The sequence below is a fragment of the Rutilus rutilus genome, assembly GCF_951802725.1.
Source record: "Rutilus rutilus genome assembly, chromosome: 17".
In the NCBI taxonomy this organism is placed as follows: domain Eukaryota; kingdom Metazoa; phylum Chordata; class Actinopteri; order Cypriniformes; family Leuciscidae; genus Rutilus; species Rutilus rutilus.
The window spans coordinates 20656094-20795886 of record NC_140230.1 but is presented as its reverse complement, the minus strand read 5'-3'; the positions used below and the strand labels follow the sequence as shown (position 1 = coordinate 20795886).

At 37.0% G+C, this 139793-nt stretch overlaps 17 protein-coding genes and 1 long non-coding RNA gene across 28 annotated transcripts in view; 2 read left to right on the top strand and 16 right to left on the bottom strand.

Moving 5' to 3' along the window:
• Positions 1-4172, bottom strand: part of dync1i1b (dynein cytoplasmic 1 intermediate chain 1b) — an 11187-nt gene extending 7015 nt beyond the window's left edge. The window contains exons 1-5 of one of the 7 annotated variants that reach the window (XM_084435739.1): positions 4022-4172; positions 3249-3372; positions 3062-3176; positions 1493-1583; positions 323-382 (exon numbers count right to left, since the gene is read on the bottom strand). In XM_084435739.1, the coding sequence (XP_084291865.1) occupies positions 323-382; positions 1493-1583; positions 3062-3176; positions 3249-3356 (374 nt within the window). In that variant the 5' untranslated portion in view covers positions 3357-3372; positions 4022-4172. Of the gene's footprint in view, positions 1-322; positions 383-1492; positions 1635-3061; positions 3177-3248; positions 3562-4021 lie in introns of those variants that run through there. The other 6 variants (XM_084435740.1, XM_084435738.1, XM_084435735.1 and 3 more) reach the window with 6 other exon arrangements.
• Positions 4173-4740: 568 nt separating this feature from the next.
• tbc1d31 (TBC1 domain family, member 31) lies at positions 4741-16310 on the bottom strand. Its single transcript, XM_084435734.1, has 22 exons — positions 15957-16310; positions 15730-15876; positions 15504-15619; positions 15239-15417; positions 14884-15035; positions 14639-14798; positions 14159-14359; positions 13254-13421; positions 13018-13097; positions 12760-12906; positions 12509-12642; positions 12256-12389; positions 11963-12142; positions 9957-10189; positions 9705-9857; positions 9469-9604; positions 8670-8762; positions 8251-8391; positions 7876-8070; positions 7377-7530; positions 6413-6523; positions 4741-5143 (listed from the first exon to the last, which is right to left on the bottom strand). Exons 1-22 carry the CDS (start codon positions 16037-16039, stop codon positions 4998-5000), a joined length of 3243 nt encoding a protein of 1080 aa, XP_084291860.1. The 5' UTR covers positions 16040-16310; the 3' UTR covers positions 4741-4997.
• Positions 16311-16891: 581 nt separating this feature from the next.
• LOC311306861 (uncharacterized protein) lies at positions 16892-19757 on the bottom strand. The gene is made up of 5 exons (XM_084435460.1): positions 19626-19757; positions 18568-18831; positions 18417-18467; positions 17949-18083; positions 16892-17808 (listed from the first exon to the last, which is right to left on the bottom strand). The coding sequence occupies exons 1-5, from the start codon at positions 19651-19653 to the stop codon at positions 17612-17614; spliced, it is 675 nt and encodes a 224-aa protein (XP_084291586.1). The 5' UTR covers positions 19654-19757; the 3' UTR covers positions 16892-17611.
• Positions 19758-20153: 396 nt separating this feature from the next.
• On the top strand, positions 20154-26478 carry prelid3a (PRELI domain containing 3A). The gene is made up of 6 exons (XM_084435459.1): positions 20154-20320; positions 21230-21398; positions 23912-24001; positions 24144-24214; positions 24342-24444; positions 24897-26478. Exons 1-6 carry the CDS (start codon positions 20289-20291, stop codon positions 24966-24968), a joined length of 537 nt encoding a protein of 178 aa, XP_084291585.1. The 5' UTR covers positions 20154-20288; the 3' UTR covers positions 24969-26478.
• Positions 26479-28037: 1559 nt separating this feature from the next.
• fbxo32 (F-box protein 32) lies at positions 28038-35715 on the bottom strand. Of its 2 annotated transcripts, none has more exons than XM_084435457.1 (10): positions 35532-35715; positions 34715-35088; positions 33988-34097; positions 33853-33902; positions 33671-33763; positions 31711-31804; positions 30891-31075; positions 29991-30173; positions 28980-29123; positions 28038-28866 (listed from the first exon to the last, which is right to left on the bottom strand). In XM_084435457.1, the coding sequence occupies exons 2-10, from the start codon at positions 34834-34836 to the stop codon at positions 28777-28779; spliced, it is 1071 nt and encodes a 356-aa protein (XP_084291583.1). In that variant the 5' UTR covers positions 34837-35088; positions 35532-35715; the 3' UTR covers positions 28038-28776. The 2 variants fall into 2 exon arrangements, with proteins under 2 accessions (XP_084291583.1, XP_084291584.1); XM_084435458.1 differs by having other exon boundaries at positions 34715-34817; positions 35532-35672.
• Positions 35716-39150: 3435 nt separating this feature from the next.
• Positions 39151-43322, bottom strand: klhl38b (kelch-like family member 38b). Its single transcript, XM_084385740.1, has 4 exons — positions 42806-43322; positions 40820-42173; positions 40623-40728; positions 39151-40035 (listed from the first exon to the last, which is right to left on the bottom strand). The coding sequence occupies exons 1-4, from the start codon at positions 42829-42831 to the stop codon at positions 39746-39748; spliced, it is 1776 nt and encodes a 591-aa protein (XP_084241866.1). The 5' UTR covers positions 42832-43322; the 3' UTR covers positions 39151-39745.
• An 8652-nt stretch (positions 43323-51974) lies between these two features.
• Positions 51975-53710, top strand: lratd2b (LRAT domain containing 2b). Its single transcript, XM_084385739.1, has one exon. It carries the CDS (start codon positions 52559-52561, stop codon positions 53369-53371), a length of 813 nt encoding a protein of 270 aa, XP_084241865.1. The 5' UTR covers positions 51975-52558; the 3' UTR covers positions 53372-53710.
• A 12133-nt stretch (positions 53711-65843) lies between these two features.
• On the bottom strand, positions 65844-68003 carry tyrobp (transmembrane immune signaling adaptor TYROBP). 2 transcript variants are annotated; one of them, XM_084385823.1, is made up of 5 exons: positions 67602-68003; positions 66817-66840; positions 66560-66718; positions 66414-66478; positions 65844-66265 (listed from the first exon to the last, which is right to left on the bottom strand). In XM_084385823.1, exons 1-5 carry the CDS (start codon positions 67645-67647, stop codon positions 66209-66211), a joined length of 351 nt encoding a protein of 116 aa, XP_084241949.1. In that variant the 5' UTR covers positions 67648-68003; the 3' UTR covers positions 65844-66208. The 2 variants fall into 2 exon arrangements, with proteins under 2 accessions (XP_084241949.1, XP_084241950.1); XM_084385824.1 differs by having other exon boundaries at positions 66817-66837.
• A 998-nt stretch (positions 68004-69001) lies between these two features.
• On the bottom strand, positions 69002-71864 carry hcst (hematopoietic cell signal transducer). Of its 2 annotated transcripts, XM_084435315.1 has the most exons (6): positions 71316-71397; positions 70905-70975; positions 70651-70736; positions 70267-70287; positions 69938-70069; positions 69002-69834 (listed from the first exon to the last, which is right to left on the bottom strand). In XM_084435315.1, the coding sequence occupies exons 3-6, from the start codon at positions 70691-70693 to the stop codon at positions 69791-69793; spliced, it is 240 nt and encodes a 79-aa protein (XP_084291441.1). In that variant the 5' UTR covers positions 70694-70736; positions 70905-70975; positions 71316-71397; the 3' UTR covers positions 69002-69790. The 2 variants fall into 2 exon arrangements, with proteins under 2 accessions (XP_084291441.1, XP_084291442.1); XM_084435316.1 differs by lacking the exon at positions 70905-70975 and having other exon boundaries at positions 71316-71864.
• A 119-nt stretch (positions 71865-71983) lies between these two features.
• Positions 71984-78773, bottom strand: LOC311306756 (uncharacterized protein). 2 transcript variants are annotated; one of them, XM_084435313.1, is made up of 4 exons: positions 78447-78771; positions 77430-78041; positions 75451-76427; positions 71984-73844 (listed from the first exon to the last, which is right to left on the bottom strand). In XM_084435313.1, exons 2-4 carry the CDS (start codon positions 78034-78036, stop codon positions 72546-72548), a joined length of 2883 nt encoding a protein of 960 aa, XP_084291439.1. In that variant the 5' UTR covers positions 78037-78041; positions 78447-78771; the 3' UTR covers positions 71984-72545. The 2 variants fall into 2 exon arrangements, with proteins under 2 accessions (XP_084291439.1, XP_084291438.1); XM_084435312.1 differs by having other exon boundaries at positions 72013-73844; positions 78461-78773.
• A 1148-nt stretch (positions 78774-79921) lies between these two features.
• znf576.2 (zinc finger protein 576, tandem duplicate 2) lies at positions 79922-85451 on the bottom strand. Its single transcript, XM_084385896.1, has 5 exons — positions 85246-85451; positions 84303-84490; positions 83741-83856; positions 82073-82216; positions 79922-81398 (listed from the first exon to the last, which is right to left on the bottom strand). Exons 2-5 carry the CDS (start codon positions 84445-84447, stop codon positions 80610-80612), a joined length of 1194 nt encoding a protein of 397 aa, XP_084242022.1. The 5' UTR covers positions 84448-84490; positions 85246-85451; the 3' UTR covers positions 79922-80609.
• Positions 85452-85619: 168 nt separating this feature from the next.
• Positions 85620-99471, bottom strand: znf576.1 (zinc finger protein 576, tandem duplicate 1). The gene is made up of 10 exons (XM_084385738.1): positions 99292-99471; positions 94983-95655; positions 94005-94526; positions 90059-93501; positions 89724-89928; positions 88705-88863; positions 88499-88588; positions 88225-88411; positions 87929-88136; positions 85620-87308 (listed from the first exon to the last, which is right to left on the bottom strand). Exons 2-10 carry the CDS (start codon positions 95593-95595, stop codon positions 86067-86069), a joined length of 6669 nt encoding a protein of 2222 aa, XP_084241864.1. The 5' UTR covers positions 95596-95655; positions 99292-99471; the 3' UTR covers positions 85620-86066.
• A 642-nt stretch (positions 99472-100113) lies between these two features.
• LOC311275789 (trypsin-3-like) lies at positions 100114-101179 on the bottom strand. The gene is made up of 3 exons (XM_084385031.1): positions 100821-101179; positions 100461-100597; positions 100114-100380 (listed from the first exon to the last, which is right to left on the bottom strand). The coding sequence occupies exons 1-3, from the start codon at positions 101098-101100 to the stop codon at positions 100231-100233; spliced, it is 567 nt and encodes a 188-aa protein (XP_084241157.1). The 5' UTR covers positions 101101-101179; the 3' UTR covers positions 100114-100230.
• Positions 101180-101442: 263 nt separating this feature from the next.
• LOC311275790 lies at positions 101443-102183 on the bottom strand. Its single transcript, XR_014624979.1, has 3 exons — positions 102113-102183; positions 101806-101890; positions 101443-101590 (listed from the first exon to the last, which is right to left on the bottom strand). It is a non-coding gene; the product is annotated as an uncharacterized lncRNA (long non-coding RNA).
• A 6452-nt stretch (positions 102184-108635) lies between these two features.
• On the bottom strand, positions 108636-112572 carry LOC311275788 (trypsin-2-like). Its single transcript, XM_084385030.1, has 5 exons — positions 112459-112572; positions 112054-112210; positions 111485-111744; positions 109464-109600; positions 108636-109367 (listed from the first exon to the last, which is right to left on the bottom strand). The coding sequence occupies exons 1-5, from the start codon at positions 112496-112498 to the stop codon at positions 109218-109220; spliced, it is 744 nt and encodes a 247-aa protein (XP_084241156.1). The 5' UTR covers positions 112499-112572; the 3' UTR covers positions 108636-109217.
• A 2264-nt stretch (positions 112573-114836) lies between these two features.
• Positions 114837-122106, bottom strand: LOC311276470 (uncharacterized protein). The gene is made up of 2 exons (XM_084386144.1): positions 121643-122106; positions 114837-120347 (listed from the first exon to the last, which is right to left on the bottom strand). The coding sequence occupies exons 1-2, from the start codon at positions 122004-122006 to the stop codon at positions 116200-116202; spliced, it is 4512 nt and encodes a 1503-aa protein (XP_084242270.1). The 5' UTR covers positions 122007-122106; the 3' UTR covers positions 114837-116199.
• Positions 122107-125243: 3137 nt separating this feature from the next.
• LOC311276297 (uncharacterized protein) lies at positions 125244-131293 on the bottom strand. Its single transcript, XM_084385894.1, has 2 exons — positions 130842-131293; positions 125244-129033 (listed from the first exon to the last, which is right to left on the bottom strand). The coding sequence occupies exons 1-2, from the start codon at positions 131221-131223 to the stop codon at positions 125408-125410; spliced, it is 4008 nt and encodes a 1335-aa protein (XP_084242020.1). The 5' UTR covers positions 131224-131293; the 3' UTR covers positions 125244-125407.
• Positions 131294-131770: 477 nt separating this feature from the next.
• LOC311276298 (uncharacterized protein) lies at positions 131771-136868 on the bottom strand. Its single transcript, XM_084385895.1, has 3 exons — positions 136393-136868; positions 133294-133719; positions 131771-133191 (listed from the first exon to the last, which is right to left on the bottom strand). Exons 1-3 carry the CDS (start codon positions 136748-136750, stop codon positions 132422-132424), a joined length of 1554 nt encoding a protein of 517 aa, XP_084242021.1. The 5' UTR covers positions 136751-136868; the 3' UTR covers positions 131771-132421.
• Between the last annotated feature and the right edge of the window lie 2925 nt (positions 136869-139793).

Sequence of the window (139793 nt, the reverse complement as noted above, 5' to 3'; positions counted from 1 at the left end):
CGAACAAACAGTACGATATCGTCCGCTGGTGTGGACGCTAATGTAGTTATCTTTACAGTTTTCATTCATGGTGTGAATGGGCCTTTAAGGTACGGTCACAGTAATGAAATTTTGTGTGCAAAAAAAAGTTTAATTGTCAATAGTGTAGCTATCAATGAAGCACTCCTAATTTACAAGCAGCATTCTGTTGGTCAGCGCAGCAAATTCGCATGACCAACTTGAACACTTTTTCGCACTTATGCGAAACTACCAATTTATTCTACATTTCTCTGTTGAGGTTGACTGAATGTTTCCTATATCAAATCTGAGGTGGCAGTCTCACCCATGAACAGAATCTGCAAGAAGCTGAAGAGCTAAGGGGTCGGTGTCCCATTGCAACGTCCTAGAGAGATCAGAAGAATACATCATATAATAGTTAGGAGGGATAAGACCAAGAGCATGCATGATTAGGTCCTGCAGCTTCACCAGCAGTGCAAAACCCTCTTCATGCACGATTACATGAAATAACATACTTTCTTTTGAACTGAAATCACATATAGACTTTGGCACCATACTCTTGAACAGCTACAACAGAACTACATCCACTGATGGGTGACGCATCAACAAATGCTAGGACCTAACAATGACAACATCAACACTTCTCCTTCCTTACCGATATCTGATGTCCCCATCAAAGATGTAGGGAAAAGGAAAAACATCAGACTTAGTCTTAAGGGAAATGCAAAACAAAATAATAAAATAAAATAAGTAGTCAAAAAATCAATAGCCAAAATATTTTGACATAAGAAATAATGCAAAACTTCCCTGAAATAAATCAAATAATAATTTATAATTTTTCTTATAAAATATTTAATTTCTCCTAATCAACCATAATATAGTAAATCTGTCTGATGTCTTGATAAGAATGTATTAGCAAAATATAGATATATAAATTAAACTGCTATCAGTCTCAGATCCAAGCTCACATCCTTTAAACCAGGAATTTTCAAAGCTTTTGATGCCAAGGACCCCCAAATATGATGATCACATTAAAATATGAAATCAGTTAAATATACAATATTTATATTAAAAAAGCCACTTATACTGTATGAGAAAAAAAAAAACATGATATGCAAAATGAAATAACTAGCTTTTAGGTTACTATACTGACAAATTTGTTAAAATACTTTCTGAAAAATATCTGATTAATTGTATTGGTGTATTTGTTCTACCCATTATTAGAATATTGTTAAGTGTATAAACCTAAAGAGAAATTCACAATGAATATATATTTTAAATATTTTTTCCAGTAAGCTTTGATCATTCTAAAAATATTCTTAAAATAAATTCAAATATTGTTTCCCTCCTTAAGAACCCTCCTGCAGAACCCCTGCATTAAAACACTACTTCCATATACATTCACATATAAGGAAATATATAAAAGTATTTCAAAATGGTTTAAAGGTTGAGATACAGTCTGGTGTGCAAATAATCACTCGTGCAAATTTCATACCTTCCCACTGTCCCTCCATCTATGGACTCTTGACTTCCAGTTTCACTGGCCGGGCTCACTGATTGCGAAGAGGGAGACATAGGGGTTGGGACTAAATAATGAAAATAACAGGTATCCCATGTTAAAAGCTGCAGTGGCTGCACTGATGGCCAGCAGTGGCAGACACAGGCAAATCAAAATGAACAGAATGGATTGAAATGGTCAAATTAAAGAGAAAAAAATAAAAATCCAAAAGGAAAAACAACAGGAGAGATTGTCAAGCGAATTTCACTTCTCTCTAAACCGTTAGAATTTTGATATTATTAAATCACCTCATCTTCAGATTTATAATGATTACAATTTTACATGGAATATCACCATATAAATCTATTTATAGAGTGTGCCACAGTGAAGTCTTGCTCAAATATAGCCACAGTGTAAAAGACAGGAGTTCAATAAACTGATTATTAAGTACTGATAAAACTTCTTAATATTCATCTAATAAAAGTAATTGTTTTGGAGAGGAATTCATGACCTAACTTATCGATAAATACTACAAAATCTGATTTACATCTAGCAAAAATTCTAATGAGGACACAAGCCATTCCTGCACAGATGATAAAAAAAAAATTTGTAGACCTCAAATACAGGCCAAAGCGACATGCCCTTTATCAATAAAACAGCAAAAATCAGTCCAAAATGAACCATACCCTTGAGAGAAAGAAGTGTGCTTTATTGTATTGAATGTACACTTGTAGTGTACTTCAAATAAAAGTATAATAAAAAAATTAAAAAACTTTACTTGCAGATAACATATTAATGAAATAAAAGGTTACTTAAGTGTACTGTACTTAAAGTACACTTTCATGATTGTTTTTAACACACTAAAGTACACTTAAAGTGCACTTATACTTTAAAGTACACTTATTTTGATGTGTTGACTAGCATACTAAAGCATAAGTACTTTATTAAAAAATTTAACTGTAGTGTGTTATTCGATATTTCGTTTAAAGTTAATATATTTGATATGTACTAAATTGCAACCTTACAAACAGGTTACATTACAAATCATTACAAACAGGGCTAGAAATGGGGAGACTCAAGGGGAGAATAGAGTTCCAGTTCAAAATGTAATTATGAAATTACATATAAAAGTAATAAAGTCCTATACTTAAGTGGGTAAAAAAGAAAAAACTCTAACGTTCTGCTAATTGCATTTAATATAAATTATAACTATAATATATTTTTTATTTGATTGCAATTAACGTGCACTTCAGAGTCCAAAAACATTTCATTCAGTCTGCACTTAAGTACATTAAATACTTTAATTATTTTCGTATTAACTCTTTTAAAAAGTATAGTATGCTAGTATAGTGTACTTCTTTTTCACGAGGGTAGGGCGAAGCCCTATTGGATATAGCTCTAAAGGCTGCTGAGTTTAAAAAAAAAAAAAAAAAAAAAAAAAACTCTTTTGCATTATAAAGACTCCTTTTATCATTTCATTCAAGCAGGTGCCATGCACATTGACAAAGATGTATCTCACACACATTATGTACATGCACAGACAGCTGTATGTTCTGTATCATATACCTAGAGGTGGTTCTGGTGAAATTCCAATGCTCTGCAGGAGAGCCTCTGTCTCTCTTCTCTTCCTGTCTAGGTCTGAGTCTTCTGACACGTTTTCAGTCCTCTGAAGCATCTCAGACTGCATCACAGAACAAATATTTGCAGGTGATAAAATGATAAGTAGTATATACAACAGAAAAAAAGCACTTACCTCTTTCTTCTTTCTCTCTTCCTCCTTTCTTTTCTTCTCCTCTCGAATTTGGGCTAAGCGCTGCTTTTTGCGCTCAAGCTCAGCTTTTAGGTCACTTCTTTCAGCCATCGTTGTGTTGTTCAATCTATTTATAGTATGAACAGTTTTAGTTTTAATTGTAGTATTCATGCATTCATGTTGCCATGCTTCAAAATACATCAACAATGTCACAAACTTTCCACGAAGAGGGGCACATTAGAGGCTATCCAGGGAATGTGCTTTGGTTTTAATTTCAGTAGATGAAGTTATACATCCAGCTTCATTTGGTTGTACACAGAAGACCAGCCTGTGTAAAAGCCCATTAGTCTAATGGACACAGACACAGTCCAAGCTTAAATACTGTGACTGCAACTGAATTAATACAGAATTCATCGAGAAATGCAACAATGAAACTGCAATAAATGATCAAATAAGCAAATAAATACAAACTGATATATCAAATATAATGTATAAAATCTCTTAGGTGAACCTCCTGTACGTAGAAATAACAAATAGCGTTGTGGATGAAAAAACACCACCATTATTATACATTGCACACTAACCTAATATTCTGCAAAGAAAAATGATAACAGAAGACACGTAACAACGAATTAAAGTAAAAACGCAATCCTTTTCATTGACAAACGGTTGTCGTTGCATTTAAATGAATGAAAGCATTAATGCAGTCCGCAACAAAGCCTCTTGTAGGCTATATTATATTTAGCCTATATTTCAATGTAATAATTCAACTATACCGCCTTTATGTCGATCCAACCAGGGCAAAGTCTGCTGCGCTCTCTCGCGTAAATGCTGAAATAACCGGCTAAATCTACACATGAGCATCAACCGCTAAATGAAAACACAAAGCATCACCAGTTTGCCTCAGTCTCATCAGCACCCAAAGCCGGAAGTGCTCATTGCTGATACGTCATAAACGCCTCCTAGCAACAGCGGGCTGCGCTTGAAGATCATGCAAGTGAGCTGCCTACCTAGACAACGTTCAAATGAGTCTATGGTGCCAAAAAATAGTCTAGTTGGGCGGCACGATAGTTTTTGAAACGGAGCTGAAGGTTTTCAGTAAAGTAGCGTTGATTTATTTTTATTTTTTTCTCAGCAAGGATGCATTAAATTGATCAAAAGACGTTTATAATGTTGCGAAAGATTTTAGTCCAAATAAATGATGTTCTTTTGAACTTTATACTTACTAATACTTTTTTCAGGGTTCTTTGATATCATATAGTTTCCACAACTGTACTGTATTTTTGTCAAATAAATGCAAGCTTGTTAAACATAAGAGACCTACCCACCCCAAATAGTGTTTTACCAACTCAATGCTCAGTAAAATATAAATTAAATAATAAAACATAACATTCATTAAATTATCTGGAACAGACAGGGTCTTGTCTACACAAAGATGTATCCATGTTTGCACAGAAAATTATATAAAGGTAAATAAACACTCTTAGAAATGGTTAAATTACATTTCATCAAATTTTTATTAAAATTCTTAAGACATTTCTCATTTTTAAATACAAAAACATAAAAAAAGATAATACAAATGACATTTACCTTAAAATGTATGGGGGAAAAAAACAAAAATATTACATTTACAAAATATTAAAAGCTAGGATTAGTGTCGATAAGCTGTGCAGGGTTCTCCAGTCATCTAAGAACATTTTCTTTCAGCTCTTCTTGAATGTGCGCCTGGTGCCACACACATTGGTCCTGTGATCAGTGAGAGTGTATGGAGCTGGTTGAGGGTGAGATGAAGTCAGTCGCTCTGGCCCTGGCAGCTAATTTCGTCCTGAGTTCTCTGATTTCCTGCATCAGCTCCCTTTCCTTAGAGTCAAGCTCCCCTCGGCCACGATCTAAAGAAACTAAGTTGCAGCGACATGAAAGAGAAAGCTTTTATCGCTTGCCACTTTATATCATCATGTTTGGTTATGACAGTGCAGCTCACAGTTTATACAGGGCTGCCAAACCTTTGAGTTTAGCTTGGAGTGAGAGTTATGGAAGAAGAGGGGGGATTGGGGGGGTTGTACAAAAAAGACCTTCAATCACAAGTGTATTGTGATTGTCAAAACATTTGGTAACTAAACAGAATTTCATTAAGTTTAGTGACAACGTTACAATGTGTACATGATACAATGACTTGTAGGCTACTGTTTTTATTAAGTCAAGTCAAGTCATTTTCATTTATATAGCGCTTTTAACAATGTAGATTGTCTCAAAGCAGCTTTACAGAGATAAATGTATAATTTAACGTAAGATTGTTTTGGCTTTATAGCGGTTCTTTAATAAAGTTATTTTCCAGCTAAAGTTAGTTTTGATTGATTCGCTTCCGTCGCAACGATCATTTGGTTTTAAATTAGGGCCGCCAAGACGACACCATTCTCTCTACACAGACTTTAATTAGTCCTTGACACAAATTTCACGATTTCAATTAATAAGCTAGCGAATTAGATTCGATTCATTTGAATAATTTATCAGGTACAGTATAGCTGTTTCATTTCATTTTTCTCAAGGAAAAAAAAAAATCTCTCCACTAATGCTGTAAACATACAGGGAGCCCTGTCAGCTGGTATTATTATTAAAGGTTAAAATGAACAATTCAAATTAATCTAATGCAGTTTTTATAATAACAACAACAATGTCATAATATTCTTAATGAGTAAACATATAATAAATATTTAATATAGTGCATACATTTAGCAAAATATGCTCTATAGTTAAATCTTTCTAGCTAACTAACATGCTATGGTTATTAAATGGCTTTCCTGAGGTAAATGTAACGTTATGTGACATATTGTTTACAAGCTGTATTATTGATTTCTTTCCACGGTTGAAACACTGATCAAACGATTACATGAGACATGATACATTTCGGTAAGTTGTACTGTATTTTTCAACATACCTTCTGATGTTCGTGTTTATTTACTATTAACTAGTAGTAAAGCGGGATAGATTATCATTTCACATGCCGCTTGAACTGAGCCGCTACAGCGATCTGTCACATCACATTACAGAGTGTAGTTACACAGTTCTTCCTTGCTTTTTTTCACTGCATGAGAAAATGGATGTGTGGCGTGAGAACAGTGTCAATTGCGTGAGAGTTGGCAGCCCTGGTTTATACTAATAATACTCACAGCAATCATCAGATTGTGCATTCAAGGAAGTGTTAGTGGTCTCATTTTGGGGCTTGTGCAACAGGCCTCTGGACGAGCAGGGAGATCGGAGTCTCTTTTCCTTCCGTCGATCTACAATCACACACAAAAAATCTCCATAACACACAGTACACCTAGAGGAATGAAAACCAACCACTAGACAACTCAATTACCTCATGTTAACATGTAAAGTTGAACAGACTATCATTTAATGTGCCCCATCTGCGGATATTAGCATTTTAAATTTTTTTAATTCCGGATATTACCTATTAGCTGTTTGTAAATGTAGAAGGTCTGCAAAGATTCAAAGATCAAAGTGCAAGATAAATGGAGTTATTTTCTCCCAAAAGAAAGAACTGATACTGAAAAGTCTTACTGTCTGAACTAACCTAGGGTTTGTAACAAATTTGCATAATGCCTGCCTATTGTATTCATTGGCTGGCTGTCTATTTTGACCTGCCCTCAAACACTGTCGTTGTAGCTGATGCCTGGAAGTGTTTGGTTCGTGACATGTTGAGAAGATGCGATTTTCTGCACTGTAAAAGCAAATTTATGCACTCCAAAAGGATGAGATTGATTGCATCGCAACTGTTCTTATTAGTGTGTATACTAGAGCTGAGGAAGCCTCCAGAGGTGAAATTCAGATACGGTAATCGGCGTTTCATTTCCGACACATGCAGTAAAAGGTGAGGTGGACCAATCACAAGAGACTGGGCCATCTGATCAATCAGAGCAGAGTAGGCTCTCGGAAAAAAGGTTTTTTTTGACCTTGGATGCATGTTGACCTATTGTACCTCTAAAACAAAATTAGGAAAATTAAGAAATTAAAATAGCATAATAGGGGCACTTTAAACTGATTGCATCTTCAAAAAGAAGTAATATTAAAACTGTAACCATATCATGAATCCTTTATTACGTTTTGTGAGAAGTCTTTGTCTTAACTCACTTAGTAAATCCTCTAGACTCTTTTGCAGTTTTCCATGATGTTGCTCAGTCTCTTCTGTTTCCTGAGAGATAAGTGACCTCCGTTGGGCGTTAACAGTGGCGGCCGCCCGTCTTTCCTCCTCCAGTTCAGCTTGTTTAGCTACTACATCATCCCACTGAGACCATAACAAAATAATGTCATTGGGCTTTCGTATGTTGTAATGAAAGTGAATTACATTTCTTATGAATCGTATCTACTTGTTACATTAAACATAACACTAAAGGTGTGGTCACATTTAACAATGTTCGATGAATTTTCACAGGGAAAATCCAGTCATTTCAATAGGAATCCACACAATCGTAACTTTCATGTGAGGGTTGATCACGCGAATGACCAACAGAAAGCAGTTTAGCTTGAAAGTGACCTGTGCTTCATAAATCACTACACTATTGACAAAATATCTTTTTGCCCACAAAAACTTTCCACAAATCTGACTGCACCTTAACATGTAAATTCTCACCTGCTTTCCCTCCACTTCCAGCATTAGCTGGACTATTTTATCCTCTTTAGCACATGTTTGTTTGCTGAGGTTCACAAGTCGCTCTCTTTGCTTCTCTTGCCTCTCCTCCGCTTTTTCCAATCGCTTATTCACCTCGGCCTGCCAATCAGCATCCACTTCCATCTGTCCCACCTCTGCCAGAGACTCTTCCAGCATCTGAAAGAGTTTGAATTCTCATAATTGGTTTCATCAAAACTTTTTTCAATAATCAACTGCAAAACACAAGACTGTTAAGGAGAAAGAAAGGAAATTCAGAAAGGAAACAGGATCAGGGTGGAGTTAGATGTCCGACAAAGATAATCAAATGCACTTCGTGAAAACTGTAGCGAGACATACCTTTTTGTTTTTCTGGCTGATATCTCCATCTGTCTGAATGAGGTTTTGAAATGTAAAATGGTCTATTTCAGCCCTGTGTCTCCTCGTGTCCACTTCTGCTCTCACCTCTTGACTCACTCGCTCTTGCTCTTTGGCCAGTTGCTAGTAGAAACATATGATGATCAGCTTTGGCTATGCACATCTCAAGAGTGTCCGAACCAGCTCACAGAGGGCCACCTTCCTGTTAGTTAAATTCCAACCCTAATTAAACACACCTAAACCAGCTAATCAAGGTCTTCAGGATTACTGGACACTTCCAGGTAGGTGTGTTGGGGCAGGTTGGAGCTAAACTCTGCACGAAGATGGCCATCCAGAAGGAAGATTGGACACTCATAGTGCATCAATTTTGCAGAAAAGAAAGTTTTTTTTTAGTGGCCAACCTGTTCAAACAGTTGTCTCTGGGCATCCAGTTCCATCTGTCTCACTTCTATATCTTGAACGGCGGCTGCAGTCTCCTGATCTCGCAGTGCCATCTAAGTACAACAATAAATATGTAAAGAACCTGCCAAGCTTTACACAACCCTGGCCTGTCTTTCTAAATAATACTTAATACTTCTCAAAAAACGTTAACTAATCTAACAAAAACTTTTTTTTTACTTTTAATCAGCAAGGATGCGTTAAATTGATCAAAAGTGACAGTAAAGGTGATGATACACGAGGCAACTTTAAGCAATGTTGCTTGGGCTCTTTCCCATTAAGAATGGGCCACAAATTCTATCTGGATACTTTAGATCGGTCGTGGGCTCTGTGTCTCACCTGGTTGTCTGTTGATGGCGACATTGCCCAGCAACATTGCTCAAAACGTTGCCCTGTATATCATCACCTTAAGACATTTATAATGTTACAAAAGATTGTTTCGTTTTTTTCAAATAAATGCTGTTCTTTCTAACTTTCTACTCAAAGAATCCTGATAAATGTATTGTGTTTTCCACAAAAATATTAAGCAGCACAACAGTTTTCAACATTGATAATAAAATGAAATTTTTCTTGAGCACCAAATCAGTATATAAGAATGATTTCTGAAGGATCATGTGACACTGAAGACTTGAGTAATGATGCTGAAAATTCAGCTTTAAATTGTAATAATATTTCACAACATTATTTTTTTTACTGTATTTTTGATAAAATAAATGCAGCCTTGGCAAGCATAAAAGTGGCAACACATGAGTACAAAGCAACCTTTCTCTGAATCTCGTCATCAAGTCTCTTGAGCTGTACACTGCGCTGATCCTGCTGGTGCTTAAGAAAACGTCTTCTAGCAGAATCAATCAGATTGAGCTCCTTCACCTTCAGCTCACGTTTCATAGCAGCCAATCTGAACACAGCAAGTTACGTCAAGTGAGTTTTGTGTGTGAGAAACTGCTAAATTAAATGTAATCAATATTGAGAATTCCTGCATAAGGAGGTTAATCTACCTGGCTCTTTGTTGTGAAAGTTTACTCTCCTCCTCCTGTAGAATCCTTCTCCGTTGCTCCTCTCCTTGCAGTAGCAGCTCCTGCTGTTTGTACCAGGCCTCAAACTCAGCCTGCTGTCTGACCGCCTCAGCATGCAGCTGCTGAACTTCCTGTCTATATAGACAAACATAATCAGAAACCTTTTTGTAAAAGGTGAGCCAAGTATGAAATACTCCAGTCATATCACTACTACAACTGAACAAAATGTTGCACCTCTCCCTTAGATATTCCACTTCTTGTTGCCGGATCCTCTCACGTTCTTGGGACTGGTACTCCACTATGAAGGTGGGGTATTTGTTGAAAATGGGGTACTGTCCGTGTGTCAGAGGTTCAAAGTCACTCAGCGCAGAGCTAGGATGAACATCTGCAGGGGTGCTGTCCATCAACCGATAGGTTTCCTTCAGCATAGCACCGATGTCCAAGCTATTCCGATGATGGAAAAAGTACTACATTGGGAAATAATATGAAATACATGAAATGTAAGCATTTGTAATAAATAATAATAGTAATAATAGATAAAAAAACTAGGGGTGTAACACAGAAGTCACGGTTCGGTATCTACCTCGGTTTTGGAGTTATGGTTTACATTTACATGCTTGTGGAGCGTGTCAAGAAAATTTAACATATAAACTACTAGCAAGCTCTTGTGTGCCATCTGAACTTTTGTTTTGGCTTCTGGATTGGACTGTGGATCGCCTGTGACTGACTTTATTCGTCATCTGACCGTGACTGTTCTGGACGAATACATGTACCGTTACACCCCTAATATATATATATATATATATATATATATATATATATATATATATATTAGGGGTGTGACGAGACGCTTACTCCACGAGACGAGACACGAGATTGGGTTCACGAGAACGAGACAAGACGAGATTTTTACACAATTTTTAAGAAATCCTCAATGATGAAATATATGAATGGAAAATAGTCTTTTATTCAAATGAAAATCACAAAATGCAAAACAATTTAGGTTCATTTTGAAATCAACTTGTAATGAATGTTATTTTACTTCTATTTTAATTAATTCTATGCAGTAAAGGACATGCAAACACTGCAAAATGTGTTTCTATAAACTACCGTCTGGCTTCTCCCCTGTAGGCTACGATTTCACATGAGAAATCTAACTCCTTTCCACAAATCGAACATAAAAAAAAATAAAACAGTAGGCTATAAATAAAATAAATATAAATAACTGAAATAAAACTTTAAATGCAAATAGTAGTGTATCCATAATCAAAGTACTACTCTCTCAAAACTACAAGTTCAAACAGAAACAATTTTTTTCTTCAAGCATGAAAAAGAGATAAATTACAGAACAGCCTAAGATTATGGTCATGTTCTTTTTCAAGAATATAAGCATGTCGACGATTTGTGGCAGCATTTGAGATCTTTGGGCAGTAGCTAACTAGGGCTGCACGATATGAGGAAAAGCTGCGATGTGCGATCATTGTTTAATATTGCGATGTCGATATGACTTGTGATATATGTTAGCTATACTGTTCCCATGTCTTAGTGCTTTAATAGGTTCTTTGCGCGATAGGTCAAATGTTTATTACCTGCCTGGTTCAGATTACACTATTTTAGCGCGATTTTGGCACGATCCGTTTCATGGAGATTCGTAAAGGACAACGGGCGTCGGGACGCAAGATTTGATCGTTTCATTTCGTATAGTGTGTCATAGTGGGCGACAACCTACGCGTCTGCGATGCTTCAGGACATCACGACAGAAAGAAAGACTAGCATGTTTAATTTTAACGGTCCTCCACGACGGGTTGAGTGTGTGCGAGAGTGCAAGCAATAGTGAGTGTGCGTGTGTGCGCGAGTGAGCGTGTGTGTGTGTGCGCGATTGAGTGAGTGAGCGAGGGACAGTGAGTGTGTGTCAGCGTGTGTGTGTGTGATTGACCCCGCACACAAATGATTTAAAACTGGCAGGGGCATCTTCAATAATTTTACCCTCACGCTCCGTCACGCTGACATCACAACTCACGAGACAAAGTTTCACCTCGACGAGAAATCTCGTCGCGTTTTAATCTCGCGAGATCTCGTAACACGAGATCTCGTCACACCCCTAATATATATATATGAAAAAAATGAAACCCCTGAATGGGATAAACTTGTCTTGATAAGCCAAATTTATTCTTCATAAAGTTAGCTCAAATGGGTGTTGAGCATAAAAAAAACCCCCATAAAAATGTCTAATGTTATACCTCAAAGTCCTTCTTGTCAGTACAAAGGAGTAGCGGTGCTCTGCAGCAGCTGACATAAGCCACCACAGCCATTAGAAGGAACGAGGGATGATTTGAGAAAACGTTGTCAAACAGTTTTAGCCACTCTTCTGTCATCAGAACCTCAGAGAACAGGGTCTCAAGAAGGGGCCACACATACAACTGGAGAGGAAAAGCAGTGTGTAGGGCATTTTCTTCATCTTTGGCTTTAAGATAAAAAATTATTTGAAAGTCAAAGTCTGTGTCATATAAACACTTGTGTCAACGTCTTTTACCTGTGAGGTAACGCCACAGGCAACAAAATGCTGAAGCAGCTCTTTATCATGATGGGCCAGCACATTCTCAGCCAGGCTCAGCACATTAAGTGGAGGGTTGGGAAAGTACTCAAACCAGTGTTGGCACCAGTTCACTGCAAAAAAGCAATCCAAGACACTTATAGTCTCTCCACTATGGACAGAATAATTGAATCACTGCCAAAGAGACCAGTGTACGTCACCCAACACCACACTACTATCTTACACTACCTACCAATGACGGTGGCCACTACTTCAAAGCAGATCAGTGGATTGTTCTGGAACAGCTTGACAAATGGGAAGGACAGCAGGGGGAGATAATCAGTCTCGCCAAAGACAGCAGCCCAGTGAGCAAGAGCAGACAGCACTCTGTCAGGTTAAAAATGAAAAGACAAATATAACTAATTTAAGATTCTGACATAACATTATGCTGGGCAAATCTATATGTATATAATTAAATCATCAATTGATTGATGCTGTGTCCACCTCTGTAGGCCTCTCTGTAGTTTGTGGCTTTTGATGGGGTACCGCTCCTGAAGGCAAATGTATGCTGAGTGCAGGCCTTTGTCAGTCAGACTACTGAAAGCTGCATGGTTCTCAGGTAGATGCAATAGAGAACGCCAAATAAACATCCTGCAGAAAACAAAACAAATATACACACAAATAAAACAAAGACGCACACTACAGCTAAACATTAAATCAACCAAATATCATTTCTTTAGCATGAAACATTTATTATATTACCTGTATTTGGCTGGGTACTCTCCAAACGCTCTTAGTAACGCTTGTAGTCTTTTCTTGTTAAGGCCATTGGGCAAATCATTCTACACAAAATAGATTAAACAGATAGGATTATAATCAGGTTATAAGTTGTGGTTGGAGAATGTATTGAGAAAAGGCAATACAGAGGGTGTCACATGACCCCAACCCCTCAAAAAATAAATCAATTTAATAAAATTTAAGCTGAATAAAAACAGAACCTCTTTGTCATCCAGTGTAGAAACAGCAGGCGGTAAAACTTTGGATTGTATTCTGCGTCCTGATGTTTTCACAGGACGCTGACCTGCCCCAGTGTGCACCTTAATTTTCGAACACAATCCTACATTGATGTTGCCTTTAGTGACCTGTTTCAACAAAGACTGGGGAGGCTATACAAACAAACACTTGTGATTAGAATTTTTAGGAGTAAAACATATATATTATTCTTAACACAAACATATTATACTACCGTTCAAAAGTTTGAAGTTGGACAGATTTTTAAAAAGAAAATTCTAATGTTCACCAAGGCTGCATTTGTTTGTTCAAAAATACAGTTAAACCAGTAATATTATGATATATTACTACAATTTAAAATAACTAATTAACATGACCCTTCAGAATTGTATATATATATAAAATTGTGAATGCTCCACTCAGTGAAAAAGCAAAGTCCGCTCAAATAACATGGTGACATGAAATTTCTCTGTAGTAGACTTGTTTCTATTTGCAATAGCCCTACTGTGCAGTAACATGGTGTGGTATAGCCAGGATGGGCAATGATAAAATAAATGTAAAATAAAGCTACCCTCTCTAAACTGCTATGTTCCCCGCTACGCTCAGCTCACATGCTCTGATAATACCTTTGTAGGACTATACATAATTTGGATAATTGGTCAAAAAAAAAATCTGTTAAATCGGATTCCGTTGCATAGAACTGAATAAATAATAATGTATTTTTTTAATTCAGTATCATAAAAAATAATTGAATTTAATTCAAGGGCATCTGGTGCATCCAGAGTTTTCAGTGAATCAATCAATCAGTCTATCTATCTATATAACCTTAAGCCTATTATTTACCATTTACAACAAATAATACATAATTATTAATTAATAACAATATATTTACCTTACTGATTTCTGGGGAAAGACTTCGTACATCATAGATTTTAAGAGCACCGCTGTCCATGACAGCAGCAATATGGTGGCCTTTAGGACAAATGTTTGCCGAGGTGATGGCGTCCTCGTAGGACCCTATTTCAAAGAGCTGCTTGCATGATTGAATGTTGATAAAGCGCATGACACCATCTTGGCTCAAAACGCCCAGAGTCTGAGGACAGATCATGTATCAGTGTGATTATTTCCTAAATAAAATATAAACTGGATCATAGGGGTGAACTTTTTAAGTTAAGTTCAGTAGTTTTAGAAAAAAACAAGAATGTCTCTGGAACAAGAGCACAATATGTTGAAGTCTAACCAAGATGATTCCATATTACACAGTACACTGAGCATACAGTTGATAATAAATACATTTAGTAATAAAGCATTATGTATAAATTATAAGGCATGATGTCAAAGTTTTTTAAGGTGGCAGACAACTGATCAGTACCTGGTTGGATCCGCCATCAAAACTATCCGCCAGGAAATCCAGAGATCTCACTGTCTTGACTTTTGGAGGCATCAGAATTACTCTCAAGAGCTGTCGACTGTCCAGACACCACAAGTGGACTAAGTTGGAGCGTCCAGCCGCAGCAAGTGTTTTCCCATCTCTACAAAGAAACAAAATGATTACATACAATACAACACACCAGTCGATGCTTTACCAATTTTAGGGTCTAAGTGCAACAGCCTTACTGTGTAACAGCAAATGTCTTGTAGTGGATTCTGGGCCCATCCTGTGGAACAGGCAGCTGATACTTGCAAAAAAGAGTTTCGCTCTCCCAAGCAAAAATGGAGTCGTCGCTAAAACAGCTGAGAATGGTGTTGCTGTGTGGGAGAAAGAAAACCTACAACAAACACACAGGAATGAGGGACTGATGCAGAGCTGTTACTATAATATGATGCTTAAAAGGATGATTCACCCAAAAATGTCATTAAATTACGCACTAACATGACGTTCAAAGCCCATAAGACTTTTGATCCTCTTCAAAACACAAATAAAGATCCTTTTAATGAAAACTGAGAGGTTTCTGGATAAGTTATGTCTAACCTTTTGTATGCCAACTGATTGACGAACATTAAGCTTCCTTTTTCTCTGGAAGGTGTCAAGGTTCCAGAGCTGAGCGGTATCAGAAGAAGTGCTGATGGCGTAGCTGCCTGAACTGTGGACGGACAGGGAAGAAATGGCACCCTCGTGACCCCGCATCCAGCTCACTAACTGTCTGGTGTCTGGAAACAGTAGTTTGTGCTTGTCAGAAGAACAGTTAAACATTTGCATTACAATGTCATACCCAGACTGTAAAAAGAGGTCTTACCTTTGTCAAAGCACTTAATGGAGTAATCAGCAAGAGCAACCAGGAACTCTGTGGTTCTTCTCAAGTTGAAAGCTAAAGAAGTGCATGCTTGGCCTGTTTTCTGGACCAGCTTGAATCTGTCGAACGATGACGTTTGAGACATACGAAATTACAGTGAAGGTTTTATTATGATACATCAACAGGAAAGAACACTTATGGAAAGTTACGGGGAAAATATATTCTATACCTGTTTCTGCTAATGTCAAACACATAAATATTGCCATGATGATCACCAGCAAGAAAGGACTCTCCTGTGGTGTCGAAAGCCACTTGTAGGAATCGAACCGTTTTGGTTTGACGAGCACACGCGTTTCGGATCACAGTGGCCAAGACGCTGTGAATACATAAATGCATTAATGAATCTCTTCTCATTGTATAAAACAGTTTGCTCCGTGCTGGTTATGTCAAACGTACCCATATTTTGTTGATGCTAATTTTCTGTGCCATATTTTCCCATCTTCTCTGGACCCAATATCTGTAACTTGCATGTTTAGCATCGACTGAGACTCTGCAACTGTTAACGTTACTCCAGCAAACAGCCTCCCGCCTCACACAGGCATCACAGCGGGAAATTCAATGACTGCAACGATTTTCATAAAGTATTAATGACTGCATGTCATACTCGTTATTGAACCTTAATCTCATATCGAGATTAGCAGTAAAAGTGACAAAAACAGTTATGCTAGTGTTTGTTAGAGGGTCGAAATAAAGAACCAAGCAGCAAGTTTCAGTTAGAGGAAGTGACGCATGTAAACACTTGTTGTTGGCATTATGGGTATTGAAGTCGTACGGATTTAAGGAAATGTCACGTGAACTTACAAAATAAAAGTATATATAAATAATACAAATAAATAAATAAAATTGAATCACTCATTTAAATTTATAATTATTTAATTAAATCAAAACGTTATAAACCTCAGCAATTATCTCAATTAGCAACAACAACAACAAAAAATCGCATTTAGTAATGCGTATATTATAATAAAGTAATTTGAAATACAGAATATCTATAAAAATACACATTTCTAAATATGTTTCAAACTATATTTATTGTGAAATTAAATAAAATCTGCACTCTAAATAAATATCCTTTTTACAATATTTATTTAATTTATGGCAGTCTGTGACTCCCAAATATCTTTAAAAGGACATTTATTTAAGGGTGCATTTACCTCCATTAATTTTGAGATAAATCACAGAAGGATTTCACTTTCAGACAAGATTACTGCGATTTCTTTACCCTGCTATGAATTAAATAATTATCTTAAGAAGGCCAGTGGAGACCTTCCATTTTAATTTTAAAATATATTTTGGTCTTGACATCTAAATCAGTTAGGAGACAGTGGTGATTGCTTTTTTCAAATACATTTATTTCAAAATATTGTTCCAAAATGACAAATGTGTCAGCCACATGCCTTCTTCATTCAAAATGCCTTTGTACAGTACCTCACAGGTTTTTAATCACCTAGTAACATAAATAAAATCATAAGCAATTCCCACAAGACAAATCCACCAGAACTACAGGAATACATTGAGAAATTATTACAGAATAACTATTTAAACATCAGGAGAACATCAATCATAATTTAGTTAACAAATATTATGTAAAAGCTTATAGAAAACGTATAAAAAGGCTGCATAACAAATTTATTAAAATGCCAGCCAACATATTTATTTTTAAACATTTCTGTTTAAAACAAATAAACAAACAAATAAATGCTGATATACCCATTAAAACATGAGAAACAGTCAGTAGCAGTCATATTCAGTAGCAAACAAGGCAGCATCAAATATAATGGCCACTTCAAGGCACACCGGTTTAGAAAAATCCATGATAAAGGTTCATATTTCAGTGTGTTTGGCAGCACCAGATGAGCACTTGAGCATTGGTCAATTTAACGCACATATTATGCTGCTGTGTACAATCATGGGTCAGGCCTGAGTTGACAAACTACCAGAGTCTGCAGCACGAGGGGGTCTGGCCCGGCCATCTCGGTCACTGTGCCCCCCTCCCCCCAGACCACATCCCAGTAACTGGATCTTCCCTCCTGCCCACTATTTCACATCTTTTAACCGATAACATCAGGCTCAGTCTCTGTATCCTCCTCAACCTCCGAGTTCAAACACTCAGTGACTGTCATTCTGTTGTGATCCCCTATAATGACATACTCTATGTTGGATCTCTCCATGTGAATGCTGTTGCCACTTATCGGTTCCCGCTCTGGGATCAGTTCATCATTGCTCTGACTGGCAGCCATTTCATCCACTGTTTGTAAAAAAAAAGAAAAAGAAAAAAAATTCGATTTAACAAATGTATAAAAACAATAAACTGTAATATATAACATATAGTATAAGTCTATAACGCTAGAACAATTTGACCTATATTTCCTGCTGTAGAGCTCTTACCTCTGATTGCATCATTCCGAGCAAGCAAAGAAAGCTGGTCACAGGTAATGCATTGGCTATTGTTGTTCCCAATAATGCAGTTGGTCAGGGAAGAGTTTTGTATGTTTATAATACAAGGTGTAAATTGCAATTTTTCTGTTAAAGAGAAGACAAAAAGCAAAAGACATCAATGTGAGCAATCACACGACACATTGCATCAAAGGGATGTAGGACAGCAAAACAAAGCGTCTAGTCACTTGCACTTTTGAGAAGTCTGCGGTTTTACATTTCAGTACTTTTGATACCAAGTGTGAGGTAATATTTCAGACAAAAGAGACAACAACAGGAAGTAAGGTGATATATTAACTACTGAACAGGAACTGCAAAATAATTTCACTACCCTGATGCTTCCTTAAACAACAGGGCAAAGAGAGAAAAAAACAGTCTTTGACAAGGTACCAGTGAGGCAAAATATGCAAAAATATCTACCTGAGAAAGGAATTTCCTCTATATGTTGATGGTCCTCATGATCAGATTGTGCTGAATGACAACAAGAAAAAGAAAGAGAAAAAGAAATAATGAATAAACAATTCAGACATTGGCATAGATCTATTTCTAGAGATTTGATAGATTGTCCAACCTGGATATCCTGTAACATTCTCATACAACGCCGGGTGACAAATTCCGAGGCAACTGAGGAACGAGCTGCATGCACGTTGACCTTTTTTAATGACAATCTGCATCATCTTAGAGGCTTTCTGCATGTCCGTGGGCTGCGATGTGATAACCTGTGATTCATACGCCGTGATTGTGCGTGATCGGTACAAGCAGTGGGACATCCTTTGAACTAAAATCCCAGTCATACACTTACTGAGGAAGCCCAAATATTGCTTTAATTGTTGATCTGTTGAGAAAGAGAACGAGAGAGAATTGTTTAAATCACAAGAAGCTTAAAAAACAACAGAAATAAATGTAATACGCCCCAAAATAAATTGGATGCCTACACTCTTAAAAATAAATGTTCCAAAATATGTGGTTTTCACAGCGATGCCATAAAAAACTTTTTTTTGGTTCCTCAAAGAACCTTCCAGTGAACCATTTTTTTTCTCAGTGTGAAGAACATTTTAAAAATCTAAAGAAACTTTTCCCACTATAAATAACCATTTGTGTAATAGAAAGGTTCCATGGATGCTCTTCATGGAACCACAGGTGAGAACCTTTATTGTAAAAAGTTGGACTTCAGCTAAAGATGAACAAATAAGTTAAATACTCATTTGCTTTGAACTTAAAATGTTAGATAAAGTGTAACAGTAATTTTCAGAAACTGTTCATGAAAAGAAGTTGTTAATGTTTTTGTAGTATTTAAACTGCATCATAAATATTTGATAAACAATAAATTCGCAAACTTAAATTCCATATGTGAAGCATTTAAAATTAGGAGGGTTGTGTCATTACAAAAAAAACTAACAGGTTGAGAGTTTTTTTTTTTTTTATCTGTGCATACCAATAACTTTTAAACGTTTGCATCGTTCACACTGTATTTGCGTCATTACTTAATACAACATATACAGCTGAAAGATAGCTATAGTGATTTGAAGCGCTATGCGCTTCCTTGTAACATTCTTTACTATTTTCATAAAACAAACAAACAAAAACAGGCCTGACAGAACGAGATATGGGTATGAGTTCGAAACTTACCAGAGCATATAACAACCGTGCTGTCCATCTATTAGTAAACATAAATAATGGCAAATAAAACAAAGAACAGTGGTTCCGAAGTCATGTGAAAACGAAACTGCAGCTGCCATTGATATATACGTAGGTGTATATGCGCATGCGCGTTGAAAATGTAATTTCCACACATGAATTCCCCCTCGTATGTCTGTCATTCTGGTTAACCGCAGATTTTAACGTCATGCGATCAACAACAGCAACATACAAGACAAAAGTTTTAAGTTTAAATTCTTCAATAACATCATTGTAAATACACTAAATACACAAATAATACACTGCATGTATTATTTGTTTAATCAAATTAAAAGAAAAAGAGAGCCAAATAATAATCTAGTTTAATTTGCGACTAATATAGCCGAGCGTTTAAATGACCTAACGTTACACGTTATTTATCAACCATAAAGTCACTGTTGCACATTTGTAGCGCAACAGTGATGTACTCTAGCCGTCTATAAGCGTCACAAAGCTTGATGTCTATTGGCAGTTGCTGTTATAACAGGGAGGTTCCGCTGCCCTTCATTATGAGGGGCATCTCAGAGCAGGTTATAATGGGAGCAGAGCGTGAAAATATGAATATATGATCTACAGTCCACCGTCGTTTGGAGGCACTTTCAAATAGTCGTAGAAATGAAGCTTTGGAGCACGGAGCACATATTCAGGTAGATGATTTGCGTTTAGGACGAATCTGCACAGATTCCAGCATCCTTTCTGTCATGATTTGCATCCCGATTCCCTTTGGTGCCGCTGGGATCGGGTAACAGAGCAGCTCTCGTCCTTTGAACATTTCTGTATATGTAGCTTGTAAGGAATTTATTCTTGCACATAACACAAATCTGAGCATTAGTTGCTAATATTCATTCATTTGGGCCTAGCCGGTTGCTTGTCTGTTCAAGTACAATTATGCGCAGTGTCGATACTGCACAACGCACTGTCTGTTACTCATCACGCATGTTACTAACAAAACACATTATGTAGTTACATATTATATAGTTTTTTTTTATTTGTAAAAATTAAACATTTTTCCTCTCTAAATTTCAGATATTGATAGGCCTATGTTGTATATTTCCCTGTTGAAAAGAAAAAGACAGCTGGTTTGGTCACAATCAGGCTGCGTGTTTATTGGATTTAGATTAGAAAAGAAAAACACAGCCTGCAGGAGAACACCTTAAATGAGTGAAGAACATCTTAGACCAGCTAAAATCGACAAGCTAACTTGTTTTTTCCCCCACCAGGATTCATCACACCCCCAAAACAGGATTGTGCAAAACCATATTTTCTAGTTTCTCTTTTCTTTTTTTAAACCCAGTCATTAGTTTCACTCCAAAATGATTCATTATGAGGAAATAAATTATCTCAAACAAACCTTTATTTTAAGATCCCAGCCTCTCTTGTTATGGACGTGATGCTCGTTGTTGAAAATAGGATGGACTACACTGGCCAAAATTCATTCTGCTCATATTTAAGCAAAATTTCCCTTGAATGTGGTTTGCCTATGAGATCAGAGTCAGTACAGTTCCTCATAAACCACTGTAAGCCGTTGTCGTGAGTTTTTGTCTGTATTCACACAGTTATCCATGGGAGACTGTGATCAAAGCAGCTATGAGGAAGTACCCCAATCCAATGAACCCAAGTGTTGTTGGAGTGGACGTTCTTGATAGGAACTTGGACACACATGGACGTCTACACAGTCATCGGCTCCTCAGCACAGAGTGGGGTCTTCCAGGGATTGTCAAAGCGGTAAGATGATATGTATTACATGTCTATTGGGTTATTATGTGATCATAAAATACTGGGTAAAGATTATGAAAATGTGAAAACTGTTGAAGCTCCTTATATTTGACAAATAATATTTACATATTTTACATCTAAAATTGTTTTTAAATCTTGTATGTTACATTTAAAACACAAATTAAAGGTAACTTTTGGTCCTCTAGCAGTTAAAAAACAAAACTGCATGCATTTTGCAGAAGAACATTGGTTTGGTTGTGCTTTGGCTCTCTGTGGCTATATGCAAATGAATATGGTTGTCCTGCTGCTCATAGAACATTCACTAGGCCTACTAGGCTTAAGGGATATAACAAGTTTAGATGGAAAAGATCTCAAGCTGACTAGCTGAAGATTACTGAACTGTACTGTTACTGTAGCTATAGTCATTACTTGACACTGTACTTCCTTGAAAATAAATTCCAGTTTATTTTGCGTTATGTCAAAAATGCACCTGGTGCACGTAGGATGGGTTTATAATAAGCGCGTTCGCTCTAGACAGAGTGTTAGCTTCTCAGTTGCTTAATCACATGACACATGGCAACACAGCTAAAGGTTTCCTATATTTGACCATTGAAAGTAGGCTAGTTGATGCCTTCACAAGCACCCGTAAAAGCTGTCAAGTTGAGTCACGCGCAACGTGCGAAAGGGGGGTTTGCAAAATGTGCCGTATTTTTTTAATTCCGCTAGGTGGCACTAATGTCGCAGAAGTTATGTGTGCCAGAAGTGTTTTTTATGTATTTATTAAGAATTAAAAATAAGTCAAATATATTATTAGTAGTCTATTATAAATAATATATAAGTAAAATATCATTAGAATAAATAAGTATAATACAAATATAATTATTATGCACATTAAATCCCCCCATATGCCAACAAACCAATCAGAACGCGGGACTGTGATAACCATACGTAACAACAGAGCGTACGCGGGAAAACTGCTGTGAATCAGCTTACCCGGAACTGAGTGGCAGATTTGAAGAAAATGATGTCGTTTGGCACGTAAATAAATGACTGAGAGTTACAGTACATATGTATTACTAACATTTTATCATTTAAGCTTTATGGTACACCTCAAACAAAGGAATTTATAGTTATTTATAGTGTTAATACTAATCAGCGAGTCCATGAATGGCTTGGGTATTCAGAGCATTCGCAGCTTATATGATGCATGCATGCGTCAAAGTAGCCGAGCAACTTTTCTCTAGTTGTGACACAGAACACATGGGCGAGTGACTTATGTATTCAAATTCCCACGGAAACCATCCCGCCCAGTCTAAAATATAAACACAAAGAATAGGCTTACCATAGGGAATCAGGGTATGACGAAAACACGTTTTGGAATAAGTGATGATGTATTGACTCATTATTTAAATTTAGTTGATTTTGAACAAAAAAAAGTTACATAGTGTACCTTTAAAATATATTGCAGTATTTATCAGTTTATCATTATGAAACAGGATTGTCTACAACAGTGGTTCCCAAACTTTTTGACTCCAAGGCCCTTCATGGTCCACAACAGTATTTAAAGGATCCATGACTTTTCCAGTTGTGCTTATGTTATGTTATGTTATGTTATGTTATGTTATGTTATGTTATGTTATGTTATGTTATGTTATGTTATGTTATGTTATGTTATGTAAGTTATGTTTACTTTTTTTTTTTTAAATACATTTTTTACCTGATAAAATATTTTAATGCTTGGCATAACTAGAAAAATGCATATTTATATAAAAAAAGATTTTATTAATGTACATAATTTTTTCCTGGAATAACACTTATAAAAGAAGGGCTACCTCATATATTCAGGTTTTTCAAGACCATGAGAACCCTGGTTTTTCAAATATACAGTGCAGATTTTTATTTTTAAAGGCCAGTTACTTCATGGATCCAGGATACTATGCATCCTGATAAAGTTCCCTTGGCCTTTGGAATTAAAATAGCCCCACATCATCACATAGCCTTCACCATACCTAGAGATTGGCATGGTTTTATTTCAGTTAGCCTAAAAGCTAGTTTGATTTGCATTGCTCTCAATGCATAGTATCCTGGATCCATGAAGTAACTGGCCTTTAAAAATAAAAATCTGCCTGCCTCTATGGGAATTTAACATAGGGGTGTACTAACTTATGCACCATGTATTTTAAGGAAGAACATTTATTTATTTACGATACATTATTCATTCACAAAGAAAATTGGTGTCCTTAAAGGTTGGATTTTTCCTAATTTTTTAAATTAAGGCATTAAGTTCAATTTCCAAAATATGATTTTTTATTCCTCTTTTTAGTCAACTTTAGCATGGGTGTATTAACTTATGCATTGCACTGTATATAAAACATGTTGCTTAGGTGATGAATTAAAATAAGAAATATGTAGATTTTAATAGTTTGGCTTATTTCAAATAATTTTACGTAATTTCGAGCCTCCACTGAAGCTACCTGATTGAGAACCACTGGTTTATAAAGATCTTCATTTCCCCCCCATAGATTTTAGGGACAAATCGAACCACCACATACGTACAAGAACATTCCATTGTGGACCCAGAAGAAAAAAAAATGGAGCTTTGCTCAACAAATGTGAGTCTTTGTTTACCATTAAACAACTTTCTTTCTTTTCTTTTTTACAGAAAAACAAATCTAATCAGATTACTTAATTTTATATATAAGGTATTAAATCTTCATGTTAAGCTGTTCTAAAGAAATTTCTTTCCTCCTTCAGATAACCCTAACAAATTTAATATCTGTTGATGAAAGGCTTGTCTACACACCTCATCCAGAAAATCCAGACGTGTAAGTAAATTCTTACTTAATTGTTGTTTTTGACACGTAATTGTAATATCTGCATATCTTTGTAAACCATAATAGAAAGTAATTTAATAATCCGTTAAAACAAAAGATTTTTGCTTTATTTTTGCAGCACTGTATTAACACAAGAGGCGATCATCACGGTGAAGGGGGTCAGTTTGAGCAGCTACCTCGAGGGACTGATGGCTCTCTCCATGTCAGCGAATGCAAGAAAGGTAAATCGCTGTTAAGTTATAATGTAACGAAAAATCTTTATTTGATCTAAAAATCCCTGGAATATCCATCTTAACATTTTGCCTCATCATGTGTTACGAATCCTTGATCAAAGTTTGCTATTCTCTGTCTGCATAATGGGAACTTAGCAGTTCCTATTTTCCTGGTGACACAATCGAAGAAGGTCCAAAAATAAGGAACTTAAAAGCACAGATTAAGTGGTTTTGTCCCTATCTAACAAACCCTGTTGTTTTTTGATGATGTTTTTTTTTTTCTATAAAAAAAGAAGTAGTTTTATTTATAGTTTCATTAATAGTTGCATGTCTTTTGAAAACAACCAAAAACTGCTGGAGATTGTTTTATATAGCATGCATGAAGTATTATAAGCATTAGCCTATATAAGCCTCTAAATAAAGTATGACTGTTAAACTGATAAGCTCTATTTTTGTCATAGGGATGGGATGCCATTGAATGGATCATTCAAAACTCTGAAAGGGAAAATGTTCCTTTGTGTGACCTGTGTTGAACGGGTAATATTTCATGAAGCACCTGTTTTTGGATGGTACAAACCAGACATGACATGTATCGGTTGGCTTTATCATATGCATTGGTACTAAAGGCTATTTAATAACTTGTTTATAAGCAGATGGGGCATACATGTTTGTAATGTAAATATACATACATACATGTTTATTTATTTATTGACATTATTTATAATTTTCATACTGAGGCATAGATAAGCCATAAATGTTGTAGAAAACCTACATTATTTATTTATTTAATGTCGGTTTCATGATAAGGCATACGTTTTATAAAATACATATTATTATTTATTTATTTTTTGATGTCTGTTTCATGATGAGACGCATAATTGTTTATAATTATATATTTTATTTATTTATTTGATGTCAGTTTCATTTGTGTTTTTAGAGCCCATGAATGAACTTTCACCAGCTCTAAAAGCACATCTGGCGTGCCTGACTATGCCCCACCTCTCTTTGTGTTGATGATTGTACACAAAGGTAGTCAAATGTGCTCATTTAGGCACATAAAATTGCACTATTACAGACAAAACTGTATGGAGTTTTGAATGTCGCTACAAAATATGAATGCACTGCACTGACTACCTCTTGTTTTATAGTTCTTTTAATGCCATAACATAATGTCTCTGTATGAAGTGGATGTTGGATGTAATTAAGAACCTTAAAGTTCAGAATATCTATAAGGTGAATGGAATTTTTGGTGTGTTCTTAATTTTTTTTAAATCATGTGATTAAGGGGAATATCAGTTCATTTAGTTGTTTGCTTCAGAAAGTTTGCATGGGTAGTCTTAGAGTGTAATTAACCTATAAAGTCTAGCTAAAACTTGTAGGATAGGTACTATAACTTATCAAAAGTCATTTTGTAATGTTTACTCTATAAAAAGGTCCTATATTTAAAAGACATTTATGCTGCTTCATAATTGACACAATGTGAACATATTGTCAGCCCATTTGGGAGGATTTAAGTTTATTTATTAGACTGATATGAACAATGCTCATTTATGGTTTATGTTAAATAACTTATTAAATAACTTATTTGTATTATTTTATCCTTATATTACTACTGTGGTTCAATACGAAGAGCATGTTTGATTTAGTTTGTGAAGAAAATGTTGCAATGTATATGTTTATTAAATTATTAATTGTATATTTTCTTTAACAGTTCAATGTAACAAATTCAACATAATTTAAACAGTTTGATATTTAAAAACAATGCTTGGCAAAGTATACCAACAAACAGTTGTTAAGGTCTTATGGAGCCACCTATTGGTGAGACGTTTGAAAAAGAAAACCCTTTTTTTCCCCCTTTTTTTTTATGTTGCTTAAATTGCAGCAGACATCTTGTGTGATTTATTTTTTCTTTCTTGTTTTTGTCCTGCCATTTAAAAAAAAAAAATGTTTTAACTTGATTTCAGGACTGCCTTGTTATTGTATAATTTTGACCCCTTTAATTATTTATTTTTGATGAATTCTAATAAAATGATCATCAATGTCACTGTTAATTAAACAATTATTTTCACTAGTCATTGAGTTACAGGCCATAAGAAAAATGAAATAACCTACTTGACATTGTGTAAAGCTCTTCCACTGGAAAAAAAAACATGTCAGCATTTCTTCCCTAATGATGAAACACTACCCAAGCAGAAGTAAACAAACTCAAACTTGGTTTGTAATGGAGTCTAGCAATGCCAGATTTTTTTTATATTTAATGTATTTAATATTTAATGTAATATTTTCAGCTTTGATATGGTTAGAGACAGAAACATCTTTAAAACATATTGCCTGACTGTCAGACTTAAGCCTGTTGTTAATTAAAGGGTTTGTTCACCTAAAAATTTAAATTCTGTCATTAAATACTCACCCTTTCATTCATATTCGGAAAACAAATTAATATCTTTTTAATGAAATCTGAGAGCTTTCTGTCCCTCCATCGACAGCTTATGGGTTAGGAACGACACGAGGGTGAGTAATTAATGACAGAATTTTCAATTTTGGGTGAACCAACCCTTTAAGGCACACCAGAAAGTCTTCACAGACTTAATGCTGGCTTTATTAATGGTGCATGTTACATTTTCTCATTTATGACGTTTTAAAGCATCTGTTTTTCTTTGGTAAGAGGGCAAATAAGTCATGCATAATATTTACTAAGTATCGTAAATGCCATTTGTTCTTTTAATCCTATCCCAAACCCCGTTTTTTTTTTTTTTTTGTGGATGTAGAAATTATCACTTTACAAGAAATAAAATGAATTTTAGAAAATTTTAATGCTATCTTTTAATGCTATATATATATATATATATATATATATATAATTTTTTCTTTTTTTTTGTGATGTGTATTTATTTGAATGTTTATGCCATGGAGAGATACATGGATAGTATTGGTTAATTATGCGGTTTACTGTTGGGAATGTCTTGTTATGGCAAACTGCAAAAATTGGTTAATGATATTTATATGAGCCATAGAAGAGCACAATATATTTTAATGAGAATTAAATGTCAAAAATATTAATGTACTGTATAATTCAACAATAAAGTTAATAAAAAAAATAGATACATTTTTAGTGAAGAATTATGTGATCACAAAACCAGTCACCACCAAACATATTCAACAACAACAACAAACACATGTGTGTGTATACACTGCCATTCAAAAGTTTTGGATCGACTTTTACACAACTGTTTTCAACATTAATAATAATGGAAGTTTTTTGAGCATCAAATCTGCATATAAGAATTATTTCTGAAGGATCATGTGACACTGAAGACTGGAGTAATGATGCCTAAAATTTAGCATTGTAAAATATATTAAAAGAGAAAATGACTACAATATTACTGGGGTTTTTTTTGTTGGTATTTTTAATCAAATAAATGCAGCCTTGGTGAGCATGAGCATGTTCTTTTAAAAACATAAATCTTACCGATCCAAAACTTTTGAACAGCAGTGTATATATACATATACATACACTTTTACATCAGATATCTGGTCTTCCAACAACCAAAATAAACAGAGAAATAACCAGTTGAAAAAAAAAAACATGCAAGAGTTGATGAATTATGGTACATCTGTACAAATATTTTATTTATAGAGATTCCCATATAAATCTGAATAAATATCATTCAGAAAAAAAATCTGCAAATGAATGACAAACATTTTAAATTTGCTTTTGACCACTCAGAATAAGGCACCTTGGATGAGTTTACGCTTTAGAACAGTTTACAACATACTCACGTATTTATTGTTTAGAAAAACAAGCATGTTTAAATTGCAAACCACTGAAAATATCAAATGTATAAAAGTGAAAAAAAGGACTTAGAAAAAGTATTGCACACCAGTGTTTAGGCCATTTTGGTAAACATTCCCATTTCATGCACTTGCTAAAGCACCAATATGCTATCTGAAATTCAAACAAATGTGTTGCCAAAAATAAAATCTATATTACATTCACAGAAGAAACTAAGGCATCCTGGCAGCACAAGGGCAACTTTTTATGCATGTAGGATCATTTTAAATATCCTTTTTCTAATCCTCAATGGAACTTTTCTTAGAGTAAACAGGACCCATGCTAAATAAATATAAATAAATCCTTTATAAATAAATGGAGTGCATTCCCCCCCCCCAACACAGCTTTTTAGTTTATCATCTTGCATATTTCTTGAGTACATTCGGTTACCAAACTTATAAACATTATGACACTTGCTTCTAATGCAACCCCATCTTTTCCCTGCCTCAAGTCATCCAGGAATCCTTTGCACTATTGACACTATGTACATGGCAGCAATGCAGCGCCCCCTAGAATTTGAAAAGGTTGATGAAACCCTGTGGAGACACGGGCTTGCAGCAGCTCTCTGGGTTATTGGCAGTGCAAGGATGGTCTGTATCCTAAATGAACAGGAAAAACAAATCTGTTATTGCCATAAAAGGACCATAAATGAAAAAAAAAGAGGTTGATATTTTCAAATAAAATGTTACAAGCTAGAAATGAGTCTAGTCACCTTCCAGAACAGGATGTGGCAATGTGTACAGAACTGTAACGTGTCACTGTACTGTTCCTTGTGAGGGTAGCACCGGCACAACTTAAAGTACATCTTTTTCCATTCCAAAAGTCCTTTATCTGACACCATTAGGCGCTTGCGGATCTGTGAAGAACATATCAAATTACTTAAACCAAATAAAGTGTTTGTACTGTATGCCAGGTAATGGAATTCATGAGCAGATTTAAGATATAAACAGTCACATAAATATGCAAGACTCATCTGGTCCTTTAAGGGTCAGTTCACTCAAATGAAAAATATTGTTTAAATACTTACTCACCCTCATGTCGTTCCAAGCCCGTAAGAATTTTGTTCTTCTTCGAAACAGATGAAGATATTTTCAATGAAATCTGTGAGGTTTACATCCCTCCATTGACAGCCCATGCAACTACCACTTTGTCGCTTCAAAAAGTTCATAAAGAGATTGTTTAACTAATAAATATGAATAGAGCGGTTTAGTACAACATTTCTGAAGAGACTCGATCACTTTATATGATAAACATTGAATTCTAGGCTTTTATTCACATATAAACCTTGATCAGCGAACATAAACAGAAGCTCAACAGTTCTTGCTTGAATCTCATTGGTTGTTGCGGAAGCTCAAACGCTTGTAACACAAGAATGAACTTCATTGGTTCTTGCACATTAAGCAAACATGCTTGAGCTTCCGTTTACCGTATCTAATGTGTGCGTTTATGAATATGTGGATATGAATATGCCTAAATTCAATCTGTTCATCAGAAAGCGACAGTATCTATAATTTGGACTAAACTGCTCGATTCATATGGATTAGTTTTACGATCTCTTTATGAACAGTTGAACAGTAGTTGCATAGACTGTCAACGGAGGGACAGAAATCTCTCAGATTTCATTAAAATATCTTCATTTGTGTGTCGAAGATGAACGAAAGTCTGGAACGACTTGAGGGTGAGTAAATTAAACTATTCCTTTAAGCATGTGACAAACATGTACCTGTCTGTCTGCAAAGTGATACTGGCAAAGCCTCTTCCACAACAGCCGATCTTCTGCCAGCACATTTAGGTCAGGGCATACTTGACCCAGGCTAACCAGATCTCGTCCGTCTGCAAGACGGTGCATGATGTTAAGCTGCAAGCTAGCCGGCAGATCAAGGAATGTCATCCCTGTGTTTGTAGGCTGGACAAATAAGAAGAAAGACTCTGTTTACCTTCATGATCTGAACAATCTCAATGGATTTGCTAGGTTACACAATATAACACATGTTCTGTATTCTGATACTTTTGTAGCTTAAAGTGATATTTGTTATTGTTAACTGAAATGAAATATCATTTTTGGTATAAAGCTGAAATAAAAATATTAGATGAAAAACTACATGAAGTACTAAAGAGAAATATAGGAATATATAAGAAAAGAAAAAAGCACATAAAAATGACTGTTCTCCATGGAACACAAAATTAGATATTTATAGTAGTTGTCCAAGCTGCTCTTTTCCATACAAGTGACAGTGAATGGTAACCAAAGATGTCAAGCAAGATTTTTATTGGAATTTCAGGCTGTTCCACTAACAAAGTTAATGTTTGGCTTCAGAACTCAAGTTTTAGTCCATTGGTAATATGGACTATATTTGCGGTGCTTTTATGTTGCCATTTTTCCTTTTTCCAAGCTCGACAGCCCCTGGTTCCCATCCACTTTAATTATACAGAAAAGAGCGGCTAAAACATTCTGCTTAAATTCTCCTTAAGTGTTCCACTGAAGAATGAAAATCATACAGGTTTGGAACCACATGAGGGTGAACAAATGATATTTTTGGTTGAACGATCCCTTTAACTGCAATACAATTTTTTTTTTTTAAAAGTCTTTCCTTTGCTATATATCTGGAGCGTTTACACTCACCCGGTTGATCTGAATGTTATCAAGCTGCTGTAGCCACTGTAGTATGTTCTCCATGCGGTGCACCCATATGTTGATGTTGCCCACAAGGACAGACTTGCCCATGTCCTGAACCAGACTGCACAACGACGCATATAGCGTCTGCAGCAGTTCTTTAATCGGACGAACATTTTGCTGATCATCAAGAACTGAGAAAGAGTGCAAATGTTTAGTTAGTAACTAAAAGTTCAAGGGCGCACAACTCAACACTGTTGACAGGACCTGGTGTGTGTTACAGGATACTTTAAGTTCATGCAAGATGCTTTCATAACATACAACAGATACGATTAAGACATTATGCATTTATATCATAAACTGAGGAGTAAGGAAAGTGACAGGTAAATTAATAAAGTGGTTTGGGTATGACGTAGCCTACAAGTGAGCAATTTAGTTTCCCATAACAACCTGCACCTTTGTTTAGCTGAGATGACTTTTGGTTTACAATACAGCGGAGATCCCTGTTTGCTATCTGAGGCTTGTCGCTTTTTCCAGTGCAGGCAATTATAAAATTTCCATTCAGCTATGAGCTACTGGCCAAGCCCACCAAACTAATTTTGTTGTAAAAGATTGCAGACAGCAGAATAAACAGCTATTCTGTTAGGACAGATTTTGCCTCATCTTTTTTTTCTTATTAACCACAAGAGAGTTTCAGTACAAGCCTCGGAGTAAATAATCAGAGACTTTGCAAACATGTAATGTAAACAGACATTGTTGATGTTTCACATTGGCTAATAGTTTTGCAAATGAGACGGTGAAGACGTGAGATGTTAACAAGAAAGCTTACCTTTCTGCACAACCCTTTCCAGAATGTTCATGTAGTTTTTCTGTGCCACTCCACTCAGCGAAGGCAGTTGGGACTTGGCGATCAGCTCCAGCAGCTGAAATGGTGGACATAAATTTGAGAGGTCAGACTAAGAGGCTGTGTGTTCCAGCATTACTTACAGACTGTTTTATTCCACTCTCTCCAGCCTTGGCAAAAACAAAGGGCTCAGAAATGGGACGTTCTCTCCCCATACACATGCACTCTGGCTAATGTCTGTTTCAGCAGTGTTGTTGTTTTGAAGTTCAGGACAAAAGCAGGTAACCATTCCTTCAAACGGACTCTAAAACAAAGTGATCGTTTTACAGTAACTGTTTGTGCACCTTATATGTATGCAATCAATTGGACAAGAGTAGGTTTCCAACACCAAGTTCATTTTCAAAAGTTAGGACAGCCAAGAGCAGATAGTGAGTGCAGAGTTGTGTTCTATAAAGGCATGACTGGCATGTAATACCAGCGCAATCCACATCATGGAGCAACACTGGCCCACACTTGACCCAGCAACATGTGAACATTGTCATTCTCCTCCCTCCCCTACAGCGTGCCCCTGATGAAAGATGCTCCAAGTGCCTTTATGTGGACTGGAGCATGAAAGTTTGGGGATTTTTCTATTTTAATAGATTTTAAAACGTCATTTATTTTCAGCATCATTACTCCAGTCTTCAATGTCACATGATCCTGCAGAAATCATTCTAATATGCTGGTTTGCTACTCAAGAAACATTTCTTATTATTATCATCAATGTCGAAAACCGTTGTGCTGCTTAATATTTTTGTGGAAACCGGGATACATTTTTCAGGATTCTTTGACGAATAAGTTCAAAAGAAAGGCATTTATTTGAAATAGTAAAGGCATTTATAATGTTACAAAAGATTTCTGTCACTTTTGATCAATTTAATGCATAAAAGTATAACTGAATAAAAGTTAATTTCTTTATTATTAAAAAAAAAAGCACTTTACTAACTAATGTTTTAAATGGTAGTGTACATAATAGTGTATTATATATATATATATATATATATAAAAAAGATTATAGTGGTCTTTGTTTGTCATAAGTAGCCTTATAGATTTGTTTTTCCATCCCTACTAAACCTGATCACTGTAACTGAGCTCTAACACAACACCAGCACAAGGTCAGACAACCAAAAGAGAAACTGCAAGATAAACCTGACACTGACTATGGTGTCTCAACAGTGCCTGGAAATGTCTAGAAAAATAAATGATGCACATATGAAGTGACTTTTAGTGACCTTAGCTAAAAGGTCTGAGTAAACAACTTGATCCTGATCCTGTGTTTACCTGTCTTCTGAAGTGATCACAAGGATTCATGACCCAATTTGCCAGCACCTTAAGCTCATCATAGCTGACTTTATACCACAGTGGAGTCAAGTGATCGGATCAGAATTCAGGGTCACAATGCCGACAGATGGGGGGGGGTTAATGGCCACCTAAGTCACTTGACTTTCCGTTCCAGTTTCATAAGCTTTCTCAACCTCAGCTGTTTGCGTGACAGTGACCTCAACGTCACACCGACCTGTGTTTATCTGCTCTTAGCCGACGACCTTTGCTTTCATCACTGGAACAAGTAAATCAAGAAGAATGTCCAATCATTAGTGGCCTTAAACCAAAGGAGTAATAGCTCATTTAAACTTGAATTTAAGGCTGCTTAAGTCACTCTTGTTTTTTCATTAAAAGAAACAGTTGCAGCAAACACACACAGCTATGTATACAGAAGCACAAACATGGTCCCTGTGTATTTGCCATGAAACTGCCCCAGAGGCCCGCTTGTCTGTTGTGCTATGATAAGAATGAAGAAAGTAGCAGATACCCAGAGCCCAAGACTTATTAACCCTTTCTTCTTCAGAGACTGAGCCTGGCTACTGTCACGGTTTTCCCTGCCACAAATAGACGAGCAGAAACTCACCCTCACGACATAATTGAATCGCCTGGTGTCTTTGATGGCACTGCAGAAATCCAAACGATTAAATGCTTCTCCCAGAGTACAATATCCATGACGCTGCGGGAGATGAAAGAGGAGTTAGTTGACTACTTATTCACACAGAAGCCTCTTCTATCGCACTGCAGGAGATGATTACCAGGCCTTACCTCTTTGGTGCTTCCTTTGTGAACATAAATCCATTTGTCTTTGTGAAAATCTGCAATGAAGAAATAAATCTAAATGTTTGCAGTAACAGACTCGTTGCATTTCGATTTTCAGAAAGATACGGCGATGAGGCTTACATGGAATCTTTGTGTTGTTGTTTAGCAAGTCCTTCTTTCGCTTCTTTGCAGCCACGTCATAATTAATGCTGAGGATCAAATTCTCCTTGTCATGTTCTTCCTTGCAGTAGCTGAAAGCAAAGTGAAGTTGTCAACACACATGCTTTGTCAAGGAATGTTTTTCATAGTTTAGCACCATGATGGGGAATTATACAACATATGGCCACTATAAATATGCAAATATGTAGGCCCTAACCCATTTCTTGTCTGTACCTACAGCAACACTTTTAGAAACAGTAAATAGATCGAGCATATGACCTGTTGTATTATTAGAAAGGTGATCAACAGATGATGAGTAAACACAAAGGCATTTTATGTTTACAACAGCTATTTACTGCAGTGCTGAAATTAGTGCCGCATCTCCGTCAATAACTTCACTTAAATTATTTATTTATACGTATTTTTTATTAGCCTAGTATTTTTAAGATGTATTTACACACATTTCGTATATTTTCAAATAAAATATTAAGTATAAACAATATTAATAAAAAAGTCATAAAATAGGCTAGATAAATATAATTACAAAAACAATATCTTAATTCTTGATAAATGCCTCTGTATTTCAATTTGACGCAGATTCCGTCTGCAGTAAACTACGCCATTTGTTTTATGATGCTCTTAGTGGTGGACAACGGAAAATATCAGATGAAAAACTTCAAATGTAAATGTTGAATCATTAAACACTGACCTCTTCCGTTCTGAAACATTGTTATTCGTCTCGTTCTCATCTTTCGTCGTTTTTTTCCAGCCGTCCTCCGTTTTTACCCAGCTTTGACCAGGAGACCGCCAGTCTTGTCCAAGAAACGGCATTGTCAAGATACGAAAACCAGTGATAACGAAATTAAACTTGTTCGTGTTAAACTCGAGAAGTTGTTAAAGTGATTTTCTCGCGTGTGTGCTGCTATATTAAATAATGTTGTGAACGCGCTTCTGATGATAAAAGTGCGCAGCTGTATTTATATTGTCAGGAGGAGAATCCGGAAACGTTCCTGGTCCCGCCCCCTTTGGACCGCGTTCTCCAACACGTGGCTTTGTTTATCATCTTCCTTAATATTGCAAAACCTCACCAGAAACATAATCACAGATAGAGTTCAGTACGCTGCTGGATCATCTTTCCTCATGCGCTTATTAAATGTCAGACCTACACAGTCAATGCAATTTAAGTTGGTGATGAGCCTGCGAGATTTCTTATTTTCTTGAATTCATATTGTGAAACAGACAAGAAAATGACTGAACAAAAACTTCCAGACTTGAGCTAAACATAGAAAGCTGACTTCTTTCTTGATTTTCCCTGATGAGTAAGATCACAACATTAACTGTAATAGCTACCATATGCTTCATACATGAAAGGAAAGTGAGATTTTGGATCATGAGGAGAAAATAATTAGTTAATGTGTGTGAATGACATTTCCTCCTAATCAGGATACAGACTATAGTGACTGTAAAGAAGTGGGTCAAACAAAGGCTGGTTATCCATTATGAAAAAGCATGTATATTTTTTTTACCTTATTACTGAACCTGCTAACATGATCAGATTCCAACTGACCTCCTATTAAGATAACACCATATCGTAAAATGAAACTGGTAGAGAACCGCACTTCACATCCTGATAAGGAAATATAATCTTTTTTGAAGTTGATTTCATCAATAGCTATTCACTTTTGTTTGGTAATGAGTTGCATACTGAGCAAGAAATGTGACCCAGCTGCCCTACATTATGATGTAATGAGAGCTGATGGAAATGAGAAACTAGCAGCTTCCTTTTATCATTTAATCTCTTTAAGTCACACACAAGAGTTGCTCTGTGTTGATTGTTTGCTTTCAGACAGTTTAATTCTTATCAGCTGAAAATGGTTGTGTGGAGACCAAAAGATTTTTAGAAGGTGTATATTTACAGTGTTTTACACTTCCTTGATGCAAAAACTAACACTTTATTGTAATTGCCATTCAGACCCACGGGTTTCATTTTACACCAAGATGTAATTTACATGAGACTGACACCTAAATAAATAAATGTGTCAACACAGTAAAATAAAAGCAAACTGGTGTGAAATTTGATTTTATTTATAGGAAACACACACATTTCAAACGTCTTTTTAAAAGGTTTAGACTACAGTAACATAATTTATGATGGATATCTGCCTAAAGGTTGTGCTTGTTTCCTAAACTCTTGCATGGAGATCAGATTAAACAATAACTAGGGGTAAATTCAGGTTGATTAGAACACTTTTTCCCAGTCATCTCAATGGCAAAAATTGTCCCAATCAACCTGAATTTGACCCTATAACATCACTTATCATTTTTCTGGGATTTTCTTTTAATTAGTGTGTGTGTGTATATATATATATATATATATATGAAGAGTTCAGATGCAAAAGCCTCTAAGTGCCATCTGAAAATTTCTTCTAGAATGATCATTTTTATTAAGCTTGTATATTTAAGTTAAGTAATTGCACTTAAATGACAATTACTAGGTAATTTACATTGCTATTTAAGTGAAATTATTGAACTTAAATATACAAGCTTGATAAAAATGATAATTCTAGAAGAACATTTCAGATGGCACTTAGAGGCCTTTGCATCTGAACTCTTCATATATATATATATATATATATATATATATATAATGTGTATATATAATGTGTACACACACACACACACACACATATATATATATATATGGATTGATAAGGAATTATTTTGCACAGTAAGGAGTATTTCTGTGGTTGACCTCAATGGTGTTATTTCATGGTGACCTCAATGTTTTACCAGACACAGAGTTTTAGAGGCAGAACCGAGCTTGTGTGAATTTTCATAAAGGGAGAGCAAACATTTTTTTCTTGTAATCAAAACATTGCATTCCATGCAATAGTTAAATGGTAATTTGAGATTCAACACACACTCAGGCCTGTGATAAAGGTTACAGGAAACATTTCTCAACCAATTTGTCTCCTCACCAGTGCAGTGCTAATGTAACCTGACTTGGCTGGGTGCAGTAAACTATGCCTACTGTGTTTAAAGTAGAGTAGAAGACTCCAGAACATGTCTCTCTAGTGCCCCTTGCCAGTCTGGTAAGTTGAGAAGGATGCAAAAGGTGCACGGAGCCCTGTAAGGTGCACATAAATGTGTTTTTTGTTCATTTATCAACTTGATTAATTCGTAATTTGATCAAGAAGAATGATTAGTGATGATATATAGTCATGGTTTAATCTGACCTCCACACTGGAATTTAGGAAACATTAACAAGCACAACATTTAAGTCAAGTCAAGTTAAGTAGCGCTTTATACAATACAGATTGTTTCAAAGCAGCTTTACAGTGATAACAGGAAAATGATTCAACTAACAGTTCATTTAGCCTGTACAGCAGCTCTAAAAGAAAATAGTGTCATTTAGGCAGATATCCAGCAAAAGTATGTTACTGTAGTCTAAACTTTAAAAAAAATATGTTTGAAATGTTTTAGTAACATTGTGGAGCGAGACCCATTCCATTAGGTTTTCATTCCAAAGGTTTAACAGCACATCAGGAAGGCATTTGCTTCCATTGCGAGGCAAATACATTCAACAACGTGACATTTGTTCCTCTCCTAAAATATCTTTTCCCAAGCCATGCTCACTGTTCGGCTCTCAGCTTGGGGACAAGTGCTATGAGGGGATTTCCTAGACATCTACACAGCTAGATGACAATCATGTTTCCATTTTATGATTTAAAGTTAAGAAAAGCACAACATTTGTCTGTTGAACAAGAGCAATACAAGTAAAGAAAAGGGCATTCAATGTAAAACGTTCATGTAATGAAGTAAATGGAACAGTCTAGAACTGTTTTTGTTTTGTGTTCATGTTGGTGGACGCGGCACATGATCACATACGCTCTCGCTTGCTCACTAACACACCTGTTGCTGTTGCTCTTACACCAATTTCATCATTCCCTCATGTTTCAGTTTACATCCTTGACCAACAAATCTGCAACCTGGGCCAGCCACATGATTCTGGGGGTGTAAAGTTCTCCCTTGTTTGTTTCCCAAAATAACATCAGATCCCCTATGGCCCCCAAGGACTGAATCTCATCATCTCCGACCTAAAAGAACAAGCTACAGCACGAAATGTTCTGATATGAACAGGTTTGATGTAATATAATCAATTCAAACCCCAAACAGCACATGCAGTACTAAGGATCTCACAGTGCATTGGGTAATCGTAAAAAACGCACTTTGTTGTTCACGTTTGACCATCCTTAATGTCAATGAGTCAACAGACTATTGCCTAATGCAATATTATGTGTCTAATAAAAGCACATCGTCAAACTTGACATCAGTTGGACTTGTATAAACATGTTAAGGTTTGTTGGAGTGTGTTGATAAAGTGAAATGGGTATTGGGAATGTATACCACATTTCACAGCATTCATAATACAGTAGCAAGTCTCTTAATGGCTCATCATAGTCTTCTTTGCAATTCACAGTTTCATGCCTGGGCATGCTGACACCTGTTACAGTCTAACTGAGAGTGACAGGAAGACATGTGAGACACAGACAGGGCAATAACACATATACCCAGACACACATTTCTCTCACACATCTGCTGCTTTACGTCCTCACACCTTCTGTGTCATGTCATATGATGAGTTTCATATCTTATGATCTATGTAGGATGATGAATAGGTCACATCAGAACATGATTTTAATATGTATTTAATTTAAAATGTAATAGATATTACATATAATGTATAAGTAAACTATTGACAGACTATTTTTTTTACTTAACTATTAAAGGGACAATTCACCAAAAAGATTAAAGGGACAATTCACCCAAAAAAATTATTTAATACTAATTCAATTACTCATGTCATTCCAAACTTTCTGTATGAGTTTCTTTCTAAATACTGTATAAAGAAAGATATTTAGAAAAATGTCTGTTTTAGCTCATACAATGAAATTCTACATCAGTTTATTTTATAGTATTGTATATTGTATTCTGCAGAAGAGAGAAAGTCATACAAGTTTAGAATGACATCAGGCTAAATAAATGATGACAGGATTATTTATATATTTTTTGGGTGAGATATCACTTTAAATTCTATACAGCCATATAAGCCAATTTACAAATAACACACAAAAGAAGCATTATTAGTTTTGATGAAGAATTTAATGGTAAAATCATTTTGCATGTATAACTGTTCCACTCAATTAATTTTTAAAAGAATGTAAAATATTTTGGGGGAAAAACATGAATAAATAATCAATACAAAAAGAAGGAATGTTTAAATAAAAGTACACATGTAAACAATGTGCAACTATTCAGTGTCAAGTGCAAAATAATACAGAATTTGAAACTCTTCAAGTTCAAAGGTAATGTGTATGCTTTAGTAAACAATATGATTTAATTGTTCATTAAACAGGTGATCTAAAAGACACTTGAAATTAAAAGCGTCCATCTGCTATATGGACTGAGCTTAATATGAAATATCTTCCAGCAATTTGTCTATTTCAGATATTTTTTATAACTTTTAATAGTTATTTTACTAATAACCTCACACATTCAAAAGGCAACACGTGCAAACACCGACAGAGAGCTTCGAAAAATGTGTCTCATTTCAACATGCTCTCCATTCTTACTCTTTTCTTAGTATGAACTGTCAAATACAGCACTCCAAGAATTTTGGTTGGAGACAGACACATTTAAGCTTGTATCATATGACTAAGCTACATTGTCAAATTAATAGTCATGTAGGTAAAAACTTATCAGAGAGATAGACCAGATTTACTGAGCCATGGTCAAATAGCTTGAATGGCAAAGTTCCCATCGACACCCATGAGTCTGTCTTTGGGTCGTAGAAGTCAAAGCCGTCTGAGTCTTCCACACTCTCGTCACTGTTAATGAAGCGCCCCCCCGTGACATAGATCTTGCCATTCACGACAGCAGCAGAGTGATGCATCTTCCTGGCCTTCATATTTTCACATTTTTCAAACCTGTTGGTTTTAACATCATATGCTACCATTCTTCTTGTATAGCCTGTTAAATAAAATAAAAAAGGGAGTTAAAGTGGCATGAAATGGAAATTGAGATCGTCTTTTTTCCCCTATTGTGATGTACACTACTGGTCAAATAGTTTTGAATAATTAACAAGTCCCTTATGCTCACCAATGCTGTCAAAATACAGTACAAACAGTAATGTTGTGAAATATTTTTACTATTTAAAATAGCTGTTTTCTATTTGAATATTTTAAAATGTAATTTATTCATGTGACGGCAAAACTGGAATTTCAGCTGCTTTACTTTTGGAGTAAAGCAACCCATACTCCAGTCTTAAGATCCGTCAAAAATATTTTTTCTTTCAAAAATCTCTTAATTATTAAAAAATGTAATGGTAGTGTATTTCTGAGTGAAACGACTTCTCGAACAAGAAAAAATGTAAGGCGGAACTTGGTCAAAAATTGATTGGATTGTTGTCATTTGCTAAATGCTGCAATCTCATATGAGTGACAGGTTACTGGAGGAGAGGGATCTTCAATATTACGCAAAAATTAATTTCATGGTGACCTCAAAACCAACTTGCAGGAACATTATATTCACAAAACTACCAAAAAAAACCTCCTTACCGCCTACAATGTAGATTTTATCATCGATCACAGCAGCTGGTGCACAGACGTTCTTCACTGTCCTGGTTTCCATCCTATACCATAGATTCCTTCCAATGTGGTACACCTATCAAGAACAAACATCTTTTACCACTGCAAAATCATTGAAATTTATTCTCTATACAACTAAACATCCCAAAAAGCCTGAAATATCAAACCTGGATAATTCGAACTGGTTTCTGCATGGCGTCTTCCCCTCCGAACACGTATATTCTCTGGTCATGTGCGGCTACAGCTGGGTGCAGAACTGCAGTGGGCATGGGGGCCATGGCCTCCCATAGGTTGAACATGGTGTCGTATCGCTCTACCGAATTTGACAGCTGTCCGTCAGCTGTCAATCCACCCAGAACAAAAATGAAATGCAGGTAGGTAGAGCTCTGATGGGCGTATCGAGGCGTCAGCATGGGTTCTCCAACCCTCCACTGGTTTGTTTTCAGAGAAAGCGTGTACACAGTGTTGCTAGTTGTGCACTGCCCTCCTGCTGTCATGGTTAAGCCCCCGAGAACATAAAGGATGCTGTGCATGCAGACATAAGAGGGCCGGTGAAGGCGCAGCGGGATTTTTGCGAGACACTGCCAGCAGCGAGTCTGCTCGTCGTAGAGCAGTGCCTCACGAGACGTCCGCTCACCATCCTTACGACCTCCCACTATTACAAGCGCCTCCTTGCAGTTTTTCCGTCGTGGCACTGCCCAAAGGGGCTCAAGATCGCCAGAGCAATGAGTGCCGACAGAAAAAAGAAGGCGGCGAACGGATTCGATAATCTCTATGCATAAAGAAGATGACTGGACTAGAGGGTCATTGGCGATAAACTGGAAAAGATAGGAAGGATGGACATGTCTCAGCCTCACGCGACGGAACAAGTCGTGGATAGTGCTACGTCTGGAGAACGGGTCGTGATGGATCCAAGCTAGAAGAGTCTCAAAAACTTGCTCCTCCTCAACGCACAGTTTGTCGTCCCCCAAGTAGCTCACCAACTCGGGCAGCGAGAGTTCGCAGAAGTCCTCGGAGACCACCACATCAGAGAAGCTCTTCACAGCCAGTTCTCTCGCTTTTTCCTGCAAGCTAGGGCAATGCAGGATTTCAGAGAGCCGGATCATGCTCAGGCAGTTGTCTGGACTGAGCTGGGTCTGCAAGAAGGTCGAGCAGGCCTCAAAAAGCCTTCCGTACTGAAGCATAGAGGCGGCTTGCATCAGAGGGAGAACCAGCTCCATGGTGATGCTGACGGACCCTGTGTATACATACTCTACTATACTCGCAAGGATGTCATAAGGAACACCTTGGAGGTCTATCCGGGGCTTCTGGGTCTCCAGGAAGCAGCTGCAGAACATAGCGTAGAAGTAGGGGCTGCTGGACACCAGAACATTGCGGTGACATGGGAGCTCTTTGCCCTCAGAGCAAAGAACAACATCAGTGAAAATGTGGTCCTTCCTCAAGGTGTTCAGCTCCAGGAGGAGGGTTGAGATCAGGTCTTTGTCTTTAAAATGCAGGACATCTGATATTGGACCATCTAAGCTGTGGCGGGAAAAAAGACAAAAGTTTAATAATCATAAGATATTTTCTTCAGTTAGGATATCGGTTACATACACATTTTTCTTATGCACAAAAAAACTCTTTCATTTTTTAAATCTAGTGATTTTGAAAATTAAGTGATATTATATTTGCACATTTACACACACACACACACACACACATCTAGTATTTATATGTAAATAGTATTTACAGTATTGCAGTATACATCTGTATGTGTGTGTGTATATGTATATATAATAAAATATAAATATAAATAATATGACTGATTCAATGACATGCTTGAACATGAGTGTGAAGTTGCATCTGTAAAACAGTGCAGCATTCAGTGCACTTTTTAAAATAAATCTGCAATTGCACATTTTAAGAAATCCAAGGAACGGCAGCAAGGAAATGATTCCCTTCATCAATTAACAATTCTGCAAGTTCATCATCACACAATCACATTAATCTTAATCTTCCAAGACTAGAACAATGCAGTTTTGCCTGCAGACTGACATATCATGAAAAACAAACCAAAATGCCATGCAGTTATAGACAAACTACACAGGTGTTATTGTGCCTGCAGTCAAAGCATCTGCCTGGAGACCTGATGTGTCAGCCATATCTTGCCTTACCTTGTCTCAGATGATTTGAAGCACATTCTAGATGGTCCTGTAAATATATAGCCTATGTATCATCAAAACTCAAGCAGAGCTCAAACTTGTCCCTCTGTTTTCAAAAAACAGTTCACTTCTGATTCTGAAAGTTCACTTTCAGAGTTTGGCAGGTGGATGTTTATAGAGACTGGGGCGACCGCGGTATGTTATTTGTTGTTCAGAAATCCTTCGAGAGGCCTCAGTGTACATTCCAGTCTCCCTAAAAATAGAAATCTCTCTTCCCTGTCAGAACTGGAGCAAGTCCCGCTAACACCTCATCATGGTACGCCCTCACCCCCTCTGTTTTTCCATAACACAACAAGTTTCTTCACCGTCTGCATCGCGTGTCTGAATTGCTCCATGCGCCACAACGTGTGTATGTTTACCGAGGCTGTTCTATTCTAAGAGTTTGCTGTGTGCTTGACCCCCGTTTCTAAACTAATCCCCCCAAAAGCCAGCACTGTGTTACAACAGCAGTCGTCACAAACTCTGGGATGATGAAAGTTCAGAATGAGGAGATATAACAGCTGAAAGCTTTGAAGCCAAACACACGCAGCCAGGTATAAATTAGACAGCGCTGAGTGATTGGGTTATTGTTTGAACATAGTCTTGGTAATTTAGTGTCCTGCACTTAGGTTGCACTGTAGGCGTATGAAGTTGCATAAGCATTAATAAACTGTTTTAATGTAAAGTAATGTATGTACAAAAAACTAAACGAATAAAATTATTATTTATAATCTTAATCTACAACTCTTTTCAACAATAAGATTCTTTGCATGAACTACTCAGGGCCTTCAGAAAAAAAAAAGCGCCTTCAGATAAACAGCGCCATCTTGTGTTAGTTCCCTGTACTGGGGTTTCTTGTGACCTGAGAGGCATTATGCAATAGTTGCACCTGTGCTGTCATCTGTTTCACATGCTGTAATCTAAAATGTTCCACAACTTCAAATAAATATTCTCATGTACCTTATGATAATATGTTGTTAATACAAGCAACAACAGTCTCCACATTTGATCAAGCAGAGAAAAAAATAAATCAAACAGATACATGTAGATATAGGCTAAATTTAACAATATAATAAAGATATTTTGATTATTTTCAAACATGATGTCCTCAAGCCTTGTAATGGACATTAAGAAACAAAACAAAACTTGCTGCAGTGGCTGAGTGAAATAAAGATGTGAAGAAGAAAAATGGGGAAACTAGAATGTCAGGTTAAGAAATTCGTGGTAAACACATTTCAGCTTCACCCTAACCATTGTAAGGCTAGAAATGGCTTGAGTAATCCCTTTGAACTTCTACCTTTGAAAAGATGACAGGCAAAATATTACCAATAAAATCATAAGAATGCCTATGATGTTCGGTAGCAGAGAATGTTGGGACCTTAAATTCTCCAGAGCCACTCTATGAAAATAACAGTCTCTTGATAGATATCTTGATACGCAACCTGTCGGGAGAACTCTTAAAGCCTGCAGATACTTTACATATCTTGAAAGGTACACAGCAGTGCTAAGACAGCATCCACATTACATTACTGTGAGTCTGTTGTGCAGTTACTAATTATCTCATGCTAAGCACTCAATTCAGTGCCTGTGCCTCAGGGAGAGCATCCTCCCCGATTAACCCTGCTTATCGCTGCATGAGTAAATGAAGGGTAAATAACAGTCACACCAAGAGATGGAGGGTTATGACCTCTAGACATTTTCCAAAAACTTCTGCCATTTGTATTCCTCACTATTATTACTACACACTGTATATAAATATATTAATTATATTGTTATACTATAATATTAGAAGTATATTAACTAATTAAATTGTTTTATTAAAATTATATAAAATATTTTAATATATTTTTTTAAATTATTATATAGCTTATTCCTCTTGGTAACTATTATTACACTGTATATAAATATATTATATATAATATGTTTATATATATGAAGAGTTCAGATGCAAAAGCCTCCAAGTGCCATCTGACATTTTCTTCTAGAATGATCATTTTTATCAGTCTCGTATATTTAAGTTCAGTAATTTCACTTAAATGACAATTAATAGGTAATCTTCATTGCCATTTAAGTGAAATTATTGAATTTAAATATATACGAGATTGATAAAAATGATCATTCTAGAAGAAAATGTAAGATGGCACTTAGAGGCTTTTGCATTTGAACTCTTCATATATATATATATATATATATATATACACATTTCTGTGTGTGAATGTGTGTATACTGTATATACACACACATTTATATTTATACATATAGACTGTATCTATATATACTGTATGTATAAATAAATACAGTGTGTGTATATATATATATATATATATATAGTATATTAATCAATTATTTATATATAGCCTATTTATATAAATTAATATATTAATAAATAAGTATATTAATTAATTAAATTATATTTGATTATAATTATATAACATATTTTAATATTTTTTAAATAATATAATTCATTATTTTATAGCTTCGAATATACCTTTATATCTCATTTCTTATTCTAATAATCTACATGTAAAAGGGCAGCATTTTGTTTATATGTCACTCCTGCATGTTCAATGAACACAAGCCTTTGTACATTATAATAATTCACACTAACCAAAACAGCGCCTACTTTACAAATGAAATTTCTGTTTGCCAGGCATTATGAGAAGAACGAAAAGTAGTCATAATGGAAAGAAGTACAGGTTTTAGGTATAATAAAGCACAATGTCTGATGCATTTTGAAGAGCACTTTCATCTTTTGGTTCCTTTTATGGACTCCTTTGTAATCCTCTTCAAATGGTACAACAGACATTTTAAAAAACAGACCACCATAAAACAAGAGCCTCTCTCTTCAGCACAGAATAATTATTTTTGAGGACTATATTTGAATTTTTTTGTGTAACATTGATTTTGGGTAGATTCAACAAGTGCTTGTGCATGTTGCTCTACAATATCATCATATTAGGTGGTGCCACTGATAGAGTTGCAATGCAAATTGCAATATGTCCATTGGGAATTGCAGGCTGACCTCTAAAAGATCAGTATGACAGTGATATATTACATAGTTTGCTTCGCTCATGCAGAAATGTAAGGGAACATGGCAAATAGTGAGATAGCAAATTGGGTCATGTGTCAGATCTGAATGACCTACTTCTTCCGGCCTTTTTTCTGATAAGAGCCTGGAGAAAATGTTCCACTTTCAGAGTGGTGGCAAAAGTTCTGATCACCATCACCACACAGCAAATACTGAAGCTTCTTCTTTGAAGTTCAGAGCAAACAAACCAGCTGTAATGTAATCAGCAGTCCGGTATGGACATTTTATAGTGTTAACAAATGCAAGAAAAAGAGAATATTTAAGAAAACCCTTGTGAAATGAAACAAACTACTGGAACGTTAGCAACATTACATTGTCTACAGCAAGGGTTTTCAAACTTTTTGATGTTATAGGGACCCTTAAATATGATGATCTTTGTGAGAGACGCTGTTGATAAATATTAAGGCAGCTGTATATTTTTGTGTCAAAATTTTTTAATTTGCAATTAATGTATTGATTTCTGACCCTAATTAAATATTAAATTTAGTGAATGTGAACATAATATATATATATGGAAAAGAATATATATATATATATATATATATATATATATATATATTTATAAAAAGAACAAATCATGAGAAAAAATATTAAATTACTGCAATTAATGTAGCCTATTGATTTCTGACCCTAATTAAATATTACATTTAGTGAATGTGAACATAATAAAATATGATGTTAAACATATTTCACTTATTTCTTAAATACACACATTAACAGATCAAAAAAAAAAATCGAATATATATATATCATACTGTATATTTATGTGCACACACACACACACACACATATAAATATATGTGTGTATATACAGTATATATACACTGTATTTATTTATATATACATAGTAAGTAAGTAAGTAAAGTTTATTTCTAAAGCGCTTTTCACAGATAAAATCACAAAGTGCTGTACACGAGAAAGGTAAAAAACAAAACAATATAAAAAATGTATAAACATATGTAAAATCAAAGTGACACTAGTGAAAACCCATCAACCAAAAGCTTTCTTAAATAAACAAGTCTTCAGATCTTTTTTAAAAGAGTCAACAGAGTCTGCCAGACGCAGAGACAGGGGCAGGGCGTTCCACAGTCTGGGGGCAACAGACTGAAAAGACAGGTCCCCTCAGGTCTTATAACGAGTCTTGGGGACCATAAGCAGGTTCTGGCCAGAGGACCGAAGAGTGCGGCTAGAGGAGTACGGGCTCAAAAGGTCCTTGATGTACTGTGGGGCCTGACTGTTTAAGGCCCTGAAAGTCAGCACTAAAATCTTAAAATCAATCCTGAATTTTACAGGGAGCCAATGGAGAGGCAACAAAACGGGAGTGATATGAGACCTTCTGGGGGCACCAGTTAGAAGTCTAGCAGCAGAATTTTGAACCATTTGCAGTTTGTTCAGAGCAGACTTATTCAGTAAGGGAAAGACAGAGTTGCAATAATCAAGTCTAGTTGATATGAAAGCATGAATAATAATTTCCAGATCCTTCTTTGACAACATTTTGCGTATTTTAGAGATATTCCTAAGGTGATAAAAGCAGTTTCGGACAAGCTGTTTTGAGTGTATCTGATCAAACACAACCCCCAGGTTTCTGAGGCTGGATTTGACAGAGGAGCCAAGAGAGCCAAGGTGCTGTTTGATCAGCGGGATCTTGTGGAGAAAAGATCAGTGTTTCAGTCTTACTTGCATTTATCTGCAAAAAGTTAGTGGCCAGACAGTCTTTGATGGAGGACACACACTCTAAGAACAGTGACAAACGATGGAACTCAGCATCATTGAAAGAACAATACAACTGGACATCGTCGGCATAGAGATGATACGATACATCCTTAAAACAACCCATAATATGACCAAGTAGCAATACAGTATATATAGATACAGTCTATATGTATAAATATAAATGTGTGTGTATATACAGTATACACACATTCACACACACACACACACACACACACACACACACACACACACACACACACACACACACACACACACACACACACACAGAAATGTATAATATATATATATATATTTATATATAATAAGTACTGTATATACACATATATTATGTAAACACAGACTTTTATGTTAGATGCGATTAATCGCGATTAATCGATTTAACAGCCCTACCTGCTGGCGTGTTACTTTGTAGCATGAGAGCTATATTTTGGTTAAAATGTCATGTTCCTCTAGAGGTCAGTGCAGCTCAATGATACATACAAAAATATGTCCTAATAGACTAGTCATCACACGTGTTGGGTATTATGATTAGAAAAATAGCCTTAATGTTTCACTGCACTCAATATAAGTGATCACTAAACTACTTAAAAGTGCTCTCATGATTTTTTTTAAGGTATTATGGGACAACAACACACAGCTCTATTCATTCAAGAAAACCATCAGCGTAATTGTGGGGAAATTGAACTGCACATAGCAGAGTTGCATTCAGTGACATTAACATACCTATATGTCATTTTCACCTCAACATTTTTGTCACCTAATGATCTTCTCTTCCTTCTTTTCATTTCTCTCTCTGCAGCCAGTCCAGGCTTTTGGTAGGCTTCATCGGCATGACACCAACAGACACACGCCATGCACCTTCAGCAATAATACACCTTTGATGGAGTGCAGTTGCCTTTGGAATCAGAGAAAGAGGGGTCTTAAGGGGCTTACTATTAGCTGCTTAAAATTCTTCTGATGTAACCAGTGCATAGCCACTGGAAGAAAAAAAAAACATAGACGCATTCCCACTAGTGTGGCACTTTCACCCTATTTTGTTTACTCTTGGAGGTGTTGTGTTCCAGTCGTCTTTTTTTAACAGTTGAGGAAACTAAATAATGAGTTCTTTCACTCAGCGAGTCAGTGTGAAGGCAATGCTGTTTATCTTTATATCCTCAGCGGTGGCAGACAGCTTCATACGGTGTCACAGGCATACTGACACAAGGTGCCCTGGCATTCAAAATGGCCAGAGTACAGGCTCTCGAGTGAAGGAAACTAAAAAAAAAAAAAAAAAAAATCTTTGTAGAGATTGAACACTCAGAGGAATTCCTGTGGTAGTGTCGGACCAATCCTGAAATGTCAGGTCGTTGAAATTCCTCTGTTTACTCACCAGGATAGAGATGAAGGGTGTGTGGATCTTTATAACACAAGGCTTCAGTGAAAATGTCACTCTGAAGACTGATTTCTGAATCATAAAGCAGTATCATTTGTGTATGCAATTAACGAAATGTTAAAGTATATTTGTTTTGGCACATACATAATTTATTATATAAGCACAATATGCTAATGAGCTTTACTATTAATGCTTTAATATTAGGGGAGCAGGTGTATCTGGCCTGAAGAGACTGTCATGAGCCTGGATTTTTTTTTGATGAGGCACTGGGAGATGGACACCCGGCCTGTGACTGGTGATATGCCTCACGGCGACAGCCAGATATGAGCAAATACACAGCAGACTGGACAGCTGTTAAGTTAGGTAATTAAGAGCTGAGGCACGCTTTTGGGCAGAAGAAGCCCCTGTACTGGGGGTGATGGACTGACAGCCAGAGGCTAACTGTTTGTCAATCCACAACACAGGACTAAACACTGCAGTGTTTTACAGACCCTCCTGCCCCGGACTGGATACCAGAAGCTGAAGTACCTCCTGGGAGACGCCTCTGAAGATGCTGCCACTGCCACTGGCTCTTTTCAGGGTAGACACCATTAGCCTATAATTTTTCACAAATGCAAACAACGCTGTTAGAAATAGATGTACAGCACAGTTAATTTTCATTTGGTTGTACTGTCTTCATTTCTTAGATCATGCCCAGGTTTTCTTGTCACAGTGATTTTTTTTCTGAGAAAGTACATTTGAATACTGTCGCTCACAGCCTTGATTTAATTAAATAAAAAATAAATATGCCATCTAATTTTGAAAAAAAACATGTTTTATTTAATGTTTGCAATATATATTTAAGTGCTTAATTTTGATATAATGATTTTTTTTTAACAATATATTTGTAATGTCTTAATCCATAAAACAATATATACTGACACTATTTTGTTGATGCACTGTCCACTAAAAACAGAGATCAAAAAGCTGTTGGTTACAGTAACTACCTCTTCACAAAAAAGTACGGTAACACAATCGCTGCGTCCGAAATTGAATACTTCCCTATATAGTATGTCCGAATGTGTCCCAATTCGCCTAATACTACGCCCTAAAAGTATGTAGGCTACCCTTTTTGCGAAGAAAAAGTGTATAGCAAGAGTAGACAAGCTTTGGGACATATTATCATGTCATTAAATTGTATATTTAACAGGCGCTCTGTTGCATAGTTACAAGCAATCTGTCACTGTAAACTGACCTGTCAATCATCTAGTCACTGCAGATTTCATTTACTTTCATTTCCTACTGTATTGGAGAGAACGTTGATCTGCCAGACATGGGTCTTTCATGCAGAGAACTTTCCTCATATGTTTGCATAATAATGCATTTAAAAGTTGATTGGCCAAACGGATCTTTATAAAAGTCCACATTGTTGTTGCAGATGATATAACATGGATTACATTTAATAAATATTTTTTTAATCAGGTTAAATGTTGATTATTAGTCACTCAAACCCCTTTATCTAAACCTCTCTATTTAACTGTTGGTTATTTCTTTAGTTCTTTAGTTTGTTGTTCTGAACCAAATCCTCCTCCAAAGAGCAATGGGTTGTGGGCAATATTAGCCGTTATAGTACGCACGGATCCACACTTCGAAAATCTACCGGAAATAGTAGACCATCCGGGGACTTTTGATATACTGTTTTCAACATAGGCTACTATGCTTTGGGTCACATTATATTATGGATTATGGCCACATGGATATTATGCATATTGGGACGCATGCCATTAAAAAAAAAAAAAAAAAAAACAGTAGGCGAAAATTGCCCGGATGACCTACTTCTGCCGAGATTCTGAAGTGCGCATTCGATGGACACTTTACTATCCTGTGAGGCTATGGGAGAGGATTTATGAATGGAAGTGAAGCAATGCAACTGATGCTGCAGGTCACGTGACAGTAACAATATGGAGGATATGGTAGCCTATGCTACGTCCAAATTTCATTCATATTCATACAATATAGAGCGTACTTTTTTAACGGCCGTGAAGTAAAAAAAATATATATATATATATATATAATAGAGTAGCCTACCTATTCAGACAATACGCAATGCGACGCTTTAGCATTGTCGACAGCCTCAAGGTGTTGCGGCGCGACAACAGTCACATCCGGTGTAGACACAGTGTAACTGTGGTCAACGGTTATTAAAGGTGGGGATACATTTACCTTTGTGCCGCAATTTTTCGCAGGCAAAATCCAGTCATTTCAATTGGAATCCACACGATCTGGAATTTCGTGTGAGGGTGAAAAATTAGGTTCAAGTTGGTCACACAAATTGTTTTCTTTGACCTTATAGGCATTCTTAAATGTCCAAATCTAGTACATTTTTTTAAATTTTACTTTAATTATTTTTAAATATAGCCATATACATGTAGGCTATAACACTACGTGTTATATTACCTTGCCAGTTAATTAGGCTTAAAACAAAAACAAATTAACACTGGTGCTTCTATACAACGACGGAGTGACATCAAATGTCACACCATTCTCTCTTCTAACTGCTGTAATCAGTCTCTCTATATTTTCCCCTCTTTCGGAAAGTCATGGAAACGCTATCATGGATCTTTTCTTTTGCTATTGAAGCAAATGGGAATACAAAAATTAGATTTGCTGTTGTTGTCCTCTTCACCGCTACAAAAGTTTACCCAATTATGACGACTTATCACCATTTTAAAAGGGTTCATTATCAATAATTAGCACTCTTTGTATTGGCTAATAAGTAATTATAGATTTAAGATTTCAAAGAACTGATTATCTGTATTAGGCTATTGCGTCATGATGTCTGAAAATCGAAACATGTTTGAGTTTAAAGTTCAGATAAGACGCTATAAGTCAATGAAAACCAGTTAACTGGCATCCACTCTCGTATTTATGTATATAGATTATAAAGTATAAGCATCTGGTCAGGAAGGTAATCTTTAAACTGTAGACTAGCTCTCAGTGAGTTTAGTTCATTGAAAAAAACGAAATCTGCTTCCAGAATCCAGTCTAAATGTGCGCTGTTTCTTTAACTGACCGTGCCTTGAGTAAACATTACCGTGCTCGCTACTATTTTACACAGAGCGCTGCTTCTGCCTCTGCCATAACTTCAAAGAGCCCGGGACATCATCTATTACGTGGAAAGAGAGGAAATAAATCATCAAAAGAACAATTCTTTACAGAGGACGTTAACTGCAGGACTCCCCGTGGCTTCACCTCTGTGTCTGATGGGCTTCCCCTGTCTGCGGCTCACACCAGGAAGTGAGCAGGTGAGACGCACCTGTTCGGAACGCAGACTGAAACTCAACAGTATCTAACTGCTTGCAAACAGTTCGGATAACTGTATGATATGCCAAAACTTACATCACGAAATTACTCCAAACTATTCGCTGATAAAAAGAAGACATGGACTTAGACCTGAACGGGGCTCCAAAGCCGGATTAGCCTACGTGTTGCGTTTTTGAAATCCCGATACAGGTGGGACGCGGAATTGTTCACACGAGTTTCGAACATTGTTATGGGGAATCAAGTGGAGAAACTTACCCATTTGAATTACAATGAATTACCCACGACTGACCCTAATGGATTCGACCCAGAAGACGACACTCCACGGATTGGCGTGTCTTATATTTTCTCTGCGGATGACGACGAGCTAGAGGACAACATCGAGGAGACAGAAAAGGACGATGTGAAACATTACGACTGCCGCAATGAATTAGAATGCGCGGTCTACTATCGCGACGAGTGTATATACGAAAGAAACAGCAGGTTCGGCGAAGTGGGAACGCTGTCGTGCGAGAACTTACCGAATAAGTGCAACCCCGGTGACCTGGTGGAGTTTGTGGCCATCGGCCAGTACCCGCACTGGGCAGTATGTGTTGGCGACCTACAGGTAGTTCATTTGTATAGAAACGAGATTAAATGCGACTTTCTTTTGGACGCGAGTCAAGGTAAAAGGGGCAGAATTGTAAACGACCTGTATAAGTTCCGCGCGCTGAGCCCGGATGTTGTGGTGCAGAATGCCATGGAGCAAGTGGGGATGAAAGAGCGAGATGTTTGCTGGAAGAACTCTGAATGCTTCGCTGCCTGGTGCAGGTTTGGCAAACGCGAATTCAAAACTGGAGGGGAGATTCGAATTGGAAAGCAGCCGTACAAGATGAAACTGCAGCTGTCTGAGAAGAAAAGTCACGTTTTGGACTTTCAAAGTTTAGAGGATTTGATCATGGAAAAGAGGAGAAACGACCAAATGGGAAGGGAAGCCGTCATACAGGAACTGGAGAATCATTTAAATGGCACAGAAGACACTGAGAATGATTACAATTGTAACTGAAGGATCAAATAGGGAGGTTCTCTAGTGGACAAACAGCCTCATCATGGAGGATATGGGCTTTATTTGTAATCACCTCAAGCACAGCGGCAGTGTTGCAATTTCATCTGTTTCTCAAGAGAGTTTTCTGTCAGCAGCACTTTTATAAATTGGACAACTTCAGCTTGTTAGCAATGATAATCCTGGTGTTTTTGTATTAAGGACATGATCATTCCCTCACTTTGCTGTATTTACATCCAAGGGAACGTTTTATGAAAGCCTTTCCATTATAATGATCTCATTCATAGTATGTATTCCCTTGACACATATTATTTCAATAAAGTCTGATTATTTTTTACTTAATATGGTTTTGTTCTTCAACATAAGATTGTGATATAATCAACAGTGTTCTGTTAATCAGCTTCAGTTGCCTAAACAAGTAGGCTACATATATATCTTTGCTACAGAACTTAGTATATTAAAGCCTGTTATTCATTCATACACAGAGAACATATTTTCATATTATATATGTATTTCAGCGTTCAGTTCAGATTAACTCTTCCGTTTGATAGATGGATTTTTTTTTCCAGTCTGTTAATGGCGACTGAGCTTTTTCTGCCCAGAGATGATTCCTGATTCCATCATATTTATTTCATGAGCATCCAAGCATTTAATGATGAAAAACACCCCAAAGGGAAAAAGTAAACATTCATTTATGAATATGATTAAAATTGTTTAAGTAATAACCAAGAGTGTAAAATGTTCAGAGGAAAGGATTTCTGAAGATATAGTTTGTGTTCTCCCTGGGATTTTCATTATATTTTACTTAAATCATTTTGAATTATGAATTACGTAATGAATATCAAATGAATAACCACCATTGACTTTCATAGAATGAAAAAAATTAATAAAATACTATGGAAGTTAGTGTGGTCCATTAATTGTTTGGTTACTGACATTCTTCAAAATACCTTCTTTTGTGTTCAACAGAAGAAAGGAATGCATACAGGTTAAGAACACATTGAGGGTGAGTAAATGATAGAATTTTCATTTTTGGGGGAACTATCCCTTTAGGTTTTGGGTAAGCAGAAATTAATCATTCTCTTCTTCTGACTTATGTTCATGGTGCATATATTTGCCTTTTGTGTTGTTTTTGTTTTGCCCATCAGGGATTTAATAAAACTGTTCAATAAGGAAAAAAGGGGACATCATAAGAGAGAAATATGTGGGCTCCGAGTTTCTGATGTCTTTTTGTTTCGTCATACCAGACTTTAGATCCCCCCGGTTGGTAGTATCTGTGAGATAATACTGCCCACAGAAAGTTTTGTTTAGCCAAAGAAGAGAGGATTTGTACAGATCTGCTAGAGAAGTTGACTGTGCTCCATAAGATATACAGATGCTCAGAAAAGATAACCGCTGCTTTTTGAAGTGTCTCAAACTAGAAGTCTTAATTAGATTTAAGTCTCAATTTAAACTAATTTCTCATCTAATTTAAGATACTGACTGATTACACTCAGATTTAAACATGAAAAAGTGTTTTTAACTCTGCTTTCATCAAATAACCATGCTGGTTTGACAAATAATTAAGCTCTGATCTTATCAGTATATTACTTGTGTTACTCATTGGCTCATTATGCCTGTAAATGTGTGTGATGCTCCACAGGTCACGCAAAAGAGACTAAACTATAAAATAGCTATTTTAAAAGAGTCTTTGCAGCTACCCAGTGATTGACATTCATCTCCAAATCCTCTGAGAAGAGCCACATAAAGCTGTCCTCTCCTTTACCACGCAGTACATCAAACAAAGTATTGGGCCACACTGCTGTCTTCTGTGCAATGATTTTATGGACTATCACGGAAATACTTAGTCAACATATAAACAAACGCCCATCTTGTTCAACAGGGTGAGGTTTTCTGTATAAGAGAGGACAGGATTTTAAATGATAAGTACACAGCTGATTACCCCCTCAGATTGAGCTGTTGTTTTGACATCATACTGTTTATATTATATCATAGTAAGTTACAAATGCATAAACTGGTCAGCCTATATCCTTACTCTCTGTTATAATGTGTTATCTTTCTAATCCCTTTTCTTTGCCAGGGCTTGTTGGGTTAGTCTGACCGTGGCTCTGACTCTCATACCCTCCCTCACTTCCATGGAAACGCTGAGACTGTTTACACTAGAAGGTCTGGTGATAGTAAAACATGTCTGAATTCCAGAGAGAGAAAATGAGAGCAATCCATTCACTCACCTACTGCTCCTCTTCTAAACTGATATAGCAAGAGGCAAACATGACCATATTTCATTTTTATATTATAATAACAGCATTTATGTATAAATTAGTATTGTAAAGGAAATGTAAAAAAAAGATTAATTGTTGAATATACAGTATATATATATATATATATATATATATATATATATAGAGCCTATGTGTGTGTGTGTATTTTATGATACCCTATACCTCTTTATTCCGGTCCATGTTAATTCTATTCTATTTGTATATAGCACACATGTACATACAATTTTGTATATATATATATATATATATATATATATATATATATATATATATATATATATATATATTGTATCTTATTTTACTATCTGTGTACTGTTTTTGTCTCTGTGCACTGGGCGCTTCTTCTGTCACCAAAACAAATTCATTGTGTGCAAATATACTTAATAAATAAATAAATCTCAATAAATCTCTTTCTGATTCTGGTATATTTTTTTATAATATAATGGATAATTTAACCATAGCAATAAAAATGAGATAACTGGAGATACTTAAGACCACATAACTCAATTATTTACAGCTCTTTGATTTGATAGCTATGAATTCTCTTGATACTGATCCAGTTTTAATTTGCTGCTCATTCTCTGAAGTTCAAATGGATAATGTGAATTTAAATCGCTGCATAGAATAAAAAGATCAATTTCAATAGCATTATGCTAATTTGGTAAAAAATGCCCCTTTCATGGAAAAAAGGCTAATGAAGAGGAATAATAAGCTGTATTGTCCTGATGATTTTTTTTTTTTTGTCATCTATAATTCCATTTCTTATGAGGGTTTAAACTCCAGTTTGCAGCTGAGGTATGAAAGGAGTCATTCAGGTTCTCCTGACTAAAATAGCTGTAATCCTGCAGAATTTGTTTAGAATTAAGACCATTTATGACCATTTGTATCATAAAATTCAAAGCACATCTTATCTCTTCAGGGTTTTATGTGTGTGTGTGTGTTTTATGGACATTTGGGAAGAAATTGGGAAAAAGCAGAAATGTGTCCAGATTAAGACTAAATAAAGTAAACATTTCGATCACATCATTTGGCTCACACAAATAGGTATGGCGAAAATTTTCTAAGCATTAAGCTTAGAAATTAATGCTTAATTAAGCATTTAATTTCCATAATTAAGCATTCTTGGAAATAAAAACCTTCCATTTCAAAAAATGAAAAAAATAATAATACAAAAATGCAGCATAGCATAACAATAGACTTGTGGGTAGGATATAATTTTATCATAACCTGTATGACCGATTCTTTTAGTTCAGTAAAAAGTACAATTTGTATCCAATTTGAATGTGAATCAATCATTTCGATTTAACATGATGTTAGTTGTGTTGGTCCGTAACTTAATACGTTTCAGTTTCACATGATGATAATATTTCTCAGGAAGTGTTAAAACACTAAATAGCCTAAGTCTTTCATTTCCAGGGAAGATTATTCCAGTGCAACAAAGCTACATCTCCCAGCTGTAAAATGTGTTATTGCAATTTATTGTAAGACTAATTACATGGGATCATTACACTCCCAACAGCAATCAAAACTGTCTCCCGCAAGTAAAAGACAGATTAAATCTTTATATATCCAATGGCATGTAAAGGAAGAGCAAAATGGAAAGAATTATTTGCACTTTAGCTAGTTGACACTGGCAAGGAATTGTGAGAGATGGTGGAATAAAATGTATTGAATCACTGGTCTGAGGTGTATTAACTAAACAAACTGAGACAAAGCAGACTTAGCTTTTAGAAGAACTTAATAAATAAATAAAATAATAAAACCATAAGGTTTTGGGTTCACATGGTTTACAAAATGGCCATTTTCTTCAGTACAGATAAGGATATTCTGACTTTTATCTGCTTATACAATAAGAGGAACAAGAGGAAGTACAACACCCTTCCTAAGATCCTTGTGAAAATGCTTCAGACAATTGTTGGGAATAGCTGGGAAAGCTCAGGGACACAGGAGAGGCAGCGCTAGGAAGCCTTACCTAAAAAAATAAATAAAAAAAGACACATAAATATGCAACTGAGCTGTTGTGTTGACTGCTCTTAATATGTTTTCTTCCATAATTTATTCAGATTCTGTATATGTTTAAGTGAGCATTTAATTTTGGACAGTCTGTGGCCCACAGGAAGAATGGATTGTGAAAAAGAGTCATCAATCAGAGCAACTCCCTCACAATAGAAACATATCACAATCGAAAAAGATATTACCTGGAGACACTGAATCAATTATTTGGTAACGAACAGAACAGTCCTGTTCCTCCTGTATTCTAGTGAGCACAACAATGTGTTCCAGGAAACATCTTATCAGAAGAGCTGTACAGCTTCCAGGATTTCCTTGGCCAAAGAACACTTAAGGCGTTTGCACCGTACCAGTCAAAGCCATTCTCTCGAGAGCACTCTGCCATAATGTCTCAGAGTTTTCAGAAAGTCAAGGCCGGAACAGAAAACACTTCTTCATCATGTGTTCTATGAGTGTTAAACTAACTTTTAATTCTAAAAATACAACACAGGCCTACGACTTGCTGTTGACGAAAGCCATCTGTCTGGGATTGACAAAATGCTGAGTCATGATGAAACCTCAGCCGTTCATTCATGACATGATATTCATGGCCTGCTGCACACGCATCAGATGAAGTTTTAAATCCATCCATTGCTCTTTTTTCCGCTTCCTCTGACACTCATCCTTCCCTTTTGTGTCATATCCTGAATCTTCTCTAATCCCATATTTGCAGGGAGCACAGCCAGCCGTTCAGCTCCCTATGTTTCTTGTCTGGCTAATTTGTGGCCAGTCACTGGTGAGCCGTTGATGTGCCCCCATGATGCAGAGCAACAGAGGCAGTGAATGACGCTCTTTATGACCAGGTTTTAATACCCTCAGTGAAAGAGGGTGTCAGAACCATCCAGTGCGCTGAAGAACTCGGCCTCAGTTCAAGCAGAAAGAAGTATCAGGGGCAATGAATTTGTGCCCTTTTCTTATAAAACTGCATCATAAACAAGTGCAAACACACATTTTATATACTGATTTTGGAGATTCACAAGTCCTGACATTGCATCAAGCCTACCACGGATGCTTTAAACAACTTCAATAAATGAGAAGCAGGAAAATGAGAGACCACTTTGAATATGCCCCTTAGGCCCTGTCAGTTTGCAAAGCTCCAGTGTTCTGACAAGTTAAGAGGATGACCCTGTTACTGACTTTTTTCAGGCCAAGGATCATCAATGTGACACGTATTCGCCCAGCTCACTCTGACTGGCACTTTAGTCACACAACACTCCTTTACTCACTACCAGTGAACAATGTAGTGCTCTCTACAAATACACACCATATACACACACTTACAGAGGCGGAAAATTACCAGGGCAAGTCAGAATCAAATTATCCAATCTATTTCCCAGCACTGGCTCAGGAAAAATCTAAATTGGGTCAGAAACTTTGATAGAGTGAACTATTTCACTTGACCCCATGTACTGAAACGTGCTATGGAAACTCCTGTTTCTGGCTTCTCTCATCTTTCTTCATAATGCAAATTTCATGCAAATGAAAAGGGTAATGACAAATTTACTAATAGAACTTTTCAATTACATTTGAAGAAAGATAATAATAATAACAATATTATTATTAAGTGTATATATATTATTTTATTAGGTTTATTAGATTTGAAGCCACCTATTTTTAAGTGTACTAGGCCCTATTTACTAAAAGGTGATTATGATATATATACACATTTAATCAAAAATATTGCTGACGATTTTTGTCAAATCAAATACTTTCTCGAATGAGAATGCCCCTCCTCCCCCAACTGCTAGTGGCTAGCAAAATATCTAATCGTGGTGCATAGCAATGACATAACTAAAGCCTACTGGCTATTTAAATGGGGTGTGTTTAAAACAGGGGGGCCTTCAATATGTCCTGCCTGAACTAATTAAATATATTACCGTTTAAAAGTTACATAAGAAGTCTCTTATGTTATGCCTAGTGTTGTAGCACTCAAGACAGATCTTGGTGTTTTAAAGCATTATTTAAAGGTCTTGGTCTTGTCTAGGTTTCGACCGTATTTGTACCTGGTCTCAGACTAAGAGGACTCGGGATTTTATTTCAAGACAAGACAACAACTGCGGGGACATCACTAAATTGCAGTCACATTGTCTGATGTATTTGTTAACATTATTAATTGATTAATTTGATTCAGTCAATAACTTATTTCTAATTAATTTATTTTGTTACCATTCTGCCAGGTCAGAATTTAACAGTGAATTATGTCAAAAACTTGCACAAAAAAAGTACTTAAATTAGATTATTATTCTGGTCTTGGTCTTAACTTGGTCTCGCCCTGCCTTGCTCTTGGTCTTGTATTGGTCTCAGCACACTATGGTCTTTGTCTTGGTTTAGGTGGTCTTAGTCTTAGCCTCAGACGTCAAACCCACAGATTGTTAGCTGAATGTCTGATGCATGTGGCACACAAAATGGGAAACAATTCAGGAGTTTTGAAGTCTTCATCTGACTGGTTGAATTCTACAGGATTTCCGGGAAAAGTGTGTGTCACGTTCTTTAATGTTCCAAACAAAGCCATCGTAACGCCAAAGCCCCTCATGGAAGAGAAAAGCTGTTGTGTTTACAACTGTGACAATGAGCACTAACTAGGATCAACTAAATGCTGGATTTATGTGAAGTTCACTGCTCCACTGTTGCACTGTTAAACTTTCACAACCTTCTTGAATGAATAATTTATTAGATGCACGCTGGTCTGATATTTTAGGGACATCCACTTTACATTTTCACGCCTCTAAACATGACGTGGAACAAAACAAACTGTGATTAATAAATAAAGCTGCGATAGTGTCCAGACCTTCTGCTGTCAGTCCGAAGTTCTGGCTACGCGAGACTAAGGTGGTCATGACTACAACACTAATCTAACCACAACCAAGGCATTTACTTGTTTAAAAATACAGTAAATTGAATTTAATTTTATACTGTATATTGTGGAATATTATTACAATTTAAAATAACAGTTTCTTTCTAATTTATCTGTCTAATGAATTTTTAGCAGCCATTACTGCAGTGTCATGATCCTTCACAAACCATTCATTCATGCTGATTTGGTGCTCAAGAAACATTTCTTATTATTATCAATGTTAAAAACATTATACTTAAAATGTTTGTGGAAACTATGACAGTTTTAACAGGATTCTTCAATGAATTCAAAGGAGTTCAAAGGAACAGCATCTATTAGATTTTTTTTAATCTTTACTGTAAATTTTGATCAATTTAAAGCATCCTTGCTGAATAAGACTATTACTTTCTACCAACTGAGCCCAAACTTTTAAAAAGTAGTGTGATTTAATGCAAAAACATGAATATATCAATAAATTGAACCTACATAACCAGTTTTGTCCATCATCGGTAAAGCAATGAAGATGAATTAGCTCTACTTGCTGGTGTTGGTGTATGCGAATCCTGTCCCATCAGCATGATGTTTTTTTTCTATTTTATCAACACCAGCCAGCCGAGTGCTAACATAGAGGGAGTTTGTTTGATTTGACAGGGCACCCAATCTCCCTTAGAAGACCAGGCCTCATAATGTAGCAATGGGGAGGGCAGGAAGATAACAAGGCATAATATAATTACAGCACCCAAGCTTCTACAGCACCACATTCACTCACCCTGTTACCATCAGATTACTGAGTGTTATTTGCCATTTTTCTGAACTGTGTGGTTCAAACAGTTGCACAATAAGATTTCTTAAAAGTAACATGAGTTCAACCAGATGAAAAAATGGGGAACTAACAGCAGTTCAGTATCAACCCTGTTGGGTTATGCAGGGAGGGATTTACAAAGGTATATTTAAGGCTTGTGTGCTCAGTAAAAGGTCATAGAATGATTCCATAATTCCAGCCAGTTGCCAGTTGTGTGTGTGTGTGTGTGTGTGTGTGTGTGTGTGTGTGTGTAAGCTTGCTTGGCTATATAAACACTTAATGCCATCACAGTTGAATATGTTGAAAACTGACTTGTGTAATCACTTAGCAAGGTGGCCTCACTAACGTAAAGGGCTGAATATCAGCCAAATTGTGGCTTGTTTTAAATCTAATAATGTCTCTAGGTTCTGTGAGAGCTTGGTTTAGGGGTAGGGTATAGTAACATTTATTTTTATTTATTAAATGCATTTATTTGATAAGAAAAATACAGTAAAAACATGAGTATTAATACAAATATTAATACAATTTAGATTATTACAATTTATTATTAAAGATAATTTAATTTAGTTAATGCAATTACAATTTAATACAATTTAGAGTCCCTTATTGCCACTGCTGGGTGGACAACTGCATTCGAGAGCGCATACGGGAACGCCGTGGGGAGGTCGGGCTGCCTGAACCCTAAGTTTCTAGCAGTGCCATTGATTCACCTCCACCTCCCATGAATTTCGAGGAACCCATGCAGTTGGGAAGGGCCAGACTGTCACAAGCCGAGAGGGAGTGACGCAGGAGGGGGAAATGCTGCTTGATCTGTGGAAAGCCAGACCACTTCAGGTCCAACTCTCCCGAGTTGACAGGAAAAGTCAAATCTCATCCAAGAAGACGGGGATGGGACATGAGTAATCACCTTCCCTTGACCTGCGGCCTCTGCATGGGTTCACTCGATGTTTCACTGGTTTGGGGAAACCAATCTTCTACCAACCAAGCTTCTGGCCTTCGTTGATTCAGGGGCTGCTGGATATTTGATAGACTTTACATTGGACAGTCACCTGAGAGTTCAGCCCATCTCTCTTCAAGAACCCCTGACCATAACCGCATTGGATGGTCAGGTAAGCCATTGCACGACACCCCTCCATCTTCAAACTGGTTGTCATAAGGAGAAGAGACAGTTTTTCTTGATTCATTAACCAGAGTTCCGTTTAATTATTGGCTTCCCATAGTTATCCCTTCACAATCCACATGTAGATTGGACCGCTAGGGTAGTGACTGGTTGGTGCACTAATTGTGGTATTTCAGGTCTCTCTGTCTGTTATTTTTCCGAGTTGCTGACGATACTTCCTGCCCTCATCGAGGGAGACTTTTTTCCCTCTCTGCCCCAGAGAAGAGCTGTCATGGAGGAATATGTCAATGATGCTCTTAACAGCGGATTCATCCATCCATCTACATCACCGGCAGAGGTTGGCTTCTTCTTCGTGGGCAAGAAGGATGGCGAACTTTGGCCTTGCATTGAATACCGGGGCCTTAATCACATCACGGTAAAGAACCGCTACCCATTGCCACTAATGACCACTGCCTTCGAACTCCTACAAGGGGCGACCATTTTCACAAGATTAGACCTTTGGAACGCCTACCACCTTGTTAGGATACGAGAAGGAGATGAGTGGAAGACGGCTTTTAACACTCCAAATGGCCACTTTGATATCAGGTAATGCCCTGGGCTAGTCAAGGCTCCAGACGTGTTTCAGGCACTTATTAATGATGTTCTACAAGATATGCTAAACAAGTTTGTATTTATTTATCTTGATGATATTCTCATTTTCTCTCGTTGCTATCAATGCTGACTCGTCCTGTTTCAACTGCTGAGGAATGGACTCTTTGTCAAACCGGAAAAGAGCAAATTTCATGTCCCCACTCTCTTTTTTTTGGATTCATTGTCTCTAGGGGCATGTCCTCAATTGTGAAATTGATATATCAATAAAATATACATTTAAAAAAAACATTTAATTCTAAAAATACAAAAATGTATTTTTTTTTAAGGGTTGGGTATGGCTTTGAGTCAGTGCATAGTATTTATAATTAATATAAACTGTATATAAAAACAATTTTAAAAAAAACTTGATGACATGGGCCCATTTAGATTTACAAGTGTGTTTGTATGAGAGAAAAACGAAAAAAATTTGCTTTATATAATATGTATAATTCTTCCATTCCTGGAACATTTCAAGCCATGGATTAAGATTCCAACATCCACATGAATGTACACCTCATATACATTCACCAGAACAAGCATTCAGAGTAAGTCTACTTTACTTTAAGACATAAACTCTATTTGTTGTGCTTGTGGGTTCAGTTAAGGAATGTGTTTTCATAGTCTGATAAATTATCAAGATACATAAGCCTGAAGCTGGTAACTGGCTGTCAAGGTCAGGATAGATGCCACACTCCTCCTCTATTTGTCCTGACCAGCACATACCAACAGCGTAAACTATGGTTAGATGAAGTCAAACAGTTTATCATTCCATATATTTCAAATAGATAAGAAGGATGAAGAAAAGCAGGGATACTGCACACTCAAATGTAAATCAAAAGTTTGTAAACACTCAAATATGTATGGTAGATTTCCTCTCACACTGAGAAAAAAATTAAGCAAACAAACCAAACCAAATTCAGAAAATAATTGGGTTTCTTTCTCTGAATATGTTCCTGCTGTTTCTTTCTGAGTAGTTCGAGCATGCCAGGCTTTGGGTAAATAGTGCACAGGAAGCAAAAGAAAGTGTTTGAAATCCTATTAGAAAAAAAAAAAAAAAAAGAACCCTGACATAAGATTATTAAAAGATTAGCTTAACCTAGTTTCATCTGAACACTCTCTTTGTTTGTCCATATGTCCTGCAAACAAATGCTTTTAGGCTACTCAGAATCATGAAATATGCACTCATACACGCCACTGAATTCAAATTTTAATTATAAAAAATAAACCCAAATTCATAAAGTTTAGTTTGTATTTGACTTTTCCATGATACATGGAACAGAACTGAGGGAGAATAACTATGTGGAAGACAAAATCTGCTGAATCATAGCTATAGTAAACACTTGCCATTAGGCCCGAATCAACTAGGCTACCTGAACGAAGACGCGTCTAGCAGCAAGATCGATTCGTGTGTTACATTCTAAAGTTGCAAAAAAAAAAATGTGTTATGAAATGTGACATTGTTCACATCAAGAACTATAACTAAAGAGAACTATAACGAATAGCGACCATGCCAACGCACCATAACGTTCTGTTTATCGTTAACGCGTGCTGTTATGTCGCCTGCCGCATTAAATGCTTGAAAGCATAAAGGATTCTGATTGTCTGTCAATGTTTTTACTGTTTATCAGCTGGGGAAAAGCGTTCTGAAAGTGATTCCAACGATATCGTTCCTCTGTCTCGTTATACAGTAGTCAGCATTTGAAATGGATCAAAAGTAGGCTAATACATGAATTTTGAACAATACCCGTTCGTCTTATGACAACTTTGATGAACTTTTTTGATCTACTTCAAATGTTGACTGGGCCTATACTGTAGTTATAGTGGTGTGGATATTAATGAGAACGATTATTAAAACTTGACTTCCCTTTCTTTTTAGTCCACTATGGAGGTGAAAGTTTGCAAATAGCAAAATCTAAAACTGCAAAACAATTTTGCTATCAACCTATTGGATGCTGTCAACAATTTCCCATCTGTTATTACTACTTGAAAACCAACACAAAGCTGGCTTCACAGTTTGGGCTCCGTGTAATCTGGCTTATTACGTCAAAGTATGATTCAAAGTTAGTCCAGCATGTCTTAGAAATAAATATCAGCTTTTTGCTACTTCAAGGTTTCTCAGAATATTCACAAAAATGTCCATTGTTTGCAAAGACAAACATTATTTTACATAAATATAAATATTGAATCTGTTGTAGATCAAGAAGACATTAAGGTAAAGTCCACAGAGAGGAGCTTCAAAATAGGACATAATAGGAACACAATAGGAAGACAGACAGAGTGTACGCTGGATGTGACATGTAGCACACTGAGATAATAGTGCACTCTTGTGGACGTTTGAAGTGGTCACACCTAAGCTTGGAGCACATTTAAATTGCTCTCTATGCCAAGCCGAGTCAAGCACCCTTCAGTTTCATTTCCTTGATTTTCTTTGTTTTAATATAATCACACTTGACTTACATAGACATAAAGCAACATATCAGCAATAGTGGAAATGCTCATAAGTACATTTAGCTACGTTTCAGGATTTAAAGTTCAGGATTCAGGAAATTCAGGCTTTAAAATTCAGGACATTCATCATCACCAAAAAAAAAAAAAGAAAAAAAAGTCCCTTTTGTCTAACTGACTCACTGCGGTCATGCGATTTCTAAACAGGTCCGCTATATACACAGTGTCCACTTCCTTAGCCACACACACACAAATCTTTCTACCCCACATGTTGTCTATAAAAAGCAGACAAAAAATTATCAAAGGCCACACAATCAAAATAAAACATATTTATTTATACATGAAGAACAAGGGAATTATATTCTGATATTGTTACATTACAAAGATATATTATTAATAAATAAAAATGACAATAACTGTGACGGCTATATTAAAAAATGTAGAATACAAATTCTTGAAGATCATTTCATTTCCATATGTTTTTAAATGTATGCCACAACCAATCAAAAGAATAAAAAAAAAAAATTAAATTGTTTGCATAAATCAATTACTATAGCTTATTTAGGGTAAATACACATTTGTATGATGCAGTTTGACAACTTAATGAACCTATGCAATCTCCAAATATTCTTGGGTGTGTACGTGACCCATTATTAACATTACATGTCACACGGTCATCTCATTTCCGATACTGCTGAAGATCACTGTATATATCTGATTGGACTCCATAAAGTTCCTGTCAAAACCATTTTGAAAATTAGTACATGCATAAACACATTTATGTTGAGATTTAACCAAAATTGGTTTTAAAACTCACAAATACTTTGCATTTATAATAAATACTGATTTATATATACACATAAAGCTGATATTGCTCAGTTTACCTGATAAGGTGATTCTACTTCAATTGTCTTTGACCTCATTGATGGCTGGTGATTTTTTGCTTTGCCTTAACATCAGAAAAATGTGTCACTTTGACTGGAACTTAGTGTCGTGATTATTTTTGGATTTCTCTAACAAACAGACATACCTGACCCATAGCAACTGGTCTGCGCATGTAAACTGCCTCTCCTCTTCTGATGGGAAACAAAACAGTAGACTGAGAGAGCGATGAGGAGCGTGAGGATGATGTCACATGTGATGATCCCAATAACCATTCCAATGTCCAACTGGTAACATGAACTGCAGTCTGAGAATCAGAAAACACATTGGCACACTAATGCTCTATGCAAAAAAAAAAAAAAAAAGATTTAGCTGAATTTTAGAGATCTTTGGAGATATTATTACCTTGATTCCCTTCAACAAAGCCTGCTGATGAAAGTGAGAAGGGAAAAGAAAATTTGTATTATAGCATGCTCTCAAATCAATCAACAGAATTAAAAATGCCATTTTATCTTGATTACAAAAAAAAAAAGAGTTGCTACCTTAAATTTTTAAGTACAATCAACTTGGATGTTTAAGTCATTTCAACTTAAATTACATTAAACTGACTTTAAAAAATGATTTTTTATTTATCGAAAAGTTAAAGCAATGTAAAAACATGTTGTCATAACTTATTGATCATAAAAGTTTTCACAGTGTGCAAGTACACATAAAACAACAATAAAAAAACATAGTAAAAAATAAAAATAGATTAAAAAATTAAGCCCCATTAAACTGATACTGCCTATTTATATTTGATGGAACACTTAAAAGGAGAAAGATTCTATGCCATATCAACTAGTTAATGATTATTAATAAGATATTACATACAATATATACTTATTTAATATATACGTATTCAGTTTAGAATATATACATGAATTTCATGTACATGAAGTCTTTTTATGCTTTCTCTACATTGCTATTTATTGAATTACCAAATATTATCTTGAGTTTTGTAGTGAAAAGTATGCCAAAAGTCTCTTTAACCATTGAAATGTGTTAATTGTGGTTCAAAGACAGGAAACATTCGCCAAAGTATAACTGACCCCAGAGCAAACTGATCATTTTACTGAAGAACAATATGAAAAATCAGTTTATCTAAGTTCATTTATACTTAAAACCTATGAAAGTTTGTCAAATGTACTCACCAAAAAGTCCATTCATAGGGACCATTAGGTATAGAATCCTTCTCATAATGAGCGCAGAATTACTCAGGGTTGGTGCAGCCCTGACTTGAGGTTTCTTTAAAACTGGCTGTGAGCTAGAACACCTTGAATATCAGAGTGATTATATGGAAATTGCCTGTGTGTGAAAAATCACTGAGTATGTGTTGATGACTTATCACCATCCATCAAAATAGAACAAAAGGATACTGGGGAGGAGCAACACGTGCTTGTGCTATCTGAGGTAGGCTTCTTCCTTGCTCTCTCACCTACATCCCCCCACACACACACTTAACCTATAGTTCAGTATTTCATTGGTTTACATTTTATCCTGTCAATGTTAGAAGTTATTTCTAGCCTTAAAGATTAAAATACATTGGAAACTAAATCTGAGCATACAGTTCATTTACATGACATTGAAAAGATGTATTTTTCAAATGCACTTCACAGTAAGTTAGGTTTGTGAGTAAGCGGCTAGTGAGATGGACCTGGTTGTTAATGCGGTTAAAAGTCTCACTGCACAGGATGTGATTACTAAAGCCAATATCTGATCCCCTGAAACAGGTAGAAAAAAACCCTATATCCTGTTCCACGTACCATTTTATTTAAAAATGATGTTTATCTTAGCAACGTGTGCTTCAGTGATAAAGGTGTGTGTACTTCATTCTCACCTTAAGACCTGCACTGTTAAGAAGACAAACTAACTGATGAGGTACAGTCACAATCTGACAGATAAATGACCTTTGCCTTTTAAAGATTATTATGCTTAGTTGCATGCATAATATTAAAAACATAAACATTTTGGCGTTTGTATTTATATACTGGGTGATAATATGAAGATTTTAAATGCATTTCAATGGACATTGCGGGTATGATACATATGCTATTATATTGTCGCTGTGTAAATATTGAATCCACATTTTTGTAAGCAAACAGACAGCATAAAAGTGTTAAATTATTTAAATTAAGACTTTAAACAATTTATATTATTCCAAAATATCCTTATCAAATAAGAGTGATCATCTACATTGGTGACATAATTATTACATTTTATTGATAATTGCAAATAAATCTAGAAATGTAGGCTAAGTGATGAAAACGGTAAAGATTCATTTCTTTCTACTTCCACTTTTTTCTGGTGGAGGAGTCACAGTCTTGTGCTTGCTTTAGACACAGGACTTTCTGGGAGATTCCAGAGCACAGTCATTTGATACTTTTCATATTTATAACAAGAACATGCTTGTGTAAAAGCACATACGTACAGCCAGGACACGTTTTTCTTCTTTGCTGATATTTTGTGGGTTAACAGTCCGCAGAAATGAAGGCCTTTTCTTGTGTTCAGTTATCAGCTCAGAACAAATGTGATTGCAGAAAGTCAAGATAGATAACAGAAAGCACAAAGCAAATTTTAATCTCCATTTAAAAATCTGCAATACACACTTGCAAAATACATTTTGTGTTGTGCAGAAGATCAAATAAATTCATAAATCCACTTTATAAAAAAATCTAAGATTTATTCATTGTTTAATTATATGCATAGAAATTATACAGAATACTAAACAGTGAAGTGGAATATATAAGAACTAATAAGCACTTTTCTGCATATTAAGCTATGATGCCATAGACTCAAATTATAACCATACTAATCACCTAAAGCTGTTGCAAAGAAACTGAGATGGCATCATGTCTGTCTTATACAGCCCTGTTTCGTACATTGACGCATGTAGAAACATAATGCATAATTGCAAACTTTTATGAACAAAATGAGGGAATTGTTTTGTTGTATTTTTTATAATCCAGTACAAGTTTCAGAAAGCTTGATTATATTACATTTTAAAAGTCACTTAATCCTAGAGCAAGAAAATAGTAGTGAGACAGAACTATCCACTAGCTGGCAGTGTTTTTCCTCACTGCAGTTATTGCTGGTGATAATCTACTAGATCGAGTTAATAATCTTCCAAAAACTTCAAAAAGTTTCCAGTGGGATTTTGAATGACAGATAAGGTCATTTTGTCTTATGTACAAGATAACTATCACAAGAACACTTAAGAGTGCAGAGCCATGTATTAAAAGTGTGCTAAAATGTAAATATAAATCCTCTATTATCATATTATGTCATATGATATTAAATGTCAGTGAGTCTTCCATAGTTCATGTCAGTCTTCAAAAGATCCTCATGTTTTGCAGTTTGCTCTGACATTCATGTAGACTTCGTCAGCTAAAAAAATACATCAACACAAGCATGTTAAATGTCTTCTGTGCACTTACATGACAATTACAGGATTGCTAGAGAAATTAGAAGCGTGTGCCTAATTTCTGACCGTTTTCTTTCTTTTGTCTGCGCTTGCTGGCATACCAGTAGGTGGTAGAAACAATGAAGATCGTCACTGCAACATCAGCGAATATAATACCTGCCATAGTGCCAGAGCCGATGCCATAGCATGAGCCTTTGTCTGTGGGAAAGAATAAAGGTGTATGTGAAATACCGTACACATCCTGTTAAAAACATTCATATAAAGAAATGTAAACAGGTACAGCATATTGTGCAGGAGTCAGTCGAATATCTATAGGATTTATATGCTTATTTAAATGTAGCCTAACTGACTGAACATGCTAACCAAAACACAAAGCTCACAATATAAATTCTTACCTTCAACAGCACTCACCATAGCTTTATAAAGGTTAGGGAGAAAAAGAAACACATGTAAATGTAGATAGGTCTACTTTTTATAGTGATGTAAAAATATATGTAATCAAGTTTTAGAAATATAACAACAGTCATTAAATGATGGCCACAATTATCAATGTGACCTAAACACCAGACACAAAACATTGTGATGAGTGAAAATTCACACCCACACAAGAGTATATAAAGAAAACTAAATCAAATACCAACACAAAACAACAAAAAAACAACACTGTTCATCTGCATCAGCAAATAGCCCACATCTAACAGGATATTGCTGCAAATTATGCAATGCACGGTGGTCTCAAACGACAGGAGAGGAAGAGGTGGAAAAAAAGTCTCACCTACCCAACATAGAGAGGAAAAAAAATGTAAGACCGTTTTTTGTCATTTCCTGTGTTTGAAACTTGGGTGATCTTGTTCTTTCACCAAACCTAACATGAGAAAATGTCCAAATTAGAAAAATATGCAAACTCGCAGAATATTTAAACATTAATATTTACTTGCGTACGTAGGCTATAAGTTAAGTCATAAGTTATATAACTTATTATGTATCGCCTACAAGTTGTTCAATTTACGATAAAGGCAAGCTATACATTTACCTGCAAAGAAATCTGGTAAGCCAAGTGACAACATTGAACTATCGTAAATGCAACCGACTGCAACGTATAGCCTACAAAATGTAACATTACCACAAGTGTTAGCGTAGGCTATATGAAGAGTTCAGATGCAAAAGCCTCTAAGTGCCATCTGAAATTTTCATTTTGAAATTGATCATTCTAGAAGAAAATTTCAGATGGCACTTAGAGGATTTTGCATCTGAACTCTTCATATGGTCTCACAGAATTTAATAAAACATTCTTGCCTGTTTTAAAAGTCAGGCTAAATAAGACGACCACAAGAGAACGCTTGAAACAACACTGGAGTTAGGCTATACTGTTTCGACCCGCACTTTAAAATGAAAACAGAGGCTATATAGGATACTTTAAAACAACGAAGAGAGTCTCGCTTACCAGTGAAGTGATGTAGGCTACAGCAATTCGTTTGATCGTTGATGACATTTTTCTCTTCGATTAACCTTCCGCCCACTCGGTTTATTTTTCCCTTATGAGTCACTGGAGATGGTTAGCCTGTGAACACCTCCCAAATAGGCTAAATTAGACCTTTGCAGGCGAATAAAAAATCGGAATACACCCATAAAGAATGGTCTACTTTCCAACAATTGCACTTTACTCTCAGTAACAACGAGCCGTCTTCTCTGTGATAAATGTTACTTTAATGTTATTTTTATTTAATAAAACTAGATTTCACTTTGAATTCAGTTGCAATACATCATTAATTCCAGAGAACCACCGAAACAGTATCAAATGACATCACGACTCTAGATTTTTAAAAGTGACGGCAGCCGAACTAAATTATTTATTGTACACCATGTAGTTAAAAAAATAATAAAAATTAGGTCATTAAGTAGGTTACAGAACACATTTCTGTCATTAAAAAAAGTTAGTTAGCTTGCAGCTCCTCTTAACAGATGGCTTGTATTTCTTTTCAAATGCCTCATTACAAAAATGGAGAAATAACTTAGAAAGAGGAACAAAATAAAACAACCCAACACAACTCATGATTTTAGGCTTACATTAAGTAAACAGACATGGACCCTTATATCCAACATCCTTGAAGTACAGAAATGCACTAAACATCAATTCAGTTAGCATTGTCTGATTTTCAAATATCTTATTTATTGAATTTGCAGTGAAAATGACGTTTTGTGGTATTTGCATATTATTTATTTTTCATTTTTGCTGACAGAAAAACGTTTTGCCCCCATTTTTGAACATCAGAAACTCAACTACAGGAATTAATGAAGAACAGAAGATATGGTACATAATGTCACAATCAGAAGCTGAAACTTTAAACCAGCAGGACTGATAAGATGTGCAGTCTCACACAAAAGACCAGCATTAAGCTGCTGATCTAACACTACCTCAATTTCCCAAATTACTCTGAAATAAATATAGATTAAAAAATTATAATAATAATAAAAAAAAATCATTTATTCCAATGTCCCAATCTACATTTATTGTATCTTACACGACAATCTGGAAATGTAATAAGAGACCGTGAAAGAAGTGTAACATTCAAAACACACTTGGTTTTAACATACACCAATCTTTCCCACATTCCCACTGTATCAATTTAAATAATAAAAAAAAGAAAGGTAGTAAATACTCTTGAACAAAATGTCACAACTTTGTTCCAGATCGTAGTCTTTTTCTTGATGGGCTACACGGAGGGGACTGTTCTGTAGTGCGAGAGGAACAGTTAGTAGGAGAGCACTCAGTACTGTCTGTGACGGCCGCATGCTTCATGTAGTGCTGGATCATATCTTTTTCAGGAAGGACTTGTCCACAAGTCACACATTCATGAAGCTCACCATCCAACATATCCACTCCGCTGTCTTCATCACCAATCTCCACTTCCATGCTGCTCAAATCCACATCTTCATTCATTTCCACCTCTACATCGAAACCAGATTCGTTTTGCCCCTGCGGACCACTTTCTGATTTGTCCCCAGTCATGGTAAATTCCATTTGTGACTCATCACACATCCTGTCAAATGACTTGACTTCTTTGAAAAATCTCTGATCTGCGCTGTCCTGCTTATCCAGCATTTGCTTATCTGATATTGTCATGAAAGGCACACTAACTTCTACTTCTCCCATTACAGGCGAGGAGTTGAGGTCAGTCAAATTTGAATACTTTTTCTCGATGTTGTCATCATCATCCTTCTCCTCATTTAACGTTTTTAGACATAATGGTTTCACATGGCACGTGGAATTGAAAGATGCGGCATCTGATGAACACCCTGGATCCGATTTTTCATCCCTCAATGCATTAGGCTCCACATTTGATTGATTTTCCTGCTCATTCTCCACCTCTACTTGCGTAGTAACCTTCATTCCCTGATTCGCTTGCGCTGCACCTGCAGCCTGTTCACCTGCCTTTACATTTTCTGTGTCAATAACTTGAACAGAACCCTGATCTCCTAAAATGGTCCACCTCTTCTTAGAGGAACTGTTATGACTTTCCACAGGAATGAGTGTATTTGAAGGAATGTTGGTTCTGCAGGGCTCTACAGTGTCTTTCTCTGCCTCTTTGCTAATAACAGTTCCAGGCGGAACCACCGGCATGGAAATTACATGTGGAGCAGATGAGCGTGATTCTAAGACTAAAGAGGATGGTAAAAAGTTTTGGGATCTCTTGGTAGGATCTGAGGTAGATGAGTACTGTGCAGTGGAAACTGGCACAAGCATGACTAAAGGCATACCTGGAGGAGGCTCTTTATTTAAGGTAAGTTTCCACCTACCATCAGCAGGCTTATTCTGGTCACCTAATGGAACCATGCAGACCTCCTTCAAGCTATTGGAGAATGTGACAGGATTTGAGGCCTGTGCAATAGTTTGAAAGACAATGTTAGGAGCAATTGGTTTCATTATTTGTGTAGAGGGGGTTGGCTTCGGTTTCGGTTTCTTCACAGAAGCCTGTGAACAGAATAAGATTACAGTATGGGGACATTTTTTCAACACTGATATATTCTCAACATTTTGATATTAAGCATGAAATTAAGAGAAAATTGCTGGATTCATTTTATATCATCATTGTATTTGTAAATCTGGAAAATTGACCAGAAAATATTTTACTTTTTAAGTTGACTATTTTTTTTTGTCTTCAATAAAGTACTTTTAAATGTGTAAACCAGAACAAAAATTTAAAGTTCAAATTATTTATAGTGGTGTAACAATACATGAACATGGATCAATACATTGATCAAATAACTAACGATATGCATCAATGCAACGTGTAAAGATCGAGATATAGATATTTTCTTCACTGCATAATAGCAAACCCGTTGCCTTTCTGTTCTGACTTTGAAATAGGCTTTTAACGTGATTCATGCAAAGCTCAGGAGTTTTTAATTTGTGTGTATGGGGGGGGGGGGGGGTTTCAGTTTGAGTTTATTTCAGTACCTCGGAAGGGAACCATTCGTTTTCAGAAAGGTTTCGATAGCATTTCCTTTCATGCTAACTCCATCAAATGCCTAATAAAGTAGTGTTTATTAGTGCTACTTTAGTGTAATGTGGCAAACATGGAAACCTGTTCTGCTATTCCATAAGCTCCACCTACTGTCAGAGAGTGAAGTTGCATTTTCAATCAGCCTGTCTGCCTGTTTTGTTTTGTATTTTTGCAGAGCATTGCGTGTTGTTTGGGATACAGGATTTGCACATTTCAGTTAAATGTTCATGTTATATATTTGGTTGCATTTGTAAGTTAATAAAAAAAAAAAAAAAAAAAATCAGAACTGGTTGTGAAGAATAGGCAAATAATATATCAATATATCAATCAGTATACCTCTTAATTTAATCGTATCACAGCATGTTTTGAGGTTTTTGTAAATACCGTATCTGGCTTAGAGAATCAGTGTTGGATCGTTTCGTGAAAAAAAAGGGATTTACACCCCTATTTATTTTTATACCACTTTTCACAATAAAATCATACTAAAGCACTTTTTCAGAGGTGAAACGTGCCTAGTGTTTGAAATTTTGTATGTGGCGAAGGCCATTTTAAAAAGAACTTTTGACCAGTCTTTAGAATGCTAAATTAAACCATGTTAATTATGTATTATTTATATACTTTTGCATATACTATAACACTAATTAATACTTTCAGTGAGCTTTTATTTAAATATTTAGATTTTTTATTTTAAATTTAGTTAAACTTTTAGTAATTTTGTCATTTGCTTTTGCAATTTTCAGTAATTTTAGTTTTAGCATTAATTTATTTTAGTAATTGTAGTACTTCGACAAAGTTACATAGTTGCCAAAGCAACATTCTAAGTTTTCAAGTTTTTCATCCAATATTGATGTTTTATTTTAGCTTTATTTCAATTTCCGAAAAAGACTTTTAATAGTTTTAGTTAACAACAATACTAGAATGAAACACTTATGCCAAAATCAATGAATGTGAACTTTTAATTAACATTTTAACATTCTTTACAATTCTCCTTAGCCCCCATGAAAACCCCTGCTTTAAAGTACAGGACACTTGGTATTTAAAAAAACAACAACAAAAAACACACTAAAACCTTACCACTGGTGGAGTTACCATTCCACATGTTTTCAGGTGGCTGTCATAACCCTGTTGATGTGGAAAGCCCAGGCCACAGTCCTGGCAGAGACACGGTCGCTGTGCCGCATGCCCTCCCATGTGTGACATAAGCATGAGTGACGAGCGGAAACCCATCCCACATTCAGCACATTTTAGGACCCTCTGGTGAGTGCTCCCATGCTTCTTTAATTCCTCAATGCTTGCAAAGACTTGGCCACACTCCATGCAGCGGATCTCGTCTTTATTGGTAGGCAAAGCCCCTTGATGACCCCAACAACCTGTGTCCTTCTTATGCTTGTCAAAGTCCTCTTGACTCTGAAAGAAAACCAAACACGCCATGCACTGGATGCTCTCCGGCTTACACTCGTGGTTGTGGTAGAGCGATGGCAAGCGGAAATGACGCTTGCACTTTAAACACGTATATGGCAAGACGCCCAAGTGAGAGAAACTGTGGCGTAACAGAGAAGCCTTGCTGGAGAAGGTCCGCTCACAGTCCGAGCAGGAGAAGATGCCTCTGCTGTGCCATTCCAAGTGACGGAGCAGCGAGTTGCGATGGCGAAAACTGGTGCCGCATTTGAGGCACAAATGTCGTTTCGCCTGTTGCCTGTGTGCTTCTACATGACCCTTGCACACATCTAGGTCAGTGAAAATCTGCTTGCAAAAATCACACTGGTAGAACTCTTTCTCAAAATGGTTGGTGTCCAAGTGTTGCTGGAGCTGTTCCTCTGTCTCAAAGATGGTTGAGCAAACACGACAGTGGATCGAGGCCTTGTGCGAGTGGGAGCGAAGGTGCGTGCGGTAATTGACTAACTGGCAGAACTGCTTGCCACATTCATCGCAGCGGTAGGGACGAACACCCGTATGCATATTTAAATGTTCTCGGAGTAGGAAGAGAGAGGAGAAGGTAAGGTCACACACATGGCATCGATTCTCTTCATTCTCTCCACATCCATTCGTCTCTGAAATAAAAAATAAAATAAAAAACTTGCTTCAACAGATGCTGAAAGGCTACTGGAATCATTAGTTAAAATGTAGAGCAGCGGAATATAGTCATTTTTATGCATCGCAATGCTGATGTGACTGATTCTGCATAAAAAGAAAATAATCGATTTTCAAAAAAATGTAATAGACCTATCACACAACATCTTATTATATCACATACTCTTATTATAAAAATAAAAAAGTTTAGCATGTCCTTCAGAAGCAAAGCACTTGTGTCTAATGTTTCGGTTTGTTTTTTGCATCTTTGTTCTTATTTTTAATAACAAATATAAAACAACAAAAATAACTATTAATAATATCAATAAAAGATTTGAAGGAAAAGATGCAGCGTGATGCACCGAAAATAGTTTTACAATCGAATCGTGATCAAATTGTGAGGCAAGTGAAGATTCACACCTCTATTAGAATGGGATGGAAATTACTAACCAGTCAGTAATAATTTACATCTTTTGCCATCATTATCCAGAAAAAGTGTTTATGAATTTATAGCTGTAATAATTATAATATAAAAAAAACCCAAAACAAGTAGATTGTACTTGTTAACAAAATATTTAATGAAACAATTGCTGAAGATAAAATAATTAGTAATGTACCAACATTCTTTCCTTTCCATTTTCACTATTTTGCATAAATGAATAAAAAATAAAATAAATTATTTCAAGTATTTCTCAATATACATTAAGTACAGTATACATGTTTGTGATTTTTTAGTTTTGGATCTTTTTTTTTTTTAAAGATTATTAGTGCTAAAGATTTTAATTTCTATTATTAAAGATTAATTTTAGATGATGGCACAAGGTAATTAAGGGAAATGAGCCAGCACACACCCCAATTTTTTTATTCTTGTGGTGGGGCAAGTACAAATTTTCTGTTCCAGCAGTGCAAAATTCTTAGTTTTAAGCTCAGCAAAATCAGCATTAATTAAATCACAATCCATTATTTAGAAAACTATACAATACCTGTCCAGGAAACATCATCATCTTCGTCCACGTCCTCCTCAACATCATCATCATCTTCTTCCTCCTCCTCCTCATCATCAACAACATCATCATCATCAGTCAAAACAAATTCCAGATCCTCATATGTCCTTTCTTCATTAGATATAGCGTCATCTGTCGTAAGACTGGAGGCTTTCGGGCTCCCCTCTGACTTTGGGTCCTTTTCATAATTTTTCTTTACCTCTTGTCCACTTTGCTCTTCGTCATCGTTTTTCTGTTCTGTCCCCGCTCTTCTTTCTCTTTTCCATGAATTGCAAACGACTATATCCTCCTCTGAGGAAATGATTTTTGAATTACCTTGAGCGGTTTCCTCTATAGATGAAGACTCCTGTTTGAAGGGAGAGGAATACTGATGGTCCAGCAGAAAGCTTTTGTCAGCCGATGCACTAGGGACAATGCAGGCATCTTCATGGCAGTCTATGGGTATTTCAGTCTCAGGTGCTGGCTTTTCAATGCTGTTCGGGGTTGGCAAAAATGTCTCCTTAACGTTCTGTGGCTCACAGAGAGGGAAATTCCAGCTTGGAAAACCTAACTCTGTCAGCTGGATATCAAGGGTAAACTCTGACATGGTGTCTTGGGGAAAAAAAAAAGAAGAGAAATACTGTATCAATTTAGCTATTTAACATTTTTAAATGTATTATTATTATTATTAAAGGGTCACATTTTTCACCTAGGCACTTCTAACCTTAATGAGATGAGAACTCATCCATTTACACCAATGCCATGAAATAGTTAGTAATCTTTATTAATCAAATCAAATTATTAAATAAATTATAAATCAAAATAAATATAAATTATATTCGGAACCTGGTTGTAACATAATTCAAGTAGTATTAGAGAAAGAGATGTCTTGGATTTCAGACATAAACAGTGTCTACAACATCTAGCATGAACTGCATTACTGCGTAACACAGTGACATTTAAAGCATTTTTGTTCTGTCAATTTAAACACTACAGTGAATGCAGTAGTAAGCTTACTTAATTCAGATTACCTAGGAGTCTTCGACGAACATTTCCAAGCACCTTCGCTCCAGGATCTACTGTTCAGTAATGAAACAATGAATCTCTGACAATGGCTGGTTTAACTGCTCAACAACCATCTATTAGAAAAACGAGACACAACTGTATAATGCGAGATTGTAACTACCGCCAATGTGAAAACCGTTTTATCTCGACTGTGATAAAATAAAACTCAAATTAGGTTGCATGAGCATGCAGAAGCAATAAGGTGAAATAAGCCACTGTCCATGCGATACTTCCGGTATAAAATTGCTGATTGGAATGTTGATGCTGCCGTCTGTAGGAGGGGAGAGTTAGTGCGGTCTCCATAAAAAAACAAAAAAAAAAACAAAGCGGACATGTTGCCGTAATAATTTTATCCTTATGTTTTTAAATAATTGTAGGTTGTGAAAGGGCAGAAATTATTATTATATACGTGCACATTTTCTCCTTCTACTAGGTCTGCAACGCATGTGTGGGGCGTGGCTTCGTTTCGGATCTGACTGAACCATTTTTGCGTTTATAATTAACACCAAAGAACAAGACACATATTCTGGCTGGCAGAACTTTTATGTTATTATGTCGTCTCTCTCAGTCCATTGCTTTCCTCTGCTTTTCAAATAGATAGTCTGAATTGTTGGTGTCATAATTTATTATTCTACATTATATTTAACTTATTTATTGATTTGCGCAATGTCGACCTCTAAAAATGAAATACTTCACCGCCCCTCGTGGTGAGATCAGATCGAGTTGTTCACCAATTCATATTAGTTCAGCACAGACCAAATATTTACCAGAATTAAAATGCTGCATACAAACAGGTTTAGATGTGGGGTTTCTGAATCAACCTGTCTTTGAGGTGCTCGCAGCCTCATGATGTTGTTTTTTTTCTACTAAAACGCGAAAGAAATTCATTGTGGATTTTTTTCCCCTACCTGGTTGCTCGTGCAAAAAGCCACTTAACTTTTAGGCATTCTAATTCTTTATGAAAATGATCTTAGTCTAGTTTCCATTTTAAATTAATTAACTTTGGTAACCAAAATATTTCGCTCACAGGAAGATGATACGTATTTCCGGTGTCACGAAAATCATATGCACTTTGCTCAATGCCGGATAATAAACGTAACGTGTTGTGCAGATATCATGTTCTAGCTCATCAAACAACCTTAAACACTTAGTGGAAGTATGCTGAGCTTGCTAACCAAAGATTGACTGGTCTGGAACCGCAACGACAGGGAAAGTTTTGGTCTGCAGTTTTAGATATCTCCACTGTTCTCCATGAATGATCAGTAGTGCAGATATCCATATCTGTTCTATATCTGCTGATCTAGATATTAGATATCTGCTGATATCTATATAGATATTGTTCAACTTGAAACAAACCAGCTTGACCATTGGTTTCACAAGTGCAAATGCTGTAGTGTGCAAATAATTAATAGCAACACAGAAAAAAATCAGATGACAATTAATATTTTCAATTAATTATTCAGACATTTACTTCACTCAGAGACCTGTCTTAGTTGTGGGTAACATTTAAGTTCAAGTCAAATGTCAAATCATCCCAGTAGAAAATGAAAACGTTTGAAATAAAATTTAGCCAGATTTCATCAGAAAACATTCATTTAGTAAATATTTCCACTCACCATTGTACACACTTCTAAAAATAATGTAAAAACAATAACACATCATATTCATAGAAAAAACTTTAAAATTAAAAAAAGAGAGAGAAAAGAAATAAAACAACAATGTGAAGCCTTAGACAATATAATAAGGCTTTTCTGTGGGTTTCTCTTGATGGTATTAGTTACAACATGGTTATCCCTACAATTGAGAATTCAGTCGTGGTATGAATCCTTGTTTTACTGCCATGCCAAAGCTATGTACAGACGTCAAGATACAATGAGGCACCCAAACATGGATACCATTAGTTAACTGTGAACACACTACCCTCTGGGTTTCCAGTTTTCAAATGACGTTCACATTGTGTTGATCTCGAGTGTCACACAGTTGAAGGATCCCCACTATGTTACAACTTCAAATCTAAAGTGAACCCTGTCCCCACCTACATTTCTATACACAAAATTTTAAAAAATCGAATTCGTCTTCTGATAACATAGACCCTCAAAATTCTCCCGAACTAAATTATCTCTTTCCGACTGGCTTCTCTTCTTTTCCATGGCTCTGTTGATGAGCCTTCAGGTTACTTTCTCTGCCAAAGCTTTTCCCACATGTGGGGCAGGTGTACCGACCAGCACTATGTGCCCTTGCCATGTGGGCCTCCAGCTGCGCAGGTCGGTTAAAACTCTCCTCACACTCTTCACAAGGGTGAGGCTTCCGCTGCGTGTGCTTCTCTTTCTTATGTGCTCGAAGTTGCGCCAGGGAGGCAAAAGTGAGATCACATTCAGTGCAAGGGATCTGCCGGGCCGGCTGAGGAACAGCTTTCTTGTCATCATTTTCTGCTTCATCATCTTCTGCCTTGAGCCCCTGGGTAGATTTGGCTGGGCGTCCTCGTCTTCCTCCTGTCTTCGATTCAGCTGTGGCTGGTGTTGCAGAAGCGTCTTCTGAATTGTTGGTTTCCTCAGGCTCCTCTGCCTCTTCCTCCTTCTTTCGCTTCAGTTTCTTTTCACTGGCAGCTGTGGCCTCAGTTTTCGGCGGTCTCCCTCGACGTTTGACGGCAGCGCTACCGTTGCAGTGCCGGTCACCTGCGTGGTTCTCCTGATGTTGCAGGAGCTCTGCCTCCTCTTCAAACCCCCTACCACATTTACCACACCGGTAGGTCTTTGTGGGATCCTCTGCCTCTTCTTCATCCAGGGGCACGGGGTGCTGGGCCAAACGATGGTTGCGCAAAAGTCCAGGGCTTCGAAACGTCTCGTTGCATTCTTTGCACACAAACTGACGTTCAGGGCATACCTGCCGTCGATGCGTTGTTAACTTGTGGAAAGAAAGTAATGCATGTTGAATTGTTATTAAACATAGGCTTACATTTACAATTATACAAAATCCAAATATAAGCATGGCACGTGTAAATCAACAGTACATAGTTGCCCAAGTATGTTCGCTTGACGTGCTAGAACCAATGAGGTTCATTCTCATGTGTTACGTAGCACATTTGAGCTTCCACAAGAACCAATGAGGTTCATTCTCATGTGTTACGTAGCACGGTTGAGCTTCTGTTTATGTTCGCTGATCAGTGTTTATATGTGAATAAAAGCCTAAATTAAATCTGTTCATCATATTAAGAGTTTCTCTTCAGAAAATCTTGAGACTAAACCGTTTAAATCACATGGATTAGTTTTACAATCTCTTTATGAACTTTTTGAAGTGTCATAGTGGTAGTTGTGTAGCTGTCGAATGAGGGCCAGAAAGCTCTAAGATTTCATCAAAAATATCTTCATTTGTGTACCGAAGATGAATGAAAGTCTTACGGTTTTGGAACGACATGACGGTGACAGGATTTTAATTTTTTTTGAGAGAACTAACCCTTTAAGATACTTTTATACTTTATACTACAAAACAAATGGACAACATTTAATAAAAAATATGTGAAATATATAAGAGAGTCGTTCAAGCATTTTCAGTTCCAATTAATGTAAACCTCATCTCACCTCTGAGAATGTGCGGAAGCTTTCTTGACAGTGTGCACATTTGAAGGGCTTGTCCTCCTTGTTGTGGGTCGACTGATGTTGTGTCAGCTCCTCAGAAGAGGGGAAGGTTCGATCACACACGTAGCATGTGAACAGAGTATCACACTGTTGATGCAAAGGCAACAGGTATGTGAACATGCATCCTTTTCGAATCAAAATAATTTTAATATGTTTGAATGAACAAAAAAAAAAAACAGATTCAGATTTTTGCAGAAGTACCTGCTAAGTTTATGTTATTTTTATTAGTCTATTGAATAAATTAAAATAGATATATGGCGGCATAATTCTTTTGCAAATCATACATCACTACAACAAACTACATGGACTCAAACAACAGTTATATTGCATCCATCCACTATGTTAAAAATAAAAGAGAAGCACAGTGCAAATTAGGGATGCACCGAATATTCGGCCACCGAAAATTTTCGGCCGAAAATGGCCCAAAAGTGCATTTTCGGTTTTCGGCCGAAAGACTTTTATCACCGAAACAATACGGCCGAAATGTTGTGATGATGCAAACAGCAGATACCGCGACCTGCACGTGCTTGTCTGAAGCAACATATCTGCGGTGTGGACGTATTTCAATATATCTGAGAGTGACCCATGGACAGCGATTTTCAAAACACAGACATCCCAAGTCTTGCGAAAGTTCAGGGAGTCTCCCGCGTATTGATAGCGGCTCCCTGATGCCCGCAAATTAGTTTAAATCTCCCGGAATCGCGAGCGAGCATGAGCGCGCATACGTAGCGCGCGCAACAGAGAGAGGGAGCGAGAGACCTTGCGTGTGTGTGCAGAGCAGCCGTCATTTCTCAGAGGTGTGTGTGTTTACCTTAGCTGTTTATGGTTTTTGCAACTCACGTCCATGAGCATATAGCTGCAGATATTATTAAGGGCTATGGCAGTATTGACCTAAATGCACTATGTTTTTATGAGAGAACATTTCATTTTCAAACCTTTCTGCAGGCCAGTAGGCTTTTACATTATTATTTAATGTACACATGAGTGGGGTCAAGTTAAACATTTAATTTTATACTTTGCAATGTGCTAAATAAATATTTGCATAAAATTTGTATTGATTTATTCTTTGAAACTTTAATATTAATTTATGCAATTGCAATGCATTGATTTTAGTAAAGTTAGTACACAGTCATAGCCATAAATGCAATGGTACTAATAATTGGCATCATTTCTTTCGGTGTTTCGGTTTTCGGCCTTGGTTTCCTCTTTTTCGGTTTTCGGTTTCGGCCAAGAATTTTCATTTCGGTGCATCCCTAGTGCAAATAACTACTCCTTCCTCTGAAAAAGCATCTATTTCACCTGGTGGCAATCTCACAGCATTCAGTTTGCTAAGTCTGTCAAATAAAGCTGACATCATAATGTCTGAAACAAAACCACTTGGTAATAGTAAAGTAGATTAAACCAAATACATTTATGTAATTTAATAACATTAACTGATCATTTAAAGTACTTTCAGTCATTTTGACAGACAAAATCTGGTATCTGGTCTACTGGTGAAGAAAAACTCAGAAACAGTTCCCCCAAAATCAAACTGTGAATGTTGTAAATGACTGAATCCCAAATAATCAGATATGTGCTTCTGTGCTATCAAGGTAATGGTTCACTACTAACCTGCTGAAGTTGCTGTTTGTATTCTTCCCGATGACTCTTCTTCATGTGCCTTTCCTTGGCTTTTGAGTTGCAGAAAGTAATAAAACACTGGAAACACTGCAGGCTTTCATGCTGGTCTAAATACACAGAGAGAACGACAAATTTAAACATCGCTATGGAAGGCAATGCCAATTACAAAAGGTGTATACCTAGTGTAACATTAAGACAAAAAAAAATCTAAACGTAGTATAACTTAAAAAAAGAAAAGAAAGGATTTAGGAGTGTGATAAGCATAACAAGATAACATTAATCCAGTAATATCTGGATCCTGGAATATTTTAGTAATCATGTCCTTTCTTTCTTTTCTTTTTTAGTAATCTTACTTCCCAAGACTTGAAAGTAAATGATTCTATCCCTGATTTTAAATCAAAATGCTAGGACACCATTCACCATTACACTATTTGAAAACTGGCATAACACTCACTGCAACAGGTACAAATTAGAAACATGCATTTAAAAGATGGAGGGACATCTTTCCATAACTGATTCCAGTACAAAATCAATGATTTCCCATTACACTTACATGACTGAATGATAGGAGGTGGTGCACGGTTCTGAATGGAGGTGGTGTAGGCAACCTCTGTCTTCTCAGGGGGCAGTTCAGCAGGGGCAGCAGTCTCTCCACCGCCCATTACTATCTCCTCTATGTTCAGTATGTCAGAGTCCATAATGAGGGCTTAAGGATTCAATATACACCTGCTGTAAATTTCACTGTAACGAAGAGACGATAGTCTAGTAAATATACAAATATATAGGGTATAAACATACTAATGTGCATACATCACAAAATGCCATCACCCATTTAAAAAGTGCCACTCAAATTAATAAACAACGTAAGAACGTAATTTAACTGTTTCTACGTACTTCAGCTTTCAGAATGAAGTTGTACAAGTCAACTGAGCCATTAAAACACAGAACATAGCGGGCAAGCTTAAAATAAGATACATTTGCCTACACGCACTAAGAACTTAACAATCACAGCAGTCCAAGAATATTTGTCCATAATATAAAAAAAATAGTTTCATTTTAGAAAACAGTGTTAGGATACCGAACGTCTTCAATCGTGCGTTTTAGAGCCGCCTACCGTTTGTTCGCATTAACTAAGCTATGCTAAGCTACATGCTACCGGCTAACGAGGCCTACATTGGCCTTTATCATCTGCAAACTGAACCAATGCTATGTAGCTAACAAGCTCATTACTTAATATATTGAAATTAGTCCCGCTACCAATGCGCCGATATCAGCCAAAACGAAACTTTAGCGGTTTAAACGGCGCAAAGCTTTTCTTATTTATCAAGCGGCTATTAACATTAGCAGGCTGATGAGTTCGAGGTTAAACTTGTTGTAGAGTAAAAACCAAGTTCGCTAGCCAAAGCCGTATAAAACAAAGCCCAAAAGAGGGAAATATTTATATTTTAAGTTATTTAAATCTGGGTCTTTAAAAAATTATTCAGCAGAATTCTTACCCGAAAGAGAATAACCTTTTTGTCTGGAGGGAAAAGGCATAAGCCAGACATACATATGAAAATAAAGGGGGCGCAAACGTGTAGTCAGTGACCCGCTGCTAGCTAGACTGGAAAAAACCCTGCATCACGTGCCAAGGCGTCCGCTGTACTTTCCATTGTGTTCATGAAAAAGCAGAACAGGTATCGAAATGCCTTGTTTGCCATGCAAAATAAGTCAATTGCTTCTAAAATTAGATACTATTGTTAATTTTGTAGCCCGCATGTAAAATAATTGCATAATATGCAATGATAATAAATATACTATAATCTATATTGTTACATATTTAAATGCATTAAAGTGTTTAGGTTATCACAAGAAGATTGAGCCCATACTATAAAATTTAAAAGCTTTTATTTCACACAAATAAATTGAAGATGATTTCGCAATGCACAATGAGCAGGAACCATAGTAATGAATTATGAAATGAAAACATCACATTCTAAACATGAACCTTTCCTTTTTAGGAAATAAAAAGTAAATAATTCATAGGACATGATCTACTGTTTGCTAGGTGTAAAATACAATAAAATACTATTCATAAAAAGATGATACTTAAATCTTAAAAGTATCTACATAAAAAGAAGATATAACAATCACAATAAAACATTCATTATACATCCAAATGGGTTTAATTGTGTAACAACTACACAACCTGGACAAGAATAGATATAGGTGGCTCATGCTTTGTCATGAGTCATGGTAAGCAATAACTTAACAATTAACCATCTTATTTATGTAAATGAGTAAATGTTATAGTTTAAATGTTCACAGCATGTAATCCTCATGAAGACCCCTGACTGTGAAACTTCAGGAAACAGTTGTGGTTTCGAGAAATGCACAGGAACACACAGCATTTGAGACAACGTACACGTGATGTTCTCTCACAGCCTCCAAATCTACACTTCCTGGCCTCCTCGCCCTCTGCTAGCTGCTCTGGCCAGTGGCCAAAGCCATCGTACCGTGTGTGTACATCCGGCAAAGGGCTCTCAAGAACCTGAGAAGGTCTTGAGTTTGTATCTGGGCCATGTAGTTTGGGAGCAGGAGGGCAGGGGGGTGATGAGTCTTGAGCATCAAAGCCACTGGAGAGAATCAGTGCTTTGGCCACCTCCAAACGAAATGCCATAAGTGATAACAGATCTGTAATATGACTGTAATCTTGCTTATACTGTATCCATGCATTTACCAACACCAGATCGATCAAGTCCCAGAGAACAGAATGTGGCCAACCACTGATTGCTGAGTTTGTGCATGGAGTGCGATAAAGACTTCTCAAGTCACGGTTAAGATTCGCAGCTTTAATCGCTCGCTCAAAGCCACTGACAAGAGATGTTGAGCGCGGCTTCTCCTTTACCACTGCAGAAAGGATAAAGCCATGATGACATCTGAAAAGTTTGAGTTTTCCATCTGAGCTCACAAACTCGTCACCTATTTGCCCTCTTGCCCCACCAACCTTGCCAGCGCTTTGCACACCCGCCTCTAAAAGATGCTCTAGCATAGAAGGTGTGGAAAGCTCTGGTTTGCAAAGAAACACCATCCCTTCATTTCTGTCTTTACCCCTAGAGACCATTTTCTCCACTACATTTTCTCTATTGGAGTCATCTGCACTCAAGTTGAAGTCCACAACCAACCCTCCACCACTTATGACAACTGTGTGAAGTAATGAATGGGTTGGGTGTCTTTGAAAAGGAAGGGGGTACTGGTCGACCCCATAGCTTCCATTTCGCTTCAGTGCCCGACAACCGACTTGAACTCTTCTAATCAATGGCATTACCTTCCACAAATTATCTGCCTTTGAGTTTGCACAATTATGTGCCTCCTCATTACTGTGCACTTCATTACTCTGTCCAGGCTGGTCTTGATTACTTTGTTCAGACTGCTGATCGTTACTCATCTCCATGGAATCTCCACCAGAACTGGCCAGCTTTACTTTACGAGTGAGCTCACAGAATCTTGAAGCCGTCATGGCATCGGAGATCAGAGGTACTCGTGTGCAGTCTTCCCAGTAGAGCTTTGTGCTGGGGAACTTTGTGGTAGGAAAACAGAGGGAGTCTCAGTTTAGTTTATGAAAAAGTAACCATAAGATACAATAAGATAACAATAAGATGGTGACACCACTGATATGACAATTAAAAAAAAAAAATATTATTATATATATCATCCATATATTAATATATATTTACATATGGAATATTTTAAAATTACATTTAAATGAACCATATGAAAAACAATTATGTAAATATTTTTTAACATCACCATTTTAGAATCTGAACTTGGAAATATATTTTCCACAACTTTTTTTTTTTTTAACATTCGTCATGACAAATAAATACAATCAAGAGACAAGCATTGTTTATATATATGCACACTTTTAAACCTTGCACTGATGCTTAACCCAGGAAAATAAAATGAGCAATAAATAACTAAATCATTTACCATGTAGGGGCAATGTTTTTGTTCAAGGCATTTGACAAATTCACATAATAGCAGTAAAAATGTGCAAAACAATATAAAGTCAAATCCATTCATATTACACGTATTTGAAATCTTTTTTCCATGACTAAAATGTCAAGGAAAATGTTTGTCATCATCTTTTGAGAATTATCCATTTATCAGATGTTGTCATGCCCTTGTGTTAGGACTAACCTTCAGAGTTCCCATTGCAATGTGGATTCCCACATACTGTGCAACCTCTTTTTCTGTGACAGGGTTTGCCAGTTTTGATGTTTCCCTTGTACAGACAGAAATTTCATTCCATGTGTCCAAACTAAAATACTGATTAAAATAGTTAATGGGCTTCCAGTTGAGCTGTCTTTCTGGTTCTGTGTGCCTTGTTGGAGAGGCACCCATGGTTCTAAAGAAGAGATAAAAACACAGCTTTTAAAGATTGATGGCAGCATTTCGGCATACCTAGTATCTTATGTTATGCCAACAACACTCACGTTCTGCCACATCTCTCTGTGCCCTTTTGATGTACTGTATCATTACACTGTATTCCATGGTAACAGGACATCACAATGGTTTCAGCTTCTGGTTCAGAATGGACATTATCGGCATCATCTGTGTCTGAATTATCAGAGAGAAATTCTAGAAAGCTCTGGGTTCTCTGCTGTTCAGCACTAACATCACCTACAAAGACAATATAGCACATTCTCAAACTGAGCTCACAGAACAGACCACACATCAAAGCATTAACCTGGCTATTCTTTTATTTACCCTCTTCAGAGTTTGTGTGCAGATGTTGCATGTCCATTTGTACCGAATCCACCCTGATTTCCTTACATTCTTCAATTCCAGATGAAGCCCCTATGTATTACGACTGATCAGTGATAACATCCAAAACAAATGAATTTGATACTGCAAATAATTCCAAATTAAATTATTTAAATACATCTTATAAAATCCAGTATTTTGTCCCCCACCTGCAAGCTCCCCCGAATCTAAGCATGCATGTTCTGCATGAGGAGGCTCCACTAAATGTTCTCGCTCTTCCTCCTTAACAGGATAAAATATACATTGCTTGCTGTAGGTCTGCAAGGGCACTACATGAGAGTCAGAAGAGGTCCCATCTCTGTTCTTATCTGCAAGAGGAATAAAACAATTTTTTTTAAATAGACAAAATGTTGCAGAAACGGTTCATGAGAATACATTTAGTAAAAAATGATACGGTTGTATTATCAAAAAAAATTAAAAAAGAAAGAAAACAAACAGTAATAATGTTGTATGTAACATCAAAGTAATATGAATAAGGTTTAAATAAGCCGTGTTTCCTCCGCAGGAACTTTCCCCAGAAACTGGGAACTTTGGGGTGGTACTTGGTGTGTTTACACCACAGGAACCAGGGTCTAAATGAAGTTCTGACTTCTGAGTAAATATTTCCCCCTCCGAAAGTCCCTGCTCGCAAGGTAGTACTTTTTCGAAGTTCAGGAACTTTCAGGGGTGGGACTTGGGCGCTGAACATGCTGATTGGTTGAGTTCATGCCGCATTTTGATTGGTTGACTCCACGCAGTATTTTATTCAACTACCATCTGTTGCGGTGCGTGCCGTAACAGTCGTCTGCTATTCTAATCAACAATGGAGTTTAAAAAATACGACCAATGGACCAATGACGAGGTTCAGGCTTAATTAAGCTTAAATTCAGAGGATGAAATCCAGTGGGAACTGTAAAGTCGCGCCCAATCCTATGTCACCGGACTATTTGCCTAATCTTCACGGTACTTTAGACCGCATGGAAACAGGTCTGGGGGAAAAAAAGTTCCTAGTAAAAAAGTTCCTGGGACAAATTGTTCCGGGTAATTTCGGTGGAAACTCAGCTATAGGCAAACATTTGCAAACAAGCTGCACCAGATAACATCTGGTAAAAATGTATTTTCTTGATACTGCTGTATTAGAACAGAGACTAACAAATAATTAAGGTCTAATCATTTAGTTAAAACTGACCTTGACATGCAACGCGGTGAGGATCTGTAGGCTGGAGTGCCTGAAACATCTCATTCGTAGTCAAGTGGTCTTCTGCTTTCACAATAAACATCTGTACTCCACGCATCGAACAACTCTGAGCCAAATTTGAAGAACGTTCTTCTATTTTCATGTCAGAAGGTGTGTAAGCTGAAGTCACTTTATTGGCATCCAACTTGGAGTTTGCCTTTAATGAGAATACACAATACACACATACAATACTTAACATGACACAATATATAAGGGGTTTAAAAGTTATTATTCAAATGTTGAAGGACAACATCTAAAAAGTCTGAAAAACAAGCAGAAACCCTCACCCGTCTAATCTGACTCAGGGTGTTTGGATTTTCCATATTTCTCTCACGTGCTGTCAAGTATTTTTCCAATATGATTCCAGGAGAGCTGCCGTCTCTAACCAGCTCTCTAGATGTCTCGAATGATCCATCTTCAGAGTTCACAATGTCCATTACACTTGTGGTAACAGAGTCCAACTCAAAAACTACCTGTTCCTCAGGAGCCTCCTCAGAAGACGATGGTTGACAAGTTTCAGAGGCATTGACTCCATTTCTGTCCGTTTCTTTGTTCTTTCTCTCTGGAGTATCAAGTACACACATATGATAGAGCACTTGGCATTCTTGTGGATCCTTATTTCCTTCAATGTCCTTTTTACTTTTGTTTTCTGTGCTTGTTCTTCTTCCAACCGGTCTCTTGCCCTGGTTTCTTCCAACTCCTTTCTTACCCCTTTTCACAGAATGTCCTCCCATCACTCTTTTCTGATCATCAACTCTCCGTACAAGTACCTCCTCTTCTTCTTGCTTTATCTCTGGTTCAGTAAGAACTTTCTGAGTTAATACTTCATCAGCATCTCTTGCAGACTCTTGAGTCTGAGGACTTGGATTGCTTTCTTCATTTTCATGCTCTTGAGAGACACCTGAAATGTTATTTATCTGAGTGGTATGGTTCTCGTCCTCATTTTGGTCTCCAATCATGACTAAATTGACACCTATTGGCAGTTCTTCTTTAATTTCTTCCTCCAGTTCAGTGTAAGAAGTTTCTGTGATGGTCCCAACCTCATTGCTCTGTTCTTTTTCTGACACACTCTCATTAGCATTTTCAGGTAGCTCCTGGGGCACGATACTTTTGACTAAGGCTGGGGTAGACATCTGTGAAGGGATCTCGCAAACTTCTAAAGGATTTTTCTCAGGAGGTTGCTCAGGTTCAGGAACAATTCCTTCAATATATTTGTCTCCTTCTTGATGCTTTCCTTCAACACCACCAGAAGCAAGTGTCAAAGAAGGAGATGGACTTAATGCTGGGAATGATAGTCTTTCTCCCACAATCTCCCCCACCTCAGACTCCATATCCCAATCTGTTGCAACCTGAATTTCAAAGACATTAGGTGAAATACGCTTTTCATTAGGACCAGGTCTCATGACTCGTTTTTTAACAACAACAATTGTCTCATCGGGGAAAGCCTCCTTTCCAGCGGAGTGCCAGGCCGCCATGTGTTCCTGTAAAGCAGACACTTCTGAGAATGTCTTCCCACAATCCTGGCACCCAAGAGTAAGTTGAGAATATGGAGGGCTCAATGCAATTTCCTGGTCTATTTTTGTAGGCGCTTTGCGTTTCCGTACAATTTTGGGCTTTGCAGACACAGAACCATGGCTGTTCTCAACAGAGGACATTTCAAAAGACAAGGGCTCTCCGTGATACTCCACCAATTTATTTTGAACTGATTTTGCTTTCTTTTGGTGCTCTACATTCAAGGGTTTCCTAGGTGCTTTTTTTGTTTTTTGCAGTACCTTTTTATTGTATTTGCTTGGGGGTGATTTCTCAAGTTCAGTAGCATCCAATTTGTGTACCTTCAGCTGAGGCTGCTTGTGGCCTTTTAATAAGAGCAGAGCTTGTTTCTCTATGTGAGGCACGTCTGAAACATCAGGTCTGGATTTTGCCTTTGTGACCTTATGCTTTGGTAATTTTTGGCAATTCTTCTGAAAATTATTATTTTGGGTCTTTCTAACCTTGGGTTTCTTGGGACAATCGTCTTCAGGTGTTTTACCCTGCTTCTTTTTCTTTCGCACAGGTACCAGTGTTTCATCTCGTTGGACCTCCTGGATAGACTGTGCATTCTTGAGCAAATTGTTCTGATTCTTAATTTTTCTCTTCTGAAGTTTCCCTTGTTGTGCTGCTTCTGGTGCCATCAAAACAGTGTCTGTTGTTGCATTATTAATTTGACCCACTAACTTCACTGCTACTCCTGAAGGACTTTCAACCCCCTTTACTTTATCTTTTTGCACTTTTTGGTTAAAATCCAATTTATTGTCATGCTGAGACAAAATAGGCACTTGATTTTGATCACTAATTTGCTGGTTCTGTTTTTGTTTGGGTTTAGATGTTTTTATTACCTTCGGTTTAGTGGATTTTTTCTTCTCGCTTGGTCCAAATTTAACAACAAGCTTTTTGTTTTTTGTCTTTTCTTTTTTCTTAGTAATCACTTTTGATGAAGTATTGATTTTCTTGGTAGATGCTACCTGGGCATCACATACTTTACTTGCTTCCTTAGTCTCTAGTTTGTCAGCCAATTGTTTCTTAGATCTTTTTTTCTTTGTTGGAATTTTCTTCTGAACAAAAGGGCAATCCTGTAAATTGTCTCTAGTCTGGTTTGGTGTTGGCACAGAGCTTTGTTGAAGGTCAATTAAGATGTTGTTCTGCACAGTGTTGAGGGAATCCGGCTGAGATTGTGGTTCCATCATGGATGGTTCTTTCTCTGACTCAACTTGGTCCTTTTGAGCTTGGAATTGCTTAAGTTCTAGAGGCTTAATTAATTTGCTTAAATCACCCTGTTCACTCACTACCTGTGAGTTTGATTCCACTGACAAGTCTATTGAATCTTGAATTTTAGTAGGACATGCTGTCTCTGCATTGGTAACTGTCTCCTCAGGCATTACTGTGTCGACCGGAACATTGTCCTTTTCCATTGTCCTCTGATGAGAATTAGCTGTTTCAGGTTGAGGAATTAAATGTGGTTCACTGTTTGTTTCTGGAATATGGTCCTCTGCTGCATGTGACAGTTCATGAGCCGAGTCATTCTGTGACGCTTCATACTGTAAAGGTGTTTGATCCAGGATAACCGAAGTTTCAGTTTGTATTGGTATAAGTTCAAGGTGAATTTCATCCATTTGCATTTGGGCCTCTGTTTGTGTCAGTTTAACAGGTGCAACTTGGTTCTCTGAGTTTTCTGATGAAATAATGGTTTCCTCTTGTGACAGAACAGTTTCCTTTTGTTGCAAATCTTCCATCTCTGCTGACACTTGGAGGTTCATTTGCTCTGCTTTTGATGGGCCTGTGTCAGATTGTTCACATAATGTTGGCTGAATGGTTGATTGAGTAAAATTCACATGTAATGGTTGCATTGATGGTTGTGGATGGAGTAACCCAAAGCTTTGTGGCTGCAAAGGCAATATAACCAACTGATTTACTTTCTGTACATTTCCAAGTTTCTCAATTAGTCTTTTAATTTGCTCAGCATCCAGCTTGTCCATTTGCGGTGGTGCTGGTCCGAGGGTCTCAATGAGCAGAGTCTGTGGTTGTCCATTTGCTGTCTGTGTCATAGTAAGTCCAGGTGGTTTAGGTTGTGGCACCAACACAGTGCTACTTTGTGACTCTTGAGAGTGATTATTTTTGATGTGAAGAAGATGTGCTTTAGAAGTCTTGAAGACTGCATCGCACTGTGAGCATGGGAATTTTCGCTCATTTGCTCCTGCAGAAAAACAAAATTAAAAGCATAAATAAATCAAATGGTCAGCACAGCAACATTCTCATTTCACAATCCTTCTAATCATGTTTTGCTGAAAGAAAAGTATTATTAGCAGCCCTGTCTAGGCTCTGCCCCGGTACGGTTCATTAGTCTGGTTGTTTGATGAGAAAAAGGTGAATTGTAGTTGCAATAACCGCGTTAAGAATCTGTACAGCTATTCTGCTGCGCAGAACTGAGGAACAATTGATGATGGCACGGTTTGATCTTCGGCTGACCAATCAGAGGACAGGGGCGATTTATTCCTGCCCATGTGCCGAGATCAAATATTCAAACGGTTTATTCATTTTTCTACCCCTAAATGAAAAATCAAACTGAATTCTTGTTTTTTGTAAAAAAATAAAAATAAAAATAAAAAAAACGAAAAAGGTTTTTCACATTTTTATACTTTCAATATTAAATTAAAATACGACTGAATGAATGACACACTGAATGTTTTGGTCATTTACCTTTAGTTCTCTTTTTCTTTGTGGTGGTTGAAGCATTTGTCTGGTCACCTTTGGTATCTTCTTTGTGATGTTTTTCTAAGTGGTTCTGAAGAGACTTGGATGCAGAAAACTTTTTACCACAGTGTTTGTGTGAACAAACATACGGCTTTTCCGCTGTGTGTACCCGTTGGTGGTATCTGAGCAAAGTAAAGGTTTTGAAAGGCTTGTCACACTCTGAGCAGGTGTATCCATGTTTGCTGTAGTGAATTTTTTTTTTGTGACTTGTTAGCTCACAGGATTGGTAGAAGGCCTCACTACAGAACGGGCACTTGAACCGCTCGTTACCAGTGTGTGTGCGTTGATGGGCCATGAGCTCTGTGGAGGAGGTGAAATGCTGATCACAAACATAGCATGTAAAGAGAACATCTCCCAGCATGCTCTGCTGATATTCTGCAGGGTGGCTCATTTTAAGGTGCCGATCTTTGCTTTTGGAGTCACTGAAGATGATGTGACATTCTAGGCATTGTAGTGAGAGCTGGGATGCTAGAAGTCAGTGTGAAAAAACAAAACAATGCATGTTAGAAAAGAACAAATAGCTAGAGCAAACAAAATTGTACTTGACTTCAAACAGACATGAAACTTTTGTTATAGACTTTACTACCGCAATTGTGACGTTTTCTAAGTAAAATGGCTATTGAATAAAAAAATAAAAAGCTGTGACTTGATTTTATACAATGGTTGTTGATCGTATTGTGAAAAGCGAGCATTGCATATTGGAGGGGAAAGATTTGAAATTGATTGGCCTAACTGCAGCAGAGAGAAGTGAATCACAGAAAGAGTGATATATATATATATTTTTTACAATTTAATCCTTCAAAATAAGACCAGTAGCGTGCATTAAGGAAACAATATAAATTTTGATTTCATACATTTATAAATATATGAGGACCATAACAATGGCTCTTCTAGGAAAACACACATAAGTGTTGAAAAACTTACAGGTGAGAGGTATTACTTTGGCCATGTCAAGTTTTAGAGGGTTAAATTTGTCCTTCTTTGGAGGGATGTTCTTTCTGTCGGCATTGTGTGCTGTACTTCCAGTTGATGATTTAGAGTTGGCACACATTTTTGGTGTTTCATTAGAGCTCATGGGCTCTTCAGGCACACAACTTGCAGCATTAGAGTCTGATGAGCCAGATTCGTTGAATGCACGCTCACATTCCACTTCTGTCACAGTATCTGAACTCGACTCAGCCAGACTTGACTGATTTTCACAATGCAATCCTTCAACATCAGCAGTTTCATCTGTTTCCTCTATAACGGCTTCAGGTTGTGTGCTGTCATCTTGTGTTGCCACAGGAAAAGCACAGTGCTCCACTGTTTCCTCAACGGGGGTTATAGGTTCAATTATTGGTGGTGCTGGGACATAGAGGTCCAGTTTCAACTCAAGACCACTGGTTTGATCTGTACTCTCTGTAGCCTCTATTCCATGTACAGTACTATCTAATGGTGCTTCCAAAGGAGACGGGTGGTCTGAAAGTGAAAGGTGCTCATTGTGCAGATTTGCTTCAGGAGCAGATGGTTCACTGAGTGGGTCATTAGCATGTTCCATGATGCTTAACTTCTGATGTGAAACTCAATGTACAATTGAACTCAGATCTCTAAAGTTCTCCTAAAATAGAAAGAAATTATGCAGGTTAACTAATGAAGGTAAGAGTACATAGGTTACATAGTACATAGATTGTACTATGTAAATATCTTTAATCATTAGCATGGTAGAGGAAGTGTGTCTATTAAGCCCAGTCATCATAACTAAGTTTCTTAAAGATATTTAAACACACTTCTAATAAAGTGGGACTGTAATATTAATCTTTCATCTAAACATCATAAAGTGACTAAATTAAATTGCTTTGTTATTTCAACCTTGACAAGATAATTTAAGCCCACCTGTTTTCTAAAAAAGCCCACAATGTATTTAAGTGTAAATGCTTCACATTTGATTAAATAAACAATTATTTTTTGGTGAATAATCATTAATCACTAATTGCACAAAACTGCACAAATGTATTACAGTTATATATGACATGCATCAGCATCCATTTAACATTAACCAAACATAAGTGGTCAGTCAAAACTTTTTATCTGCATGTTTCTTTTATCTTGCCATGGCCTCTGTCTGCTTTCTCTCTGCTACTGTATTTTCTATGGCTATGCATCCAACTGGTCGTTCACTCTCAGAAACAGGGCCTTCTCCTATGAACTATTTATTCTTTTATTTTCAGGCCCCATTCTCCTTGGTCCCCATAATGAGAAAAAGCAATTAAATAAAGTTCACAAATTGAAAGTATACATTTTAGGGATACTCCGATCAGGATTTTTGCAGCTGTTACGGACAACTAATTTTCTCGTCATCACGATCGACCAATACCAATCCAGATCATTCAAGCTTTATATAATATAAGCTCTCTGTTGACTGTCACTGTTCACTTTCTTTTTTTAGATAAAGTAATACCACAGATGTTGCCTTGGTTAAATTATTTACAGTAATGTTGTAATTGTTGTTATAAATAAGTACAACAGATATACATTTTACAATAACAATTTTAAAAGGACTTTTAAAACAGAGCTTATACAAAAAAACTATCTATTATAGGATACTTTGGTTATTAAGGAGCCTTTATTTAAACCCAAATAAATTTCTTTCTTCTGTTGTGCACCGGCACTGGCAATACGGACACAGCCACGGAAACCAGCACAGACACCGGCACAAATACGGAAACCGGCACAGACACTGGGACAGACACCGGCACAGACACTGGCACGGACACTCTGACGGACACCGGCACGGACACTGGGATGGACACACCTGCACGGACACCAGAACCCGCATGGACACGGACAACGGCATGGTCACGGACACCGGCATGGTCACCAACACGGACACTCCGGCACGGAGACCGGCATGGGTACCGGCACGTACACTTGGACGGACACCGGCACGGAAACCAGCACCGGCACGGACACACTGGCAAGGTCACCGTCTATGGCACGGACACGGACACCAGCATGTCACCGTCTCCGGCATGGACAAGAACACCGGCATGGTCACCGTCTCCGGCACGGACACTGGCATGGTCACTAACAAGGACATTCCGGCACGGAGACTGGCATGGGCACCGGCACGTACACTTGGACGGACACCGGCACTGAAACCAGCACCGGTACGGACACACCAGCACGGTCTCCTGCACGGACACCGGCATGGGCGCCAACACGGACACACCGGCACCGTCTCCTGCGAGGACACCGGCACAGTCACTGGGATGGATACATCAACAAAGACACACCAACATGGACACACCTGCACGGTCATGGTCACCGTCTCCGGCATGGACAACGGCACAGACACAGGCACGGACACTGGGATGGAAACCGGCACGGACGGACACATCAACAAGTACACACCTGCACAGCCATGATCACCGTCTCTGGCACGGACACCGGCACAGACACCGGCACGGGCATGGACACATGGACACACTAACACAGACACCGGCACAGACACCGGCATTGGCACGGTCACCAGCACGTTCACCGGCACAAACACGGACACCGAGAAGGACACCTGCACGTACACAGACACCTGCACGGACACACCGAGACGGACACCTGCACGGACACACCGGCACGGAACCAGTAACCAGGCGCTGTTTGACAGGCTTTTAGATGTGTGCTTCGGGTGTATGTGCTCAGAAAAGTGCATGTTAGAACAACGCATCAGTAAGCGAATGAAATTTTTAACCAGCAAGGCTTTAAAGCACATGCAAATAATGAACTTTTGTGAATTGCAGTATCGCGTGAATGTAACTCAACCTCTGCGTTAACACGTGATGTGAATGTAGGTCGCATTGTACAGTATGTTCGGACAGAGGCGCCAAAACTGCAACTGATATAACACACTGTAGCACGATACTACGATATTTCTTCAAAAGCAGATCGTGGAGACATTTTAATCTTAATCAAAAAAAGGTACTATACGGTTATCCGGACCACACCACACGTAAATAATTAATCCGGGTTATCCGGACCACACGTGACCACGTGAGAAATAGGTGTGGTCCGGATAACCGTATAGTACCCAAAAATTTCACGAATATACTGTATGAGTTAACCTGAAGAAGAACAATGCAGGTGATCACATGCGCTCAGTTTCCCTGTCGCTGTCTGCTGTGTGTGTGTGTGTGTGTGTGTGTGCCCTCTAATGATCTACAACAAGCTTTGCCTTTGGTGATAACCAAGCAAATATTTAATAACTACAATATTAATATCTTTCTAGAAATGACATCAATAGTAGAAACTGTTGGTCAAAAATTTACATTTACATAAACTTGACAACAACTGTGACTTTCAGATGCCATCTTTAATTTTAGCTAAACTGTCACGGAATGGAAAGCACAGGATTGTGGGATATCAAAGGCAGCGAAGGATACATCAATGCTGCCTTCAAAAATCGATCAGATGAAGGTATCTCAGGAGACAGGAAGTGAAGCTAACATTGGATACGGACGTGCCTTGATGCCTTCCTACCTTGGAATGCATACTCCGAAGGCAGCATTTTTTAAGCTTTTGGACGCAGCCTGTAGTTGAGCTAAAAAATAAAGATGCCGTTTTAACGTTGAGATTGGCTGCATCTACGATCAACTCCTAAATTAATCAGTGTTTTTAATCGAATCGGTTTAATGAATTAATGTTTCAATGATTAAAAAAAGATGTTCTCTTGTATTGATGTAACCTACAGAAAGAGTCAATGAACGATCCCCACCACTACCCGACCCGACTGACAGCCTTTCTGGAACACATTCAAGCAGAGTAGGCTAATACAAACAACGGAAAGTGATTTTGGACTATACATCAATCAAACTGTAACAAATTAATGTAGAAGTCGTCTAGGTATGGTGTACGCTACAAATAATCCAGTGCAAGTGGATACTGATGTCACAAATCTGCCGTCTATGAAGGTACATCACCACTAGGTTTTGAGACACAGCCCACTGTGCAGGGTTAAACTAAACTGAACAACGAATGAAAGGGAAGTCGAAATAAAGACGACTACAAGAAAATAGCTGTTTACTCTCACTCGTGCAGTGGTTATATCCTTCAATGTTTCGCTAATATGCGGTTTTACTGTTCTAACCCATTGTGTGCAAAACTGCCTCTTATATGGCGCGTGTCTGTGCGTGGTTGTGTGCAGAGCCATAAAGGCATGACTGCATAGCTCTGTATTAACTAATATAAGCCCCAAACTCACCGATTTATTTTTTTTCTTTCTCCCAGCATCTTTCCAATGCAGTATTTTCTTGATAACCCATTGGTTGCGCCTTTATCTAATGGACTTTATGCGAGGTCGCCATATCACAACACTGGGATGCAGGTTGTGTGACGTCACGCAGAGACTCTATGTGGGAGTTGTAGTTCACAAAAATAGAATGTTGTAGTCTTTAAAATAAATAGCTTATTAGTTCCTCAGAAAACAAAACAAAAAAACACTGATGAGGCACAATGTAGAGGTAAGTTAAAGATATTTGAATATGTTGTGGATATCGGATGATTTTATTGGACATTGCGGTCATACAAGCATTTTATGAATTTTGCATATCTAATATTTGCATATTATCAAAATGTATTGTGCACTGTCAACTGAGCAGTGTTTCTACAACTGTATCATATCTTCCAGCAATATGGGTAATGCTTGGTAATAAGTTCACATATTCAAATAGGATTTATCACTAGGTGTCATAATGTCTACATTTTACAAAACCTAGTTTTTCAGTGTTTTCACAGTTATGGAATATTGCACTATTTAATATAAATGATTTATCCATGCTCATTATTGTTTTTTTATATTCATGTGGCCTCGTAATCTTTAATAAAAATAACTTCTCTCCCTCTTGCAACAACATCTCTTTTCTTCTCTGATGATGTGTTTCCATGGCGTGAGGGCGGGGCAACCTGTCACTCACATGAGATTGATCAATTAGTAAACCACGGCGATCCAATCAATTCCCTATGGTCAAAAATCAAATTCCTCCCTACTTTTTTTGTTTTGTTTGAGACTTCTGTTTCATGTTGACTGTCCATTTAAAAATATAACACAAAGACACTTATGCATGTTTCAAGCTGAATTTAATTTGAGATATTTCAAGATAAAACAAGGACAATTATCCTGTAAACCAGGCTAAACAAACATTTAGTTGTTAGCAATGGTGGACTTGACCCAGTCAGTGTAGCGGCACACCTCAGCATAAACCCCAGGATAGCCAGGTTGAGCACAGCCATAACCCCAGGAAACAACTCCTCGCAGTTCCCCATTGCACACCACAGGACCGCCAGAATCACCCTGATAAAAAAATGGGAAAATTAAAAGAAAGTCTTAAATATATAACAGACATATAGATAAAAACTACGTCAATGACATACCTGACATGAGTCTTTGCCTCCCTCCATGAATCCAGCACAGAACATGTTTTCAGTTATGAGCGATCCATACGCACCCTTACACTGCGCCTTTGACAGTACAGGCAAATCCAAACACTGCAGCGTAGAAGCATAGTCAGCTGGAAAAAAGAAAAAATATAGCTATGTATAATATATACATATATGTGTACAAAAAAAAAAAATATATATATATATGTGTGTGTGTGTGTGTGTGTGTGTGTGTGTGTGTGTGTGTGTGTGTTTGTGTAACTATTTGCATATCTAAACTTTTGAATGCAATGCTTTAAGAACGGACCTTATCAAATGTTAATAAAGAAAAGTTTCATTACTCAGCCATCTCACCTCCAGTGGTGATCTGATTGCCCCATCCAGAAACCAAGCACTGCTCCCCTTCAGAAGAGCAACTGGTTGCCAGAGAGATTGGCTGCACATACTGGTTGAAGATGGCAGGCTCTTTCAGCTTGATCAGCATAAAATCATTGTCTAACGTAAAATCATTATAGTCCGGGTGAGGAATCACTTTCTCTGCCCCGATCCGCTGCTCTGTGGCTTCTTCAATGGAGATATTGTGCTTTCCCAGGTAGACAATAAGACGAGAAGCTCTATTTAACAAAAAACCCATATATTACTGGGCTCTAAAACAACTTTTACCAGCAATATTGCCATTCTACAAAATACTGCTATGGATAGTCTCAAATGGGTTTTATACTTAATCTCAGAGACATTATGGTTATGTCAAGACGATAATAAATAATCTTGCACTAGTCTGCTAAATGGTGAAGAAAAATGTTGTGGTTATTCCTTGAATCCAGAAAAGAGGCAATTTAAACAAAAAACTGTACACTATAGGCTTTACAAAACTAGGGCTATAAGCTGACATTGGATGCCAGTGGTGGGTTGGTTAATGAACCCACATCTTTTAAATAAGTAAATAAAGTAAGGATATAGTTCTACTCACAGAATCTTGCAGTGAGCAGCAGAAACAATCCATCTTTCATTAATCACAGATGCTCCACACAATTGTTTCCCATCGTAAGTAAGGTAGACTTGCCAGGGCTGGGAGTTGGGTGAACATTCATAACCTCCAACGATTAGCTCACCTGTGCAACAAGCTGAAAAAAAAGAGAGATTTGTTTAAAAAAGACGTGTAATTTTTCAAACGGTGCATGCTTCTGATATTTGTGTGTGTCATTTTTACCATTTAATAATGATCAGTTAACGTATGTATCAGTAACACGTTGTATCATATTAAGGTTAAAGATAGGCAGTAGGCTATAGGACAGTGTAAAACATTGAAAATAATAAGTATGAAGAGAGATCTACATACCCACAGCCACTGCCAGCAAAGCAAACATAATAGTCTTCATTGTAATAGAGGAAAGAAGTGCTCACATTCAGACAAAAGAAAGATCCTGCAAATTTCAGAAACAGCATTCATTTTTTAAAGTGATAATGCAGGAAACACAAGGGGTTCAAAGGAAAACATAATTTAAATACAAAATGATAATAATAATAATAATAATATTTTAAAGACATCTAATTGTCTTGAGTGTCATCAAGACTGACTTTGGTCACTGAAACATTTAGTTATTATCATACAAATAAATCATACAAAAGGAAAACTGCCAACTTACAGTATTGATCTCAGGTGTTAACAAGTACCTTGCAAACAGTCAGCTGAATCTTCAATGACCTTGTCCAAAAGTGTGAATGAGTATATACAATCTTCCCCACTTGCATGGCTTATATAATGCACATGAAGCCCAGACTCCCACTTTCAAAAACCTCAATTTCCTGTTCTTTCAAAATCTTTATCTGTGCCTCATCTAAATGCTCTTGTTCTTCATCTGATGACTTGGAGTCACTAGAGTCAGATGATTACCTATCAGATGAAAATGAGGTATAGGTGTCATCCTCATCACCAGTTATCTCTGGATCCTTTTTCCATTCTATCAAAATCATTAATTGCCCCTCAATTTTTTTATATATTTTTTTTATAACTTATACTTGATTCTTTCCCTTAAATGTGTCCTTTCTCCCAATGAGGAGTTCACCTTCTCCATGTTTCCCCCATAGCAATTTTTAAGAATTTCACGAAAGTTGTGAGAAGCAAAAAACATATTTCTGACTGCATATACCAACAATTTTTGGTTCCCAGAATAGACAACCTAGCATTCCCTGTTAATTAGCCATAAAACGGCTAATCAACTTATGTTGATTTATTTTTATTTATTTTGTGATTATTTTAATTCCTTTCTGTGTAAAGCACTTTGAACTTGCCTTGCCTTGCCTATAGGTTTGAGGAACAGCATCTATTTTGATATCCTGTAACCTGCTGCATGTCAATAGTCAGTCTAACCCATGCTTTGTTTTGTTCCATTGTTGAATTAATAACTAAAATAATCCAATCACACAAGCATCCATATGTGGAGGATTACATTAATATATTAAATTAATGTAAACAATTCATTTTAGTGACACTTTATTTTAAGGTGATGTAGTAACATTGTACTTACTGAGTCATAGTAATTAAATATGTACTTATTATAGAATTATGGTTAGGGAGAGTGTTTGGTTTAGATACTTATAATTATTTATAATTTACTGTTATTGCAATAGTAAGTGCACGTAGTAACGTGTAACTACGTCATCTTAAAACAGTGTTAAATTCATTTTTCCCATTGATATTTAAATATTAAATGTATGTTTGATCAAGAGCTATTTTACTTTTTGAGTGAAGCACAACTTCAGACGGTGAAACATTTTATTAGGTATTTTTGATTAACTAATCAGTCAGTACAAGAAAAATTCTCTAATAATTTATAGTTAGCTATAGTTTAAAGCAGCCATAAAAGTCAATGTGTCATCAAAACACATTACATAATTACACAAAAGGAAAGCATGAAGAACGTCATCATGATACATCACTAGATATTGCAATGCATTATGTGTTGCATGTTAGGCAAAACTTCCCCACTTGCATGCTTCATTCATGGATGAAGACTCCCCATTGAAATGACACTCCCAATCAGAGTCAGAGCCACTAGTGTCAGGTGAATCACTCTCAGATGAGTTGTTCCAATTGCATCAGAGATCTAATGACATTTAAAAGGAATAATATACATTTACAACTTTTAAGTGTAATTAGAAATCACTGTTTTGTTTAGAGGATATTTGTAATATTGCTCACCATGTTTTCTTTCCCTCTACAATTTCAGCAAACAAGTGGAATTTAAAAGATAATTTTCCTTTAAAACACTTTGTTACATTTACACTCATAGGTAAAGAGAAAATGTGTTTAATGACATACTGAAACCAGTACACTGTAAAAAATAAAATCGTAAAAAACGGTCAATGACTGTCAGCTACGGCTGCCAAACAAAAACTGTAAAAATAAAGTAAAATATCCTAATTTAAATGAAGTGCAAAAAACTTTTACAGAAATTTTCCTTCAATGTTTTACAGAAAAACACTGTTATTTTACAGCTATTTCCTGAATTATTACGATCAAACACCTTCATTGTAAACAAATCCCATAAAAAAAAAACAGTCAAATGACTGTCAGCAATGGCTGCCATACAAAACCCGTAAAATTAATATAAAATATCCTAATTTTAAATAAGTGCAAAATACTTTTAACAGAAACACAGTTATTTCACATTTATTTTCTGAAATTTTTACTGATAAACATGCATTTAACTACATGCATGATTTACTGTGACTATATGTCACTGCATCAGCAACTACACAGTTACTGTCTGTTAAATAAAGCAACATGCAGTATATCATCAGTGTTTCTGTGCTCATCCTGGACTGAAGCTCAGGCTTCAACACAATGGTGACACACAAAACACACCATACAGAAACACTTTAAACCCCAACAGAACATTAAACACTACCAGATCTCTCAGGATCTCAGCATCTTCACTTATTACAATCCAGACTTTATTTCTTTCATACTAACATTCTTATTGAGAATTAACAGAGGTTTAGAAGTTGAAGTTTTATTGAAAATAATAAAGTTTGGTGTCACCATGATGGAGATCAGTGTTTGCTTTAGTTGGGCTCTTGACCTTTTAATTATTAACATTAATTTTTTCTTTGGCTGCTTTAACTGTGTGTCTCTGATGCACATTTGTTATGGTAGGAATCCAAGAAAAACTCAGATAAGATGATGTTGGTCACTTTTTAGTGATAATAGACATCATGTGGTAGTTGCCTGCTTCATTGCTGCCATCTGAAGTGTAATATCTGATTAAATCATCAAATATTAGTTGTTAATTTTGCATGACAAAACTGCTATAGAAGATCTTGCAGTGCTGTGATTTTAGTACTGATTTTATGAAGTCATTATACAGAAAATGTTTTGACAGAATCATGTACACTCACTCAGACATCAAGAATCAGCGTATGAATCGCAACAATGGTGACAATGAAAAAAAATCTGAATTACTAAAAAGTTACAAAAGGCTTTGATGGTTGTCACCATTGTTGAGATTCATATGTTGATTCTTAATGTCTGTATTCTACAAAAAAAAATAAACCAGCTTAAAACTTTTCTGTATAATATATATATATTTTTAGATTGTTAGGGTCATGTGAAAAATTATGACATTATGGACTATGTATAAAGCTAAATTCCATCTACATTTTAAATAATCTAAGCTATTATATTCTGAGATTTGACTGTTATATCAGTGAATCAGATCATCATATGATGATTATAACATCACCAATGAATGACCAAGATCATCTGATATTTTCTCCTGCATTTATTGCTATAACAAATGTGTATCAAATACACAGTTAAAGCAACCAGAGAAAACTAAAGTAAAAAACTCAAGGGTCATGAGCCCAAATACAGTTACAGTGTTTTGACTACAATTTAATAAAAAATCCTAATTTTACAGAAAATAACTGTGATTTTTTGACGATCATTTTCTTTAATTTTAAATTGTAGTCAAAACACTGTAAAATTACAAATAATATCTGTAAAATAAAAATTCAGCTGTTATTTTAGGTATTGTGACATTAATGACAAATTCTAGTAATTCACATTTTTTATACAGAAAATTGATCGTATTTTTAATACAGTATTTTTTTCTGTTTTCTTAAATTACATAAAAATTTATGTAAAATTACAAATATAATCTGTAATTAAACAGTAACAAAACAGTTAAATGATAAAATGGTCAAATGACTGTCAGCCCCCCAAAAAACTGTAAAACATCCTAAATTAAATAAACTGAAAAACACTGTTATTTTACAGGCATTTCCTGAATAATCACGATCATAAACCTTAATTGTAAAAAAAATCGTAAAAAAAGGGTCAAATGACTGGCAGCTGCGGCTGCCAAACAAAAACCATAAAATTAATGTAAAATATTCTAATTGAAATAAACCAAAAAAACACTGTTATTTCACAGGTATTTCCTGCATTATTATGGTCAAATACCTTCATTGTAAAAAAAAAACGTAAAAAAAAGGTCAAATGACTGGCAGCTGCGGCTGCCAAACAAAAACCATAAAATTAAAGTAAAATATGCTAATTTAAATAAAGTGTAAAACACTTTAAAATAAATTTGATGTCACCATGATTGAGATCAGTGTCTGCTTTAGTTGGGCTCATGACCCTTGAGTTTTTAACTGTAGTTTTCTCTGGTTGCTTTAACTGTGTATTTGATACACATTTGTTATAGCAATAAATGCAGGAGAAAATATCAGATGATCTTGGTCATTCATTGGTGATGTTATAATCATCATATGATGATCTGATTCACTGATATAACAGTCAAATCTCAGAATATAGTAGCTTAGATTATTTAGTTTTATACAAAGTCCATAATGTCATAATTTTTCACATGACCCTAACAATCTAAATATATATATATATATTATGCAGAAAAAGTTTTGAGCTGACTTATTTTTTTTGTAGAATCAGACATCAAGAATCAACGTGTGAATCTAAACAATGGTGACAACCATCAAAGCCTTTTGTCATTTTATAGTAATTCAGATTTTTTTTTATTGTCACCATTGTTGCGATTCATACGCTGATTCTTGATGTCTGAGTGAGTGTACATGATTCTGTCAAAACATTTTCTGTATAATGACTTCATAAAATCAGTACTAAAATCACAGCACTGCAAGATCTTCTATAGCAGTTTTGTCATGCAAAATTAACAACTAATATTTGATGATTTAATCAGATATTACACTTCAGATGGCAGCAATGAAGCAGGCAACTACCACATGATGTCTATTATCACTAAAAAGTGACCAACATCATCTTATCTGAGTTTTTCTTGGATTCCTACCATAACAAATGTGCATCAGAGACACACAGTTAAAGCAGCCAAAGAAAAAATTAATGTTAATAATTAAAAGGTCAAGAGCCCAACTAAAGCAAACACTGATCTCCATCATGGTGACACCAAACTTTATTATTTTCAATAAAACTTCAACTTCTAAACCTCTGTTAATTCTCAATAAGAATGTTAGTATGAAAGAAATAAAGTCTGGATTGTAATAAGTGAAGATGCTGAGATCCTGAGAGATCTGGTAGTGTTTAATGTTCTGTTGGGGTTTAAAGTGTTTCTGTGTGGTGTGTTTTGTGTGTCACCATTGTGTTGAAGAGTAGAGCCTGAGCTTCAGTCCAGGATGAGCACAGAAACACTGATGATATACTGCATGTTGCTTTATTTAACAGACAGTAACTGTGTAGTTGCTGATGCAGTGACATATAGTCACAGTAAATCATGCATGTAGTTAACTGCATGTTTATCAGTAAAAATTTCAGAAAATAAATGTGAAATAACTGTGTTTCTGTTAAAAGTATTTTGCACTTATTTAAAATTAGGATATTTTATATTAATTTTACGGGTTTTGTATGGCAGCCATTGCTGACAGTCATTTGACTGTTTTTTTTTTTTATGGGATTTGTTTACAATGAAGGTGTTTGATCGTAATAATTCAGGAAATAGCTGTAAAATAACAGTGTTTTTCTGTAAAACATTGAAGGAAAATTTCTGTAAAAGTTTTTTGCACTTCATTTAAATTAGGATATTTTACTTTATTTTTACAGTTTTTGTTTGGCAGCCGTAGCTGACAGTCATTGACCGTTTTTTACGATTTTATTTTTTACAGTGTACCTTCATCAAATACTTTCACTTCAAACTCAGTAAATCCCAGCCTCAGCCCATTCAGAAATGCCGGTACTTGGTTAGAAAACATTGGAGCCTGATAAAAATGTAAATATTAAACAAAAACTTTAGATGGACTTCTTCATATTTTTAATAGACTTAAGGGGTCTGGTCATTCATTCATTGTCCATAGAGCATCTGCTGGAGACTTTCTTAAATCCACACTATGTGTTTTTAAGGTTGTAAGGGTGGAATTCCTGCAGTGGTTCAAGCTGCAAGAACTGCCGAATGACTAAAGAAACGTTATTGGCAAGATGGTAGAAAACTGCACATTTCTTGTCTTTAACCACCCACTGCCACTTATACCAATGACGGAAATAAGTGCAGTTACAATAGCTTAATATTTGTGGGAGAGCGTTGCTATAGATAGTGACGATATTGTATTGCAATATGTAGCACTTCAAAGTCAATACCAAAACAAAACTAGTTAGCACATTAGTTGCAATTGAAAAGGTTTAATGACAAAATATGGTTATGGTTACACTTAAAATAGTTACAAAATAAATGTTTGAAATGATGATAACTTATATTATTAAATGTACCCAGCATATGTGAAAAATGTTACCTGAGAGAGAGAGAGAGAGAGAGAGAGAGAGAGAGTGAGTGAGAGAGCCCCCAAGAAAGGGACCCAGAGAAGAAGATAGCCAGAGCATCAAAGAGCCAGAGCAACAGTTTCAATCTTGTTTTATCCTTTCCTTGACCATGTGACTAAAACCCAAATGTGAGACATTCAAACTGACCAATCAGATAATTACACTTCCACCACTGTACTAAAGGTGTGACAATTCATCGACCCCCCAAAGTACAAACATTTGGCCTGCATGCCTAGATCACTATCAGCCCCTCTGTGCCTTAGGAACTCCAAATGGTCATTGTCTCTGAAAGAGGGGGTAGAAAAACAGTCAAGCAAATATCTTTGTTCATTTAAAATATCTTGGATTATTTTAAATTCTACAAGGTTTACCTTTTATGAACATCTCAACCGATGGGTTGAGGTCAGTATCTTAGACTTCAACAATCTATTATTTCACCATTACACTCACCGGCCACTTTATGTAGACCTGGCTAGTACCGGGTTGGACCCCCTTTTGCCTTCAGAAGTACCTTAATTCTTCATGGCATAGATTCAACAAGGTGCTGGAAACATTCCTCAGAGATTTTGGTCCATATTGACATATTGTCGGCTGCACATCCATGTTGTGAATCTCACGTTCCAGCACACCCCAAAGGCCATTTGAGTATAGTGAACTCACTGTCTTGTTCAAGAAACCAGTTTGAGATGATTTGAGATTTGTTACATGGAGCAAGATTTCTGATATCACAAGTTTGTGATTGTGAACACAAAGAATAGCGATATGACTCCCCCTTTTTGGAATTACATTTTGGGCTAAGAGCAACCTTGGCTAAGAAAATCTTAAAATACTATATCTATATAAAATTAATGGACAGAAACACTTTTATTTGTTCCAAGCTGAATTTAACCACAGATATTTCAGAAACAAAATAATTAAAAGGTCCAATTTAGCTTAACAAACAGTTAGTTGTTAGCAATGGTGGACTTGACCCAGTCAGTGTAGCGGCACACCTCAGCATAAACCCCAGGATAGCCAGGTTGAGCACAGCCATAACCCCAGGAAACAACTCCTCGCAGTTCCCCATTGCACACCACAGGACCGCCAGAATCACCCTGAGAATAGTTTGGAAAAAGAAAAGAAGAAATGTATGTGTGATTTTATATGAAAATATATAACAGACATATAAGAAGCCTACGTCAATGACATACCTGACATGAGTCTTTGCCTCCCTCCATGAATCCAGCACAGAACATGTTTTCAGTTATTTGCCATCCATACGCACCCTCACACTGCGCCTTTGACAGTACAGGCAAATTCAGACACTGCAGCTTAGAAGCATAGTCAACTGGAAAAAGAGTACAAGAACAACGTTAAAGATTTGGATCTTGTACATACCTAACTTTTGTGTGTGTGTATATATATATATATGACAAATATATATATATACCCATGCATGAGGGCTTTATTCAACAGGTCATTTAACAAGAATACTGACAAACTTAACTTAAACGTTAGAAGCATTTCCAGTTACTTTATTGTATTTTACCCGCCAACAAAAATGTTTCAAACAAGCCACCACATAATTTTGTGTTACGTGTCTCAGAGCAACAATCAATAGTGGTGTTTCGTTCTTGAATTCTTCAGAATTCGTTCTTCAGCATTTTTTAACTAATTGGTTTAGTGAATGAATCAAATAACTCACTCATAAAGACAGTAAAGGCTGGAATAGATTATAACTGCATTATATACTTGCCAATTTTGTAAATGGTTACAGAGAAAAACTGGGCATCATACATTAAACGACTGAGGATTACAAACTACCAGACTTTCAAGTCAATCCGAACACTCAGAAACGTGCCTTGCTAGGAGATGCATGAAAACAATGTGTTCGAAAACGGCTCAAAATATCAAAGATGCTTGATGTACTCAGACTGGATGCAGTCATAGGCTGTATTAAAATTGCCCCCATCCATCTTATTGCGCAACGCGGAAGTATGAATTCACATTCAACTCTGAATGTGCGAGATTTCCAAATTATAGCCGCTGTATGTAAATAACTAGAAGAATAACAAAGTGCAGTAAATGGTAAACCTATCTACACTACAAAACAGTATTTATATTTACAACAATACATTAAAATATTATTATGAGAAATACCAGTTTGTATTATCAAGCAGCATAACAAGCTGTTTGTACAGTTAAAAATAACGGAAGCAGATTCAAGTTACAAATGGCCATGCCCGCGCTTGTGTTAAAAATAAGGTGGATACCCTCATTCACTATTCCCAACATTACTCCACTAATATAGTCCACTTGGACAGCATCTTCTCTAGCGGCTACCTGTTGAGTGTATCTCGGTTGTACACTTGTTACTGCGGTGCATTATGGGATTGAATGAGTGCACTCAATGTCCACTAAAGTTTAAGACAACACCACAAATGGCTGTCACTTCAAAAAGTACACTACGACCCTGTCCCAAATGGCACACTTCATGTGCATTTGTGGTCTTACAATGGCTGGCTTGTGCCTGTTAAGTCCACAAGACCGTAGGGTATCCCATTTGTCATTTTAGGTTTCAGAAGGGTGCTCATATCCGCGCCCTTTGCGGCCGATATGCGCCCTTGATGCACGCTTTTGCTGAGCCGCAAGCCCATGAGCCCCGCAGCAGACTTCTTCCAACAGTCAAAGCGGCATTACGTCACGCAAGTGTGGACTCGGGAGGAAGAACACGAGGGCTTAGGGTTCCATTTGAGACAGAGCCTATATAAGGGTACAGGTAGCAATTTTGACCACAGCCATAGTCTGAAGCTACAAAATCAGAATCTCTAGCCATCATATGCGATTCACTGATGAAATCTGTCAACTTTGATTTGCCAAAATCTGCAGACTGAGTATGACTTCCCGAAACTAGCATTAACTCATCCAGACTGTAAATTGGGGCAAACGTCATGTAGTGTATTCTTTACTTTTCTTTACTATTCATGTAGTAGCCTTTACTTGTCACCACCTACTGGCACATTGATGTAACCTGCAGTCACTGAAAAATCTCCACCACTAATAAACAGACCAACAGTCTGTCTGGAACACGCAAAGAAGCAGAGTGATAAAATAGTTCCAGCACTGATGCTCGGCATATCATTGGCCTTGGATCAAATATCATATACTGCTAATCAATCAAGATCGGAACCGTTTTATAACACAAAATATTTTCATTACTCAGCCATCTCACCTCCAGTGGTGATCTGATTGCCCCATCCAGAAACCAAGCACTGCTCCCCTGCAGAAGAGCAACTGGTTGCCAGAGAGATTGGCTGCACATACTGGTTGAAGATGGCAGGCTCTTTCAGCTTGATCAGCATGAAATCATTGTCAGTCGTAAAATCATTATAACCCGGGTGAGGAATCACTTTCTCTGCCCCGATCCGCTGCTCTGTGCCTTCTTCAGTGTAGACATTGTGCTCTCCCAGGTGGACAGTAAGACGAGAAGCTCTATTTGACAAAAAAAAAACACACTAATATATTACTGGGCTCTAATATATCTTTTACCAGCAATATTGCCTACCTACATATTATGTCTATGGATAGTTTCAAATGTTTGATTAATGTACTAATCTTTATTTTAGAATTGAATGTGTAACTTTTTGGTTTAAAAATCCTGTATCTGTAACATTTTACAATCATCATTTTCAGTGTATACACATGTTAACATGCAACTGCTATTAGTCCTTTTTTTAAAAAGTTGCTCTATAGGGAAAAAGGAGATTAATGAGGTTTAACATAAATGTATGATATACTCACGAAACGTAGCAGTGAGCAGCAGAAACAACCCATCTTTCATTAATCACAGATGCTCCACACCAGCGTTCCCCATTATCGTAAGTAAGGTAGACTTGCCAGGGCTGGGAGTTGGGTGAACATTCATAACCTCCAATGATTTTATCATCTGCACTGCAAGCTTCATAAAAAGAATGTTTAATTGTTCACAAAGTGCCCAAAAAAAAGTAAATAAAATCACTTTTTAAAGCTTGTTGTGTCTTTTGTAACTGATTACTTGAACCGATGTTTGTTTTTCATATTTTGCTGTTTTATCTGATCAAACATTTTAAGTATCAAATTAATCTTAAAGACTAAGGAATTGTACAGGTCAATGTGTAGGCAGACACTAACAATTGACATTATAATAAATACGAGAAATCTACATACCCACAGCCACAGCCAGCAAAGCAAACACAATAGTCTTCATTGCAGAGGAATGAAGTACAACTTTAGAGAGAAAACTTCTGCTAAGTTCAAGAATTGTATCAACTTTTTAGGTGATTTAAGGGGTTTACCATACAGAAACAACCAATAAGATCATGGCAAATGATTCATAAGTGAAAATTAGCACCTGGAACAACAATTCTTATCACACCGTTTTCCATGAACATGATAAAACCAAGGTAGTGTACATACAAAGTTTTAATAAAAACAAAAATGCTTTTACATTTTTAGTAAAGCACAACTTTAGTTATTATTTATTTAACTGTTTAATCAACTCAAGATAAATTATATGATTAACATCACATGGTGTATTGATAATGCATTGATCCAACACATGTAATCCAGAGGATAGTCTGATAAACACAAAAAATAGTCCACTCTCAACCAACAAAGATTCTCGATTCAAGACACTAGAAAGAAACAGACATGAACATGAACAGGTCAAAACTGCAAAAAGCAGTGATAAATGTTAGTGTCAAAATCTATTGCTTATTCAAATTAAGGCCTCACAAATAACAGTGTTAAGCAATGAAGTACAACAATCTTGATTAAACCAATATCATCCAAGACCCCCAAAACTATATTATTGCATTTTAAAGGCATCTAACAGACTTGGGTGTCATCAAGACAAATTAATTCATTAAGTCACATAAAATGCCACATTAATAACAAGCATGTGTATCAAACTTCCTCACTTGCATGCTTCATATAATGCATATAATGAAGCTCAGACTCCCCAATGAAATGTGAACCACATTCAATACTCTCCCAGTCCCCCTCAACTTCCTGCACTTGCAAATTGTCTTCCTGTGCCTCATTTAAATGTTTCAAAAACATCTTTTCTGACTCCTCTTCATCTGATGAGCAGTCAGATGAATCGCTCTTAGGTATAATGTTGTTGGCATCGATTTTCACTTCCCCGTCTTCTTCCTCTGGATCCTTTTTCCATTTCCTCTTCTTGACTGAAAACATTAATTACTCCTAAAATGACTTTTTCCATAACTGACACTCAATTCTTTCCTCTAAAACCAGTGTCCTTTCTTCCAAGGGGAAAATCGTCTCCTTCTTTAAAGACATCCAGGTGTTTTTTTCCAATGGGTAATTAGATTTCCTAGTTGCGAGAAACTCTTGTGGGAAAGGTCACATGAGTAAGGCCTGTGTGAACAATGTAATGGCTCCGAAGTTCGGCTAAAACCCGAAAGGACTTCTAGTAAATGTTGCATGTGTGTTTTTTGTTGCAAGTGTCTTTTCAATCCCTCTGAACTTCTGAAACCTTTACATCACACCAGAAGGGCCTCTGCTTGTGCATTTCCTGATGGTTCACGAATGCCACAGCAGAGGCAAAAGATTTATCACACAGCTCACAGTGAAGGATGGAAGGCTCTTCAGGAACACACTGCTTGCTTAATTTTAGATGAAGTGTGAGAGAGAAATAACGGTTGAAAGCTTTCTTACATGTTTTACAGCGGATTTCAGGCTGTTGGTCTTTTGAAGTTATGTGCCGTTTCTGGTGGTTTCTGAAAGACTCGAGGTAGGAATAGACCTTCCCGCAGACGGCGCAGGCGTAGACCTTGTTTGCCTTCGCATACACTGGCTTTTCTTCCTCTGACAACAACACCAGGACAGGTGGTGAAGATCTCAGGTGGTTTTCTGACAAGAACCATCAAAGATTCTTTCACTTTTTTCTTTTTTGCAACATATCCCAGGCCGTTGTCATTTCCATTAGAGACAGATTCCACCTGTCTTTTCTTGTTTTGTCTCTTTTCTTTCACACGTTCACAAAGAGTGAACTGCTGCCCACAGACCTGACATCTCATGCTGTGCATCTTCACCAGAGAAGAGCTAAAGTTTCATGTCAGTAAGACGACGTTGATATCAATAAAAGAGCAAAGCAAAATTTCAATGTCTGTTGCAACATTTTCTCAACTTAGTGTTTTAATATTTTATTGTAATCTATTACAATGGTCATTGAAACGCTAACATACTTTTTACTGCATGCATAGTACTGCCTAGTACACAAGAATTGCAAAGTTTCAGGGACATTATCACAAGTTAAAAAGTGTATTTCAGCATGTGGCTTCTAGTTATCCCACAAATACATTCACATATTTGGATTTATTTGCTGTAAAAATGGCAGTCAGACCAAGTTAAGAATTTGTTACTCTGAAAATGGAAGGTCAGTTTAAGTACAATGTAGAATACACTATTACATGCAGTGTTCTTTTTGTAAAGAGCATAATTTTGGCAACTTTAATGGGTCATCCAGGTGTCTCAAAAATGGTAGTGCGGTAGGATGTGTTTAGAATCACACACTACATAATACAGACATTGCGGTTTTATTAGTCAGCTACAACAAATATTTGCATGTAAGATAACATTCAAAATAAATCTGCTGGTAAAATATACTAATCATGTTAATATTTATCAGTTTACTTTTCCAGTGACATCATTCAAAGAGTACCTCCTCCACTGTAAAGTTCATCAGTCATGTATAACATCCAATATATCAGCTACGTATTAAGAGTGGGAGAGGAGAGATTAAACAGGCTATAGCTACGTGAACATCTAAGGTAAAATAATACAGTTTTTGCTGAAATTATGACCAATGAATCAACTTTATAAGGAAATTAAAAGATGGTCCTTTATTAACAAACCAACCCATAAACCTTCACACTCACCACCCAGACAAGACAACAAAATGGAATGTTAATATAACCGTTCAATTTAATATCACAAGGTGATTCGGTTGTTCAAATAATTTGCCATTTTCTTTATGATTCATAATGACATACCTACACAAAAAACCCTGCCTCTGCTTTACCATTTGCATCTTATTCATACATTCTTAATGTCATTAACATGACTTCAGGGCAATTTCGCAAGGAACGTATAACATTATATCCAGAAAGGAAATAATTGTCTTCATTTTCAAGAGAAACATTAAACCCCAAATGTTTTCAAAAAGTAGAAAGATGAACAGTTTTAAAATGCAAACCGAAACCTAAATGCAACAGAATTGTGGTTTTCGCTGTAGAAAGGGTGATGTCAATAGCAATAAAGGAGCAATGGCACTGGCATTAACAGATGCTGTACAAATCCCAAATCAAAGTTTAGCATGACCACACGTGAGACTTAAGCTGCAGGCTAATGCTTAAAAAAAAAGATCTTCAAGCATTTTTTTTAAATAACATGTACAAAAAAGAATCAGCAAACACCTTGGTAGTTTAAATTAAGGACCCTTTACAAGTACAAGCCAGGTGATAAAAATCAACAGAGACACTAAATTGAGCAGTCAAAAAAAGAGGGAAAATAAATCTTTTAAAAACCTCTAAATAGACTGAAAAGCATCAAAGAGATACTCTTGAAACACTTGCAGAGATCTAACAAGATTTTAAAGGGAATCACAGAAATGTACAGCTTTTATGCAAGTAATTACAACAAATTATTTGGTTTAGAGGACATCTGTAACAATGCTCTGAAATCAGCAGAGACCTTTCTCTTTACAACAATTTCAGCAAAAATGTAGAATTTAAAAGCTGATCCTTACTCCTAACTCCTGTATACTAACACTCACAGCAGGTAACAAAACTCTTGAATCAAGTCCTCAATTAAATCAGTGCAGGTGCAGTAAACAATGTATCAGATACCAATATCCCTCTCCTTTCATTTTTTTTCTCACAAGTTTTAGAACCCACGTGCATGTTCAATATAATGCTGATGCAGTTCTGTTTCCTGTTTGAAGGAAATGCCACACTCAATGCAAGTCAGGTTAGCAGCGCCTCTTACTTCAGAAGCTGAGCTACTGTCCTTTAGCTCTTTATCACCCAAGCACTCCTGATGGTGGTCGATAAGATTTCTGATATCACTAAATGTCTGTGAACACAACGAACAATGGTACGGCTCCTCGTTTTTGTGAAGAGTCTGGTGCTGCTGCAGCGCACGAGGTGACAAAAAGGTTTTTCCGCATTGCTGACATTTATGGCTATTCGCTTGTGGACTTACAAGAGCTACAGGCAGCTTGACTATAGACTCAGATCTGTGTGGTGAAGCCTGCTGGTTGTCTGAAGGCCCAGGTGCCAGGGAAGCACTCAGTCTGTATCGCAGCTCAGTTGGGAGACGCCGGCGCACTTCGTTGTGCCATGCGAGATGATGCTGCAGCTGGTTTTCAGTCCAGTAACCGCGGCAACAAAGAGCGCAGCAGTGCGGACGAGTCTTCGCCACCTCCTTATGAGCGTTTAACTGCTCCTCACTGGGAAACGCTTTAGCACATTTATCGCATTTGAAAAAACATTTAGCAAATTCTAAATTTCGACTGTGCTGTACGGGATCCTCCTCCGTAGATGCTTTCAGCTCTTTCTTATTGGACGTTTTACGAAGGGAGCCTTCAGAAGCAAAGGGCTTAACATATGCAGAGCGCTCTTCTATAGAGGCAGTGGGTGGTTCACTAACCTTGTGGTGTTTCTGCCATTTGTGCGCACGAAGGCCACGTATGTTCAAGAAGCTCTTAGCACAGTGTGAGCACTGAAAGTGTTGTACCTTAGTCTTCTCTCCTTTGGTGACATCCATTTTGGATGTGTATAATAGTTTGACGGGTGAATCCTCATCTGTAGAGAGGATTTCAGACTGTAGTTTCTCAGTCTCAGTAGGCTTGCTGTGATGGTCTGCAAAGTGAGTTGTTAGAAGAGACCCACTTGAGAAAGACATTTGACAATCTGGACAGGTAAAAAAAACATTTGATTCAGCAACTTCGTGCTCTTTTTGGGGTTGAGCCTCCATGCGAGGGTGATGTAGTTGATGGCGGCGAAGAACACAAAGGTAGAAGAATCCTTTCCCGCATACATTGCATAAATAAGGTCCACCATCCACACTTTTCTTTGAGCGTATCTTATTGGTCTTTGAGAGAAATCTGGCAAATTTTTTGTCCTTGTGCCACCGCTTATGAGTGCCAAGAGCTGAATTGGTGCTAAAATATCTTCCACATTCGGCACAAACAAAAGGCGATTTTTCCAAACACTTCTCTGGCTTTACTTTACCAAGCTTCAATGGCTTTGCCGAACTGGATTTCAACTTTTTAGATTGGTGACCTTTACGATGAATTCGCTTGTGAAAATTTAGAGCACCAATTACCGAAAAGCTTCTGCTACATTCTTGACATTTGTATTTCAAATCTGAAGCTAAAGGCGTGTTTTGTTCTTTTTTAGAATCAGTTGAATGAGAAGTGTCAACAACATCTTTAGCTTTTTGGGAGGATGCGTCTTGCTCCTCTATCTCAACACATTCTTGTGGAAAGTCCACATTGTCCTCGGGTTTTAAACAGTGCTTCTGATGATTTTGTAGTATCGACTCAGATGCAAAATAAGAGTTGCATGTCGGGCATTGAGGTCGCTCAGAGGAGTCAGAGTCCATCAAAGGAAGGCCAGTCTCATAACCATGACTTTTCATGTGAAACTGGAGGGCCATGGCACGGGAGAAAACCTTTGCACAGTCGGGACATTGGTAGGAGTTCTTTTTCAACTGCTGGACTTGATAGTCAAAAGATTTGACAGCAGGTTGGAGACCTTGGGTGTCATGGACAAGTTTGTGTTTAAGAAAACAACCTAGCATGTGGTATGATTTGCCGCACACCTCGCATATATGTTCCTCTCTTGAATTCAGAGGGTGCACTCTTTTATAACCACCCCTACGACCCCTTTTCTTCCGTCGTATGTGACAGTTCTCAGTGTCAGGCGTACCTGGGGGCCTTGTCTCGAAATGTGCACACTCTGAGTGGTTTTGTTTGTGATGACAGAAAGCTCCCAATGACCAAAAACCTTTACCACACTTTTTACAGTGATAAACCTTTGGGCCCAAAAGTGACTTGGTTGGGTTGAAATTCTTTGTCTTTTCGTCTGTGGCACCGCCAGAGCAAACCTTCTGATGGTTGTACAGACCACTTGCGGTCACATAGCTCCTGTCACACTGCACGCAAGCAAAGGTCTTTTTTTTTCTTTTGTGATGCTGTTGGTGAGAATGCAATGCAGATAGTCGGGAAAAACACATGCCACACTCTTCACATTTAATGTTGTTCTTCTGCAGATTTTCGAGTTGGTATGAAATAGACTTGTACGCCACTTTATCCTCATGCTTTGCTGTGTTAAAGCAATGAGCACTCTTGGAGGGACTTTCATGGCCAAAAACATCGCATGCTAAAATCTCCTTCTTTATTGGCATCACTACGTCAAACTTCTGCCTCCTATCTGATTTTTTTCCCATGCATCCCTTGTGCCAAAGTATGTGACAGCGCAAGGACGAACCCTTGACAAATTTACGATCACAGTGTGGACAATTATACTTTGCCTCTTGAGGACGGCTTTTGCTGACGAGTTCCACATTTGTTAATGGTTCATCATTTAAATGCTCATAATCAATCTGTACAATTTTGACATCAATCTCTGGATTCAACTGCAGGGAGGAGGTGGATTCAGCCGTCTGACTCAAATTGAAGCCCAAGTCATCTTTTTCCTCTTGGTCTGATTCACACACTAACTCAAGATCAGGATTTTGATCCTGAGAGAAACCGCTGTTGTTCTCATAATCATCTGAAGCTGTGATATGGACAACTTCATAATCAACATCTACGGCCCCATACTCTTCTACTGTATCGGTGCAGTTAAAATCTTTCTTTTGAACTTGAGCGTGTGAGGTCTCCTTAGAATGAATAACCACACTGTCAGCATTGTCATTCTGGTTTATTTTTAATGTGTGAGTGGCTGTGCTCATCTCAGGCTTCTTCTCCATGATGTCGCCGAAGACATCAGTATGACAGAGCTGATGCGACTGCAGGGCGGATGCTCGCGAGAACCGACGACCACACTCCTGACACTCAAAAGCCTTCTTCTTGAGCTGAATAACTTGATGAAGGAATGATTTCGCTGGCAGCTCTTCACTGTGCGCCAATCGCTGATGCTTATTGTAAAACGTGAGGGAAGTGAAGACCTTGCCGCACTCTGTACATTTATATGGCTGGCCATTGCAGACAAGTTGTGCCCGTCTTTTATGCCAACGCTGATGGCACAACAGAGCCACAGAGCTAACGAAGGTCTTGCCACATTCAGAGCAAACAAACGAATGCTTAATTTCCTCCTTCACCTTCCCTTCCGAACAGCTGGTTGAGAATCTCTGGTGAGTACCGAGACCACACATGGTGCGAAAAGATTTGCCACAGAAGCACTGAAAAACTTTTTGCTCATGCTCCTCAGTCTGTTCAGAGCTTGTGCCATTGTCTTCAGTTTGACCTGGAGATTCATTAAGTGGCAGAGGTTTCTCAGTTTCACAGGTTTTGGATTTCACCAGCTTTACCTCATGACAACGTCGATGCGCGTCAAGAGCCGAAGCCCGAGAGTAACAGCGTCCACAGGTGGGGCACTGAAATGACTTTTTCTTTAGATGAGCAAGCTGATGAAAAACAGACTTTGAGGCCTGCTTATGTGAACGCTGATGGTTGAGACACTGACCAACAGTGGAAAAAGCTTTACCACAATCCTTGCATTCAAAAAGCTTCTGTCTTACTGCACCCTCACCAAAGCCGTCACCTATCCCCTGCTTAATGTCTTGATTGCGATGCTTCAATTGATGGGTGAAAAAGCCTTTCGAGCTTGAAAACTTTTGTCCACACAGAGCACAGAACAACGTTCTTCGGCCTCCGTCGGTCGAGATGAGCAGGTCATCCCACTGCGAATCTGTGTCCAGGCAGACTATGGGACCATCATGGATATGCTCGCTGCGATGCTCTAAGTAATCCTCCTTGTTCCCAAATGCCTCACTGCAATCCTCACAGCGAAATGGCCAATCCCCTAAAAATACAAGAGGGGAAAATGGGAGGTCAGGGTGAGTCCTGTGGCCAGAGGAGAGAAAAAAATAAACAGTGTACAGAGCCAACAAATTAAAATGAGAAGACTGGAAAAAGCCCCTTTACTCAAAATGTTCAAAGAAAATAATGAGGAAAAAAACTATAATAATCTTATAATCTTAAAGTGGAAATAATTTATTAATTCATGTCAATTTTAACAGAGGAAAGACAAAAAAATCAGACAAAAAATTAAATGATCAAATGTTGCATTGTGTATTGCAACCATCAAAAATAATTTATGCATTACAAATGATCAGGAAAAAAAGAAAAAAGAAATACAATCTACTGTTTTTTTATGCAACTTCTGTTCTTAATATGAAATCAAATAAGAAGAAGAAAAAAAACATCAATAAAACTACAAAATAAAGGTTAGAGTGATTTCATTGTTTAAATTTTACACAACTGTAAAACGATCTGGCAGGCAGCTTTGTTAAATAAACCTGTTGCCAGGTAACAATTCGGTTTCTGGTTCGAATTATTTGTTCCACCTCTGATATCGACCATGATATGATCTAATTATCCACATTATGATGATAATCAATAAAATACATTTCACAAACATATTATATAGAGAATTCAAACACAGGAAAATCGTGGCTTAAAACTAAATTTTAATTCGCCTTTCTATTATTCTTTTACGCACATGCGCAATTCAAAAGTTGATTAAAGACTGCCATCTACTGCAAAACGGCAATACTGCGATATAAATTAAGGTGGAGCAGATAAAATAAACCAGTAGCTAACATCTCGTTGCCTACTACAATGTCTGCACAGCTGGTTTGAAAATGACAAAGACTTTCTATTAGTATAAGACGAAAATCTCAGCGTTGTGAAATGCCAGCCAAATCAGTCAACCATATACTAAAATATAATGACAGGCAGCAAGCAGAACATGTTTTAAAAAAATTAAAAATCCTCATGGACATGCAGTACTGCTGCTGTTTTGTCATTCCTCATGACGACGCGTATCCGCTGGTGCAAATAAACCCAGCTGTTTTAACGCAAAATATAAACCATAATAAGTAAGATGCACGTCTTAATTATGTACAATTATATGAAAACAAAATATGATGCAAAGGTTGTGTGTAGCTACTCCTAAAATTTGGAATATGGTGTTCATTTAATTTTAGGTGACTTTATATACCTTCTTGTTTTGTTTTCAAGGTAAAAGATAACTAGTAGCTAGGGACTAACTGAAAGGTTGGTGTTGTCAGCCACAAAAAAAAAAAAGTTGCTTACCTTCGGTACTTCCATCTCTCTCAGACGAGTCTCCTGTACTGGTAAACATATCAGCCGAATCTCCTTCCTCCACCTCGTCCATATGTACAACCACACATTCATCTTCCTCCACTTGCTCTGCTTTAATCTTCATGGGTGGAACTGCAGCATTGGCTGCAACAACTTCGGCGTGGTCCTGGGCTTTTAATGTAGGGCCACGGGGACATAATTCCATCTCTCCGTCCGTGTTTCTAGCATTACAGGCTTTGCTATTGCTCACTGGATCGATGTTTACCTCTTGGGCTGAACCTTTCTCATATTCAGAGGACAAACTTTCATTATTTGATTGCAAACTGCACTCCTTTTCAGAATAAACCGCAGCCATAATGGCTCTAGCCAGCTCAGGCTTTCCTCGATGGGAAAGGCACCGCACTTTTCGCGGTAAAGGACAGTGTGTTGTTGTTGGGGGGAAGGCACATTTACGAAACCTACTATGGCGAAAGGATTGCTCATGAATATTGATTAGGCTACGTTCCTTCTGGCTCCATGATGGTTAGCACGCAACGTCTGCCTGAACAAATTCATATATATTAGCCTTAGGCGCAGTATGATCATATAAGATATAGAATAGTAATTTATAATAAGATGTAATAATACGATATTCATTTATAACAACTATTGTATCTACATTAAATAGTAAGGAATTAAATAATATATTTTTATCATGGTAGAGATGTAAAATGGGCGGGGTTTAGCGGCCCGGACGTTGTTTGTAATTTCACCTTCTCTAAATTATAATATCCTTTTTTTTTTTTTTTTTACTTTTCACATGCATTTTGCATTATGTATATTCAGTTAAATCAGGAATCTTTGTCGATTGTGAAAAACGTTGTCAATTTATTTTTGTAAATGGTGATATCTGTGTCAAAATGTGAAAAACCCTTTTATTTTTGTAGGCTTCATGTGGATGTGGTATTTGAATAACTGGAAATAATAGACTTAGCGATTATTGTGTTTCGTATATAAAATTTTCCAAGAAGACAAAACCGTTCTGCGATTTGAATGTGGATGGGATTTGGGCAGGATGAATTTCAGGTGTACATGTATTCTACAATAACAAAACAATCCAGTTCAAAATGGCCATGGCAGCAATCTACGCTATAATATAGGCCTACGCCTAAATGGTACAACCGGGCTACAGGCGCAGCGGGGCAAAAGGCGCATTTGACTTTATTCTCTTTAAAACAACTATGGCACAAAAATTCAGCTCAGTACTTTTCATAACAACCGCGTTTGACCACGCACGTGGAAATGTGGCTGATCCTTACCGCGATCTCACTCGGACAGCAATGCAAAGTTGATTAATATGATCTATTTAATGTTTTTAAAATGTTGTAGATGTAGCAAATGAGAATCGATAAAATTACTATATTTCGAGACAAAGGTCTTGTTAATGTTTTTCAGTGTTGTTCAAGGCAAAGCAACTGTTTTTCAATAATTGTAAAATGGCAATTGGGGCAAACAGCGCCCCTGCTGTTTGGGTTAAAGGAACAATCACATGATAATAAATAGCTTTTCCACTTATTTTCACACAAAAGCTATTGCTCCATCAATGTTCAATAAAAAACATTTTTTTTCTACAATCATACTCTGTTGGAGTAGTGAAAAGCACATTTTTATTTTCTTTAGGTGTGCCTTTCGCCCCGTTATATAATCTATTCAGTGTTTATACTTCCTGTAGCCTACAATGTTTAAAATATAAACCAACTAATATGTAATCTTTCAGGTTTCAGGTCTCTATCCTATAAATTATGAGGATGGCTGTCCCAGTAATTCAAATAGCTAAATAAACATAATAAACTTTTTTCTTTTTTTTTTAAATGAAAAATGTAAAAACGCAGAAGGTTTTCTGTGAGGTTTATGTTTAGGGGTAGGGGTTAGGGTTAGGGTAAGGGGATAGAAAATGTAATCAAATTGATAGAGCTTAGTATAAAAACCATTACGCCTATGTAAAGTCCTCATAATGATACCAACATGTATTGTGTATTGTTACTAAAACATTTTTGAGATGACAATGAGGGCACTCAGCATACACAACAGTACTACCCAGACACATAGGCTACTTGATTCGCTCAAACTGAAACCACTGGATAGAGGTAGTAAAAATCAGGCATTTCAATGACTTGAAACTTCAACATACATAGTTTTAACAATAACCATATTGATAGTGTATGGTATACAGGTCAAATTATGAAATACGTGCACTTTTGACTACATTATAAAATAGTTTTTTTTTTTAAGCAGTTCACCAACATCCTCAGATTTTAAATGAAACGTTAAATTAAAATTATTTTTTATTTATTTTTGTCTTATTTAATATTAATCCTAAAAGTATAACAACAGTAAAAAACAATCTAAACTTGAGAAAAAATAGAAAAAATTTATTTTTAGAAGGTTATGCCATATCATTGTATGACAATTACTTCTATTTTAAATTTAGTCCAAAATACATGAACTCATTCACTCGTCATTAACGTTTATTGGAGTAATGCTTACTAATTTAGAAATAATCGGCACTCCTTGTGCATCTGAAAACCTATTTGAACTCCATCATGCTGACCATGAGATAACAGTTTCTGTATATTGCAAAAAAGTGGTTGACTATGAATTTGAATTCAATATGTGTTGAAGTTACACAAACACTGCAGTTCTTTAAAGTCCACAATAACTGGATCCCTTAAAACTCATCTTTGATCACCAAAATGACATATTTAAACTTTTTTTTTTTCTTTGAATTTTTTTATTCATGCCTTAAAATAGCTTTAATATAACTCTATACTCTTCATTTAATATGCACAAATCTATGAATATGCAAATTAGCTCCGCCTCCACTCACTCACAGCAGCTGTACAAGCCGATGTATCAGAATTGGAATGTGTTTTATGCATGGCTCTCTACAACGTTGGACACATAACGACAATGTATACGATTAGCCTTTTGCTTGACTAAGTTATCAAACAGCTAATAATGTGTTGTGTTACACAAACCATGTTCCTGTTCGTCATCTTAGAGTCAGTCAGCTGCCTTCTAAAAATCAGCATCCTTAGATACGCTTTGACCAACTTAGAACCTCAGTGGAGAAAGACATAGGCTTTAGTTCAACATAACATCGTAATATACATCATATATATAATTCACCCACTATATTGCTAAATGTATCAGATTTTTCATTTCAGCAGAAAAATAAGCTGGTTTCTCGAGACTCCCCTGCTTTGTAACAGTTAATAATATGACAGTTAATAATATGCTAAAGCCCGTACGCACGTTGATGTGATTGGTTACAAGGTAGTTTGTGACGTCAGAAACGTCAGCTATTTCAAACATCATCTTTTTTTCACTGCAGTTTTAAGGAGAAAATACTTAGCAATGGTGTTGACTTATGACTTTGCACATGGTTTGTCTTAAAGCATATTAAAAACACCACATACCGGTAGACATATAAACAACATTAAAAACTTGATTTTCACCACAGGGGGTCTTCATTTTTTTTTTTTTTTACAAATGTTAATTTAGTTTGTGTGGTTTATTGCATGAGGGTAACAAAGCACACAAAACTAACATATAAGTTCAGCTGGAAAATTTAATAACTGAATAAAAACATTAATACATTTTAAATCATCATGACACACTCCAGCAGCTTGACAGCAATGTACAATAAAACAGCAAAGAGATAGTCTAAACTGAGCTATTGTTGTTTTGTATGTATATCATTTCTAAAAATCTAACTCAGACATCTCGCTGTGCATGTTGCATATAATGCATCTGTAATTCTAGTTCTCCAGGCAAAGAACAACCACATATCATGCACTGGAACAGGTGATCCGGGGCAAAAGGCATTTTATTCCCCATTTTGTGTAGATCAGTTTGTTGGGCATACTGAGGTAAGTTTGTTACTTGTGGCATGAGTGGCATCTCATTTATGTTTCCCTGTGAGGTGAAGAAGATGCCTTGTGGTAACGGACCTGGAATTTGCCTTCCAACAGAATGCATTGGATGAGGAGCAGGTAAATTTAGAGCTGGTGGAGGAAAAGGTGGTGAGATAAAAGATGGAGGGCTATTTAAAGGAATCCGCTGGCCAGAAATTAGAGTTACGTGCTGTTGGATGTGGCCTTGTTGAACTGGTCCATTTACAAGGGTTTGGGAAACAACTGGAGTTGCCTGAAACCCCCACATTGGAGTTCTGTCCCCAAGAGGAAAATGAGCTGGTGCAAACGGAATGTTCAGTGGTCCCATCTGGTTTGGGGGAGTTGCACTAACCCAAGTAGGAGGTATTTGAGGCTGTTCCTGGAGTTGTGGCTGATGAAGCTGCTGTTGAAGAAGCTGCTGTTGTAGCTGCATTTGTTGAGGCAAGTGTTGGATTATTCTGCTTTGCTGCTTCTCTAACCCATCCCCAGGTATTTCTTGTAAGCTCACAGTTGTAGACATTTCTAAAGATGTTTTCATTCCCCATGGATTAGTATTCGGTAGAACGGAAGCACCAGCAGATAGCACTATACCACCAGCCTGACCCATTTCTGTTTTAGCCAGACCAGAGGAATTTGGCATTTGCAAATCATGAGTGAGTTTATCAGATTTGTTGGTGGGTGGTGCTTCTAAGTCAACAGTTCCTTTGCCGTCTTCTGACGAATTATTGAACAGCTCTGGATTAGATGTTTGCATTGAATCACAGAGTATTGGCCATTGCGACTGCTGTGGGTCTTGCATGGACCTCGGTGACTGCATTTTCACATTCAGAGGTGAAGGCCTGTCCATGTGGTGTTGTGATTCTGATGAGGTCTTCTGCAGAGTGGAGTTTGGTGTATTGACCCAGAGAGAAGGATGCTTGCCCTTTTGCTCTGCTTCAGATACATTTATCTCAGAGTAATGATTAGGTTGTGTTGACATGGGTACACTTGCTTGAGAATGTTGTTGCTGATGCATGAGCTCTGGGAGACCCTCACATTTAGGCAATATCGTCTTAAGGTGACTTCCTGGCCACTGCATCTGCACTGCATTAGTTGGCTGAGCGTCCAATGAACTTGTGGGCTTCTGACAGAGTAGCAGCTCTTCTGATGAAGGCGCCATTTGTAGCTGCCATTCTTGCTGCAACGGAACCTGGTGGGAATGATTTCCCGTCTGCAAGTGCTGCGATCTCAGCTGCATGTGTTCACGTCTATTTGCATCGAAGCTACTGGACTGTTGTGGAACCGCATTTGGCAGGTGTGTTTCTGATACGATTCTACCGGGTAGAGGTGCCGTCCTTCCAATGTCTCGATCTAACCTTGGCCTACCTCTCCTGCCGGTACTTACTCTACCTCTTTGAGAATGTATGGACAGTGAATAACTGTGACTCTGACCTTGCCGTTTACGCATATGAATCTTTTGATGCACAAGCAGACTGCTAAGCCAAGGGAATGATTTATGGCACTCCTGGCAGCGGTGGGGTCTCTCCCCTGTATGAGTGTTTAGATGGTCTCGGAGCAAGTAGGCCAAAGCAAAGCTCTTGTCACACAAATGACACTTGTAAGGTTTCTCTCCTGTATGGGAAAGCATGTGCCGCTGGAGCTGACTCTCATCGCTGTAGCCCTTACGGCACTGCGTGCAGCGAAACGGCTTTTGTTGATGCAGCCGCTGGTGTGTTTTCATGTTATGATGAAATGCAAAATCCTTACCACAGTCTGGGCATTTGTATGGCTTTTTGCCGGTGTGGATAATCGAATGCTGCTGCAAATAGCTACTAAATCTAAAGGACTTTTTACAAACTTGACACTGGTAACCCTTGTTGTGTATGCGCATGTGGAGCTCTAACACTGAACGGTAACGAAAGCACTTTCCACAGTCTCGACACCTGAACGGTTTCTTCTCTGTTTGGTTCTCCAAACCCCCTACTCCTGACATACTGTCATTATCTGCCTCATCCATTCCAATATCCTGCTTTTCAAGTACTGCTTTAACCTGATTGGTGATATGTGTTGTGTTGATACCCAAAATGTTCGTCATATGTGTTTGCGAATGGGACTGCAGGAGAGATTCTGTCTGGAATTTGAGAGGACAATACTGGCATGCATAGACCTTATCGAATCTCTTGCCATTACTCATTCTTTCATACTCTGCTTCATGGATTAACATGTGTGCTCTTAAATCAGGCGCTTTATAAAAAACTTGAGGGCATAGAGGACAGTTGCGCTGCTGCTCAACGTTTGCGTTTTCTTTACCTACTTGCCCCACAAGAGATACATCATGGTTTGCAATACGTGCGTCAGACCTAGCCGAGATCTTTTTGTGTTGTCGACAATGTGCTCGCATGTTTTGCGCAAAAGCAAATGTTTTTCCACAGTATGAGCAGTGGTAAGGCTTTCGGCCAGTGTGGAGATACTGGTGCTGTTGCAAAAGGCTGCTGTATTTGAAGTTCTTCCCACAGATTTTGCACAGGTGGGCTCTTTCATCCACGTGCCTGCGTCGATGGTCCTCCATAACGTAGCGATGCTTAAAGACCATACTACAATCTGGACACTCATACGGCTTCAGTGCAGCGTGGGATCGTTGGTGGATATGCAGCGTCCCCAAACTCTGAAAGCCTTTGTTGCACTCCAGGCATCGATAAGGACTGTCTAATGAGTGACTCTGCATGTGGGCATTGATGGACACCCTATACTGGAACTCTTTGCGGCACAGAGGGCAGCGAAAAGGCTTCTCCACGGTCTGTTCACAAGCATGAATCCTTAATCGCATCATTGTCGAGAAACACATACCGCAATGCTCACACACAAATCTCCTCCGTTCCTTGTACATAATCTTGGAGTGTCTTGAATGAGACACACTTGGTTGGCTATTTTCTTTATGAATACTGCGGTGTTTGATGAGGTCACTTCGATGCTGAAAAGTGATGCCGCATTCTTTACAAACGAGGGAAGCCTGCTCATCCTGATGCATGTGAAAGTGTCGATGGAGGTTGTATGTTTCGCGGCGAGTAAACTTTTTACCACATTCATTGCATTCCAGGCGGCTTTTCCTTCGTTTTACAACTATACCTGTCCCGTCACTCTTAGATTCATCTTCCTTCTCTTCTGTGTTGTCCTTATCCTTCTCCGTGCTTTTGGGATCTCCTTTGTCCTCCATCTCCACTTCTGTGCTTTGTGGTTCCTTCTCTTCTGTCTTGTCCTTAACCTTCTCCATGCTTTTGGGATCTCCTTTGTCCTCCATCTCCACTTCTGTGCTTTGTTTTACCTCTCCATGAGACTTTGATTCTTCACTTACATTTGTCGACTCTTCATCTTGTTTTGCTGGGTGTTCCTCCTCTCTAACAAGCTTTAAATCTTTGCTGACATTTTCTATAGTTTTCTCTGCCGTTTCATCTTTGTTGTTTTCTTGCCCTGCGGAGTGACAGGAACGAAAACATTAGAAGTAATTTGCAATGTAAAACCACAACATGTAGCAGTCATTCAGATTTATAATTGCAATAACCTATTTAGATGAATTCAATGTTTTAAAAAGGAGTAGATAATCTAAAAAGTCTAAAAAGCTATTAAATACTACCACCGTTATTGTCCAAGAAAAAAAAAGTGTCACATTTAAGTTAACTAAATACACACTGAGCTTGTGTGACAACATGCTCATTAAACAGTCTATTATAGGCTTTTCAGCTATTTCAGCAAGCAAGAATTACAAAACACATGTCAAAGGTAAACCATTTTTTTGATCAACAAATATTGTAATTAATATACTATATAAATGTATAAAATTTAAAACACGTGACTTGCCCTGACAATCATGAAAAATACCCTTGTGCTGATAACATGATTCAACCTTTCAGCTAAAATCCACCTTCATTATATAGCTGGCACATGCCTGATTGTACATTCGTGAGGTATTTTATAGGGCAACTATAAATAAGATGATACTAGAATTTTACTTTGATGAACAAAAGAAAAAAAAAAGAAAAAAAAGTTTAAAACCTAAATGCTTGAAACCCATAGAAGCACTGCTAGAGAAAACAAGCATCTGTGTGACTGAACATTTGATTCAAGAGCCTTTTCTCAGGCTGTGATGATGTATTTCAACAGTTATTAACATTGTAAATCAATGGTTTTAAGAATTTTTTTTTTTTTTTTTATGCACATTCATAACACTAAACTTTATAACTGAATATAACTGAAGTGCTAGGTCTTTCAGTCTCTCAACTCAACCATTGGTCCCCTGATAACATTTTTCAGTTTCATTTCTTTTTTTCTTTTCTTTTTTTTCTCTGGTAAAAGAAATATATAAATTAAGAAGAAAGTCAAAATATTAGATGTTATGCATGTATATTTACTGATGAAGTAAATATTATTATTATTATTTTCCATTGATGTAAATTGGAATGCACAATTTATATTTGTTGTAGTTTCCCTTCACCACTGTAGAAGTATGATGACTAAGGATTCTGAGATGTTAAAATGGTCAATTTCATTCTGAATAAGCCATGAACCAAGCCAACCAGCTACAAGATGAATCACAACATTACAAACTTTGATTTGAAGCAAAAAAAGGTATTTCAAAATTAGACATAAATCAGGTACAGGGCTGTGTACTTCATGGCTTTAATGTGATAAAGAACTACAAAGTTATGAAGCATTGCGAATGACAAATAAAAAATGATGGAGATGAATTGAATTAAGGTTGTTGATTATAGCCTACAGATACAAATATTTTGTGTTTATTGCAACTTAATTGCATAATTATATTATGGGTGACAGTGGCAGATGTAACAAACGTTTTGGATATGTCCATTCAAAATTTCTACGTACAATAAAAATATACTATTTTTTATTATGTCAGAAAGACTCTTGAACATGGCTTGTTTCACAAGGACAGTTCAATCATTCTTTTTAATTAAAACGGATACGCGGATTTTTTTTTTAAATGACCTTTTGAGGTGTTGTATGCAATTCTATCTAATTAAAAGCTCTATAACGGATCTTAATTTACAAGCATGAAAGGGTTAAACAAGCAGTTTTGTTTCTGATTGGGTTAGAACAAGCCAATTACAGAGTAATTAATTGCTGCCACCCCAAAAACACGCTCCACGAGTTTCTGCATGATCTTCCCACGGCTGAATATATGTGTGTGTAAAGTCTATGCGCTCTTCAAGAGAGCGCGGCGTGCCATTTACTGTCTGCCCTTGATGCAAAGTTGTACTTACCGAGGTTTTCATTGTGCAAACGATCCGAGGTCTCCCCGCAGTCCGTTGCGGGCTCAGCTGAAACAAGATCACCGTTATTTTCGAAAAGCACATTCGTCTTTTGCTCGTCCACCGTAGATTTCCTATTACATGACATTCCTGATTCATCTTTGTTGCCTGGTGAAAGAGCAGCGCCATGTGGAGATGAATTTTCACTTGCTGGCGAAGACGGAACACCAGGCTCTGTCGTTCCCTTTACGCCGCTGCCTTGCGCACAAACCTCCGCGTCACAATCAGCGACTGTAGCAGATGCAGGTTGTAGTTCAGGTTTATTTTCAGCGAGTGTACCGTTAATGAGTTTATTATCTAATGGTTGTTCGGATTCAGACAGTACAGTAGCCATTTTCACATATTTCTTTCTCTTTTCTCCACCCCTAAAAACATGGAAGCCAGCGATTGATTGGAAGCCTGTGATTACGTCACACGGGCCCTCTGCGACTACATTTAAAGCGACACCTTTCGATAAATGTAGATGGATGCGAAACTGCGACTTACTTGCATCTAAGATTTACATATTTTATTAATTTAGTAGATTTATTGATAACCGTGGTCAGACATGTGAATGTATTCACGTCCTTTTTGTGTAGATTTAATGCATTTTTTAACTCTTCAGTAAACTGGTATTTATAATTTACAGAAAAAGGCATAAATATCCATCTGGGTCCATTTAAATCACAAATATAGCTAAAAAAAAACACACATTTTTTTTCTTCCCGATTTTTATTTTATTTTTAATATGATTTATTCATGTGATGACAAAGCTGAATTTTCTGCAGCCATTTTTCCAGACTTCAGTGTCACATGATAAATATTTATTACTATCAATGTTGAAACAGTTGTGCTGCTTAATATTTATAGTTTGATAATAATATATAATATAAAAAAGGGGATAAATGTATTGATTGCTTTTATTAAAATTTGTTCATATGCAGACATTTTTTCCAAATACACATGATTTTTGTTAACATGGTGAAAAGTTTGCAAAAAGGTATATTTGAGCTCAGCTATCTTGCATTGCATGCAGAGTGACTGGGCAATCTTAGATCTCTATGTTAGTCAGTAATTCTGATAACTGCATTTATTTCCATGGAACTGGAGAACCTCTATGCAATACAATATACTTTAAAACAGCATTTGGATGTATCTTCTTAACCAGTGATAGTAGCAAAAGTAAAACGTCATTTTACACTGATCTGCCTCAATCAAAGAATGAAAATTAATGAATTTTATCATGCCACAGCATGAATACTAGAGAATATTTTTCTAAACTTATCATATATTATGAACTTGAGCAAGCAGATCCATAAAATGTCAGTAATTTATGATCAGCAACAAGAGTTCATAAGTCAATTTTGATTATAGCTTTGAGCTTTTTGGTGTACACAATACATTTTATTATATATCTGCAACAGGCATAACATATAATGTGGCTGCAATGACATGGCACAATCTGCAACTAGGTAACCTTATAAAACATTGCTTTAAATAAATACATTTACTGTAACCGAATACAGTTTATTTTTCCACATCTCACGGCAACATCAACGTCTGCGTCTTCGTCTGAGGTCTACTGTTCTGCCACGGCGTGGCCGTTGCGATACTCCATTTATGTCAGTCGGTGGTTCAGTGTGCAGAGTACCATCTAAAATATCTGGAGGTGGCGGTAGAGGTGGAAGAGTTGCTGGGATTTGCTCCTCTAGCTGTGGATGTTCCTGTGGCAATAACAGTTGCTGATAAGGCTGCTGTTGTGGAGGTTCCTGTTGCTGTTGTGTAGGTTGCTGTAACTGTTGTTGCTGTTGTGGAATTTGCTGCTGAGGCGGCTGATGCTGCATCTCAAGTAGACCCAACAGGCGTTGCAAAAGTACATTATTCTGCTGCAAGCTGCTTGTAAGGGCCTCTTGTGAAGCCACAAGCGTCCGCATATCGCTTCTGAAGCCTTCTGCAAACTCGCGCAGGTTCTGCTCCATGCGATCTCCAAGCTGCACGGCTGCTTCTCCCAGTCCACGAAGTTCATCTTCCAGCCAGGAAGTGCGTGGTGGAGGGGGCTCCAGTGGGCCCTGGTGGGTCCCTAAGGATGGTTCTGGGCTTGTATGAGGGGTACCGTTGAGGAAAGGCGCGCTGTAAAGGGGTGAAGGAGGTAGCCAGCGTTCTGATGTCGGAGGTGGTACTATTCCCAGACCCAGGCCTAAGCCCAGTTTATCCTCCATGCTGCTCTCCACACCATCACAATCATCTCCATCATCACAGTCTTGCTCACCAGCTTCTTCCTCCTTTTCGAAACCATCTCTTTCAGAACCATCTCCAACTGCAACTGAAACAGTGAAAAGATATGTAAACATTTAATATTCCCATGCTTGACAGACTTTATTACAGAATCAAATTTGTGAGGTCACTCAAAACCTGAAGATGTTACCTGGATCAGTGTCTGACAAGCAACTGAAACTGGCTTTTACTCTAGTGCTCTGCTTTTGACGAGACTGCTGGAGCCTGGGACTGACTTGAGTCGGCCTTCCCATAATTGCGGCCCCTCTGCTGGATGGCAGGTAGCAGGTGCGGTGCCTTGCGTCAGCCAGTCTACCACCGTTACGTCTCTTCAGGTCATCCCAACGTTTCTTCACTTCTCTTAGAGTGCGTGGTACTCTAGACACAGCATTGACACGCTCAAGTATCCCGGCCCAAATTCGCTCTCTTTCTCGGCGCCGGAGCCTCCCTGCTGGACCGAACAGCTCCCCCTCACAGCGGGTCACCTCTGATACCAACACCTCCAGCTCTGCCCCGCTAAAGCGGCTCTTCCTTTTTCCTACGCCTCCTGCGGCTAATGCTGAAGACACCCCCCTGTCTTTAATTCAAAGGCAAGTTTTATTTTAACAAAAAATTTGGCTTCTGCATTTCTATTTAAAGGTGCACTCAGTAAATTGTTTGCTTTTGGTGCGGTGACGGACGGTATTTTTGGACTTATACTGACACATAGCAGCATTAATGCAGCATCACGCAAATATTTTTGACCAAAAAATTTACAAATTTTAATTGAAATTTATTTAAGCCACTGTCTGTATGAACTGCACTGTATTTTGACCGAGTTAATAGATTTTTTTTAAAGTGTCACATCAAGTGTCATGGTTTTTGTGGTCACCAATGATTTATCTAATCATTGAGTAGAAATTACAATATCAGAATGTTACTATAATAAACTAAGTAATATATATAATATTATTAATTCATCTGTCAGTAGGATTATTGGCAGTTATTAAACCATAACTTGATCCTGAAGAATTAGTTCATTACAGACCCATCTCGATTCTCCCTTTTCGGTCAAAAATACAAAAAAAAAGGCAGTATGTTCCTTCTTAGAAAGAAATGGTATCTGCAAAGATTTCCAGTCAGGATTTACACTGTATTATAGTACTAAGACCGCTCTTATTAGAAAAACAAATGATTTGCCCTTATCATCTAATCATGGTTATCTCTCTATTACTGTTACTGGACCTTAGTGTTGCATTGATACTATCGTCCATGCTCTCAATGACAAATGCAGAAAAGTTAGTTCATGTGTTCATGACCTCAAGGATAGATTATTGTAATGATCTACTGGGTGGTTGCCCTGCACGCTTAATAAACAAACTCCAGCTGGTCCAAAATGCAGCAGCTAGAGTTCTTACTAGAGCCAGGAAGTATGAGCATAATAGCCCGATTCTGTCAACACTGCATTGGGTCCCAATTAAATATTGCATGCATTTTTTAAATCTTGTTGATTACTTATAAAGCACTGGATGGTTGAGCTCCCCTGTACTTGAGCGAGCTCTTAACGCATTATAGTCCTGCACGTCTATTGCGGTCTCTAAATTCTGGCCAGTTGATAATACCCAGAATATCAAAATCGCCTGTAGGCGGTAGATCCGTTTCCTATTTAGCACCCAAAATGTGGAACAGTCTTCCTAGTGTTGTTCGGGAGGCATTCTGTGTTAAATCCAAATGTAGATTAAAACGCATCTATTTTATCTAGAATACACATAACACACTATCACATTTCTATAAATTCAAATCCGTTAAAAGATTCTTCGGCTGCATAAAGTAGGTCAACTGGAACTGGGAACACTTCCCACAACATCCAATGTTTTTGTTACATCATAAGAAGAATGGCATCTACGCTAATATTAATCTGTCTGTCTCATCCTTATCCTGAGGTTACTGTAGTCAGCCAGATCAGATGGTGCATCTTTACCTAGACGCGACCACAACACAGCCCTGAATGTCAGCAGAGACCATATCAACTAGACAATCCCCTGTGAAGACCTTGTCGACACTACAGCCATCAACAAAGATCCTCGAGCAAAGACCACGAGAACCAGACAAGTCCTTTGCACAGACCCTGATGGCCAGCTTCGTCTTCATACCGGGGTGATGAATCCGATCTTCAAGCAGAAGGAACTGGATTAAATATTTTGAATGATTCCAATTCACAATCTGTTTTCTGACTTAAACCACAGCATGTTTGTTTGTTGGCCAGAGGAGAACTGGCCCCCCGACTGAGCCTGGTTTCTCCCAAGGTTTTTTTCTCCATTTTGTCACGATGCAGTTTGGGTTCCTTGCCACTGTCGCCTCTTGCTTGCTTAGTTGGGGACGCTTAATATTCAACAATATTATTTATCTGACTAAACTGACACTATTGGATGAGAACTGAACTGAGCTGGGCGATGACATCTTAACCGTCTTATCATCTTATATGCGTGTACATAATTTTGAACATTTATTAAAGGGATAGTTCACTTTGAAATAAAATTTTGGTATGTTTTAGCTTACCTCAAGGGCATCCAAGATGTAGGTGTCTTTTTTTCCGCAGAAGTTTCAATTTTGATATTTTTAGGTCAAACCGTTCTTGTCTGTCAGTCATATAATGCAGGTCGATGGTCACTGTCTCAAAGAGCATGCACAAAATCCAAATTAAAACAATTCCTCATCGTCCAAATTAAACAATTCCCCATCGTAAGTACACATTGATGGCCTAAGACACGAAACGAGCAGTTTGTATGAGAAAACGAACAGTATTTATAACGTTGTTATCTCTTGAACACAGCCGCGTCCAAATGATCTGAGCCCGCGGGCGGGTATATAAGTATAAACTAGATGTCGCCTTCGCTACTGCAGTTCATTGGAACGAAACCGTAGCCAAGGCGACATCTATGTATATATCTATACCCGCCCGCGCCCTCAGATCATTTGGACGCGGCTGTGTTCAAGAGGTAAAAACTATATAAATACTGGTCGTTTTCTACTGCGGAAAAAAAGACACCTACATCTTGGATGCCCTTGAGGTAAGCTAAAACATACCAAAATTTATTTTCAAAGTGAACTATCCCTTTAAATGTATTATTCATTTCTACATTTGTAAAACTTTGATAATGAGGGGGGAACTTACAGAGTGCACCTTTAAATATTACTGTAATGTTAGAAGTAATATTTCAGGAAAGTAAAAGCACATATTTTTAAACACTTCCTTCCATCTAAGACTTACTTTGTTCGATTGGGATGAGTTCATCTGAAGACATTCCAGGTGCGACTATGTTGGGATGCACAACCACTACGTTAAAGGGCAGACTGCTAGGCAACCCACCATTCTGGTGGTCACAACTGGCCTCTGAGTCCTCATCTTCCCTGGGGAAACCATCCTCTGAGACCCCGCCTCCAAAGGGACCCTCTGGAGACTCCACTTTGATGTGCATGGGAGGTGAGTGCTCATACAGCAACCCTCCCTCCTCGTAGTATTCAGTCATGGAAATGTTGTGGTTTACAGACACACCAATGTGACTGGTGGACAGCGTGCCATTCACAAGGAGGGTAAAAAGCCACCATGCTGTTCCATGGCAAGGCATTTATTGCTTCATTGTAATGTCTAACAAGGACAGCCTTAATAATGGGCTCAGCAACTACATAAAATAGATAATAACTACGGAACGGCAATAAGTTAACGTGTCATTTTATATATATATATAAATATGATATATATATATAAAAAAAAGATGTGTATTTACACTGATTCTGCGCAATTATTGCGATATTTTGTTGTTTGTACCTTGTATCTCTAAAACAAAAACCTGTGGCTTTTGTCTAATGTTCTTCTGATATTCTGTTATGTTTGACATTATGTATTAGTATCATTAATTACATGCAGACATCTTAGAGCTCTCCTAATTAACAATAAATTTGACAATGACAAGGAAAAGTCCGAGGCTACAAGAGGAGCGGGCGAGAAATAAAAACAAATAAAGCATGGATAATATAGTTGGATTCGCATTTAACTAATTGTTTAATTAAGGTAATATCTTAAAAGTAAAGGCCAAAATTACCTGTGTCGCAGCAATGCGCATATATTCTGCACCACATCCGCAATGGATGCGCATTCCGCATAAATTACGTTAGCCGCCACTAGCTCTTCTCAAGCAAATACTGCTGTTCGTGGAAAAGTCATATATGCGACGTGCCCGCATTACGAGACAGATTTAGTTTATGGGGAAAAAATCCGTACTCACACCGTCGGACTGTGATAAATGGCCAGAGGGTTTAAAACATAATGCTAACCCGATTTAAGTGCATAGATGCAAAGCTAACCTCTTAGAATCCTAAATGTACACAGACCACAAATCGTCGCAGGAATATGACATCACACAAAGATATTTACCGTGTTACTGTATCTGAAATTCTGAAACAAATATTTTATACATTAAAACGGAGAAAGTATATTTAAACAAATTAAGCTCTATAATTATATATAAGTTATTAGTATATAAGTTCAAGCTAAATGAAAAGATAATAGTGGAAATAATCCATTCCACCGAAAGGGTGACATTTCAGTCCCCAGGACATTATATGTATAAAATTGCATGACAATTAACTCTAAAATAAATTTTATTATTAAGCAAAATGTTCTGCACATTAAGCTAACTACATTTTTAAAAAAATATAATTAAAAACATGAATAAAACCTACATAGAACACTAAAAAATTGCATTTTCTGCATGTCCCCACTCTCTATCTCTAAACTTTACCATGAAATATGATTAAAATCCTTCAGAAATCTTTTCTTCTTTTTTTTTTTTTTGCATTGTTGTGTGACTTTATATCCAATCTATGCTTTAAAATGTTTTTTTTTTTCATGAGAAAAAAAATATTTGATCTAATATTTTAGATATTTACATTCTAGTCATGTCCCCGGGTTTTCACTCAGTCCTGTTACCCTAACACATGCCCTCCTCTGAAAAACTTGAAATACTCCACAAGACACATGTTCAACAGGAAGTTGCATCATCTGGATATTCTGAAGGCAATGGGAAGACCATAAGTAAGTCCTCACATTTTAATATCTGTATATTTTATGAAATTGTAACTATGACTGAGAAGGTCAATCTCAACATACTGTCATTTTACCTAAATAATTTCTTAAAATTATTTTTTATTTAAAAAATATGAACTTTTGGTAAGTCACTAGAATTTGCTCATTGTCCTCATGCTATTAGCATGTATGCTATGTGGCCATATGCTATGTATTTGATAACTTTTTGCTTAAAAACTCAATCCTGTTACTTGTGCTATGCATAAGTTTAGACACCCATGCTAAAGTTGACTAAAAAGAGGAATAAAAAATCATCTTTTGGAAATTGAACTTAATGCCTTAATTTAAAAAATTAGGAAAAATCCAACCTTTAAGGACACCAATTTTCTTTGTGAATGAATAATGTATCGTAAATAAATAAATGTTCTTCCTTAAAATACAGGGTGCATAAGTTTGGACACCCCTATGTTAAATTCCCATAGAGGCAGGCAGATTTTTATTTTTAAGTATTTTTTTTAAATTTTTTGTTTAGGATACTATGCATCCTGATAAAGTTCCCTTGGCCTTTGGAATTAAAATAGCCCCACATCATCACATAGCCTTCACCATACCTAGAGATTGGCATGGGGTACTTTCCATAAGATCATCTCTCAATGCAAATCAAACTAGCTATTAGGCTAACTGAAATAAAACCATGCCAATCTCTAGGTATGGTGAAGGCTATGTGATGATGTGGGGCTATTTTAATTCCAAAGGCCAAGTGAACTTTATCAGGATGCATAGTATCCTGGATCCATGAAGTAACTGGCCTTTAAAAATAAAAATCTGCCTGCCTCTATGGGAATTTAACATAGGGGTCTAAACTTATGCACCCAGTATTTTAAGGAAGAACATTTATTTATTTACGATGCATTATTCATTCACAAAGAAAATTGGTGTCCTTAAAAGTTGGATTTTTCCAAATTTTTTAAATTAAGGCATTAAGTTCAGTTTCCAAAAGAAGATTTTTTTATTCCTCTTTTTAGTCAACTTTAGTATGGGTGTCTAAACTTATGCATAGCACTGTATATGAAAATAACAGGAGTGAGGTAAAGTAACAGGGGTGAGTAGAGTCCTCTGTTTTGTTGATTTAATACTGTAAATATTAGTTGATATAATACTATTCACCTGAATTATGAGTTTTAAGGTTGCAATTACTTATATTGTCGACATTAGCATTAGTTCTACAATGTGAACACTATACTTCCAGGAAGCCAGTCCACCACTAAGTGTCTTAAACGTTTTGTCTTTGTCTTTCATTTTGTAGAAGATGGAGAAAACCCATGCTATGCATGTGCCAGAAACATCCACCTATGGCATATTGCAATGGAAGGAGCGAAATACACCCGCAACCCTCTCTTTTATCCCTTTTTTGTCTTAACTTCCCTCTTTCTCCCTCCCTCTCTCTTCTTCTCTCTCTCCTTATTTCTCTTTCCACCTCCTTCGCTGTGAAGTACTATAGCACATAGTACATCACTTCAACAGAGAAATGTTATGCACACACTGCAGTTTGAGTATAAATTTGAAAAGGAAAAAGTGCTAAATAC

What these genes read in the sequence shown, in the direction of transcription:
- tbc1d31 (XM_084435734.1), bottom strand. Translation starts at nt 16,039, where the DNA reads ATGCTAAACATGCAAGTTACAGATATTGGGTCCAGAGAAGATGGGAAA. An exon ending in TTTGACATTAGCAGAAACAG is followed by an intron (nt 15,620 to 15,729) that starts GTATAGAATATA and finishes ATCGTTCGACAG; the next exon opens with ATTCAAGCTGGTCCAGAAAA. An exon ending in AAGACATTTGCTGTTACACA is followed by an intron (nt 14,799 to 14,883) that starts GTAAGGCTGTTG and finishes GTTTCTTTGTAG; the next exon opens with AGATGGGAAAACACTTGCTG.
- LOC311306861 (XM_084435460.1), bottom strand. Translation starts at nt 19,653, where the DNA reads ATGGACAGCACGGTTGTTATATGCTCTG. An exon ending in CACGGTTGTTATATGCTCTG is followed by an intron (nt 18,832 to 19,625) that starts GTAAGTTTCGAA and finishes CTTTCTCAACAG; the next exon opens with ATCAACAATTAAAGCAATAT. An exon ending in AGAGGAAATTCCTTTCTCAG is followed by an intron (nt 18,084 to 18,416) that starts GTAGATATTTTT and finishes TCTCTTTAACAG; the next exon opens with AAAAATTGCAATTTACACCT.
- prelid3a (XM_084435459.1), top strand. Translation starts at nt 20,289, where the DNA reads ATGAAGCTTTGGAGCACGGAGCACATATTCAG. An exon ending in AGCACGGAGCACATATTCAG is followed by an intron (nt 20,321 to 21,229) that starts GTAGATGATTTG and finishes GTATTCACACAG; the next exon opens with TTATCCATGGGAGACTGTGA. An exon ending in TGGAGCTTTGCTCAACAAAT is followed by an intron (nt 24,002 to 24,143) that starts GTGAGTCTTTGT and finishes TTCCTCCTTCAG; the next exon opens with ATAACCCTAACAAATTTAAT.
- fbxo32 (XM_084435457.1), bottom strand. Translation starts at nt 34,836, where the DNA reads ATGCCGTTTCTTGGACAAGACTGGCGGTCTCCTGGTCAAAGCTGGGTA. An exon ending in AATGTTTCAGAACGGAAGAG is followed by an intron (nt 34,098 to 34,714) that starts GTCAGTGTTTAA and finishes CTTTGCTTTCAG; the next exon opens with CTACTGCAAGGAAGAACATG. An exon ending in CAACAACACAAAGATTCCAT is followed by an intron (nt 33,903 to 33,987) that starts GTAAGCCTCATC and finishes TCTTCATTGCAG; the next exon opens with ATTTTCACAAAGACAAATGG.
- klhl38b (XM_084385740.1), bottom strand. Translation starts at nt 42,831, where the DNA reads ATGTGCTTCAAATCATCTGAGACAAG. An exon ending in TTCAAATCATCTGAGACAAG is followed by an intron (nt 42,174 to 42,805) that starts GTAAGGCAAGAT and finishes TTCCCGCCACAG; the next exon opens with CTTAGATGGTCCAATATCAG. An exon ending in AACCAGTTCGAATTATCCAG is followed by an intron (nt 40,729 to 40,819) that starts GTTTGATATTTC and finishes TGTTCTTGATAG; the next exon opens with GTGTACCACATTGGAAGGAA.
- lratd2b (XM_084385739.1), top strand. Translation starts at nt 52,559, where the DNA reads ATGGGGAATCAAGTGGAGAAACTTACCCATTTGAATTACAATGAATTA.
- tyrobp (XM_084385823.1), bottom strand. Translation starts at nt 67,647, where the DNA reads ATGAGAAGGATTCTATACCTAATGGTCCCTATGAATGGACTTTTTG. An exon ending in CCCTATGAATGGACTTTTTG is followed by an intron (nt 66,841 to 67,601) that starts GTGAGTACATTT and finishes CACTTTCATCAG; the next exon opens with CAGGCTTTGTTGAAGGGAAT. An exon ending in GACCAGTTGCTATGGGTCAG is followed by an intron (nt 66,479 to 66,559) that starts GTATGTCTGTTT and finishes TCTGATGTTAAG; the next exon opens with GCAAAGCAAAAAATCACCAG.
- hcst (XM_084435316.1), bottom strand. Translation starts at nt 70,693, where the DNA reads ATGACAAAAAACGGTCTTACATTTTTTTTCCTCTCTATGTTGG. An exon ending in TTTTTTCCTCTCTATGTTGG is followed by an intron (nt 70,288 to 70,650) that starts GTAGGTGAGACT and finishes ACCTTTATAAAG; the next exon opens with CTATGGTGAGTGCTGTTGAA. An exon ending in TATGGTGAGTGCTGTTGAAG is followed by an intron (nt 70,070 to 70,266) that starts GTAAGAATTTAT and finishes TCTTTCCCACAG; the next exon opens with ACAAAGGCTCATGCTATGGC.
- LOC311306756 (XM_084435312.1), bottom strand. Translation starts at nt 78,036, where the DNA reads ATGTCAGAGTTTACCCTTGATATCCAGCTGACAGAGTTAGGTTTTCCA. An exon ending in TGATGATGTTTCCTGGACAG is followed by an intron (nt 76,428 to 77,429) that starts GTATTGTATAGT and finishes TTTTTATTTCAG; the next exon opens with AGACGAATGGATGTGGAGAG. An exon ending in GAATGGTAACTCCACCAGTG is followed by an intron (nt 73,845 to 75,450) that starts GTAAGGTTTTAG and finishes TTCTGTTCACAG; the next exon opens with GCTTCTGTGAAGAAACCGAA.
- znf576.2 (XM_084385896.1), bottom strand. Translation starts at nt 84,447, where the DNA reads ATGGACTCTGACATACTGAACATAGAGGAGATAGTAATGGGCGGTGGA. An exon ending in ACCTCCTATCATTCAGTCAT is followed by an intron (nt 83,857 to 84,302) that starts GTAAGTGTAATG and finishes CTGTGTATTTAG; the next exon opens with ACCAGCATGAAAGCCTGCAG. An exon ending in ACAAACAGCAACTTCAGCAG is followed by an intron (nt 82,217 to 83,740) that starts GTTAGTAGTGAA and finishes TTGCATCAACAG; the next exon opens with TGTGATACTCTGTTCACATG.
- znf576.1 (XM_084385738.1), bottom strand. Translation starts at nt 95,595, where the DNA reads ATGGAACATGCTAATGACCCACTCAGTGAACCATCTGCTCCTGAAGCA. An exon ending in CAAAGTAATACCTCTCACCT is followed by an intron (nt 94,527 to 94,982) that starts GTAAGTTTTTCA and finishes ACTGACTTCTAG; the next exon opens with CATCCCAGCTCTCACTACAA. An exon ending in ACAGAGAGATGTGGCAGAAC is followed by an intron (nt 88,137 to 88,224) that starts GTGAGTGTTGTT and finishes TCTCTTCTTTAG; the next exon opens with AACCATGGGTGCCTCTCCAA.
- LOC311275789 (XM_084385031.1), bottom strand. Translation starts at nt 101,100, where the DNA reads ATGGGTTTTTTGTTAAATAGAGCTTCTCGTCTTATTGTCTACCTGGGA. An exon ending in CAATCAGATCACCACTGGAG is followed by an intron (nt 100,598 to 100,820) that starts GTGAGATGGCTG and finishes TCTTTTTTCCAG; the next exon opens with CTGACTATGCTTCTACGCTG. An exon ending in GAGGCAAAGACTCATGTCAG is followed by an intron (nt 100,381 to 100,460) that starts GTATGTCATTGA and finishes TTTTTTTATCAG; the next exon opens with GGTGATTCTGGCGGTCCTGT.
- LOC311275788 (XM_084385030.1), bottom strand. Translation starts at nt 112,498, where the DNA reads ATGAAGACTATTGTGTTTGCTTTGCTGGCTGTGGCTGTGG. An exon ending in GCTGCTCACTGCTACGTTTC is followed by an intron (nt 111,745 to 112,053) that starts GTGAGTATATCA and finishes TTTGTCAAATAG; the next exon opens with AGCTTCTCGTCTTACTGTCC. An exon ending in CAATCAGATCACCACTGGAG is followed by an intron (nt 109,601 to 111,484) that starts GTGAGATGGCTG and finishes CTCTTTTTCCAG; the next exon opens with TTGACTATGCTTCTAAGCTG.
- LOC311276470 (XM_084386144.1), bottom strand. Translation starts at nt 122,006, where the DNA reads ATGGCTGCGGTTTATTCTGAAAAGGAGTGCAGTTTGCAATCAAATAAT. An exon ending in GAGAGATGGAAGTACCGAAG is followed by an intron (nt 120,348 to 121,642) that starts GTAAGCAACTTT and finishes TTGTATTTTTAG; the next exon opens with GGGATTGGCCATTTCGCTGT.
- LOC311276297 (XM_084385894.1), bottom strand. Translation starts at nt 131,223, where the DNA reads ATGGCTACTGTACTGTCTGAATCCGAACAACCATTAGATAATAAACTC. An exon ending in TTTGCACAATGAAAACCTCG is followed by an intron (nt 129,034 to 130,841) that starts GTAAGTACAACT and finishes GTCACTCCGCAG; the next exon opens with GGCAAGAAAACAACAAAGAT.
- LOC311276298 (XM_084385895.1), bottom strand. Translation starts at nt 136,750, where the DNA reads ATGCCTTGCCATGGAACAGCATGGTGGCTTTTTACCCTCCTTGTGAAT. An exon ending in ACTCATCCCAATCGAACAAA is followed by an intron (nt 133,720 to 136,392) that starts GTAAGTCTTAGA and finishes TTTGAATTAAAG; the next exon opens with ACAGGGGGGTGTCTTCAGCA. An exon ending in CTTGTCAGACACTGATCCAG is followed by an intron (nt 133,192 to 133,293) that starts GTAACATCTTCA and finishes TCACTGTTTCAG; the next exon opens with TTGCAGTTGGAGATGGTTCT.